General features: G+C 51.7%; 2 protein-coding genes across 2 annotated transcripts; one reads left to right on the top strand and one right to left on the bottom strand.

The window, feature by feature from the left end:
- The first annotated feature begins 31,391 nt into the window (after positions 1–31,391).
- On the top strand, positions 31,392–91,052 carry HK1 (hexokinase 1). The gene is made up of 18 exons (XM_081105000.1): positions 31,392–31,578; positions 47,599–47,761; positions 56,820–56,968; positions 61,940–62,059; positions 65,414–65,509; positions 66,334–66,433; positions 66,546–66,729; positions 68,260–68,415; positions 71,348–71,581; positions 73,845–74,149; positions 76,851–76,999; positions 77,713–77,832; positions 79,144–79,239; positions 80,545–80,644; positions 83,879–84,062; positions 86,087–86,242; positions 88,416–88,649; positions 90,177–91,052. Exons 1-18 carry the CDS (start codon positions 31,516–31,518, stop codon positions 90,319–90,321), a joined length of 2,754 nt encoding a protein of 917 aa, XP_080961126.1. The 5' UTR covers positions 31,392–31,515; the 3' UTR covers positions 90,322–91,052.
- Positions 91,053–93,110: 2,058 nt separating this feature from the next.
- On the bottom strand, positions 93,111–105,733 carry TACR2 (tachykinin receptor 2; the record flags this gene model as incomplete). The annotated part of the gene is made up of 5 exons (XM_081105197.1): positions 93,111–93,327; positions 96,480–96,676; positions 97,905–98,058; positions 100,370–100,564; positions 105,342–105,733. The coding sequence occupies 5 exons, from the start codon at positions 105,731–105,733 to the stop codon at positions 93,111–93,113; spliced, it is 1,155 nt and encodes a 384-aa protein (XP_080961323.1).
- Positions 105,734–128,333: the final 22,600 nt, after the last annotated feature.

Genomic DNA, 128,333 nt, shown 5'->3' with positions numbered 1-128,333 from the left:
CGCATTCTGACTAATTGATGGCATCACAGAATCCTTGAACCGTAACGGAACCGGAACCACAGCGAGGGCAGACATCGGCTTGCTGCCTTTGGACAGGCAGCCCCTGAAACACCTGGGGCCATGGAGGACTAACTTCTCAAAGTTTGCTAAGCAAGACCACAACCACACAAGGTAAATGATCCCCAGGGGAACCCCAGACTTTTCCTCTTGGGACGAGCATGTTTCTAGTCCGGTGGTTACTTTCTCCCTGGAATCTTTGGCTAGAAAGAGCAGATGAACATAGATTTAAGAACGACACTTTCCCAATGACTCTGCAAAAAGAGTGACCTCATTCCCATTTGTCTGTCTTCAGAAATCTTGTGTTCTCTTCTTCCCATTAGCTGAATGGGTGCTCCATGAGAATGAAGACTTGGGTCTCATTTTTTTCTGTTGTCCCCAGAGCCAACCACAGTGGCTGGTATTGAGTAGCTATTGGACAGTTCTCTAAATGAATACATGATTGATTGAATGAATGAATTATTGCTCACCTTTGAATTCTCCATTCTTTTGCCTCACCCAATGGGACTTGAGCCTTACACACAGTAGATACTCTATAAATGGTGGTTCAGTGAGTGCCAATTCCTGTTGTAGGTACTAAGGACTCAAAGAAATATAAGACATCATTCCTGCTTTGTAAGAACTCAAAGCTAACAAGGGAGGAAAGACATAAATATCTACAATACAATATGGTAAAAGGAACAAGATGAATTCCTAACCATGTCCTGAGTCCTTTAGATCAGGAGCTCTCAACCTGTGCACACACACACACACACACACACACACATGCACCATAAACCCCTTTGACAATCGTGCAACCTATGGATCTTTTCACAGAATGTTTTTAAATGTGTAAAATACATAGGATTACAAAGGAAGCCAATGGTAATGAATTACAGTCATTAGAATATTAAAGTAGTGATATAGCAATATATGTGCTGATTTATTAATGCATTCTATAACAAGATTTAGCAGGAAACTAATCCTATATAATAAAACCCTAATATGCAAATCAACCAAACGGTGGAATGACTGGTCACTATGAACTGACCATCAGGGGGCAGACCCTCAACATAGGAGCTGCCCCCTGGTGATCAGTGCACTCCCACAGGGGGAGCACCACTCAGCCAGAAACCGGACTCACGGCTGGCAAGTGCAGGGGTGGTGGCGGGAGCCTTTGCGGCAGCACTAAGGAGCAGCGAGCTGAGCGGTAGGGAGCAGCCGGCAGGCAGGCGGTAAGGAGCGAGGGGTCTTGGACTGCGAGAGGGCACAGGCCAGGCTGAGCCCCCCCACCCCCCACCCCCAGTGCACGAATTTCGTGCACCGAGCCTCTAGTAGTAACCATAATTTTGACGTCCTGATGAGGTTAAACCATTTCTGGAGACATTTTCACGGACATGAAATGTCTCTGATTTCTTCTGGGGCAAAGTCACAGCTGCTGCTGACACTATTGTTGACTACATTTATAATGAAAGGAAATACTAAATTTTAGTTAGAGGTGATTGAAAATGAAGTAACTTTTTCCCCCAAAAAGTTTAAAGACTCCCCCTTGGGGAGGTTCCCTCCACCCCCCCACACTTGGGGCCCAGGTTAATGATCCCTGATTGACATGTCCTAGTAGACCTGCATTTATTTAGGGATAGCATCTTCAGAGACTGTGCGGTTTGTACTCAGGAGAACTAAATGTGCTTCCTGAGCTTCAGTGTCCTCACGTGAGAGAGGGGGTAAACATAGCAGCCTGGCACGGATATGTGCGCTACATAAGCTGCATAGCTAGACCTGGCATGAGCTATACTCCACTGCACATGTGTGAGGCTGTTGTGTTAGGGTTGTTGTTGTTGTTGTTAGGGGTCCATCTTATCACTGGTATGAGCCACTTGAACATCAGCAGTAAGGACCTCTATTGCCCAGGTATGTGGAGGGTTAATAGTGGCAATTGGGGGAAATGAATTTCTCACCCCCACTTCCCTCCACCCCCACTGTCCTGATAATTCCTCTCTTGCCGTTTCACAGTTGAAATTCCTGGTAAATCATAATTTGTTAGAGGAAGGAGGGGCCTTGGAAGAAGCTGGATAATCATAGAGGGATCTGGTAGCTCATATTAGAGGTGAACTAGGAGGGGCCATTAGGGGAGAAGAGATGAATTCATTTCTCGTTCAGCCATGGAAAGAATGAAGCTTGGGATAAAGTGAAGATACTTTTAAATCTTCATTTAAAACACACACACACATGCTTTTATTGATTTTTAGAGGGAGAGGAAGGGAAAGGGAGAGACAGAGAGAAACATCGATTGGATGCCTCCTGCATGCCCTCTATTGGGGATCGAGACCACAATCCAGGCATGTGCCTTGACTGGGAATCGAACTGGTGACCTTTGGGTGCATGGGACTATTCTCAACCAGCTGAGCCACACCAGCCAGGGCAATTTTTATTTTTATTTTTTTAATATGAGAAGGAAAGAGAGATGAGAAAGGTAAGTCATTGATAACGGTTTGGGGGACTGGCCTAAAGAGCAGGGGTGCACTAACAGTACAAGGGACACTTCCGGGGGGTGTCATTCACATCATAGTCTCTATGTGGCCTGGCTCCCATTGAGTCAGCTCTCTGGTAGCTAGCATGGTCTAGGGTGGCCCTTCCCAAAGTATGTGCTAAGATTAACTGGATGTTCCCAAGTCGGCCAGTCTCTGGAGTAACCCTTCCCTTTAATTCTCAAATAAAATGGCTCCTTTCTCCATCCCACATTCTGCAGAAAGGCCCAATAGTCCAACAAATGCAGCACTCTTTCATGTACTTTGGTCTCTCCTAGGCCTTGGGCTGGGTGAGTCAGACTTTACCTGCGTTCCCAGCGCTTTACCCAAGCAGGGCTTCTGCCCTGATGCTAATCCATGGGCCCTGGCCCTGAGGCCTGAGATATTCCTGCCCCTAGTGAAGGAGCAGGAAGGAAGGTCTCCGGTTGTGTGCGGGGAGAGGCAGGAGCAGGTATTCAATCGCTCTTCTCTAAGCAACAACATTTTTCACCTGCAAAAGCAGTCATCTCATATGTTACAATTGACACACACGGATATAGCTGTTTTTACTTGGGGGAATGGTAGTAAAAATGGAATCCTCTACACATGTCTCTGTATCTAGCTTTTTTGGTTTGACAATACATCGTGGATAAACATCATGATTTATGTCATCTTTTGTTTCTTTTTGTAGCTCCTTATAAGCTAAATAAAATCCTATTCACAAGGTATCCCAATGCTGATAAAAGGTTTGTTTTATAGTGAATTGTGAGGGACCAGGGACAGGACCGGGCACAAAAATAAATATGACGGTGGGATTAGGGCTGAGGGGGTGGAGGAAAGGAGATTGACATTTATTTCCCAGGGGAACTGACAGGTTAGCCAGCGTCCCAGGCCACAGCCATCGTCTTAGAACCACTGCACATTGGCTCTGACGCCTAAAGCACCTACTACAGAGCACTCATTGCTCACACTCTGGCTGCCTGGATCATTTATCTTGGGTACATGTGTCTAATCTGTGTGTTTGTCTATCAGCTCTGCCCCCCACCCTCCTCCCACCACTCACCCACAGCCTTTCCCTCCTGTGCCTGGAACGCAGCAGGCAGCACTGGCTGGAGCACATGGGAAATCCCTCTCTCCTCTCAAACAGAGCTAGAGCTAATGCAGCTGGTCTCAGGGGCGCAGATGCTAGTGTGTCCAGATTTCTGAGTCTGCTTGTGAGGTCACGGGTACTTCTGGGGCAAAAACGGGGCTTGAAGCTTGGATCTGAACTGAGGGACAGTGTCTGGAGTTCTGCACCGAGGGGAATTGACTTGTAGATCAGCTGGGAGGTTATTGCGATAGCCCTGGTGCCCTGCGCCTCCAGGGGGCCGGAGTCCTGTGGGAGTGCATAGCTGGCATTTTTGGCTTGAGATGAGGAAGTCTCTTGCTTCCTCTGTGAAAAGGCTTGAATTCAACGGCCTGTTGTGGTAGGATGGAGTCAGTCTTTCTCTCTCTTTTGGTAAAAGTGAAACAGAAATTTGGCTCCAGTTGTTACAAGGTGGTGGGCAGATGAGCTCTCTGTTGGAGGAAAGCCTGTTTAGGAGCCCATGGTCACATTTTTGTCCGACATCATCAAGAGCACAGAGAAGCTGTGTTTCCGCCTCAGAGGAGTGAGCTTTCCTCTCGAAGTGACGCTCCAAAGACCATCTTTACAGCAAGAGGTGGCACAGCCCCATTTCATAGTAAGTTTCTCTTGACCTTATGCTATGGTGGATAAATTCCCTGTTCTTATTCAAGGGACGATGCCATCTCCAGACAGTGGTGCCTCCCCCTTCCCGGGCCTGGGGGCCACTGATTGGTGGTGAGATGACCAGGCAGAGGGGCAGGTGCCTGTGTTGTATTTCTTCCTGGGCTTTAGTCTGGCTGTCTCTGAAATGGGCTCATCATCCCTCTGCCCTCTTCCCCCGGTGCAAAGGATGCTGGGAGAGCATGAGAACGTAAGTTCGAAAGGGAATTTACGCTGCTCTTTCATTCTCTGCCACATTTTGTTTTCTCTGAGTTGGGTCTTTTGTTCTTTGGAGTAGAAGTGTCTAGGGTTGACTTTGGTTTCTTGGCTGAAGAAGAAACTGGGTAGTGTGCGAGTGCAGGTGGGCTGGGATCAGCTGTGCAGAGTGGTGAAATGAGTGCGTGCACGACCACACAGTTGGTTGGATGTGACAAGGAACTCAGAATGGCACGGATGTGTTCTGAGGGCCATTTCCTCCAGAAACTAAGTCGCTCCTGGGCTGTGAAGGAGTTGAGGTCCATGAAAATCATTGATAGTTTAAATATATAATCCAAAAATCTTCTTCCTCACCAGCCAAATCCTGAAGGCAGGATTCAATACCAACCTCAGGGGAGAGGCGTCAGTGAGCAAGGGAGGCCTGGGTCAGAGTTGGGCTCAGGCCCTGTGACCTTGCTTTAACTTCCTCCTGAACATGGACCAATCTGCACAGCCACCCTCATGTCAGCCGGCCCAGCTGAAGGGCACCCGTACTTGAAGTTTCTGTCATGTTCACCTTGCTTTAATAAAAGCATTTGTAAGTCCACGGTCCTCTTATACTTGGGTTGGTCAGTGATTGCCTCTTTACTAAGAACCATAGATGAGCGTGGCTGTCATCCTGGGAGCTGGGGGGAAGGAGAGGGGTTTCTCTGTAAGAATTCAGAGAAGGAAGGCCAATGGAAGGGAGCCAGAGGGAGGCAGCTTTTGTCTCAGACATAAGCAGCCAAGAATGGAAAAGGCTGCCCTAGCTGGTTTTGCTCAGTGGATAGAGTATTGGCCCATGGACTGAAGGGTCCCAGGTTCGATTCCGGACCAATCAATGTGTGTCTCTCACACTGATGTTTTTCTCTCTGTCTCTTCCCTTCCCCGCCCCCCCCCCCCCGCCACTTTTGGCTGTTTTGAAGGGTGAGGTATCACCTACTGGGTCTTGTCTTAGATGGGAGTGGGGTTGGGATCTGCTAAGCCCTTTCCAGTTCTCAGAGGATATGCCTTTAGGTCCTGGGGTCTCATCCCCTCATCCCCTGGACAATTAATCTCTGAATTGCTAAAAGCCTTGTATTTTATCCCCCCACTCCACCAAATAGCTTGTCCCATTTCTCTCTGCAGCTGCAGACTCTTATCAAGAATTTTCCTCCATGTGGAGAACAGGAGAGAGTGGGAGAGAACCAGGGCTTTTTTATTAAAATAATTTTTTAATCCTCACTCAAGGATATGTTTTTTTTAAATATATTTTATTGATTTTTTACAGAGAGGAAGGGAGAGGGATAGAGAGTTAGAAACATCGATGAGAGAGAAACATCGATCAGCTGCCTCCTGCACATCTGCTACTGGGGATGTGCCCGCAACCCAGGTACATGCCCCTGATCAGAATCGAACCTGGGACCCTGCAGTTCGCAGGCCGACGCTCTATCCACTGAGCCAAACCGGTTTCGGCTCAAGGATATGTTTTTATTGACGAGAGAGAGAGAGACATATCAATCAGCCCCAACTGGGAATCAACCCTGCAACCTTGGCATGTGCCCTGACTAGGAATTGAACCTGTGATCCACCTGTTTATGGGACGATGATCCAACTAAATGAGCCACACTGGACAGGGCAGAACCAGGACTATTACACTTTTTTAAAATTTATTTCAGAGAGGAAGGGAAAGGGAGAGATAGAAACATCAATGATGAGAGAGAATCATTGATTGGCTGCCTCCTGTATACCCCCTACTGGGAATCGAGCCCACAACCCAGGCATGTGCTCTTGACTGGAATCGAACCTGGGACCCTTCAGTCTGCAGGCTGACGCTCTGTTCACTGAGCCAAACCAGCTAGGGAGGGACTATTATACTTTTAATGAATGAATCTACTGACCGTAGGCATCTAGAACATTTAGCAGGTCACAAAATGCCGGAAGGGCTGTTAAACACAAAATGTTGGCTCTGTCCCAGAATTTTCAGTTTGGTAGGTCTGAGGTGGGGCCTGAGAATGGGCATTTGTAACACATTTCCAAGGAGGGCTGCTGCCACTGGTCCAGGGACCACACTTGGAGAACCGCTGCCCTAGAGGAGGGCGACCCAGCCAGCCCACTCAGTGAGGCCAAATCTGGAAGGGGCAGATTAATAAGCATTAGGGAACATCGCCCTCCTTCTCCACTGCTTCCTCTTTCTCTTAAATTAAGGTCCATTGTCTCTGCTGAGGGGCCTCCAAAGAAAACTCTGAGCCAGACCACTGTGCCTCAGGTCCAAGTCACCTCCTCCAGGAAGCCTCATGAGCCCCCAGGATTAGATGTCATTCATGATCATTACCACACACAGTTCACAGTTCGTTATCGTTAATTCATATGCTTTCTTAATTCACATCTTTCTCCCCCCGAGATGGTAAACTCCACAAGGGCAGGATTTAAGAAAGGTAGGAGAGAGGTGAGGAGGTTGGGTGGGGAATGGTGATGGGGCACCCCAGGATTGTGGGGGAACAGGGGTTTCTGCCAAAGAGAAGCACCTCGTGCCAGGAAAGGAAGGAAAGAAGGAAGGAGGGAGGTGGCCTGGGACTTTTGGCTCAAGTCTACCCCAGCTCTGTGTAGTACCAACCAGAAGTTTGCCTCTTCTATTTTATTTTTGTTATTACTTTTTTTACTAACTTGGGCATTTCATTCCTCCACAGGTTTTAAAACCTGAGTTGGTATTACTATCTCTGAGCTACTTGCTAGCTCCAAGTCTTAGCTACCACATCCATAAAATAAAGAGCTAAAGCCACAGGATGGGACAGAACCGAATTCAAAACCCAGCTCTGTTCCGGCTGCATTTCTGTGAGCACGTGGCTTAGCCTCTCTCAGCTTTGGTCCCTGGGCATAAGGGAGTGGGTTCCACTTCCTGAAGTTGGGGAGCTCTGGAGTGCATCCCGGGAAGTCTCTAGCTGGGTGCCTGGCAGACATGAGGGCTCAGTGAACCTGAGCTACCATTGTCACCATTGTCTTTATTATACTCTCCACCATTGTCACCAGTCCTGTGCACCCTCCCACTCAAGGTTCTGTGAGGTCCAGCGGGACACAGAACTACATAACCATAAAGCACCATCTCAATGTCAAGGGCATCCAAGGCTCCACCCCCCACCAACAAGGCTGCGTAAATACTCTGCACTGGAAACCTGAGGCCTCTGCCCGCCTTTTACAGGGTGCCGGTGCGGCTCCCCCCGTTTCAGTCCTTTGGTGGCTCTGGATATTATGACAAATGTGTCTTTTGGTTTTTTTTTTTTTTCTGTTCTCAGGGCTCCAACTAACCAATAATAAAGAACTATTACTAAGAGCATTGTTCCCAAGGAAGAAAAGACCCCAAACGCCCACCCACACCTGCCTTGTGCCAAGAATCTGCAGTTGGGCTGCGAGGACAGCATATGTTGGCTTTTTGGAAAAATGAGTTTGACACCAAGTGACGAGACAGCAGAGTCGTCTCACATCATCCCAAGGCAAGTGAGTGGGTGCGAACCACAGGGGCCTCACTCCTCCCCCGGCCAGACCCTCCCTGGCCTTTGGCATCAGGCAGCGTCCTGTCCCTCTCTGTGAAGTAAGATGAACGAAGACATACCCAAGTCTCATGATCTCGAAAGGTAGATCCTGGCGTTCAAACCCACTGACGTCTCTGATGCGGCCCAGAGAGGGACAAACACTTTCTCAGGGTCACACAGTGGTTTGTAACGGGCCCCAAACTCACTCCAGGTAGGCTTTTTGTTTGAAGTAACTGGGACAATGTATAGTGGCTTTTTGTGTGTGTGTGTGTGTGTGTGTGTGTGTGTTTAAATATATTTTTATTGAGTTTTTACAGAGAGGAAGGGAGAGGTGTAGAGAATTAGAAACACCAATGAGAGAGAAACATTGATCAGCTGCCTCCTGCACACCTACTACTGGGGATGTGCCTGCAACCAAGGTACATGCCCTTGACCAGAATCGAACCGGGGACCCTTCAGTCTGCAGCTGACGCTCTATCCACGAGCCAAACCAGTCAGGGCTGTGTTTGTTTTTAAGGCAAATGCTGTGCTGGTATCTATCACAGCCAGGTAAGTGGTAAAAGTCTCTTTCCCCTGAGTACTCAATTGCCCATCTCTGTTAACCTGGGTGTCTGAGTCGATGCTGTGCGGGGAGGGAGAGAGTGGTACTGTGGTGGAGATTGCAGGAGCTAGAGCCAACCTGATTTCACACTTCAGCTCTGCTACTGACCGGCTCTATGGCTATATGACCTTGGAAAGTTACTTACCCTCTTTGAGCATCAGTTTCCTTATCTGTAAAATGGGATGCATTATGTATGAGGGGTTCTTGTGAATTAATGCCTTGAGTTATTTGTAGCAGTAATAATAAGCACAAATAATAAGCACTCAATAGATCAGTGATGGCGAACCTATGACACGCGAACTCATTTTTTTTGGTTAATTTTTCTTTGTTAAATGGCATTTAAATATATAAAATAAATATCAAAAATATAAGTCTTTGTTTTACTATGGTTGCAAATATCAAAAAATTTCTATATGTGACATGGCACCAGAGTTAAGTTAGGGTTTTTCAAAATGCTGGCACGCCGAGCTCTAAAGGTTCGCCATCACTGCAATAGATGCTAGTTATAATTACCTCCAGGCGAGTTGCTTAAGAGAAAGATGGGCAGTCAATTGCTTAGGGAGTGCATGCTCTCTGAAAAAGATGCTACACCGATACAAAGAAAGCATAGCTGGAAATGAACAAAGATTCCAGCCATTAGAGATGCAGATGAGCTGTGGGCACTTCTATTGAAACGTTGGGCTAGCAGGATCCCTACATTTAGGTAAATTACACAAGAAATGAAGCATCTATTTTGAAATTGTGTTATGGTGGTGCCTGTGCCAGCTTTTCGGGGAAGGAGAACTTGGTTTACATAGATGCTTTAGACTCTGAGGAGGGAGCTCTAGAGAGATCTGTGTGAGTCCCAGAGAGAGGGCCCAGGGTAACAGAGAGGTGGGGGGATTGCCAGCTCCCAGCATGAAGTAGGGTGGGCATGCAGAGGGGAACCGAGGTGGGCCAGTGGAAATGCCACCAATTTCTATATGAACTCTAGACCAAGCAGTCTTTTTATAAAAACATTTTTAATTGATTTTTAGAGAGAGAGGAAGGGAGAGGGAGAGAGAGAAACATTAATCAGCTGCCTCATGCAGTCTCCTATTGGGGATCAAGCCTGCAACCCAGTCATGTGCTTTGACTGGAATCAAACCGGCAACCTTTCGGTGCATGGGACAATGCCCAACCAATGGAGCTACACTGGCCAGGGCAGCTATGCAGTTTTTTGACAGAAAGCAAAGTTGCTTTGAATGACCTTTGAACAGTGTTCCGAGCCAGACCCGCGGGCTCCTTATCCCCTTCACTGCTGTATCTTGGGTAACAGTAGATGGTGAGCTATGGAAGAAGGGGATGACAGCATAACCGTCTCTGTTATACACCAGATCAGCGGGACTTTAAGGAATAAATGCCAGCGGGAGAGATGTAACATTTTTTCTGTGTAAGGTGGCTTTGGTGACCCAGAGTGGTTTGAACTAGACTTGGGAAGCCGCTCGGTATCAGGAAGGAAGGCAAGAACACACGTGGACTTCCTTGATGAACGGCTTCCATGCTAGTGGCAGCTGGGCTTCTGCAGGCTCTCCTTGCCAAGGGCCTGGAGTTGGGGGGCACACGGTTCACCCCACTCCAGCATTTGGGAGGCTGAGGCTGGAAGAGTGCATGACATGACACAGACTCTGGAGGAGAGGCAGCCTGTGCAGGAGAAGGAGAGCAGACTCTGGAGCCCATAACATCTGAGCCCAGGGTGTCTCCTGTGTCCTGCTGCGCGGCCTTCGGCAAGTTCCAGTGCCCCTCTCTCTGCACGTCAGCAGCCTCATCTGTAAAACAGGATCATGTTATCCCCTTTCTCATGGTTGACCAGGATCAAATGAGAAAATGTGTAAGAAACATGATACACAGTTAGTGCTCCGGAAGCATAACTCTCTCGCCTTGTGGCATTATAATGACTAGAGGCCTGGTGCACGAAATTCGTGCAAGAGTAGGCCTTCCTTCCCCCGGCTGCTGGCACCGGCTTCCCCCTGGCACCCAGGACCCGGGCTTCCCTCGCAGCCCTGGCTTCATCTGGAAGGTCGTCTGGAAGGACGTCCGGTCAAATTAGCGTATTATACTTTTATTATCATAGATTATTGGGCAACAAGGTTTCTTTACTGCCCCTTCCATTCAAACCATGCTCACAGCTCCCTTGGAGGGATCCTATTAACTGTGTGTGTGTGATTCTTACAATGACCCTGTGAGGTAGACAGTGAAGCGATTGTTATCAGGCTTGGAGGGGTTTGCATCTTCCCCATGACCGAGTAGGTGACAGGTGGTGGACCCAGGAACTAGAGCCAGCTCTCTGACCCCTAGTTCAGGGCTCTTCTCTTTCCACAGCCTGCTCTTGGAGAGCAGGGACCGACCCCCTGGGGCCCAGTTACCTATACCAAGTACGTACTATATTGGGCTCAGCCGGGTGATTGTAAACAAGAAATACTCCACCAGGTGTCTCCTTCTCACGACTCTGAACCCTTCTGCTCACCAAATGTGTGGGGTTTCTTTTCCACACCAAGCAGTTCTGGGTGTCCTATAACTTAAGTCAATTCGGACACTGTCTCTCTGAAGATAACATCAGACCCCACAGGTTAAGGGCTCAGTCTTGCAAGACTGCCCCCCTCCCACCTCAGATGCCAATCACAAGTCCAGGTTGTCACCTGTGTTTCTGACCCACTGGCTATAGACTGGAGGTTCCTACAACTCCCTCCTTACATTTGATTAATTTGCTAGAGTGGTTCACAGACCACAGGAAAATAGTGTACTTAGTAAATTACCAGTTAATTATAAAAGCATTTAACTCAGGAACAGTCATATGGAAGAGACATGTAGGGTAAGGTATATAAGAAAGGGTGTGGAGCTCCCATACTCTCTTCAGGTGCCCTCACCACCACCTTCACAGAGTCTGTCTGAACCTCATCCCTTTGAGTTTTTGCGAAAGCTTCATTCCATAGGCGTGGTGATTAAACCATTTGCCATAGGCAATTAATTCAACATATATTTAGCCATTAATACTACTCAGCCTTAAAAAAGCAGGAAATCTTGCCTTTTGTGACAACATGGATGAACCTTGAGTGTATTATGCTAAGTGAAGTAAGTCAGACAGGGAAAGAGAAATACCATATGATTTCACTCATATGTGGAATCTAGAAAACAAGGAAAATAAAACAGAAACAAACTCATAGATACAGAGAACATATTGGTGGTTACCAGAGGGAGAGGGGAATGGGGGACCAAATGGGTGAAGGGGGTCAATTGTATGATAATGGATGGTAATTAGACTTTTGGTGGTGATCACTTTGTAGTGCATACAATGTTGAACTATAATGTTGTACACCTGAAACTGATATAATGTTTTATATCAAATGTACCTAAAAGGAAGAAAGAAGGAATAGCAATACACTCCTTTCACCTTTATCACTCCAGAACTATTTTAGGAACTGGAGTTATTTGAGGACCAAATAATAATAATAATAATATAATGCACATAAATATATAACAATGATAATATAATAATATTTATCATGACAAAAGATTCTCCCATTGCTCTGATCACTTAGGAAATCACAAGGATCTGAGGAGCTGTGGTCCAGGAGATACAGTTCAAAATACAGTTCTCCACTCTTCTCCATCCACAATGCACTATACTTGCTCTTTAATTATTACACGCTCTGCAAGGGCAGAAATCATGTCCACCTTCTCCACCATGGTGGTCCTAACATCCAGTACTGAGATTGGCATGTGGTTGGGGGCAAAAAAATACTTGTTGAATGGACATTTATATAATTTCTCCTTTGAGAATTACAGAGGTGTTTTTTCATGTTTTATAAAGGGGCCTGATATCATCTCACTTGGGCTTCTTGGGGTTAAATTGATAAGTATAGATAAAACAAAACAAAGCAACTGTCTAAATAATCATAATAGTCATTTATTTAGTACTTACTGTTGTCACTTTTTAAGAACTTGCTGTGTACCAGGCTCTTAATCTGTGGCACCCATCAGAAGTGTTCTCAGACTCTACTTAACCTTCAGGTTCAAAGACGGCCACAGGCCACACTTGGCTCCAGTCTGCAAGGCTCTAAGACAGGAACCACAGTTTGGTACTGGGTCATGTCAAGTGCTCCTTATCTGTGCAACAGTCCACACACAGAGCAGCTCCGATGGACGGAGACAAGATCTCACGGGGCAGGTGCAGGATTCCTCTTGGCTTAAAAGCCTTCTGCCCCACAAGGGCCAAATGCTCTCGTAACAATTCCATAGGGACATCTTTAAGGGTCTCTGCAGGAGATAAGAAGAGAGCCACCTCACTCAGGGAAACCCAAAGCTATGGCCTCCCACCTAGTGTTTATAGTTCTTTCTACACACAAACAACCTACCAACCATAGATTATTTTTATCATAAGAAATACTGCTCAGTAATATATTTGACATGCCACCATTATCAGCTAACTACGGGGAAAGAACTAGAGAGTTAACCTAAGGCCAAATTTAATGCAAAAGGGGAAATGATAATTACTTCTTACCTATCATGACCCCCATTTTGCATATAATAAAACATAGGCTCAGAGAAATTCATCAAGTGTCAGAATGAGGATTAGAACTCAGGGCCCAGGCTGCACGGCTATTTTAATTGTTAGCCTATCCAGCATAACTAGGAGAACATCTGTTCATAAAAACAAAGTTCATTCATAAATTACAAAGCACAATTGTAGTATTATGTTTAGATCACATTCTGCTTTGGACTCTGCCAGCTGTTGGCATTTCATTAGCACAGGTTGATGGAGCCTGTCACCTTCACCAGTGCCTGTAGAGCAAGCTAATAGAGGAGATGGAACAAAACTGGGAAGGCTTTACATGCTCAGTCAGGTCCCCCGACCCCCAAACCTTTTGGTCATGCATACTATCAGTATAATATTTTTGCAAACACACTCCTCATTACTATTTTGAGATTATATATATACATTTATGATGTGTGTTTATTGCCACTTTGTTATTCATATTTTTTATTCTTTTAAAGAAGACCCTTTAACATTTCTTGTAACACTGGTTTGGTAGTGATGAACTCCTTTAGCTTTTTCTTGTCTAGGAAGCTCTATCTGTCCTTTGATTCTAAATGATAGTTTTGCTGGTTGGAGTAATCTTAGTTGCAGGTTCTTTCTTTTCATCACTTTGAATATTTCATGCCAATTTCTTCTGGCCTGCAAAGTTGCTATTGAGAAATCAGCTGACAGTCTTATGAAAGCTCCCTTGTGGTAACTAGCCACTTTTCTATTATGGCTTTTAAAATTCTCTCTTTGTCTTTAACTTTTGGCATTTATATTATGTAGTTTGGTGTGGGTCTCTTTGGATTAATTTTGTTTGAGATTCTCTGTGCTTCCTGGACTTGTATGTCCATTTCCTTCACCAGGTCAATTCCTTGCTCTCTCTCTCTTCTCCTTTCGGCACCCCCATGATTCGAATGTTGCTTGAAGTTGTCCCAGAGGCTCCTTATACTATCCTCATGTTTTTGTGTTTTTTTTTAAAAAAATATATATCTTTTGTATTTATTTCAGAGAATAAGGGAGAGGAAGATAGAGAGAGAGCTAGAAACATCAATGATGGACTGGCTGGCATAGCTCAGTAGTTGAGTGTTGACCTATGACCAGGAGGTCATGGTTTGACTCCTGATTGGGGCACATGCCTGGGTTGTGGGCTCAATCCCCAGTGTAGGACATACAGGAGGCAGCCGATCAATAATTCTCTCTCATCATTGATGTTTCTATCTCTCCCCCTCTTCCTTCCTTTCTGAAATCAACAAAAATATATTTTTTTTAAAAAAGAAAGAAACATCAATGACCAGAGAGAATCATTGATCAGCGTTTGCAACCTGGGCATGTGCCCTGACCAGGAATCGACTATGACCTCCTGGTTCACAACCACTGATCCACACTGGCAAGGCTATCCTCATTTTTTTGGATTCTTTTTTCTTCTTACTGTTCTGATTGGGTGTTTTCTTCTTCCAAATTGCTGATTCCCTGAAATGTATTCTTCATTTTAGTTATTATATTCCTCACTTCTGACTGGTTCTTTTTATTTATGTTTTCTATATCTATTTTTATGTTTCCTATCTCTTTAATTGACGTTCTCACTAAGTTAATCTAATCTTCCCCAAAGTTCATTGTGTATCCTTATAATTGGTATTTTGAACTCTGCATCTGATTGATTGCTTGTCTCCATTATGTTTAGTTCTTTTTCTGGAGTTTTGTTCTGTTCTTTCATTTGGGACGTGTTTCTTTGTCTCATCACTTTGGCTGCTTCCCTATGTTTGTTTCTATGTATTAGAGAGAGCTGCTACGTCTCCTGGGCTTGGTAGAGTGGCCTTATGTAGTAGGTATCCTGTAAGTCCAGTAGTTCAGCCACCCTGTCACCTGATCGGGGCACTCCTGGTGCACCTCGTATTATGGGCTGTGTGCACCCTCATGTGGCAGTTGAGCCTGGATTGCTGTTGGCACTTCAGTAGGAGGGATTTACCCCCAGGCCAATCAGTGAGGACTGGCCCTGACCACCATGGAAGATCTACTGTGCAGGGCCGACCCCAGGGAGCATGACTCACTTTAGTGAGGCTCTGGTGCCTGCTGAGTTCACCCTTTGAGTATGTCACTTGTGGAATTGGTTGGGTGGTGCTCTGGGGTGGTCTGAAGCTGTCCACTGGGTGCACTGGCTCTGGGGCCTCCTGAGTGGAGCAGGCTAAGGTCATCTGCCATGCCGGGGGCCATCCAGCATGAGCTACCAAGCAATCTGCAGATGGTTGCTATTTGTACTTGTACTTGGCCCAGGAGAGGCCAAGCTGTGCACCAAGGCTGGCTACCACTAGTGCTGGGACTAGGCCACTTAGCAAGAGGTACAGGGCACGCTGAGGCTAGATATTGCTTGTTTGAGAGATTTTAGGAAAATCTGCCACATGAGCCAAGATAGTCCATTTTTATGGAAAAGCCACTAGAAATAGCTTGAGTGGACCCATAAGTTGAGTGGGGCAGGGTCTCAGGGAATCACAAGGGCAGTGTGAACAGTGTGAGTCAGGTTGATGGAGATTCAGATATGGTGCCTACCTGCCAGTTCAGGCACAGGTGTGTTTGTGTGTGTGGTGGGGGGTTGGGGGCAGAAAAGGAACAATGGACTCGTCAGCATTCTGTTTGGAAGAAAGCTGCCTCTCCAGTCTTCACCCTGATGCCAGACAATTCATTTCCTCCCCAAATGTCCCTGGTGCCTTTAGAGCTGTTGCCCCAGCTCTAGAGCTCAGAGTCCTAGTAAGTTCATGTGTGGGCCCTTTAAGAGAAACTTCCTGGGACTCCAGCAGCCTCCATCTCACTCAACCACAATCCCTGCTGGTTTTTACGGCCAGAGGTATGGGGACTTGTCTTCCTGGCACTGGAACCCTGGGCTGGGGAACCTGGTGGGGGCTGGGACCCCTGACTCCTCAGGGGAACCTCTGCAGCCAAGATATGCCTACCAATTTTTATCCACCACACATGGGTGTGGGACCAGCCTGTTCTGCGCTCTGTCCTGCCTACCTTTCTCATTGTGGCTTCTTCTGTATATCCTTAGTGATAGGACTTCTGATCAGCTAGATTGCAGGTGGTTGTGAATGATGGTGGTTCTGTTGTTTGTTTAGTTGTAATTTTGATGTGGTTGTGGGAGGAGGCCAGTCCCCCGGTTACCTACCTGGCCACCTTGACCGGAACTCTCCTGTGAACCCACTGTTTTAAACCACCTCTGAATAGGCTGTGCCTCCTGTCAACTCAAGAAATGTCCAAACCTGTAAGAATTTTTATGAGTTTATTTGAGCCAAACTGATGACAACTGCCAGGAAGCAAAATCTCAACGAATTGAGAAAATGCTCCAGAAAATGGCAGTATTACCACTTACTTTATACATCAGAATCAAAGGGGAAGGCGAAAGGGGGTTACATAAAGTCCATTGGTGATAGATTAGGGAGACAGGAGAAACCACAGCAGGGGATCTCTGGGGTTGGATAAAAAGTAAAAGGAATAGACACTACGTCTTCAGACTGGTGGGTACAGGATTGTTAACAGTTAACAATTAACATGATAACAATAACCATAAGTAACATTTAACATGATAACAATAACCATAAGGGGATTTGTGGTCTCAACTGAGGTTGTGGCCTGACGGGTCTGGGGGAAAAAGGAAATTACCCTGACATTCCAAAGGAATGTCCTTCTAGACGTAAAAAGACAATAGACAGGCTCAGTCAAGGTAGAGATTGACCTTTGTCGGGGAAGATGCTGGTCTAGGACCTGGCTATCTGCCATGACCTGCGTTTAGTTAGAAAGTTTAATTTCAGACCATCCTCTGTGGTTACGTTTGGTCTCTGAGTTTGTGAGGCCACCATGCAGGCCTCCCCTCGTCAAGTTTAGTATGTGGCTCCCTTTTCGTCCACTCTCCAGTTATAGCCTCTGTCATACTTAGTAAGAGCCCCTTTTGCTTTCATAACTGTTTTGAGTTTCAGTAGAATTCCTAATCAATCCACAATAATAATTGTTAAATAACTTATATTAGGTGAAAAGCACTCTTCTGAGTCCTCTGTTTATGTGCACACACCTCACGTTCCCAGGTGGCTCTGTTATTGCTGTCATTATTCCCACTTGGCAATGAAGAAAACTGAAGTTCAGGTGTGTTATGTATGTAACTTTTCCAGAGTCAAAGGTATGAAGTGGCTCAGTAGGGTTTTAAACCAAACCACCGGAGGATTCATTCAACGCCTTCTATGTCCCTGCACCCTGGGAGCTCTTTCTGTAATAGAGGAGGGTGTGTGACTATCAATTCAATAAAAGACTAGTATGGATATTTGTAAGTTCTCTGAAGAATATGTAACATCCAATTTCTGTCTTCTCTCTCCCAGAAGCCCTTTGGGATGAAGGGATTAAGTTAGAGCTTTAAATCAATTTTTCTACTAGTATTTTGTAAACAAGTAACAACCCTCCACACAAGTTTTGTTGTATGCCTGTGAGCCGGGCCAGGGAGGGTTGGGTATGTTAGGGGTGACAGGGATCCTGCTAAGACCAGCTTTGGCAGAATTCACCAGCCCTGAGCTGTGGGTTTCGGTGACTGGGTGCCCAGGGTTACAACAGTGCTAGACGGCCAGAGTCCTGGCTTACTTTCTTAGAGCTGGAAAGGCCTGAAATAGAAGGGAGTCGTGTGGATTTGCTGCAACATGGTCATTGTTAGGCAAATCACATGACATCTGTAAGCTGCTCAGGATATGGTAGAGGCTTAATACAAGTACAGGGAATAAAAAAATGGACAAGGAATTTTGACTTATGATGTCTGACAGTTATTGAATAGGGACTCTCGAGTTAGCCTTTCTATATAGGAATTATAAAATCCCTACCTAGTGTAACCGATAAAATTGAAGGGATCTACATTTTTTGACATGGAAAGATTTTCTTAATATATTATTCCATGAAAAAAGAGTAGATTTAAAAACAGATTTTTTTTTTTTAAAAAAAAGTAGATTTAAATAAGACATGTTTCTGTTTTTGTGTTGTTATTGCTATGTAGTTATTCAGAGAAAAATATCAGAAAAGCTATATACCAAAATGCGAATATAACTTACTTCTATAGGAGTAAAGGTGGTTTTAATTTTTTATTACTTTCCTGTCTTTTCTGACTATCTTGTGGTGAGTTTGCATTGCTTTTATAATTAGAAAAGTAATTTTTACCCAGAGATCCTACCCTATTTCAATTAGGGGAAGAGAATGACACGGTGATGAAGAGCATACTTCTGAAATTTGGGCTTTTGGAAGCTGTTTTGGCTAAGTTCTTTTAAAAAAATTTTTTATAAGAGTTTATTGGAGCCTGGCCCATGTGGCTCAATGATTGAGCACCAACCCATGAACCAGGAGGTCACAGTTCAATTCCCCGTCAGGCATGTGCCCAAGGTTTCAGGCTCGATTCCCAGTAGGGGACATTCAGGAGGCAGCTGGTCCATGATTCTCTCTCCTCATTGATGTTTCTATCTCTCCCTCTCCCTTCCTCTCTGTGAAATCAATGAAAACAAAACCAAACATAAAAAGAGTTTATTGGAGCCAAACTGACGGCATATGCCGGGGAGCCAGATCTCAAATGCTCTGGCGAATAATAGTTTCTTATGCATTTGAAATGAAGGAGGGAACATATGGAAGTTTGAGAAGGTGAGGTGGGGATTGGATTACAGGATAGTTAACAAGATGATGTGCTCTCTTGAGGGTGACTATCCCCTCGGAGGGGTATTACTTCTGTATTTTGGTGGGGGACTTCCTGCCCACTGGCCATAGAAGGCCCGAGAAATCATCTGGCTGGCCCTGACAAGGCCTTAGGGGTGAGTAGTATGGCCCACAAATGATGTTATAAATATCCAAATGGCCCTTGGCAGAAAAAAGGTTCCCCACCCCCGAAGGCCCAAGAACAATGGGCAGGGATGGCTGAACCCTTCCTCTGAAGAAGTTATCGGCCTGGGCAGGACTGCCCACCGTGACCTGCCCAGTTAGGACCTTAGGAGCAGACCACCAATTTTCCATTTCTATTTGATTTCCTCCCCAAAGCACCCTTTTTAGACTTCATCTTAAGCAGAGGAGACTGCGGTTGGTGGCGAGGCACCCCCTGCAGACAGGCTCCAAGGAGTTTTTGCTAGAATAATATCCTCCTAGAAACCTTATGACGTTTCACTTGGGGTTGCGGATTTTTCTGGAAACAGGGGCCGAGAGCTCCCCACTGGTGAGGCTATGAATGAGACCGATGAGGCCCTGACTGCCTCCTCTGGGCTTTGCTTCCCTCCAGGTGTCCCGGCCCCTGCTGCTGAGGGCAGAAGAGAAGAAAGGCCCCGGGCACTGCCAGTGTCCTCCACCATGGGGCAGAACTGCCAGCGGGCCTGGGTAAGGTCTCCCCTCGCTCTCCTCCGGCTTCATAGGGTCACAGGCACCATGGCCCCTCCGCCCACTCCCGCACGGTGTGACGTTGGGGGCTGCTGTATAGAAGGGACACCCTGGACCCGGAGCACAGCAGGGACATGTGATGAAACAAGGCAGCACCCCCTCCGGGCAGGCCTCTAACCCTCTGCGCGGGTTAATTCTCACCTGGGCCAGGTAGGTCCTGACCTCGGGACCGCTCACCTAACCCCTTTGGTCAATCACTTCCTGGCCGGTTATGCTGTGAAGTCACGAATGTGTGCTGAGCCCAGGGATGTGGCTTTCTCTGAGCGAATCCTTCGTTGGCGGGATTTTCTGCTGCCATGTGAAAGCCGAGCTCATTCTTGCCTTTTAGAGCGAGCTTCGCTTCTCCCTGGACGGTGAACACACCCTGGAGAATGCTTATAGGACACGTTATGTTCTCACTTTATTTATTTATTAATTTTTATTTTTTAAAATATATTTTATTGATTTTTTTACAGAGAGGAAGGGAGAAGGATAGAGAGTTAGCACCATCGATGAGAGAGAAACATTGATCAGCTGCCTCCTGCAAACTACCCCCTGGGGATGTGCCCGCAACCAAGGTACATGCCCCTGACCGGAATCGAACCTGGGACCCCTGAGTCTGCAGGCCGATGCTCTATCCACGGAGCCAAACCGGCCAGGGTGCGGGCTCACTTTAAATGGACCTGTGCTGCACAGGGCCCATCTGGAGCAAGAACAACAGTTGCTCCCTTTTTACAGTTTGGGAAATTGAGGCACAGTGCGGTTTAAGCCCAATGACACACAGGGCTGGGATTTACAGAGCGCTCTGCGGACTGAACTCAGAGCAGTGTCTCAGTCCCTGCTGTGGCCTGGCCTGTTTTGCCTCGGGGTGACTCTTAGTTCCCAATTAGCATCTGAAAGTGGGGAGGGGGTGCAAGCTCAAGGAGCTGCTGTCACCCTGTGAGGAGCCTGGGCTAGCCCAGAGCAGCAGGCAGCTTCCCACAGTCCTCCAGGGCGGATTAAAAGTGCTCCTTCATCATCTCTCACAGGGCTTTGCAAATCCAGCTTAGACGCATCCTTCCTAGCGCACAGATGCCTTCCATCCCACTTCTAACACCCAGCCGGGAGCTCCGTCCCAGTCTCATTTGCAGAATCCAAGGCTGCTGTTTGGTTGCAGTGGAGAGTGGAGGCCAGTAGAGGCATAAACCTGCAGACTCTCCTTGGCCCCAGGACCTCCTGGGGCGCGTCCCTGTCTTCTCCTTTGCTCCCCAGGTGAAAATCTTCGCCTGAGCTGGGAAACGAAAAGCACCTCCCCAGCAGGAGGTTTGTTTGAGATGGCATTGCCAGCTCTCAGGGTCTCCAGTGCCCGTTCCTCTGCCCCTGGCTGCCCTTGCCTAGCTTTGCCAGCCCAGGCAGAGTGCCACCAAGAGTTTAAAGCAGGCCAGGCCAGCCTTGGAAGGTGGCACAAAGCAGCCAGTGTCACAGGCGCCACGCGGCAGTCAGCAGGCTTGGACACTGGCGCCCGGAGTTGAGTGTCGACCTGTGGGTCTAGAGCTGGTACCTGGGGGTCGAGAGAGAGGAACACAGGCTCTCGCGTCTCAGACACAAGAGGAAACCCCGCAGGTGGAAATTGGTTTGGCCCCTTCAGTGGCCCTGGGAAGCTGCAGGTATTGCCTGGTGCCTCTATAGATCCACGATCTTTACTGTAGCTCCTGCCATGAAATGAGCAAGTCCTCCGTGCCGGCCACTCCACTTTACACAGCCTCCTTTAATTTTCACAAAGGCCCAATGTCATTCCCATTTTATAGCTGGGGAAACTGAGGCTTGGGAAAGTTAAATTACTTGTCCCGGTTTGCACAGCTGATCAAGGCATAAACTCAGGTCTCTTTGACTCTAGATCTGAGCTCTTTTTACTCCCACAACAAACCCAAGGCTAAAGGTGAGGTGTGCTACTCCAATCTTAACTTTCTAAAGACAGTTTTATTTGGAGTTGTTCCAAGCTTAGAAATGTGCTCTGGATATTGAATATATCCTCCCTCTTAATCTAAGGAAGGGCCCCAAACTGCATGGTCCGTTTAGTTTCTTTCTCCTTGGCTCCCTGGCTATTCCAAGCCCCAGACAATGGTGTTTCTCACCGTTGCCTGACTTCTATTTCTCACGCAGGCCTGTAAGTATCTGCAAGGCTTCATTAGAACCCCTGAAGCAGGAAGTTTGCTCTCACGGGGATAGCCGTGTACGACCGAGACTGTATGAGCCTAGGTCACGTGGAAAACTTGCCTGGTTTGTCCTGGTCACTCGGGCTGTCTGGGATGCGTTCCCTTGCTTCCCTGGGGCCAGGGTTTCTGCGAAGCTTCTTTGATTTGGGGCCTACTCAGAAGAGGGCATGGCCTTTCAGTGCATGACCAGCAAACGCTCACTGAGCACCTTCCCTATGCAAGGCAGGACCAGAAATGCTGAAAAGGTGGTCCCCGCCCTTCAGGGAGGACACGTGGTCACCTCTGATTTTACAGGAACTGTTGGCACATCTGAGGGTTGCTCTGCAACCTTTTAGTAACTTCCTTATGAGGTAGGATCGCCTCTTGTGCTCTGTCACTCGGGTTTCATCCTTTCTCACCCACCAGGGGTGGTGGCTGCAAGAATCCCAAGAGCAGCCAGAGAGGACCAACACAGGGTTTCTCAAGCCTGTGCCAAAGCGACTCACATGACCAATCCCCGAATCCCTGTGGCTGAAGACTACACCAGGACCTGGGTGCAGGGAGGAGAACGTGCGGCTGCTTTTTGCATACAATTTACTACTGCCTAGCCCTTCCTAGCCCTTCAGCTGCCACCACAAAGAAATCCACATGGGCCTCTCTCTTGATTGGCAGCAACTTCCAAATCTGTGAGGAAGGGATGGGAGGGCCGGACGCTGACTCACCCTTCCCAGACCAAGAGCTGGTCGCTACTCGACAGCCATGTTCCCGCCACGCTCGTCTGGGAAGCATTGCACCCTGTCATTTTGGGGACATGTGGGGCCAGTGGTTCAGCAGGGACAGGGCCTGTGTTCCCAAAGCTCCCCACACTCCCCTGCAGCGCCCCAGCCAGTGAGTGCTGTGCCTTCACACTGACGCATCCGTGTTCTCTGCTGGATTGTGGGCCCCCCAGGAGTAGAGTCTCGGTTCTTTTCCATCTTTGAACCTCCTCCTCCTAGAACCTCCTCCTCCTGCCTGGCACAACCACGTTTATGTGGACACATTCAGGAACTGGACATTCGTCAGCTCTGCTGCGTCTCACCCCGAGAACCGTTAGTTATGTTAGAACTGGCTCAGTGGCTTCAAGTGACTGGTAGTTACTTTGCTTTCTGAGCACGATTCCTTAGTTATAAGCATCCCCAGGGTGTGAATGCAAGTTTCTGAGATGCCTCTGTAACACCTGATCTTGTCCTGTCTTTCTTTAAGGATTCAGGATGTCAGAAATCAGTCCGGCCGCACCTTACTGAAAGTAAGGTAAGAAACCGAAATGTTCTTTCTGTCTCCTCCTGTAACATTTTCTGCAAAAGAGAGATGCGATGTGGCGATGCTCTGCGGGAATTCTGACCAGGGTTTCTGCGCACCAGGCAGCCCTGCAGGCTGTTCCCATGGGTGAGGAAGAGCGCTTGCCTGTAACCGGCTCCTATGGGCCCAGCCTACCCCCCAGGGCCAGTGCTTTCTGAGGGGCCTTGGCCTTGGTTAGGAGGCTCCCTTCTTGGCCCTTTCCTGGAAACAAAATGCTGGGTATCAGTGCTAACCATAGCCCCCCTGCCTTGACGCTGCCTGGCAGACTGGCGTCGGGAGAGGCTCTGGGAGAGACAACGGGATGGTCCCTCCCCTCTCCTTTCCAACGTGCAGAAGGGAGAGTGGAAGGCACCCTCAGCCAGCTCAGGGGAAGAAACCAAATGCCCCCACCCGCCCCCCTGGGAGGGGCAGCTGCTGCCATGCCTCCCTCTGGCATGTGATCTGTCTCACGCTCTGCTTGGTTTGAGAACGCCCTTTGAAGAGGTCTCTGCCAAGCCCGGCGGCCTGGCTCCGTGGTTGATCATCCACTACGAACCAGGAGGACTCGGTTTGATTCCCTGTCAGGGCTCATGCCCAGGTTGCGGGCTCGATCCCCAATAGGGGGCGTGCAGGAGGCAGCCCATCAGTGATTCTCTCTCATCATTGATGTTTCTCTCTCTCCCTCTCCCTTTCTCTCTGAAATCAATAACATGTATATTTTAAAAAATGTTAAAAAATAAAAGAGGGCTCTGCTGAGCCAGGGTCCATGCGCCATGCTTCACCAATCTAACCAAGTACTATTCGGTCCTAGGGGACGGTCCTGGAACCCATCTGTGACTGCAGCAGCATTGGGCCTGGGTGGCATAAGAGAATTAAGGACAACATGGAAAAATTCACCTTGTTAGAGTGGCAGGGTAACCTTGTAACCTTGGAAAAGTCACTTAACTTCCTTGTGACTCAGTAGTCTCATCTATAAAATGGAGCTATAAGTAGTATCTTCCTCACTGGATTGTTCGGAGGGTCAAATAAGTTATTAAGCCCTGGCCGGTGTGGCTCAGTAGGTTGAGCTTTGTTCCATGCATTGAGAGGTCACTGGTTTGATTCCCAGTCAGGGCACATGCCTGCGTTGTGGGTAGGGGGTGTGCAGAAGGCAGCCGATCGATGTTTCTCTCTCATCAATGTGTCTCTCCCCTTCTCCCTTCCTCTCTCTCTAAAAATCAATAAAAACATATTAAAAAATAAGTTATTAATATAAGTAAAGAATTTAGAACAACACCTGGCATGTAGTATGTTCTACCTAAGCACGAGCTGTTATTAAAAAGCCAAACGTATTTAGTTTAAAAAGCAGCCCTTATTTTTACTTCTCTGGGTTAAAACTTCTTTTCCTTTAGGAACGTAGGATGGTAGAAGATGGAAATTATAGCTTTAAAAAATATCCCTTCATAGCAAAATAGAAGGTCAGTACGTAATTCTTCTTGTTTGTACGTTTAACTTGCTGGGCTGTGAAGCCCCACAGCCGGGAACCTGCCTGGGTGCTGGCATGAGCCTCTCCCTCTACCTGTTGGTATTAATTCTCAGGGGCAGGACCGAGGTCCTTCTGTTGGCCCCACGATGGCGGCTGTGTGTGGGCACTGGGGAGAACTATCCCAGGAAACTCAGGGCACCCAGCAGGGCCATTTGAGATTTCTCTGTTCCAACAAGATATGGGCTTCCTCTGGGGAAGGAGGGGCCTGAGATAAGAAGCAGGGCTGGAGCCGTGGGCAGGTCTGGGCAGTCTGGTTAACCCTTCTCCCTCTAGGGCGTTATTCTTTCTGTGGGGGAGGCTTGTCAGGTTCACAGGCGATGGAATGAGGACGAGATGTCCAGGAAGGGACACCAGACTGGCTTTCCTTGGCTCCCCTGAGGCTGTGGTCCCCAGAGGGGATTAGAAGCCTTCTTGGGACAGAAGCGAGAAAGGTGTCTCTGGGGCCAGCCCCTTTCTTAGCCAGGTAAACAGGTCGGGGTGAGCAAGAAGCAGGCAGGCAGGGGCCTGAGGAGGTTGAGACTCGGGTGAAGCAAGAGAGGTGCCTAGGACATAGGGTGCAAGATTTGGGTGCAAGATTTAAATTTTGCAAACCTAGGCACCTCTCGATTTATCTTTTTAAAAAATATATGTTTTTACTGATTTTTAGAGAGAGAGTGGGAGAGGGAGAGAGATAGAATTGTCGATGCGAGAGAAACATCATCGATTGACTGCCTCCTGCATGCTCCCCACTGGGGATCGAGCCCACAACCCAGACATGTGCCCTGACTGGAATCAAACTGGTTCCTGTGCTGATGCTCAACCACTGAGCCACACTGGCCGACTCAGCCCTGCTTTCTCTTAATCCCAGCCCTAATACCTGAGGCCTTCTTCCTATAAATTCCAGTTATCTGTTGAAAATTTAAATGCCGGGCAGGTGGGGGGGGGAGAGGGTCGCGCCTGCAGTCAGCAGTGTGTATCCGTGAAGTGGGTGGGCTGGGCGGGGCCTGGGGCAAGCTGCAGCTCCCCTGCCGTGTCTGAAGGGGGCAGCAGGCCCTCATTTCTAGCTGATTGTGGCCTCAATAACCTAGGCCCTGTGTGGGGAGACCTCAAATGCCAGAAACCTGTATTTTAAAGTGACACTTCCTAATTTTCAAGTGTTGGCTCATATTTCTAAAACGTTGATGGGCCAAATAAAATACGTTACAGACCATGTTTCAACCTGGTGGGTGCCTGTTTACAACCTCTGTTATGATGTTGTCAGAGGGCAGAACTTTGGGCAAATGGAAGAGAAAGGAGGTGGGCTGAGAATGTCATCATACAAACCCAGCAACGCCAGGGGCTGGGCACCTGTGGTCCCCTCTTCCCCCAACAAATGCATCAGGATTCCAAGATGCCGCCGTGGTTGGACACGGGCCTTAATTTTTTTTTCACTTTCTCTTTCTTTTTGAGACTTTAAACAGCTCTATAACGCCCATAATCCTAATGACTGATTAAGTGGAGATAATGGTATTTGCTCTTGTAACCTCAGCAGCCTGTTATCAGGAGAAATGAGGGAATAAGTGAGAAACTGGTCTGCTAATGCCAACGTTATGCAGACGTGGATGTTACGATGTGCTCCCAGGTGCTGGGGGACAGCCCTGATCCACAGGAGCAGCGGTTCTCAACCTTGGCTGCACATTAGAATCACCTGGGAATCTTTTTAAAATCCTGATTTCTGGGCCTCATCCTCTGGAAATTCTGTTTCTTTGTTATGGGGTGAGGCCACAACATTAATAACAAAGAAACAGAATTTCCGGAGGATGAGGCCCAGAAGTCAGGATTTTAAAAAGATTCCCAGGTGATTCTCATGGGCAGCCGAGGTTGAGAACCACTGCACTGGAGGGAGTGTCCAGCTCCGATGTGAACGGTTACACGGGCCTGGCTGCAGCTCGTCGTCTCTTACCAGCAGGTGGGATTTGTGGGGCGGCAGCCTGGCACGGTCGGGCGCCTTTCCCCTCCTCTAACTTGTACAAGAGGAAGCCCAGTAAATGAACAAAGAAACCCAGGGGACTCCAGGGAGAGGGGAAGGAGCCGTCTGGAAGGAGACGTCCTGTGGTTGAGGTCTTTGCTGCTCTTCCTAAGGGCCCAGCGAGTAATCAGCCAGAGGGCGTAGTGGCAGGCTAAGAGCGACGTGACAGCAAACAGAGACAGAGTGATCAAGGCATGCGTGAGGTGATAACGGCATGACAGAGGGGACACAGTGAGCACGGGCTCTGCCTCAGGAAGATGTCTGATTGGGGCAGATAAGGCTGGCCCCCAGAAGACAGTCAACGACTTCAGCAGTTGGTCATGACTCAGTGTCACTTATCTGAGGCCCAGGCTGCAGTGAGGTGGTGGGAAGGATGGACAGAGCACCGGCTGGGCGTCAGAACTGGGTTTGAGTCCCAGCTCCAAATTCTACCACAACCTGACCCTGGGCAAGATGGCCCACCGGCTGTGCCTCAGGTTCTGCGTCTGTAAGGAAGAGTCTTGTTCTAGATCTGGATGGACTCCGAGTTTGCCTGGTGGCGGTGGCCCTAAGTCTGGGGTGAGTAATCCCGGTCCGGGAAGGCTTTATGGGGAGGGTAGGTGGGCAGGCGCTTGATCAGATGGAGGTGAGTGGAGAAGGCAGGGCAAGCAAGGAAATGTGAGCAGGGGCTCCAATGGAATGGACATGGTGGAGGCTGAGGACAGCGGGAAGTGGCTTTGCTATGACCGCGGGTGAAGGAAGAGATAAGTGGGGGAGAGTGGAGTCAGATTACAGACAGCCTCGGACACAAGGCAGAGATGTTTAAAGTGGCTCCATCTGGAAGGAGGGGTCATCCTGGGGCAGGATTACGATGTGATTAGGCTGCTTTTTAGCAGGAAAAACGGGGCCTGGACCTCAGAATGACTTGGATGGAGGGAAGCCAGGAATCAGGGAGGCAGCTAGAAGACTCCTGTGATATTTCTGGCATAGGACAGTGAAGTGGTGGGGCTGGGGGGGGGGGGGGGCGCGGCGTTGGAAGGAGGCAGTGGGTCAGGCCTAGAAATATTGGGAAATACTGATAGGCCCTGGTAGGCCTTGAGGCCTGGCTGCATTTGCGTGGTGGGGAGGAGTGAGTCACCTTGAGTAGTTCTCACTCAAAGACCAGGGAAGAGCCTGACTGGCGTGACTCAATGGTTGAGCATTGACCTGTGAACCAGGAGGTTATGGTTCGATTCCTGGTCAGGGCACATGCCCAGGTTTCAGGCTCGATCCCCAGTGGGGGTTTGCAAGAGACAGCCAATCAACGATTCTCTCTCATCATTGATGTTTCTATCTCTCTCTCCCTCCCCCTTCCTCTCTGAAATCAATAAATAATAATAATAATAATAACAACAACAACAACAACAACAACCAGGGAAGAGAAAGCGCTGGCAGCCTCCCTGCCTGCAAACATCATGTGTCAGGGCCACTGAGAGGGTCGGCTTCAGCCTGGCTCCGCTCAGAGACCTCAGCTGTACTGGGGGTGCCATGGTGGTGCGCGCAGGGGCTGGGTTAAAGGGTGCGCATGCTCTGGATCACTGGGCTCATTCCATTTTGCGTGCCAGGCTCTATGCGAGGTTTGGGAGCAGCGTGTTTACATAGGAACGTCCAAACTGATAGAAAGTTTTTATAAGAGTTTATTTGAGCAAACTGAGGACATATGCCAGGGGCAAGATCTAAAATGCTCCTGGAGAAAGCGGTTTTGAGCTTTCTTTATGCATTTAAAATGAGGGGGTTGGAAAAAGCAAGGAAGGGGTTGGACTGGAGGATAATCTATGTGCTCTCGCCCTAGCCAGTTTGGCTCAGTGTAGAGCACTGGCCTGTGGACTCAAAGGTCCTGGGTTTGATTCTGGTCAAGGGCACATGCCTGGGTTGCCAGCTCAATCCCTAGTAGGAGGTGTGCAGGAGGCAGCCAATCCATGATTCTCTCTCATCATTGATGTTTCTATCTCTCCCTTCCTCTCTGATATCAATAAAAATATGTATTTTAAAAAAATCTTAAAAAAAGATTATGTGCTCTCTTGAGGGTTAATATTTCTTTGGAGGGATATTACTTCCGGTATTTTAAAGGTGTGCTAACTTACATGCACAAGAACAGTGGACAGGGCTGGCTTAAAACATCTTACTAAAGAAGTTAGAGGCCTGGGTGACTACCCACCGTGAGCAGCCCTGTTAGAAATGTATGATCCGACTACCGTGTGAGGTTACTGCCCACAGAACCCCGTCTGTGTCCACAGAGCAATTAACAGCACAGTTCTCAGTCCTCACGGAGCAGCCACCTGTGCGGCTGGCAGAATCATATTTGCTGGACTCAATGTTCTCAGTCACCCAATTTTGCTTTCTGGCCATGTAGATAGTGGTTTTTTGTTATTTTTAAAGATGGTCTTTTATTTTATTTTATTAATCTTCATGGGAGGGTATTTTTTTCCATTGATTTTTAGAGCAGAAGATTCTCCATTGAGCCTATACTCTGCTTTCCATAGCAAGTAAATATGCAATACCTACTTTGCACATAAAATGTCTGACTTCTTGGCTATTGGAGGAGATTTGTACTTCAGAATATAAATGTACATCAGTTTTTATATTTGTGAATTCATCTGTGGGAGGAGTAAAGAAAATCCAAGCGTATTTAATAATTAGTGTGGTTTTCTTTTCATTCTATAAAGATTTGAAAATATATTTTTATATAGAGAGAGCGGAAGGGAGGGAGAGAGATACATGGATGTGAAAGAGACACATGAATTGGTTGCCTCCTCCCCCCCCCCGCCCCCCCCCCCCAACTGAACCTGCAATCCAGGTACATGCCCTTGATCAGAATCAAACCCAAGACCCTTCAATGCACAGGCCGATGCTCTAACCACTTAGACACAGTGGCCAGGGTGGTAGTGTGTTTGGTGGATGCCAGAAAACCTGTGTTCCTGGTTTATAATGATACTATCAAGGGGGTAAGTCCAGGTTTTGTAGAACTAAGAGCTTAAATAATTTCAGGGAGCCTCTTTGGAAAATAATTCAAAATTATAAACATTAAATTGCTAGGTGCTCGCAGGCAGTAGACTGGGGGAATTCAAGTGAGAAGTCCGAGGTTTAAACCTCATCAGCTCCCCAATCTTATGATAATACCTACTATTTATTAAGCATATATTATAAGGGGGTGTTTAATTTGTGGTATTCCACGACCAAGGGGGGGGGGTGGGCATTAGTGTCTCCATTTTATGGATGAGGATGTAGGCTCAGAGAGGTGACGGAGGACGTCACAGACACAAGGCCAGAAGGTGGGGGCTGTGCTCTGGACTGAGGGATCTGGCCTCAAGGGCCTCCTCTGAGGTCCTCTTCAGCTGGCGATGGCAGGGGTCAGGCCCCTAAGGTTTCCGAGGAGGGCTGTCCTGGATCTAAGCCATCTCCCGATTCCCACGTCACCTTTCCTAGGCTTGGCCAGGGGCCCTCAGGACCCAAGGCTGGGGTAGAGGTAGGGGTGCCGTCTAGCCACCTCTAGCCATCTCGGGGCACCACATGGTGCAGCCTTGGTCCCAGGACTGTGGCCTATTTAGACGGAGAGCTACTACAACCGGGAAGGCTGCAAATCCCAAGGGTGAGCACCGGCCTGAAAACAGACCCGAGGTCTAAGCCTGGATCTGCAACTTCCTGCTTGTATCAAGTCCCACAAGAGACATGGCCTCCCTGAGCCTCACATTTCTAATCTGCGGAATCAGGGTAATATTTGAGCTCATTACATGTCTCCTCCTAACGCAGCGAAGATCCTGGCGGTGTCTGCCACACGGGAAGAATTAACCTAAGCGTGGGAAGATGGCTATCCGTCCTAGCAGCGGCATAAACGCCTGATTCCGCATCTCCCCGCCCCCGTTTGAAGCTGGCTAACTTCCTCTGGGGAAGTAAAAAAGGTGGCAGCTAGGTGGGGAGCCTAGAATCCCCGCCCCGCGAAAGAGCCAGGGAGCCTAAGAGGAGTGGAGGCCTGGCGGCTGGGGTCAGGCCGGGACCTGCGGCCCAAGTCCCGCCCAGCAGGCGTGCACCCTCGGGGACAGAACCGGTGATTCAGGGGAGAGCGAGTGGCCAGCCGTCCTGGGGTTAACACACAAACCCAGCAGCCGGAGACCAGGCCGGGCTAGCCGGAGGCGCCGAGGCCGGGCGGGCGGGTGGTACCGCGTGATGCACTGGGCGTGGGGATGGGGGGCGGGGGGAGCTCCGCGCTTGGCCCCGGGGCCACGAGGTCGGCGGGCGCGGGGACCGCGTGCGAGGACGGCGAAGCCGGGGGCTCAGCTCCCGCCGGCAAAGGCCCTGCGCGCTCTGCGCCTGCTTCTGCCAGCCCCCCGCCTCCCCAGACGCGGAACTCCCGGGGGACCCCTCATTCCGAGGCCCGGGACCGCCCGGTCTCGCAGCCAGCCCTCTCCCGCTACTCGTGCGGGCAGAGCCGGGTGATGCCTTCCCCACGCCCCGCCCCGCACGGCCACGGTGCCACCACGCGTGACGGGCAGCGCCGGGAAGGGCCTAACGCTCCGACGTGGGGGACGTGCCGAGCGATGCCAGCCCGGGGGGGATCTCGCGGCGCCGCCCGCCTCCTTTCCGGCGCAGGAGGGAGTGGCCGCCTGGCCCTCCCCCGCGCCCCCGCCCAGGTCCCGACGCCGCCGCGCGGCGCTGCAGAGGCGCACGGCAGCCAATGGGCTCCGAGGAGGTGGGACTGCGGGCGGCGGTCACCCTCCCGGGGACGGGAGCGCGGAGGCCGGGAGCGCGCGAGCCGCGGCCGCGCCCGGGCCGAGGGGGAGGAGCCGCGGGAGCGGGAGGAGGAGCCGCCGAGCAGCAGCCCGAGGACCACTGCTCCCCAGGCTGCGGAGGATCGACCTGGCCCCACGCCTGGCTCCCCGCGCCCCCGACCGCCAGCATGATCGCCGCGCAGCTCCTGGCCTATTACTTCACCGAGCTGAAGGATGACCAAGTCAAGAAGGTGAGCCCCGCCCGCGCCGCCGCCCCGCGCTCTGCCGCGCGGTGCGTTCCGGCATCCGCTTTCCGCCGCAGCCTCCATCCTCCTGCGCCCGGCCTGCCCCAGGCCAGCGCTGGCCGGGCTGTAGGCGGCGGGGAAAGGCTTCGCCCTTTGGTTCTCCCAGGGATTGTGTGTGTGTGTGTGTGTGTGTGTGTGTGTGTGCGCGCGCGCGCGCGGTGGTGGTGGGGTTTGGAGGGAAGACCCCTGTGACTGGGCTGCTTGCTGCAGTGTCCTTGAAACGGACTGTGGATGTCAGATGGGGCCCCGGGCTGTGCAGGGAGGTGGCCTGTTGGCAAGGGACCGAGCGCCGTGGGCGGAGGCGTGATCACAGAGATGCTGGGGAGGTGAGCGCACAGCAGGCCGGGGTGCTGACTGGAGGCCAGACATCCCGTATTTCGGGTTCCCGGGGGAGGGGGGCGGAGGGCATCGGGCGCTCCTAGAAGCTGTCACCCCGGCTCTCTCAGCTGTTGCCGCTGCTGCTTAATCTGAGGACGGAGTGACCCGCCTGGCTTCCTGGAACGCGGAGGAAGCCACCGGAAACTTTGCTCATAGGCCTCAGGACTGGATTGGCATGTCTGAATGGAATTTTTTATTCCTCTACGTGACAGCTCTCTTAAAGCTGTAATTTCCAGCCAGTCCCGGGAGCACAAATAAGAGTCTGGGCTTTTGAGTTGGATGGAGGCTTTGACAAGTATGTTTGACACGTGTGCGCTTGCACGTGGTTGCGTCTCCCAGGTGTTGCTGCCTTTACCATATAAAATACTGTCCGCTGGCAGGTCTTCACGATGCTGCTTCCTAGGGCGGGAGCTTCTTACGCTGCTCCCTTCTGCCAGCTTTGCCACCACGTTCTTAAGGAACAGTCCAGGCTGTAGGGAAAGGCCCATTTTATTAGTGCCAGGCCTAGCACAGCCTCCTGACCCACCCACACCCTGAGTGGGTGACATTCTTGCCAGGAAAAGCTGGGATGGACTAGCAAAGTCAGCCTCCCTTTAAAGTTCAAACAAGGGGCGTGCTAGCCACAGGTGAGAGGCATGAGCCACAGGCCTGGATTTTCTGCTCTACAAGCCACAGGATGTTCAGATTCTTTCTATCCACCACCTAAGACAACCCCTTCCTCTGGCACAATAGGAAACAGGCCCCATGAGGGTGACCTCATCAAGGTCACAGTGAGTGACAGGCAGAGCCTGGGTGGGACCCAGGTCTCCGCCTTCCTTCACAGGGAACTTGACCAGCCTCCTCTGAGAAATTAGCTGAAGGGGAGGAGCTGAGACCAAGGTCTTGGGGATGCTGCGTGGACCCTGGATCAGTGCTGAGTGGGGATCAGAGTGGGGTAGGTAGGACACAATCCTGGGACTCTGCCACGGTCCCTCATGGCTGTGAGTGACAGTGACTCTGAAGCGATATTCGATTTCACGGTGGGAATGTAAGGCCCGGATGAATTCACTGCTCTCTCCCTGCACGTGGTACCCTCTGTGGCTCAAGACAGCAGGCAGACCAGCTGGGGTGGGGACTCATGTCCTTGTAAGCCAACAGCGTCCACACCCACGACCACCACCACCAATTGTGGTCTCCAGGGCTGAGTTGGGTTGAGCTAGGACTGCACTCAGTGGGACCTGTTTTATCAGGCACACAGCATCTAGTGTGGCCCTGCTATCCCCCAGGCTCCTGTAGACATCTGAGTATGAGACTTGTGAATCGATTGATCCTCACATCCCTCCTCCTCTGAGATTGGGAGTCTGACATCCCCTCCCTGCCCTCCTCTGGCCTCAGAACGTTGCTGGAGGACAGTCTTGAGGCCAAAGCTTCTACCAGATAATATTATTGGTCAAGGAGAGTCTTCAAAACAAATGGCCTTCTTGCGCCGATGGCTTCTTAGGCTGCTTCCTATGGTGGGAGTGTGGTTTCCTGCCAGGGGATCGATCACCTTGGCCTGCATCATGGGCTGAGTGGGAGGGCCATTGTGGGTGTGGTCCCCGGAAGCTGCCTGCTTGGGCCTCCTGAGCACACTTGTTCTGATGGCCTAGTCAGCTTATTAGAGGCCAGCCCTTCCTACCCACACCATTGCAGGGAGAGCCGGGTGAGGGTGAAGGACTCCAAGCCTCACCCTGGGCTTTGTCTCCGACCTGACGGGGACGTAGAACAGTGGTGGGCAGCCATGATGATTCAGCCCTTCAGCTCTGGGTGGCCTTCGGGGCTCCGAAGATAGCATGGCACCAGCTATGAACCCCTTTCCATTTTCTTGCCCTCTGGCCTAGGTGTAGGTGGAGGGAAGGTGGGGGTGACACCAGCGAAGGTTTACTGGGATTGCTCCGGACACAGAAGTGATCATGACAAGGGTATTATTTCTCTCCCTCTGAGACATGTCAGTAATTCAACTTAATAAATCTGTCCTGGTTTGAAATAGGCCGAATGCCTGGCTTCCTGCCATGGAGCCCCATTTTCCAGACTGTCTGCATATTATTGATTAATAGAGCCCAGTGCAAAAAGTGTCCCGGCATGAGGCAGAACTAAGCAAAAAACATAATTTCCTTTCACTCTTCTAGTGCTTTTAGGAGGCACAGGTGTGCTTGTGAAAGATTCCATTCATCAGAACCCCAGACATCTGCTAATCTGCAGCCAGAGACTGGGTCCTTTGACCTCCAAGTACCTGTTAACATGCCTCTCATCTCACCAGCGTCTCCCACTCGGTTTAGCCATTAGGAACCTGCAGGAGGGTGAAGTATCACATAGTCCTCTGCTTGTTTAGGAAAGGAAGAGTTGTCCAGCAAGGTCAGGAACTTGGCCTTTAAAGAAATACGACTTTCTTTTCTCCAGGGTTGTCAGAATGGTGAGCAAACGCCAGTGGATTTTCTCTGGGTGGGATCCCCCTGACCTAAGTAATCCCCATTTGCCAGTGTGATTCGTCCCAAAGGCCAGGACCCAGGAGTCTTCAGAGTGCTTGGCCAAGGAAGGTGGGGGAGAGTGTGCTTAGCAGTTAAAGGGCTATTTACGCAGAAACCCATGTGTCCCAGCTACAAAAGCAAGCATTAAAAATATGCCCCTTCTTGTTCTGGGGTGAGAGGGATGAGTGTTAGAAAATGATGAAAAATGACTCCTGCACCTTTGGGTTCGGCGTCATACACATATCCAGGAAGGGCCTCTCACTCCTTGGCGAACATTCATTGCGCAGTCCCTGTCCTCTGTACCTTGGATGTGCCTAGGAGTTCTCCTCCGAGAGAAGCCCCAACACTTGATTTGGTTTGGTAATTTGGGGCTGTCGTGAGGGAATAAACTTGGAAAGTGGGTAGATAGGAGGGACTTTCACATCTGGCCATGCTGTGCTGTCCTCCCACACGCCTGCTGTTCGCTGGAGAAGGCTTGGGCAGCTTTCTCCTAAAAGGACTGGTTTAGCACGACTAGTCCCGACTCCCTGTGTGTGTCTGCCGTCAGGGATTCCTGCCTGACAGAATTAGCCGTTGGAGTGGGCTCTGAGCGTGCCTGAGGAGGCCCCGGGGAGAGGCCGGCTGAGGAGGCGGCCGTACGTACACCTCTGCGTCCAGGAAGCAGTCGTGGTGGCTGCTGGCTCCCGCTTATTGATTTGGGGACCTTTACAATCACATCTGATCGTGGGAACTCAGTGGTTTCTGCAGAAAATGGTGAAGTCCTTTATCATGTGCAGAGAACTGTGGTAGGCTGGGGGACATCTATGAACCTGGTCAAAGTGGTCGCTATTCTCATGGAGTATCAATAATTCTTTGCTGTCTTATGGTGAGTGTAAAGCATAGAAACCCAGGAGAGCAGAGAGGAGCCCGTGGCCCGATCTTGGGTGGGAAATCACCAGCTTAGGAATTGCTTAAAGCCAGGCTGTCGATGTACAAAAGAAAATATTATACGTAGAAACTTTGTAAAGGTGAGTCAAATGGTTAGTTACCAAATTGTAGTATTTCTTTCTCTCCCAAAACACTCCATGGGTGTCTTATCAGATACCACGTACGTGTGTGCGTGTGTGTGCGTGTGTGCGTGTGTGTGTGTCTATATGTCAGGAAATAAGGCACTGACCCCGTGTGTCCCAGGGCAGCCCCTCCCCCTCACAGCTCCGCAGGGCATCCTGCTAGCTCCCTGGTGTGCAGCACCCAGAAGGCAGAGATTGTACCCCCATTTAGAAACGGGGACTGGAGCTCCAGAGGCGGTGAGTGACTTCCTCAAGGCCTTAAGGAAATCTGGAATGGGATTCAGAGGGTATTCTCGCTCCCTCTGCTTCTTTCCTCCAGAAAAAACCCACCTTTGTTGATTTTAATGATTTACTTTGGAATGTCTATTAATGTGTGTACGTAGGAGTTAATTTTATATTATGAAACAGTTGAGATGCATAAAAAAATACTGAAGTTGACATAACATGCACCCGTGTATCTGCTCCTCATTTGAGAAATAAAACACAATTATTACGTCACAGGCACAACTGAAACCCCTTGTATCCCATCGTCAGTTCCATCCATTTCTCCGTCCAGAGGTGACCTCTCTGCTGAATTTGGTGTTCATCATTTCCATGCATGATTTCATACTTTTATTACATATCATGTATCTATACGCAGCATATAGTGTTACTTTATGGGATTTTAACCTTTTGTAAATGGTGCTGTATGTACGTATCCTTCTGCAGCTTGCTTTTGTTAGCTCAACAATCTATATCTGGGATTTTTTTTCCACGTAGCTCTATTTCATCGATTTAAGCTGCTGTGTGCTCTTCCATTGTGTGACTACAGTGCAATTAGCGTATCTATTCTTCTGATGGGCTTTGGGGTTTTTAAATTTTCGAGTTACAGTGTCATGCGCATCTCCAGTTCACGTGCAAGTTTCTCTAGGCCCTAGGCTGAGTCTGGGTTTGGAATTGGTAGGTGGAGGAGTGTGTGCATTTTCTCATTTTCAAGGTTTTGCCAAGTTGCCATCCTCCATGGTCACACCACAGTCAGAACTTGGTATGGGTTCCTTTTGCTCCACGCCGCCCTTGGTGCAGTCACACCTTTAAAGATGTTTGACATTTTTAAAGACACTGCTTTTTTTTTTAAGACGCTGCTTCTTGTCAGTTATTACCATTCACAATATAGCACTCAAGCTTGGTTTAAAATTAGCCCTTTCTTAGTGCATCCTATCGAGAAGCAGAGCCCTCCTTGCTGAATGAAGTTGACAGCGCTCATTGTGAGCAGTGCCAGCCCCATTGACTGAATGGTTTGCTGCTGAAATGTTTGCACTGAACCGAGGAGCGGGGTAGATGCGAGAAAGGCTTATGAGGACTCTCTGTGGCCCCTTGTGATCTGGCATGAATCGGTTAAACTTTTCTGGGAATTAAAACACACACGTGGGCATTTGGCCACACACCCTCTCTCTTCCTGGGTGGATCCGAGCCGGGCAGGGCTGGTAGCTTATCAGTCCCTTACGCGTGCCCAGCTCTGTTAGAGAAAACTCAAGCCAGCAGCCTCTCCCAGACTGTCTTCCGTAAAAGGAGAGGGTGGCTGTGCCCCCGCAGCCACCGGGGAAGCTGAAATGTGGAGCCCGAGGGAGAGGCCCGGTACTGCACGAGGCAGAAAATGTCGGATCGCGTTCATCTGATTGCGAGCCTGATTACAGGCTCACTGACGCCGGGACCTGGAGGGTACCTCAGAGGGAAGGGCGCACTGAATGCCTACTGGGGTCTGTGTTTTCCCTGTCATGGGCCTTATTTCATCATTAATATAATAACACCAATCGAAACCAACCGAATGCCCGTCACATCTACTGACAGGTTGATGCTAAAGGCATTCCATTCCCACAGCGCCCTGTGAGGTGGGCACTGTCATCATCTCCACTTTCGGGTGAGGCCTCGGATCATACACAGAAAGCCAGCCAGCATGCGGACCCAAGTCAGATGGCAGTGCAGCCCCTGCTTTTATTTTTCAATCGAGATAGACTTCACACACCAAAAAATTGACCATTTTCAAGTGTACCATTCAGTGGTTTCTAGTACAAGATTGTGCAGCCATCACCACCATCTAATTCCAGAACCTTTTCATCAGCCCCCAAAGAAACCCCATATCCATTAAGCAGTCACTCCCCCTTCCTCTGTCCATCCAGCCCCTGGCATCTACGGATGTACTTTCTTTAAATGGATTTGTTTCTTCTGGACATTTCACATAAATGGAATCATACAATCTGTGGCCTTTGTATCTGGCTCCTTTCACTAAGCATGTTTTCAAGGTTCATCCTCGCTGTAGCAAGTATCATCACACACCATTCTTTTTTATTGCTGACTAATGCTTAGCTGTATCAATATACCACATTTTGCTTATGCGTTTGTCAGTTGATGGACATTTGCGTTGCTTCTGCTTTGGGGCTGTGAACAAATATCTGTGTACACAGTTTTTCTGCCTGGATATATGCTTTCATTTTTCTTGGGTGTATGCATAGCAATGGAAGGAAGGGCATCCTCTCCATTTAGAAATGGGGACCTGGAGGCCCCCACGTGGTGGAGTGACTTGTCAACTTGACCACACAGCTCATGAGTGGTCGTGACAGGGACACTACCAGGTCCCCTGGCTCAGAACCCCGCCCTGTCATTTTGCTGGCTAGGGAAACAGATCTAGGAAGAGAAAGCTCTGGGGAGGGGCAGACCCTCCAGGGGCCCTGACTCCCATCTCTCCTTCCTCCCCACCCTCCCCTCCACCAGCACACCCGGCTGGTGGCTGCCAGCCCCACCTCCCCATCTCCCCAGCTCCCTCTGCTTGGGAAGGAAATTGGCCCAATAAAGTCACTTACAGCCAAATGTTAGGGATTTTTCCTGGTTTTCAAATTTTTCCCTTTCCCTTTCCATTTACCCCCACCCCCCATCCTCGTTTGCATTTAAAAGAGGACCTCCAGGGAGGGCACGGCTCACCCTGCAAGAAGAGCCCGGATGCTCTCTGTATGCCACTCCTAGCCTTCTCTCCCAGCTCTGCCTGGACGTGCAGATTGACACTGGGGTTGGCTTGCAGCCTTTATTCAATGTGACTTATTTCTCTGATGTCCCCGGGTGCCTTCCGGGACCCTCTCGGGTGGATGGGGTGAGTGGGGTAGGATAACCAGGCCACCGTTGTAACGAAGGCACCATCTCACCTTTGCAGAGTTCTGCTCCATTTACAAAATATTTTCACATGCTTTATTTAGTTGAGTCCTTACAGCAAGCTTGGATATATGTATTTCTTCCTGCATCTTATTTTTTTAAGATTTAAAAAAATTGATTTTTAGAGACCGAGGGAGCGGTAGAGAGAGGAACATTGATGTGAGAGCAGAGCATCGATCGGCTGCCTCCTGCACCCCCTACCAGGGATCGAGCCCATAACCCAGGCATGTGCCCTGACCAGGAATTATACCAGCAACCTTTCGGTGCACAGGGCAATGCCCAACCGACTGAGCCACCCCGGCCTGGGCTCTTCCTGCAGTGGACATGTGGGGCAGGCAAACTTTAGGAAGTGGAATTGACATGCTCTTGATGGCCAGAATGCAGCGGGGCTGGGGTGGGACGCAGGCCACTCTGACACTAGTGGGCAGCTCTTGCCATGCGTGCAGAACTAGGACTGTTGTCCAGGGCTTGAGACGCCCAATAGGTGCATTGTGGTGGTCTCCCAGAGAGCCATCCCCCAAGGCTGCCAGGATGATGATGTCACTGGAATGAGAGAGCAGTGCTGTCCAGAACCGTAGTCACCAGCCATGTGTGGCTGCCGAGCACTTGGCGAGTCTGGCTTGAGGTGTGCCGTTAAACATAAAATACACACAGGATTCTGAAGACCTTGTATGACAAAAAGATAAAGTAGCTCATTCATAATTTTTAAAATATCGATTACACGTGGGAATAATATTTTGAATATTGGGTTAAATAAAATATTATTAAAATTAATTTCACATGCTTTTTAAAAATGTGGGTACTAGAACATTTAAAATGACACACGTGGCTTGCATTGTGTCCCTGTTGGACAGTGCTTTGCTAGACATGCTCTGCAGTGGCTCAGAAGTTTGGACAGAAGCACTCTGCACTTGAAGCAGGGGGTTCCTGGGGTCCTTGGGCCCCTGTTTCCTCTTCTGTAAGACCTGGAGGCTGGAATCCATTGCCTCTGAAGGATCCCTCCAGCTGGAGCAGTGTTGTTCCGTGGGCATCAAGCTCTCTGTGCCTCAGTTTACTTACCTGTCGGATGGGGTAAATGAGTCCTGCCTTACTACCTGCTCATTTATCAGATGAGAGAAGGGATGTAGAAACGCTTGGACAGTGTACAGAACTTTGCAAATGCTGGATGTTACTGTGGTGCTTCACCCAGAGCACACCTGTGGGCCCCCTGAGAGGCATGGGGGGGGGGGGGAGCGGTTGGCGGGGAGTGAAGCTTTCGCGTCACAGAGGGAAGGCAACAGGGTCCCGAGTGGGGCAGTGGCCCTGGGTACAGCTCTACCTGGGCCACCGTGGGTTTCTGGAAAGCCTGCGTTCTGAGGAATCCAGGGTCATGGAGCTCCTGTGCGTAGGTGAGGGCAAGAGGGCAGTTTTCATCGTTGCTGTTTACTGGTGGGAAAGCAGAGCTGGACGGACTTGCTCAAGGTTGGAGAGGGAGACAGTGTAGCTGGCGGAAGCCAGGTCTGCTCCCACCCTGTGGTATTGGCGACTTACGGTGTGAGCCGTGAGCGTCTGGTTGTGTCCTAGCGAAAGGAAAACTGTCTGCACTTCAGAGCCTCCCTTCCCTTTTGTCTGGCGGTACCTGGGTCACTGGGACTGTGAGTCTGGAGGCTGGCCCCGGGCCAAGCCATGCAGGCTGAGAATGAAGCCTGTTGTTCTTGCAGAGCCACATTCCAGGGCTGTTCTGTCCCCCTGGAGGGCGGTGCCTCCTGTATTTTTAGCCAGGTCAGTATGACAGCTCTGTCTCTCTCCCCAGCAGGAAACACTTATTAGTGGGTGCCAAGGTCAGGGTCGCTGAGGACCTTGGGCATGACCACGAGGCCTCCCGCGGCCCTCCTGGCAAGAGGAATCTGGGATCAGGGAAGGAGCACTGAGTTTGGAGTCTTAAGCTGGAGCCGCCCTGGTTGCTGGGTGCTTGGTGCCTTGTGACTACGCGGCCTCAGGCTCCCGCTGTGGAATGGGGTCAGTCACTCCCACCCTGCAAGTGTGCAGACTGGATCGGGGCAGGTCGAGGTGCCCAGCACGGGCCCTTTAAGCTTGCCGTTTCATCGTGGTTCCTGGAAGCTCGGTTTCTGGAGGCTATTCCTCCTGGCTTTTTTTTTTTTTTTTTTTAAATATATTTTATTGATTTTTTACAGAGAGGAAGGGAGAGAGATAGAGAGTTAGAAACATCGATGGGAGAGAAACATCGATCAGCCGCCTCCTGCACATCCCCCACTGGGGAAGTGCCCGCAGCCCAGGTACATGCCCTTGACCGGAATCGAACCTGGGACTCCTCAGTCCGCAGGCCGCCGCTCTATCCACTGAGCCAAACCGGTTTCGGCCCTCCTGGCTTTTTGAGAGTAAAAAGAAGTGTGGTACGAGCAATCCCTGGTGCTTCATAGTGAAACAGAACCAACAGTTCAGAAGCAGACATACAGTGAAGGAGAAGGCCCCAGAGCTGTGTCCGACCTTGAACAGGAGCCTGGGAGGGAGCCGCCCGCACACGGCTCATTCAGCCGTGGGAGGGACCTCCCGTTGGGTGATGCTCCCACCCATTTTCACTGGGGCCTCTGAAGTGGGATATTTTCCCAAACAATTTCCTCTGGTGACTTTCAGGTATTCGCAGGCTCTGGGAGGCTTGACTAGCCGCCTGGGAATCCTCATGGGGCTCTGTGCCCTCAGGGCCCCTGTCTCAAAATGCAGATGTTGTGAGAGGAAGAGGGTGGGTTAGAGGCCGCCTGGAACACTGTCCCTCAGGGAGAGGCCGTTGTCCCCTCACAGGTCACCACGAGGCCAAAGTGAGAGCCGGTGCTGGAGAAGGGCTGGCCCTTCAGGGAAGAGGAGCCTCGGCCTTATCTGAGCCAGCAAACCGGAGACTCCCCGGCGAGGTGTCCCCAGGGCCCTCCTGCCCAGCAGAGCGGCCACCCAGCCCAGCCGAGGAGCCACGCCGAGGGCTTTGGGGGCACACAAAGGGCCTGGAAGGCACGGCCCCTGCACCCCTGGCACTCAGGGTCTAGCTCAGCCGTGGGCAAACTACGGCCCGCGCGCCGGATCCGGCCCGTTTGAAATGAATAAAACTAAAAAAAAAAAGACCGTCCCCTTTTATGTAATGATGTTTACTTTGAATTTATATTAGTTCACACAAACACTGCATCCATGCTTTTGTTCCGGCCCTCCGGTCCAGTTTAAGAACCCATTGTGGCCCTCGAGTCAAAAAGTTTGCCCACCCCTGGCTGGAGACAGACCATGCGTGTGTGGCCGCCGTGTCCGAGAAAGACTCACACTCTGTGATGTGTCCACAGGGAGTTGAATTCCTACATAGTGACCGACAGCGAGGGCATGCGGAGGAGGGGAGCAGCCGGTGTTGGGCGGGGCGGGTCATGGCACGCCCTCCGAGAGGGGGTGAGTTTGGAGATGGGCTTTGGGAGACAGAGGTGCGGGGCGAGGAGCGGCCTTGTACAGGTCCAGCAGTCAGTGGACAGTGGACCCGTGAGCACCTTTGTGGGTAAAGAGCCACTGTCAGGGCCCGGGGCTACGCAAGGGAGGGCAGTGGTGAGCTGGGAGGAGCTGGTTCCTGTAGGGAACCCACTAGAGCAAAGCATCTCCCCTTATGACCAACTTCCTCCCTGTGACCAGCTGCTAAGAGCAGGGCAGAAACTTGGGTTCCTCTGGCCACCACCCACAGCTGTGAGGTGGGGCTGGGCAGCCAGGTAGCCATGGGTGGGCAGGAAAAGGGGTGGGACCCTGCCGGGCGGCACCCCCCCCCCAGCAGAGGGTCTCACTGGGCCAGGACCGACCAGAACAGGTAATTTGTAGCTGACGTGGGGTGAAGGAGGCTTCCTTCACCTAAAACACACATTGCAGTGGCGTGCTGTCTGCAAGGAGTGGACGGAGCTGTGGCTTTCATGCCGCCCGCATTCCCATGTCTCCTTGCTCCTGAAAGCCCTCGGCCTGGGTTCTTCCTGCGCTGAGCAAGCCAGGTACAGAGGAGCACAGGGCCAGGGATCGGGAACCGTGTCCTCTCTGGATCTCTCATGACCAGAGAGTCACCTTGGCCAACTGGAGAACCTCTCTGGCCCCCCTTTTTTCCCTGGGGCGTCGCAAGCGAGGACATCGGCCCTACTTCTCTGGACAGGATAGTTCAAGGCCCACCACGTGGACGTGCGTGCAGCGTAGAGAGGCCTTTGTCGATCAAAGTCACAGACACGCCTGCATGGCGGATGGCAAGCCTGGGATGCCCACAGGATGGCAAAGCCAGTCAGACGCAGGTGTCTCCATTGCCTCGTCCGTGCCCCATCCTTGAAGCAGGGGGTCCCGAGAGGCAGTTCCCAGAGGAAATAGGGAGGTGGAGGTAAGGTTTCAAAAGAAAAAAAATGTTTATGATTCCATTGTTGTAAAATGAAATAAGCCAGGCTCTGTATGCGTGAGGGTTTGTTCAGGTAGGAAAACCAGCCTACAGCACAAAGCTGTTGTCCCTGGGACGGCTGGGGGAAGAACTCCCACTTTTCACTTGTCTGCGTTTATGTGTTGCTTGATCTCTTTTAATAATAAATGGGTATTGCTGTTCTTACTGTAATTTACTGTGAGTTGTTTTAAGAAATCAATAAAACACTGCAAATGTTTCAGAGCGATTTTGCCAGAATCTTCCATTTGCTGTGGCTTCTGGTGCCGTGACTCCCACCTTTACTTTTCTCTTCTACAGCGTGGGCCATGACATCCGGCGACCAGTGCATTTTTCTGGGTGTTCGGTAGAAGGAGGTGGGACGCGGGCTCGTGTCTGTTAGAGAGCAGAGGCAGGGAGATGTCTCCCTTCTCGTCATTTAGATGGGAGGGTGGGAAATGATGTTGGATGCTTATTTTACAGATTCTCCCAGAAGCTGTCTGGGGTGAAAGTATTATTATCCTCATGTTAAAAGTGAAGAAAGCCAAACTCAGGGAGGTTATGTAACTTGTCCAGCGTCGCAGGAGCGAATAAATGGCAGATCTTGGAGGTGAACCCAGCCCCCTTTGTCCATAGCTTCCTATTCTCCCCGCCACATGGGAAAGAATGGGAGTGTTCGGGAGAAGCCCAGAACGAGGGGCTAGGAGAGGAATGTAGACCCAGCTGCCAGTTACAAACTGTGTGACTCCTTGTGAATCATGGGTCTCAATTTCCTCTGGTGTAAAATGTAGAGATCTTTCCTTCCTGTTGTGCTAGGAGAAAGGGGACTAACATATCAAGCACCTGCTTCATCCCCAGCACCTGGCATCTCTGAGCTTATCTCATCTCTTACTATGACATGCACATGGGCTAATGTATGAGCAGTCCTGTGTAAGGGGAAAGCCCTCTGCACATGTGAGCTATTATTAACATAACACGAACCCCCGGGGACCTGTTTTCTCCTGAGTCAGTCTAGGAAAGAGAAGTGAATCCGATGTTGAAATCACTGCCCTTTTCTTAAGCAAGAGTCCTCAGCCCTTCACTGCGAGCTCCCCAATTTCCTTTTTTGAAAGTTCATTCTGAAAGCATGCACGGAGCACCTTCAGGCCCACCTGTTGCTCTGCCTCATTCTTTTTGTTACTCCTCACCTGAGGCTGTTTTTCCATTGATGTTTAGAGAGAGTGGAAGGGAGGGAGAGAGACAGAGAGAGAAACATTGATGTGAGAGACACATCGACTGGTTGCCTCCCGCACATGCCCCGATGGGAGCTGGGATTGAACCTGTAATTGAGGCACATGCCCTTGCCTGGAATCGAACCCATGATCCTTCAGTCCGCAGGCTGACGCTCTATCCACTGAACTAAACCGGCCAGGGCAATCTCTGCCTCATTCCTGATCCTCACAGGAGAGGACGAGAGAGGGGGTGAACATTTTCCATGGTTGCACGCCCCCCCCTCCCCCCCCCCCCGCCCACAGAAGGTCAAAATGCCCGGGTCACCAGTGGTCACACTTCCTGCAGACCAGGGGGTGCGGCAGTTGAAGCATGCCCAAAATGCTAGAGTAGCCATGTGACTATTGCACAGATTTGCTCCTGCTCGCCCGTTCTCTACCCCATACACAGCTTGATCTATTCTGAACACAGATCTCATTGGCGGATACTCATTCGAGTCACTCCACGGCTGCCGTGCTTTGGGGTTAATCTAAATGTGTTTATGTGGCTTATAAAGCCCTGCACGGTTTCGCTCTTTCCAGTTGCCCCACTTACACTGTGTGCGGGATGCACATGGAGTTTATTTCTGTTCATTGCACAAACCACCCTCCCTTGCCTTCAGCCTTCCCGCACGCTCTTGCTGTTCCTGGATGCACCCGGCCATCACCCTCCCCAGAAGCCTTCTCTGGCGTGCGCTCAGGAGACCCCGTGTGCTCCTGTGGGTGCCATGTGGCAAGGACTGCTGATCCGGTGCTGCTGACCTTGGGGCAGAACGGAGCATGTCTCTTCGTAGGGCTGTGGCTCTGGTCATTTCTAGCTCAGCGCTCGGTGGTTTCTGATTGCCCTTTGCACTGCTTTGCCACGAAGGGGAAAGGAAAGGTGGGGTGTGGTAGAAGAGATTGGCGGCGGGGCCAGGATTATCTCTGGCCACGGGGGACCCTGGGGGACTTTGGCCAATGCCTTGATTGTCAGGGAGGCAGGAGCAGGCAGGGCCTGGGAGAGCACAGGCATAGAGACCAAAGCAAAAAGGCTGCCAGGAGCAAAATAGGCAGAGGTGACCTGGAGCTGGAGACTCTGTGTCCTTGAATCAGGACATTCCCAGTCACCCTGAAAAGTGAGCGTGAGATGCCATTCGCAGAAGCAAATCAGAGTCAAGGCCTTTTCAGCCTCACTGGGTCATAAATCTGTCTCTTTGTGCACCAGGAGCCTTCTGTGTGCAAGGCTGCCTGCCAGGCACTGGGATACATGCAGAAAGCTGTGACCCAGGCTGGAGCTTGGGCAGGCATCAGTGCTGAGGGAGGGGTTGTCTCTAGCCTGAGGGACTCGGGCATCCGCAGGAGGAGGTGACATTTGATCTGAAGGTGGAAGGGTACGTGAGATTTGGGAGGAGAAGGAAGGGCATTTTAGGAGGGAAGCCCAGCACCTGCCAGGAATGGCAGAGGTAGTTGGGCTGGAGTTCACGGAGCACGGAGCCGCACCTACAGAGCACAGGTGCCTCGGACATGGGGAGGCATTGCAAGGCTTCGAGCAGGGGAATGAGTTGACCAGTATTGCAGTGTAAGAAGGTGAGTGTGGCAGGGTTTAAGAGGATTAATTGGAAGGTTGAGGGATTGAAAATGGAAAACTATTACAGTGAATGAATGAGTAATCAGAAATCAGTAATCCACGCATGCAGGTACCAAGGATTGGCAAAAACATGAATGATGGCTCAAAATAACTTCTGGTGAACTCCATGCAGACAGGCACCATGAGGATAGGTATCAAGCCCAGGGCTAGGCACATAGTATGTGCCCAATAAACGCTTTTTGAGAGAATAAATGGGAAGAGACTATGAAGAAAGAACAACCAATGACAATCAGGGAGCCTGAGGTGAGGAGCCTGGGAACCTTGAGGAACAGGGGGAACCAGGAGGAGGAGCAGGTTGGGTCAGTATATGGAATGACTTGGAAGCTTGATCACATCAGCCCTGGTACACGGGCATGGAAGCCTGGGGGGCTGTTTCTATATCTTCTGGAGATGGTGGGGTTAAGGTCTCTGCTCTGGGCCTGCTGCCCCAGGTTCTGAAGGATCCAGCCCTTTGGCCTGTTTCTACCTACTTAGAAATCACACCCAAGGAAACCCGTCAGTACCACTGCCTTATCCTATATAATAAAAGCCTAATATGCTAAGTGTCCGGTCGTCTGGTCATCCATTCAACCAATCAAAGTGTAATATGCTAATGATATGCTAAGGCTGCTCTACTGCTTGCGATGATGTGCACTGACTACCAGAGGGCAGACAGTCAACTGGTCAACCAGTTGCTATGACATGCACTGACCACCAGGGGGTAGATGCTCCAACTGGTACGTTAGCTTGCTGCTGGGGTCCAGCCAGAGCAAGATGGGCCGGACATGCCCTGGAGCCCTCCCGCAGTCCCTCCCCGGCTGGCCAACCTCCCGTGTCTTTCCCCAGCCCCAATTGTGCGCCGGTGGGGTCCCTCGGCCTGGCCTGCGCCCTCTTGCAATCCAGGACCCCTCAGGGGATGTTGGAGAGACGGTTTCAGTCTGATCCTGCAGGCCAGGCCGAGGGACCCTACTGGTGCATGAATTTGTGCACCGGGCCTCTAGTGTCAGTAATAATAGGTGATATTTATCAAACACTTTCTGTGTCTTTGGTGCTTTTCCATTTCATTTGATCATACAACATTCTGTGAGTTAGGTCCTATTTATTGTCTTACTTTTTCAGCTGAGGTACCTGAAATTCACACACCTGCTAAGTGATCGGGCTGGGATTTGAACTCCAGGTTTCTGGCCCTGGAGCTCTCATTCCTAACCTCTGTAGCACATCCATTCACATGAGGATGAGCCAGCCACTTGTCAAAGAGGGAAGGGGTTGTGTGGAGGCTTAAGGCACCTCTGACATGTCTTGTGGGAGGGGGGCTGTCAAAGGGCAGCTTCCATGTCATATTTGAGGCTTGCCAGGGACCTTGGAGATATTTGGCTCATTTTACAGGGGAGGCATTAGGGCTCTGAGCATTTGCAAGCATGCCCTGAGTGACCTGGTTGATGGCATTTGATAACTTCCCATCTTGTGATGTGCCAGCATGGTTGGTCAAGTGCCCATGGGAGCTGGATTATCTTGGACAGGTGGGAACCTCACCTGCCCTGTCCTCCCTCAGTCAAACCTGAACTGGAATGCCCTTCCTCAGCCTTGGCCTCACTCTCCTTCCTTCTCATCCTTCCCCCAGATTGACAAGTATCTCTATGCCATGCGGCTCTCCGACGAAACTCTGATAGATATCATGACACGTTTCAAGAAGGAGATGAGGCATGGTCTTTCCCGGGATTTTAATCCGACAGCCACAGTCAAGATGTTGCCAACGTTTGTAAGGTCCACTCCTGATGGTTCAGGTGAGTCTCTCATCCAGAGATTGGCTCCAAGGGCTGAATGCTCTGTGAGACATCCTTCCAACTTCCATTTATTTGTTCGCTCATTTACTCATTCATTCACTTACCATTTCATCCATCTGTCTGTCCATCCATCCATCTTCCCTCCATACATTACCAATCCATCCATCCAACAGAGGCCTACGGAGCATCTACCATGTGTCAGGCACTAGGGAGACCATGGTTGGACAAGGCTGACCTGCCCTCATTGGTCTGACTGTCTAGTACAGTGGTTCTCAACCTTCCTAATGCCGTGACCCTTTAATACAGTTCCTCATGCTGTGGTGACCCCCAACCATAAAATTATTTTCGTTGCTACTTCATAATTGTAGTTTTGCTACTGTTATGAATTGTCATGTAAATATCTGGTGTGCAGGATGTATTTTCATTGTTACAAATTGAACGTAATTAAAGCATAGCGATTAATCACAAAAACAATATGTAATTATGGTTTTTCCGATGGTCTTAGGTGACCCATGTGAAAGGGTCGTTTGACCCCCAAAGGGGTCGCGACCCACAGGTTGAGAACCGCTGGTCTAGTAGCTTGTGATAAGAAAGGGTTGTATTTGTGGATCTTACAGATGCTGTGTGAGATCTTAGCGATGCTTGTCTCCAGAACAGGAAAGGCTCCAGAAGAAAGGAAGAGTTCATTTTCGGAGCATCTCTCCATCAGGGCATCAGGCCTCCCTTCTAATAAGTAGCAATCCTAGTGACTGGTGGGCCTCAGACTCAGGGGAGATTCGAGTCCCCATCTGAACAAATCGTATAGATGCTAAATCAAGGTAGCCCCCAAGCAGAGAAAGGCCAGGGGAGAGAGAATGGAAGAAAAAATTATCCTATTGGTGTGTCTGTATGGCTCATGCCCCACAGTGGGGGGTGGGGGTGGGGGGAAGGGGGGGCTCAGCCCCTGCACTTGGCAGGGTGGAGGCTGAGAGGGCACAGCCTGGCCTGCTCATGGAGCTGTTCTGTCCATCCAGCCCACCATTACTAGTTTGCAGGGGCAGGTGCTGTGCCTGCCCAGTTTGGGCATGCACCCCCTCTGAGCTGTGTTCTGTGCTCTAGGCTGGGACTCACCTGTATGTGAGAGGAGGAAGAAGGAAGTCAAGTCTCTCCTGGGGTTTGAGTGCACGCCCTGAGAGTACGGCCCTCATTCCCTGCTCTGGAGGTTCGTGTAAAGCTGTGATTTGGGGCAGCTGGCATGCCGCCTGCAGAATGGATGTCAGGAGAACTGCAGCTGTTGCAGCTGATGTGCACAAAGGATGGGCAAGGGCAGGGCTGTGGGGAAGTCCTGCTCTGCCTGCAGCGGCCGTTAGAAGTCTGGATGGCTCCCGTGCTGAGGGAGAGCGTGCGCCCTGTGCCCCCGGCGGGCTGTGCTCCATGCACACACGTTGGCATTTGTATCCCTGATGGCTCTTGACTATTTAAAATCTCCTCCAGCTCCATCCTTTGGTTTTCCCTGAGGTCTCGGTTACTAGAGTGTTGGGTTTTATTAACCACCAAAGAGATTCTGGCCTCAGAGTGGCTGGACGGTGGTGTGCCCTGGCTTTTGTTCTGATGTCTCTGGGTTTGTAGTTCACTTCTGCTTTTTCCCAGCCCTGGATGGTACTCACATCTGGGAGCACTGAGCCTTTCCCGGATTAGCTAGTGGAGCTCCGGAGTTCTGTAGGAGCAGTGCGGCTGTGTCTGCTGCCAGCTGAGAGAGGAGAGGCCGGGAATGGGTGGCCATGGCCCCTCTTTACTTGGAAGAGCTCAGAAGGCTACCTGATGTCTTCAGGGACCTGATTCTGTGTTATTGGCCCCAGACTAACACTGCCAAGGAGCAGATGCCTGCCCTTCCTCCTGACCCCGCCCCCCTCAGCCAGCTCCCCATCCTCAGACCGGATGTCAGCAGGGGTTCTCTCCCTCACCCTTTCCCAAACCATTCCCAGTCGAGGGGCTCAGAGTGTGATCTAAGTACACTAGTAACCTAGCCATTTGCCCCATCAACTGCCCTTCAAAACAAGGCTCAGAATTCACACTCATTTGGGAAAATCCGCATTCTGCAGCCCCGTCGTAGAGATGAATTCATAACAGACACCAGATAATACAGACCGTGGCAGTCCTGTGGGAAAGAAACCAGCTTGCCTGGCTTACTTGCCTTTTCCCCACCCCTCTTTGATCTTTCCCCCCATATTTCATCTATTTTTAGATAATTTTTTATTTGAATATCTCTGAAATCATTAATGTACTGTACAATAATCGCATCTTATAGTTATTATTGGCAGCATTTTTTCTTCATCTTATGTGAAACAGGGATGTGTCTCACAATCAGTGGTGCCTTCAGTGTGATGACAGACGTGGTACTAAGCCCTGCTGGGAGGGGAGTCACTGTCCTAGGGTTTGTGGGACGGGAGCCAGGAGCCTGGGTCCCAAGACTCCTTTGGAGCCTCTTTCTTCTCCAGTGTGGATGGGGCCAGATGTTTAGGGCAGTTTCTTAGGAGCGCAGACCGGTGCTAGGAACAGGAGAGCCCGGCTGGCTTGGCTCGGTGGTTAGAATGTCCGCCTGCCCACTGAAAGGTCAAGGATTCCATTCCTGGTCAGGGCTCCCCAGCCCTGGTAGGGGCTCATGCGGGAGGCAACCAGTCAATGTGTCTCTCTCACATTGATGTTTCTATGTTTCTCTCTCTCCCCCCCCCCCCCCCTCTCCCTCCCACTCTTTCTAAGAAAAACAATGGGAAAAACATCCTTTAATCCTTGAGGATTAAAAAACAAACAAAACAAACAAACAAAAAACAGGAGGAGAAGGAGGAGGTGAAACCAAAACCCTGAAGTGCAGGGACCCACCGTCCTGTGCCGAGGGCCTGGGACTGCTCCCCCGCCCTCAGTGCCCTTCTCCTCCCACCCCACCCCTCACCCCGCTGCCTGTCTTTTGCCCCTGCTTTAGTGTCCAAGGCTGCCATAGGAAGTGCTGGTGGCTTTTCATAATGAGAACACACTGTTTCACAGTTCTGGAAGCTAGAAGTCCAAAATCAAGGTGTCAGCAGGGCCAGGCTCCCGCTGAGACTCCGGTTCGGCTCGTCCTGGTCTCTTCTAGCTTGTGGTGCTGTTCTGGGTGTTTCTTGATTTGCACGGTGTCCACCAGTCTGCCTCGGCCATCACACGGTGCTCTCCCTGCGTGCCTGTCTTCACATGGCATTTTCCTCTTCTGAGGGTACCAGTGAGATGAGACCCACACTGATGACCTCATCCTAACCCGATTACTTCTGCAAAGAACCTGCTTCCACACAGGGTCATATTTCCAGGTATAAGAGTTAGGACTTGCACAGTGCAACCACAGCACACCCTGTAGCCTTTCTCCGATGGCTGTTCCTGATATTCATGGGTGGGTTCAGTTCAGGCGCCCTGGGGCCCACACTCTTCTTGGAATGGCCCTCACAGCCCCACCCTGACATTGACATTGATGCCAAGGCCCCAGAGACCTGTCCCGAGTCCAGGCCCTGCCCTCAGTGACAGATGTGCTTCCCCTTCCCCTCCCCTGCTCACTTAGCAACCAAGAACCAGCAGGTCCCTTGGAGCCGTCAGAATGCTGGTCGTCTTCGTAGTAAACCATGGTGCCGTTCCCCTTCTGGGGTATTAATTACTGCTTCAACGGTGTAATTAGTCAGCAACAGAATTAGTGGGAGTCCCAAACCACGGAAGGACAAATTGGACTCACCCCGTGGAGGTTTGCCCCTGCCCCTCCGGGGGTGATGCGACTTCCACGGAAAGGGAGACACAACCTTCCTTTCCTGAGACCTTTCCCCCGGTGGACTGGGCTCAGAGTTTGGAAAATCTACTTTTTTTTTTATAACTGTATCAGCCCATTACTATTATTATTTTTTTACCTTTGGACATTTTTTATGGGTAGTGGTTTTTCTTTAATTGCTCTTCAATAATCTATACATTAAAAATATTGTAAACCCTAAGGTGGCATTTAGCGGCTGCATATCCCTCTTGGAATAGGAAGGGTGCGGATCATAAATGAAAGAAGGAAGATGTTAAAGCCTTTTTACTCTGGTGACGTGCTGAGCAGAAGTCTCTTTTCAAAGCTGCCCAGTCTCCCTTCAAAGACCCTGGTCACTCAGTTTTATTTGTAAAACCTTTTCTTTTTCTCTCTCTCCTCGTCTATCCTTAAGAATATTATAAATACCAATTGTAATTGAGGGTAAATTGCGTTGAATATTTCTTTGTTTTTGCTTCACGGTTCCTAGCATGCTCTATCCAAAAGGGTAATTTAAAAAATATTTGATTTGTGGTGCGGTCACTGTTAATGCTTGCTCTTTCACTGTTAATTTTTTGAGCTCTCTATAGACATAGTACTACTTTGTAGCCAAAGGGAGGAAAATATTTCCTTTCTTTTCATTTGGGCTGGACACTGATCTGTCTCTGACTCAGTTTCCTTATTTGAGTTTCCGTATCTTCCCATCTGTGAAATCTCTGGAATGTCCAGAGTCCTAGTTGGTTTTTTACTCATCAAGTATCTGGATTGCACACAGGAGGGAAAGAAAGCCTTCGTATCTCAGGTGCAGAATTAATTCAGTGAGCAAGGCAGAGGTAAGGCATTTCATGGAAGCGCGGTTTTTGTTTGCCCTGATCCCAGCGCAGGCCTGGGCTCAAGAGCGACATCTGTCCCGTGTTTGTTTTCTATTATTCGCTGGTAATAATGGCTGTCATTAGAGAGTGGAGAGTTGCCAGGGCCCTTCAGATGCGTTGTTTAACGAGCCCCCTCCAGAAGAGCCGTTCTCCGAGCTTCGGTGGAGATGGGAAATGTGGGAAGCAGTCGGAGGTAGGAGGCACCAGCAGCAGGAAGGAAGGCTGAGGCCCAAGATGTGAAGAGGAAGTTGGAGGAAAGCCCACCACTACAAAAAGAGGCTGAAAGGGAAAGAAAAATAAATAAAACAAAAGCCGGGAACACTGGATTAATCTCTGGCTCTGCTGCTCCTCATCTGTGTGACCTCGGAGAAGTCAGCTAACTTTCTAAGCCTCCATTTCCTCATCTGTAAAATGGGCACGAGAATCCTTGCCCTACCTGCCCCAGGCTGTCAGGAGGATCAAGTAAAAGTGCTTTGGAAACTGCAAACCGCCATAAGAGTTACAGTGGGCCGTGTCCTCCTCTTCATTATTCTAATGTAATAACTGACCGTGTACGAGTTTTTGGGAGGCCCTCCCAATCGATGGGACTAGTCAGAGGACCCCCTGGCCCCCACCAAGTGTGTATGTCTAACCTTGGAGGAAAGATTCAGAGGTTTGCAGAATTCACTGGCATCCTTGCGATGTTGTGGGCAGGAGAGGTGGATAAAGGGGGGCTGTCTCACCCGATCCCGATTCCCCGCAAAATGTGGCTGAGCCCACAGATGGATCTCTGGTGCCTCTGCAGTGGGCTGACTGGACACCACAGGTCCGAATCAGGGTGCCAACCTGAGGGAAAAGGGGGTGATAGGCCCCTTTGTTATGAGGCAAGCATTTGGTGGACTCGTTCCCTAATAAAGAATATTGGACTTGGGCCTGGGCTGGGTGGCTCACTTGGTTGGAGCATCGTCCAGACACCAAAAAGGTTGCAGGTCTGATCTCTGGTCGGGACACATACCTAGGTTGTGGGTTCAATCCCCAGTCAGGGTGTGTAGGGGAGGCAACCGGTGAATGTTTCTCTCTCACATTGATGTTCCTTTCTCTCTCTCTCTCTCTCAAAAATCAATAAACATATCCTTGGGCGAGGATTTAAACAAAATGGAAACAACTCTAACTCCAGTTTGTATAAGCAAAAGAGGCCCTTCCCTGGTTCATATGCCCGGGAAATCTCGTCGTAAGTTGGCTTCTGCCTAATATTCTTTCAGTCTCTGTTGGCTTCTTGCGCAGGCCGCCTCCCCCTCAGGTGGAGACAGCCCTGCAGCCCCAGCCGACTCCTCACCTCAGAGCGGGCCATCCCAGGGATGGTCTTGCAGAGGGTGACGACTGGCTGGCATGGGTCATGTGCCCACCCCGAACCAATCCTTGTGGCAAGATGGGTGACTCTCGTTGCTCCTGGGTCACACATTGGTCCCCTGGAGCTGAAGCGGGGGGCGGTCAGCGCTACCCCAACTTCAGCTATAAGACAGGAAGGGAGTTGTCTAAAGAGATGCTAGACAGGCAGCAAAGTTGACCCGATAGCATGTTGCCCTTACCGGAAGTCATTCCTTGTCCTTCGCGTGGCCGAGAATGGGGCCGAGCAGACCGTGTGTCTGACCCAGGCTGTTCTTACTGAACCAGCAGCAAACCTTGCTGATGGCCTGCTGTGTGCAGGACTCAGAACTGGGGGGGAGGGAAGCATGTTAAATTGGCCTTTCTTTCAGGTTGCTTATCATCCAACTAAGGAAAATAGGACATTCACCCATAAAAAACAATGAGCATCACAGCATTTACAAGAATACGAGTGACTAAGAAAGGGAGGGGCCCTGGCCTTGCCACAGGTGTGACCACGAGCAGGTCATTCGGCTGGTTTGGTTGGAGCTTCCTAACCCATAAACTGAGAAAGGGAGTCAATGTTTGCCCCCTGTTTCCTGAGCTGCAAATGTGATTTATAGAAGAGGTGCCAGCTGCCGTTTCTCTGAGCACAAGCACGCCCTGGAACGAGTGTCGCTGCTCAGGGAAGGACCAGGAGCTGCGCTGGGCTGACAGTGACCCTTTGGGAACTGCCTCCAGGGAAAGCCCCCCGCACGTCATCCGTCCCCACCTCCAGGGGTGTGGAGTGTCCAGTATTTGGCCTTGTCCTGACATCTCAAGGCCACCCTTTCTGACCCAACTCCCCAGGACCCCGCTGACCTGTGCTGGTGAGAACGCAGAGCAGCAGAGAGCTGGGGTGGACAGGCCATCGGCTGGGGCGCAGGGGAGGGGTCGGCCGAGCTGCAGAAGTGCGGGCCAGCCCCACGCACCCTAAGGCCAGTTCCTCCTGGGTCATAGGTGGCTACGGCCATGTTCACTCACCTGCATGAAAACCCTTAGGCCTGGGTCCTGGAAAGGTACAGCGTGAAACCCGACCCCTTCCTGCGTGAAGGGCGGAAAGCTCTTACCTGCTGTCAACACTGGCACCATTAAGCAGGTTCCACCTGCATCACCTGGGACTTGAGCACAAGAACTTGTGTTTCCTTAGGCCTTTTAGTCGACTGAAAATGAGACTTTTTACCAGGCTGGCAAACAAAAAATTCCTGACGCTATTTTTTTTAAAGTTATGATGACGAGCCAGTGTAAAACATGAACAAATATTTATATAAACATTAAAGCAGTGAATTGATTTTTAAAATATTGAAACAAAATAAAAACATTCATAATTTTATCCTAGCATGGTGTTCACTTTTGTGCCTATGACTTCCCTATGCACACGTGGTTTATAGTTGTTTACCAGACGGAATTTTCATGATCTGCACTAAAGAACAAAGAAAATGATGCTGGGATATCTATCCACACACAAGAGAATGAAGTGGGACCTTTACCTCATATCATAGAAAAAATTAACTTAAAAGTTATGATGAGCTAAAACTGTAAAACTCTTAGAAGGAAATAGAGGTGTGAATCTTTGTGACCTTGGCTTTGGCAATGGCTTCATAGAGAATGACACCCACATCACAAACAGCAAAAGAAAAAATAAGTTGTATTTCATCAAAATTAAAACCTTTTATGCTTTAAAAGTTTGTGCCCTGACCAGGAATTGAACTGTGACTTGCTTCATAGGTCGATGCTCAACCACTGAACCACGCTGGCTAGGAAAATGAACAGATTTTAACTGATTTTGGGGAGCATGTGTGGGGGTAATGAATGAGAAATGAGGTCATGTTTGGTGGTGGCTTACTGTTTGGAATCCTGCCCACGGCCACCACCCTGGGTGCTGTATGGTGGTCTCGGCGTACAGTCCCATCATCGTTCTCTGTTCTGCTGAGGCCACCCCAGTCCTTGCACACATTGGTCCTGAGGAATGCAACGATGTCAGGCCAGTTTACTCTTAGGTGATCAACTGGGACTTCTGTTAAAAACATCCGTTGGTGGAAACAACCCAAGTGGCCACCGACAGAGGAATGGATGAACAAAATGTGATATGTACACACAATATCATCCAGCCTCATAAGGACTGAAGTACTGACACATGCTACAACATGGATGAGCCTTTGAGTTCTTATACAAAATGAAATAAGCTAGACTCCAAAGGACAAATATTATGATTTCACTTATATGAAATATCTAGAATAGGCAAGTTTATAGAGACAGAGAGTAGAATAGAGGCTACCAGGGACTAGAGGGAGGGGAAATGGAGAGTTATTGCTTAATGGTTATAGAGTTTCTGTTTGGGGTGATAAAAAGTTTTGGAAATAGATAGTGGTGATGACTGCAGAACATTGGGAGTATACTGAATTGTACACTTAAAAATGGTTGCAAAATGGTAAGTTTTATGTATATATCTATACATATGTTTTTAAATATATTTTTATTGATTTCAGAGAGGAAGTCGGGGGGAGAGAGAGAGAGAAACATCAATGATGAGAGAGAATCATGGATCTGCTGCCTCCTGCACACCCCACTCTGGGGATCAAGCCCACAACTTGGCATTGTATCCTGACCGGGAATTGAACTGTGACCTCCTGATTCATAGGTCCATGCTCAACCACTGAGCCACTCTGGCCAGGCCAAATTTTATGTATATTTTACCACAATAATAATTTTAAAAAAATCCCCTGGGGAATAAATGGAGCTCTGGCCTAGCTGTAATCCTGTCTGAGCTGACATGGGAGGAACCCAAGTTATGGGATGACCTCAGAGGTGGGGTTTCGCTGAGTTGAAATGCTAGTTTTATTTTTCATGTAGGCCAGGAGTTAGAGAAAGATGGGGTGGGACTTTGTACTTAGTGGGCATTTTCAGGGTGCCTGGCCGGAAGTGCTGTGCCTCCAGGAGGGGATGGTCGGACCCCAGGAGAAGTGGCAAAGTGTGGGGCCTTCGTAAAACCTGAATCTGACTCAATACCTGCTTTCTCCCCGAACAGAAAAGGGAGATTTCATTGCCCTGGACCTTGGTGGGTCTTACTTTCGAATTCTGCGGGTGCAAGTGAGCCTAGAGAAGAACCAGAATGTTCACATGGAGTCCGAGGTGTATGACACGCCGGAGAACATCATGCACGGCAGCGGAAGCCAGGTGGGTCCCCCGGGGACCAGACCCCACAGCACCGGTGTCCTGAGCTCCAGGAAGGAGCGTGTCATCGATGCATGTGGAGGGGGCCTCCTGGGGGAAGCTGTGACCTCCCGAAGAGACCCGCTGCCTGGGGACACTGGTGGATGGGGCTCCAGGGACTGTCACAGGCGGGGGGTGTGAAGAGGGAGACCCAGCACCTCTGTTGGATAAAGGCATTCATTCCCCAAGGATCCTGGGGCTCGTTCCTCAGCACAGGTTTAGTAGAGCCCTTGGGTCAAAACACCCCTTCCAAGCCATTGGCCTCCTCGCCCACCTCACCGCTGAGGGTGTGGCTGGCACCTATGAGGCAGCAGGAATTTTAGTTTGCAGCCCCGGGTCTAATCAAGGGATCCTGGCCACCTGATTTCATAGCCTCCTGGGAGTCCTGGGCACAAAGAGCAAATCGGGCAGGGCCTTAAGTGGAAACTCACCGTCCCCTCCTCTCTCACTTGGTACCAGAGCCCCACCCGCTTCAGGGCTCCCCCCTCCCCGCCCCCTGCCCCCCCACCCCCGCCCCTTGCAAGGGCTACCTGCCTTTGTTGACCGGGGGGCCATGGCCATCCATGCTTGTGCTCATGCTCCGAAGGACCCATCCACCCCTCTCCTGCCCGTCTGGTTGCAGTGAGTGGCGGGTCCCTGGCTGAGGACCCTGTGGTCAGGGTTCAGGCAGTCCCTGGTCAGGTTTTCAGCCATGTCTGCATCCTGTAAGTCCCTACCCCTGTGGATGTTCTGGCTCCTCCAGTTTGTAGCTTGCCTCCTGGGTCATGGCTGCCATCCAAAGTACGGGCTCAGAGATCGCCAAATATTTGCTTGAGGGAGGGTGTGTTCACACTAAGGTCCATGACTAATTTCTCCAGAAAACCCATTTGCTCTGGGCTAGACTCTGACATGAGGCCCAGCAGCCACCTCCCCTTGGCTCCACTCTGCTCCTAAATTAACATGAGTGGGACTGGAGCAAGCACTCTGCCTTTTTTGAGAAAAGGGGTAAGCCTGGCCTTTAACCTGCTTCTGAGGGTTTTGGTTAAGAGCTTTTCAGGCCGTGACACTGTCATTGGAGCAGATGAACCGCCAGTGGTTCAGGCAGCCACCGAAATGGGTTGTCTCGCTCATCCATGGCCCTGCCTCGAGGTGTCCCCGCTTAGAAACCGGCCCATTCATCTGGCGTGTGTGCACGAACTCTGCCAGCTGGTAGGGCTCTTAGCCCTGCCCCGTGGTTGCTGCATTGCTCCTCCTCCCAGTGGCTAGCAGGCTTGGGTTGGCATCCTTGCTCTTTTCATTTAGCAACAAGTACTGAACTGGCACACTCTATTCTCATGGTCCTTGGGTTGAGCCACCTCTGCCTGCTGCCTTCACCCGTGGGACTGTCCCCCTGTGCTACGACATTCCTGTGTGCTTTGGCAGGGTTTGCAAATTAAGGGGTGTCTGTCCCACAGGTACATACTGGCCATGTTCACTTCCTTCTTTTTTTAAAAAAAATATTTTTTCTTTATTTTAGAGAGAGAGGAAGGGAGGGGGATAGAGAGAAATATCAATGATGAGAGAGAAACATTGGTCAGCTGCCTTCTGTCTGCCCCCTACTGGGGACTGAGCCCACAACCTGGGCATGTGCCCTGACTAGGAATTGAACCGTTGACCTTTTGGTTCATGGGTTGATGCTCAACCACTGAGCCACACCAGCTGGGCCGTAGTGACTTCCTTCTAACTGTTGCCCCTGGGACCTCGTTTTTGCCAGCCTCTTTCCCCATCTTCTCAGCCCCAGGTTCACTTTCTTTCCTGCTGTCTGTTTTGTCCTCTGCCCTTTTGAACCGGTCTGCAAAGAAGGAAGATGATGATGATGATAACGATGATGATGTAGTATTATAGTAAATACATAGCGTTTGTTTTATATACGTCACTAATGTAAGCACTTAATATGGATTAACTAAGTTAATCATCACAACAACCCTCTTGGGTAGGCATTACTATTCCCATTTCACAGATGAGAAAATTGAGGCTTGATGTTAAGTAACCAGCCCTTTGGGTCTCACAGCTGATAAGTGATAGAGCTGGGATTTGAACCCAGGCGGTCTGGCTCCAGATGTGGCACTTTTACCAACATGGAACACTCTTAGTCCGGGCTTTGCCTTTGTCTTGTTTTTATTTATTTAAAAGTTTTTTGGTGGTGAGGAAATGGGAGGGCTGTGGGCAAGGCGGTCAAGTCTAGGGGATGAGGGAGAAGGTTGCCAGCTGATGAATAGGGAGGACACAGGAACCTCTGTTGCAGAAGTGTGGTGTGAAGTTAGGCATAACTACTGGGTGGCCCATTTTTCTGAGATCTCGTATTGACCCGTAGAGTATTCTGGAAAACGAAGGGCTTTGTTTTGCCCACGAAGCCACTCAGACTCACGGACTCTGAACAGTGCTGAATTCTGGGCGTTGTGATAACATCTTTTGAAATGTGTTGGGAATTCTTAATATATTTGTAAACCATTTGCTTGAAATAATATTGAACGTACAGAAAAGTTTTCAGATAAGCACAAAGAATTCCCATATAGCCCTTGGTCCAGACTTCCCAATTGCTAACCATTTGCTCTAACCTCCCCTTTCTCTTTCTACACACACACACGGTATCTCTAATTTTGATGCAATTGTACGCTTTAATTTTGGAAGCATAAATGCAGTCATAAAGCATCACTTCATTTAGGGAATTTTGAATAAGAAGTGTTTAGGTGTTTTCAGTGATAGTTTGCCATCTTTGTCAGAGGAACTGAGTCTGTGTGTGGGGACTTTTAAAATAACTACCATGTTGTCAGAAAAGAGAAAAATGTTTTTCGGACTCTGAGTGCAGAGAAGCCTTCCCTGGTTGGTCCCAGACATAGTTCGCCTGAGATGGGGTGGCTTCCTGTCTCCTGGAGCCCCTGGATTGTGGACAGTTCACAAATACGGCATTTCCTTCGTAACAGGGCACTTTGGGTGGTTATGTTTGGCTCGGTTGTGGGGGGGCTGGTTAGTGCACCCCACTCATGTGAATCCGCTCTGCAGCCTGCCGGCCTTCTCTGTGCGTGTGGATGACGGGGGTGGAGGGTGGGGGGTGGACTTAGCAGTATGTAGGTCACAGGGAGCTTAGCCGAGCCTCGGGGGAAGGTGGCCATGTGTCTCCTCGTCCGTGCTGCTGGCGGCAGGCGTAGCCCGAGTCCCAGTGACTCGGGGACAGGGGCTCCTGCTTCCAAGCTGACAGGCTTTTCTTTTCCCTGGCAGATAAGTCAGACTTTAGGCTGGGTCTGGGACATCTGGAGGAAGATAGAGGTGGGAATGGTGACTTCTGGTCCCCTCTCAAGGGTACCCCGCAGGGAAAGCCTTCGGGCAGACGGCCTTGTCTGGGAGCAGGCCCCGTCTGCTGCCTGTGCCCGTGTGGCGTGGCCTTGCCGCCTTCTGGGCTTCAAGAAGCTCCGCAGTTGTGTCAGTTCCATACAGAAGGGAGGCCTGGTGCTATGACAGCATGTGAAGAAGAGGGGGGCGGGGTAATACCTGGACTGTGGAGTATAGAGTTAAGGAAAAGGGGAGTTCTTAGTTCAACTAAGGACTCGGCCAGAACACATATGAAACTATATTCGGTTCTGGGTACATTTTAGAGAGGAAGGGAGGTATTAGATCCAAAAAGATTGCCTTAATGGTGGTGAGCCCCCATCACTGACAGTCTCTGTTCAGAGGCTAGGGCAGTGATGGCGAACCTATGACACGCGTGTCAGAGGTGACACGCGAACTCATTTTTTTGGTTGATTTTTCTTTGTTAAATGGCATTTAAATGTATAAAATAAATATCAAAAATACACATCTTTGTTTTACTATGGTTGCAAATATCAAAAAATTTCTATATGTGACACGGCACCAGAGTTAAGTTAGGGTTTTTCAAAATGCTGACACGCCGAGCTCAAAAGGTTCGCCATCACTGGGCTAGGGAAGCAGTGCTCAGGCCTCTTTGTAGTCGATCCTACGATGTGTGTGCATATCCCAGGCAGCGTGTGGTGGAGCAGGTGAGCTTACACCGCAATCCACTAAATATGGTCTGTTCACCCCTTAGAATTCTATGCAGCCAGGAGAATGAACAGTCTACAAAGGCACACAGCAGGTGGAGGACTCACACACGTAACAGAGCGAAAGAGACATCCCTGGGGAGGGCAGTGTCATTCCGTTCACGCGTGGCAGACAGGCAGGGCCAGTGGGAGTCAGGGTGGCTGGCAGTTACCCTCGTGGGGCTGGTGGTGGCAGCTGTGCCTGGAGGGGACCCCAGGGGGTGTCTGTGTGCTGATAGCTTGTGTTTCTTGATCTTTTTGGATCTAATACCTGGTGACACAGGTGGATACAGCTTGTGAGAACCGGTGAACTCTGCACTTAGGGCGTGGGCACTCTTTTTGGCATGTCCATCACACTTCAGGAGAAAGTGAAAATACGGCAGTCTGAAGATTGCTAAACCACTCAAGTGCGCTAGCAACCATGGGACTGATCGCGGAGCTTCTGGAATTTGCAGATTGAGGTAGACAGATAGAGGCCTCTGGGGCAATGGCGATGGAGTAATGACTTCTGAGAGGGGCCAGGTGGCCACTCCACCGGGGTGGCTGATGGAGACCGTGTGACATGGAGGGATGAGCTGATTTTCTATTATTTTTAATTAAAAAAAATTAAATTGTGAGTTTTAATATTTAAAATATTTTTCCTATTTTAAATGTCCTCGATACCCTGATAATACCTTTTCGGGATTGCTAAGAGGGCAGTTCTGTTTGAAGGGTTTGAAATGCTCCCTCAGCCGTGCTGGCCCCAGGGCAGGCTGTGTTAAGGGACTTGTCTCTGCCGTTCACACTCACTGTGGCTTTTCAAGCAGGGCCTCAGGGTGCCCTGTCGTTCACGTTTTTCCTGAACTGCTTTTCTCCCTCCTGACTGCTCTCATGCTTTCCCCAGCTTTTTGACCATGTCGCTGAGTGCCTGGGAGACTTCATGGAGAAAAAAAAAATCAAGGACAAGAAATTACCTGTGGGACTCACATTTTCTTTCCCTTGTCGGCAGTCCAGAATAGATGAGGTAAGTTCATTCTGGGATCCCAGGCTCGAGGGAAGCCCCAGAGGGCAAAAGCTCATGAACCCCTTTTCTTGACTACCTTTCCCTTTTGTTTATGGGATGGTCTGCGTGCCACATATACATATATGTGTGTGTGTGTGTGTATAGACAGATCTCAGGTTACATTGGACTCGACGTACGTCGTTTCGTGGTTACGTCGCCATCTCCCATTTATTTATATAAAAAAAAAAGTTCCATCATTTCGACATGTATGTTTTTTACTATTTATTTACCACAAGTAAAGGTCAGGAATTGTTATCTTTTAAATTGTTTTTACTGTTTCACTTCATGACTGCTGTGTCTGTGCTCCATGTGAGTGACGTAGGTGCTTATGTAGGTGGGTTCCGACTTACGGTGAGAATCGCGTTACGTCGCGCCGCAGGAACGGATCTCCGACGTAACCCGAGATCCTACTGCATATATATATGTATGTATATATATGTTTTAATTGATTTTGGAGAGAGAGTAAGGGAGAGAGGGAGAGAGAGAGAAACATTGATGAGAGGCAACCATCAATCAACTGCCTCCTGCACGCCCCCTACTGCAGATTGAGCTGGTAACTCGGGCAGGTGCCCTGACTGGGAATCGAGCCATCGACCCCTTGGTGCATGGGACAGCGCTCAACCAACTGAGCCACACTGGCCAGGCTGCATGTCTCATATTTTTTTAGAACCTCTGTAGACATGATCATGAGGTGATGATATTTGTGGCCATCAGGTAGAGAGAACCATGTATTAACGTCAGGCAAGTGAAGGTAAAAAAAGTAGGCTCAGTGATGGAGAGAGGTTGGGAAGCACTTGGTCAGAGTTGCAGGATGCGGTGTTTGTTTACCGGGAAGCCATTCTCATTAGAGCGCCTCTGGTCAGGATGCCACCCCCACAGCATCTGCTGGTCGCCGGCGCGGCCCCGAGAGGCCCTTGCTTCTCCTTTGGACCTCCCGGTGCTAGGCACCCACCTTCCTGTGTGTCACTTGTTCATTCACCGGTTCAGCAGGGATGCACTCAGACATTCCATGTGACAGCACTGTCCCGTGGAGTGTGGCAGGAATACACATGAAATAGTTGTCACCTTGCTCGCCCCCCATCCCCCCCCCGCCCCCCCCCCCCGACACACACACACAGAGGACCACCTGTGAATAGACTGGTAACAGGAACTCTGAGAGTTAACATTACTGGGGGTCCATCAGGTGCTGGGCTCTGTTCTAATGTGCCCTTCGTTGTCAACATACACCCCCAGGAGGGAAGTGCTTCTGATCCCCACTTTGCAGATGAGGAAATTGAGGCTCAGAGGGGTTAGGAACCTGCCCTCGGCCGTCCAGCCAGGAAGCAGCCGAGCCTGTGCTGGTGACCAGCCCGCTGTTCTGCAGAGCAGGCACCTCCACACGTCTGGGCAGCATCCCTTTTCCCTTTTCCGTCGGGTAGGCGCCCTCTCCCGGGCTCTGCTTCATGCCGCTGGGCCCTTCCACCTGCAGAGTGTGTGTAATCACGTGATGTCAGCAGCAAGCGGCCTGAGAGTTCAGTAGGCCAACCCCCTCAACAAGGTCACAGGGCTTATTAACAGCAGATCTAGGACCAGAATCCCACATGCACACACACACACACACACATTCACACATGCACACACACACTCACACACACACACACATGCAAAGGCCTCTGGGATGTTGCCGTCTCCTCCCCTCTCTCTGGTGTCTGATATTGCTACTCCTCCAAGGTGTTCAGATCACTTTGACCTCCGGGGTGTCTTCCCAAACCTTTCACAAAGCCTGTTGTCGGTACCACATGTCACTGAGATGTGACAGTCACCTCCCTGGGCAGAGACAGTGTGGGACACCCCTTCCCCACCGGGAGAGGAGGCACTGAAGCCACTGTGCTCGATGTCGCTCATGCATTAGCAGCTACTGACCGAGCGCCATCCCTGTGCCGGCTGGGCTAGGCCCTCGGGGAGACCGCGAGCAGAGGGTCTGGCCTGCCCCCAGAAGGGACAGTCTTCCAGGAAAGAAGGCGTCACGGGCCACGAGATCCTCGCAGGGTGGAGCAGATAAGCCTGGCAGAAGGGCACTGTGGGCAGAGAAGGAGCCAAAGGTGGAGGCCCCATCGGCAGGCCTGGACCCCGCCTGGGAGGGCTTCCTCAGCTGGGCTGCCACCTGCCAGGACCCGAGTGGATTGCAGGCTCTGATTACAAGGCGGCCTGGGACTGCGAGATGGTCCGAATCTAGACTGGCCGCCTTACTCCACAGACAGCACAGTGACCCAGAGTCACTGCCCACCAGGAAATGGGCAGACTTGAGGGAATAGGACCTGGTCTCCTGGTTTCCAGCCTCATGTTCTTTCCACAATACCATGTCCTCGGAGTCTGTTTTTTGGGGGGAAGGCGGGGGGGCGGGCAGTGAGGGGAAGAACACGTTGTCCAAGGGCTTTTGCGGTGCCTGGTTTAGGTGCGGGCTGCTGCTGAGCAAAGAACCACAAATTATCCCCAGTCCTCGCCCTTCCGCACATCCTACGGGCCGTGTGGCTCTCACAGTGAGTGGGGCAGCCCATGCCACACACAACCCCCTCCCCGCCCCCTACGCTGGAGGCCTGAACAGCAGCTCTTCCCAGCCCTGCCACGTGACTTACAGTGATTTTCTCCATTCAGAGAAAAACAGTCAAGTGGAACAGTCATTTTTTTCTTTTCTAGTATTTGATTTTTTAAAAAATACAAAAGCAATTTGTAAAACGATTGAAGTAATATGAAGAGGTGAAGCAAAAAGTAAAACTCCTACCGTTCCACGTTCCCAAGGAAATCACCACTGGATGTTTATCCTCCTTGAGGTTTCTCCATGAATATACACACAGAAATGGGTCATATTGTAGAAATAGTGGGGTCGTTGCTTTCAAATGGGAGTTAAGTTCCAAAGTTGGGGAAGAGACATAAGTTATATGCATGGAGTCCACATTTTCCTTAAATCTCCAGCACCTGCCTCTTTGAGCTCATTCGCCAAGAGTTACCATAGCATTTTTTCTTCTCAGTTTGGCTCTGGCTTTCTTTCCTTGGGGCTGTGGAAGGTGATCCAGTAATAACTGGATTTCCCTTATTCACTTTTTAAAGGACGCCTGGCTGGGCAGTTGGCGTCCAGTTGTAACAGAGGAATCCACCGGGTGGAAGGGTGAACAGGAAAGGGGACAGTCTGGTCCTGTTACCCAGTGTGTCTGGAGCCAGCCACCTGGTCCCTCTGGGCCTCTCCTTTGTCACTGTCCTGAGCAGTGTCCCCAAGGGCCGGGGGTGCTGGGGGCCTCCCGGCCTTCTGCGTCCAACCCCATCTGCTCTCCTTCGCAGGGCATTCTGATCACCTGGACAAAGCGATTTAAAGCGAGCGGAGTGGAGGGAGCGGATGTGGTGAAGCTGCTTAACAAAGCCATCAAAAAACGCGGGGTAACTTCTCTCTAGGCCACCCGCCTTGGCCACACGGAGGTGGGGGGTGTGGGGAGAAATCTGTGTCCTAAAACCACGCTTTGGGGAGTGGGGGGAGGCATAGTGCGTGTCCTGAGGCATCACGTGAGAGGTCGTGAAGGCCCAGGAAGAAGCAGGGTGTGCGGGGCTCCGTCAGAAGGCGGGGTGGTTTGACATGGAGCTCTTTGAGGCAGGGGAGGCCGCCCCCTGACAGAGGAGGGCTGGCCCGTGCAGGGAGCCGTGTGAGCAGGTGCAGCCTGTGTGGTGGGAAGCAGGGCAGCCGGCACTGGATGTCGTGGGGTGACTTGCAGAGGGCGGTGGCTCTGCGTATAAAATCCACATGGAAAAGAATCTTCAGCCAGATAACCAAGGGGATGGGCCGTTTCTATAATTTAATCACCGCACAGGGTCCAGGTAATGGGAGTGCCAGCAGGGATGAAAGTGGCCCCTCTTCCAGGAGCAACAGCGGTTATGAAAACCACTCTCTTTTTTTGTTTGTTTGTTTAATCCTCATCCAAGGATATTGTCTTCCTTTTTTTTTTTTAAGAGAATGGAAGGGAGGGGGAGAGACACAGAGAGAGAAACATGGTTGTGAGAGAGACACATCCATTGGTTGCCTCCTGCATGCACTCCGACCAGCGCCGGGGATTGAGCCTGCACCTGGCTGGAATCGAACCCGGGACCCTTCAGTTCGCAGGCCAGTGCTCTAACCACAGGGGAAAACTGGCTAGGCCTCTTTCTCTTTAAGGTTGTGACCTCTGCCCCCATGTGTGGGTGGACGGTGACGTCCCGTTATCTGTCCCCAGGATTATGATGCCAACATCGTGGCTGTGGTGAATGACACCGTGGGGACCATGATGACGTGTGGCTACGACGACCAGCATTGTGAAGTCGGCCTCATCATCGGTAACGTCTCCCGTTTCCTCGTCCCTTCCTTCGGCTGGTGTGTCCAGAAGGCGCCGCCGCCTCTCTGTGACTTGGTGTGTGGTCACGGCTTCTGCTCTTGTCTCTCTCCAAGGCACCGGCACCAACGCGTGCTACATGGAGGAGCTGAGGCACATCGACCTGGTGGAAGGCGACGAGGGGAGGATGTGCATCAACACCGAGTGGGGGGCCTTTGGGGACGACGGGGCCCTGGAAGACATCCGCACGGAGTTCGACCGCGAGATAGACCGGGGGTCTCTCAACCCGGGGAAGCAGCTGTGAGTGCCCCCCACCTTTCCGTACTCGTCATCTGTGTGCCTCAGGGGACGCTGAGCACGAGATTTGGGTGGGAGCTGAAAGGGGCAGAAAGCCCCGTGCCCACAAAGGGAAAAGCCCACCAGATTTGCACTGTCCGCCGCTCCTTTGGGGAGATACCCAGCTGCGGAGCCTGCACTGGCTCCTGCAAGCTCAGGGCCGCACAGAGGCCGTTCCAATAGGTCCTTGGGGTGGCAGGCGGGCATGTAGGACTCAGAAAGGCCCTCTCCTGCCAGGGATCCTCCGCACAGCGTGGCCGGGGCGGTCCTGTCTGGTCCTGTCAGGAGCAGGAACAATGAGAACGGTGTTCTCGGTGCCCGTGTTGACGATGAGGGCGGGCCGGGGCTCAGGTCCAGCGCCATCCTTGGCTTCCGGGCCCGCCTCTGAATGGAACAGGTTGTTTTGCTGTGTCACAGCCAGTGCTGGGCATGCCAGCTGGGCTCTCAGAGGACAGGCCAGCTGCCCGGGCATGGACCTGCCTCTCTGATCTGTTCAGCTCAGGGCTTTCTCCTGGCCCCTCGTCAGGGCACTGAACCCCCATTTTCAGCAGTTTCTCCCATGCAGCGCTGGGCTGCTGCAGTTACAGAGTCCACGCCTCCCAGGGGAGGCGAGAGGGGGGTTCACTCTCTATCGGCCTGTGGCTGAATGTGGCCAGAGCAGTGAGATGGCCTGCCCTGGAGTTGGGTGAGGTCAGTAGGGGAGAAGTGGGTTCCTCAAAGCAGAGTCTTCTTGGTCCTTTTGGCTGGAGAGGGAGACCTTGAATGCCAGGGAGTGACCAGAGACAGGGGTCCCGTGGAAATGGCTGCAGCTCAGCCCCATCATCTACCCAGCATCCCCTCCGAGAAGACATTTACCCTCTGAGTGGGAAACGGAGAGAATGCTCCCTGGCCACCTCCTTCCCACAGGCCTGGGCCATCTCTCCGAGAGAGTGATGAGGATGAAAAGCCATTTAAAAGTACAGCATCAGCCTGGCTGGTGTGTCTCAGTGGTTGAGCATTGACCTATGAAACAGGAGGTCATGGTTCAATTCTCGGTCAGGGCACATGCCCAGGGTTGTGGGTTCGGTCCCCAGTGTGGGGTGTGCAGGAGGCAGCCAGTCAGCGATGCTCTCTCATCATTGATGTTTCTATCTCTCCCTCTCCCTTCCTCTCTGAAATAAATTAAAAAAAAAAATTTTAAGTATAGCATCAAGTTCTGTAAGAGATGAGCATATTCTGCTCATTTCTAAGTCCTAACGTTTCTGCTAAGTCCTTCCCTGCCTGCCCCTGGGTGCTCGCCTCCGGTTGACCATCCTGGGCATGGGTGTGGGGTCTAGATGACCCCGGGCATCCCCTTGTTGCTTATTCACACGTGTGTGGTCTTGCCTGCCAGCGAGGCTGCGAGCTGGTGAGGGATGGGTCCGCATCTCCTGTGTCTGTCCCACTCCCCCGAGTTGCCCAGTGGTGGGTACGTCGGAAGGGCCTAATGAGTATCTGGGTGCTCTTCTCCTGCAGGTTTGAGAAGATGATCAGTGGCATGTACCTGGGGGAGCTGGTTCGACTGATCCTGGTCAAGATGGCCAAGGAGGGCCTTTTATTTGAAGGGCGGATCACCCCAGAGCTGCTCACCAGAGGGAAGTTTACCACCAGTGACGTGTCAGCCATTGAAAGGTAGGTGCTGTCTCTGAGGCTCCCCGGGGGCCGTGGGGGCCGAAGAGCCACAGTCCCTTGTTACCTTGTTACCTGGTTTGGTGGGCGTCTCCCTCAAGAGCGCAGGGCTTCCTGGTCCATCTCTCCTCTCTTAGCTGTCCCGCCTGGGCTGGCCTCCCTGCAGGTACCTGGAGTCAGCTCATTAAAGAATGGTAGTCCGGCCAGCATGGCTCCGTGGTTGAGCATCGACCCGTGAACCAGGACGTCACAGTTCGATTCCCGGTCAGGGCACATGCCCGGGTTGTGGGCTTGATCCCCAGTAGAGGGTGTGCAGGAGGCAGCTGTTCCATGATTCTCTCTCATCATTGATGTTTCTGTCCCTCTCTCGCTCTCCCTTCCTCTCTCTGAAATCAATAAAAACTTTTTCTTTTTTAAGAAAAAGAATGTCCTACTCAGCAGCATATGCTTCATGGATGACATAGTTACAGAAGCAGCCCCCTTTTCTCTCCCCTCCCCCCACAAAAGGGTGAGATGAGAGGTGATCCTAGTGGTGAACAAGGAGCTGACCGAGCCCAGGGCCTGGATTTGGAATTGCTCCTTGGGATATCAGGACCTTCTCCAGACTATGTTCCACGGAACCCTAGTGACTCAAAATAGTTAGGTGTTCCTTGGAGAAAGGGTTCTGTGGCCAGTAGGGTTGGGAAATACTGCATATTTATCTTTTAGGGATTTACAGTGTCTTAGCATATTAAAGAAAACCCAGCTCACTTTGGTTAGCAGCCAGAACACATGTTCCCTGGCTCAAGTTTGAGAAACATTGGTTAACACTTGAGACAGGACAGATAGACACAGAAGAACAGAGTCCAGCCAGCACCCTGGCTGCTACCTCTTGGCCTCAACATGAGGAACCCCTGCTGTGGTCCTGGAAACGCAGAGAGAGCCAGTGCTTCGTAGCTCCGGCTCCACGGAGGAGATGCGCGTGAGCTGTCTTTGTGGGCGGAGGAGGCTGATGGAAGTGGAAAGGAGCCTGTCTGGGCCTGCTGTTCTGCCACAGGAAGTACTGGCGTTTGGCCGAGGAGGGATTGGTGCTGCGCTACCACAAGCAGAGAGCTTGGGACTGTTTCCAGCCAACTGTCCTGCAGGTCGCCTGGTCAGCTGCTGGGAGGGGAGGGACAGGATGCTCATGGCTTGTCTTCAGACTCACTGACAAAGTCAGGAAATGCCTGCCTTCCTCTTGGCCTGTGTCTCGTGTTGGCTTTTTGGTGACCAAGAAACAAAAACCCACTTGAACTCTAGCTCCAGAAAACCTGTATATTGTAATAAAGACTTTCTTAAAAATGCCTATTAAAGGCATTCTGCAAGGGCAGATGTTAGAAGCATTCTTTTAAAGTCAGGAGCAAGACAGTGTCAACCCGTTTTTGTTCAGCGTTGCCCTGGAGTCTTGGCTAGTGTTTAAAGAATAAGAGCGCCCGGCCGCCGTGCTCCGTGGATGGAGTGTCGGCCCTCAGACTGAAGGGCCGCAGGTTCAGTTACAGTCAAGGGAAACATAGCTGGGTTGCAGGCTCGATCCCGGCCCATGTCTCTCTCGCATCGATGTTTCTCTCTCTGTCTCTTCCCCTCCCTTCCACTCTCTCTAAAAATCAATGGAAAAATATCCTCAGGTGAGGATTAACAACAATAGATAAAAGAATAAGAAAGAGAAAAAGAAATTCCAAGCATAAGAATAAAAAAAAAGAGGAGGTAGACCTGTCATAATTTGTAGATGGTAATTGTCTGTATGAAACACAGACATAGCTAGGCAAGTGACTAGGACAGTGGTTCTCAACCTTCCTAATGCCGCGACCCTTTAATACAGTTCCTCATGTTGTGGTGACCCCAACCATAAAATTATTTTCGTTGCTACTTCATAACTGTAATGTTGTTACTGTTGTGAATTGTAATGTAAATATCTGATATGCAGGATGTATTTAGGCGACCCCTGTGAAAGGGTCGTTCGACCCCCAAAGGGGTCGTGACCCACAGGTTGAGAACCGCTGGACTAGGATAACCGGAGAGGTTAGGAAGGTGTCTGGAGAGAAGATACAAAAGTCAATTGTATTTCTATATATTGGCAATAATGAAAATAGGTATACTGGTATATGTTTAAAATAAATCTTTAATTTTAGAATAATTTTAGATTTACAGAAAAATTCTAAGGCTAGTACAGAATGCTTCCACAATCCCTCACGCAGTTTTCCCATTGTTAATATCTGACTTTGCTATGGTACATTAAAGGGGGGAAAAAGACACACACACACACACACACACACACACACACACACACACACACACGAGGCCTGATGCACGAAATTCGTGCAAGAGTAGGCCTTCCTTCCTCCAGCTGCCGGCATTGGCTTCCCTCTGGCACCCGGGCCCCGGGCTTCCCTTGCAGCCCCGGCTTCGTCCTGAAGCACGTCCGGTCTAATTAGCATATCACACTTTTATTATTATAGATATAAAAAGACACCATCTATAATGGTAACAAACTGTAAAGTACCTTGGAACCACTTCAACAATAGCTATACAAAGCGGGTGTGCAGAAAATGACAGTTTGATTGGAAAGCACCGAGGAAGAATGTGGGAGCAGCAGCTCACAGACCGGGAGACCGGGCGACTCCCCCGGGCCCCTGACTCCGAGCCCCGGGGTGGGAGCAGCTGTCTGTCCACCTGTTCAGCGGCCCTGCGGTCTCGCCTCTCCACTTCTCCCATGTGCATGTCATCACCCAGCAGAGCACCCTTTTTCATAGCCTGACTGGTGTTTCTTGTGGAGGAACCCCTCTTCACGCTCCTTTCCGTCTTCGCACCATGCCGCACACCCCGGGGAATGGCGGGCACCTCCCCAGACCCTGGGCCCTCCGTGCTCTGCGCTGCCCGGCGAGGACCCTCACTCACAAGAGGCCCTCTCACTTCACAGGAATAAGGAAGGCCTCAGCAATGCCAAAGACATCCTGACCCGCCTGGGAGTGGAGCCGTCCGATGTCGACTGCGTTGCCGTCCAGCACGTGTGCACCATCGTCTCGTTCCGCTCTGCCAACCTGGTGGCTGCAGCGCTGGGCGCCATCTTGAATCGCCTCCGAGATAACAAGGGCATCCCCAGGCTGCGGACCACGGTTGGTGTCGACGGGTCTCTTTACAAGATGCACCCACAGTGAGTCTGCCCTTTGCTGTCATTGGCATCAGTACCCGTCTGGGCTAAGGACCTGCTCCAGAGGTCAGGCTTTTGCACCCAGTGGGAGTTTTTTTTGGCGGATAAGACAATGCTTGGTTCTGGCCAGAAAGGTCAGGGTCGCCCACTTGGGAAGTATCCGGCCCTCAGCCATTTCTCGTTGGTGTTGCTTCTGCCCGGCACTGTCGCCTCTCTCATTTCGTGAGCTTTGTTAGTGATTCCTGCAGCTGCCAGAACGCCGGGTGGGATGTGTCTGCATCTTCAGTTCTCCTGCTTGTCCTCATGTCATCAGGCACCTTGATCCTCACGGACGCTTGGGTCTTAGGTGCAGCGTCTACATTCCTGATGTAGAAGCTCCTGTGAAAGCCCCGCAGACATTACCTTTTTAAACGGGCAGCGTGCTGACACTTTGCCTCAGAGCCAGAGGGAGATGGAAGCTGGAAGCGGTCCCCACGGAGGATGAGGGCCTCGGCCCCGGGCTGCCTCCTTGTCTGTAGGACGCCTCAGCTTCCACAGCCCTCGGGGGCCACTAAGAACATGGCTTTCCCCTTTTAAAAGGCCAGAGGTGAATTCTAAGTCTTTATGCTGAGTTTGAACGATGACTCCCTAGCACAGTGATGGCGAACCTATGACACGTGTGTCAGAGGTGACGCGAACTCATTTTTTTGGTTGATTTTTCTTTGTTAAATGACATTTAAATATATAACATAAATATCAAAAATATAAATCTTTGTTTTACTATGGTTGCAAACATCAAAAAATTTCTATATGTGACACGGCACCAGAGTTAAGTTAGGGTTTTTCAAAATGCTGACACGCCGAGCTCAAAAGGTTCGCCATCACTGCCCTAGCCCATGACTTCTGTGCGGAATCGCAGGTGCTTTTCCCACAGGACGTGAAGTGCAGGTGAAGGGGCCCGCAGGTAGATGCTCACCTTCACACCCAGTTCTAGTGCCAGTGAAGCAGAGGCTGGCTTACACGGAAGGAGGTGCGTGGTGCTGGGGATAGGCTTTGAGCAAGTTAGATATTATTACCTGTAGGGTCATCGTTTTACTTCTTTGTATTTTTTGTGCATTTTTGGCATTGAAACGAGCCATCTTATCTTGGTGGGGAGTTGGAGAGGATTTCTTAGCAAATGTTTAGACAAGAAAGCTTAGAGATTTGCAACGTGAGATTTAAAAAGCTTTTTAAATTGTAGTAAAAACACATAATATATAACTCACTCTCTTAACCAGTGTTGAGTGTACAGTTCAGCAGCATGAAGTACAGTCACGCTGTGGAGCTGCTGCCACCAGCCAGCCATCTCCAGAACTCTTCACTTGCAGCATCACGTTTAACCAGTGAACTGCCAGGCGTCTGCAACGGGGACCATCCCCGCACTCCCCGCTATTTCAAATTCAATTGTGTCTATAGACGCTTATGGCGTACAGAGGGTTAAAAAATAACTGTGGTTAAGTGTTTCTTATCTCAGAAGGAACATATATTCGGTCTAGACACTGGAGATAATTACAAAAGTTACACAGAGCACAGAAGTCATTTCTAACCCCGCCCCTGGAGTTGACCCCTGTTAGTGTTTCGGGGTTCCCGCTTCCCCGTTTCCTTTGGCAGGCAGCCCTCCCCACTTACAACAGACACAGACTCCGAGGAAGTTCTGTGTCCCAGCGAGTCCTGTCCTCAAGTCCTCTTCTAGCCGCTGAAAATGCCCAGACCCTGGGGTGGGGGAAGGACCACGTGGACATAAAAAGCAAGAGTGATCATCCAGCCCTCGTCCTCATGCCAGTCACTGATCTAAGCATTTCATGAATGCCTTTAGTTCCCGCACGTCGCTGGCAGCCAGGCACTGTCATCCTCTGAACTCCAGGCCCGCGATGGGGAAGTGCCGGGGCTCACGCAGGCTCTCTCCCCATGTGACACGCCAACTCTGGGCTCTGAGCTCTATGCTGCCTCTCCTCTTGTCGTGGTGGAGGACAGAATCCCCTGTGGACCCAGAATTTCCATATCCGATGCTCGTGTAATAATGAGAATCCTCTCCTTGTTTTGTGTGACTATGAGTGATTTTGTCTTTCTTTTCCGCTTGTCCACATTTAACTTTTCTACAGTGGGTGTGTATGACTTGTATAATGAGAAGAGCAAGCGTAGAAAATGGAATTAAAGTGTGAGAAAAGAAAGAGAGGGGGTACAGGAGGTTCCTGAGAGATGGCTCAGTTCAGCTCTTGTGCCCCCTCTGCGCCTCCCTCCCCTCCAGATATTCTCGACGTTTCCACAAGACCCTGAGGCGCCTGGTGCCCGACTGCGACGTGCGTTTCCTCCTCTCGGAGAGTGGCAGCGGCAAGGGGGCAGCCATGGTGACCGCGGTGGCCTACCGCCTGGCTGAGCAGCACCGGCAGATAGAGGAGACCCTGGCGCACTTCCGCCTCACCAGGGAGATGCTGCTGGAGGTGAAGAAGAGGATGCGGACCGAGATGGAGATGGGGCTGAAGAAGAAGACCAACGATAAGGCCGTGGTGAAGATGCTGCCCTCCTTCGTCCGCAGCACTCCGGATGGGACCGGTGAGGCCTCTGCTGGGGCCCCCGTGCCCTCCTGCTTCTCACACCAATGACCAAGGCACAGTGGGCAGCAGGGCGGTTGGCTTCTCCGGTGGATGCATTGGCACTGGGGTTGCGTGGTTTTGGCAAGAGCCAGAAACTCACTCACTCACTTTTTCATTTTTATCGCTGACTTGCCCGTGTGTGACTCAGGGCCGTGGACTTCCCTGGTCGGGCCTCCTGGGCAGGCGCCTTCTCTAATACCACAGCCTGCTGGGAATGACACAGTGTTCTTCCAAGAACGGAGCTGGGCAAACCCTGCTCCCCGAGATGCTATAGGTTGTCTCACAAACACGGTAAACCGGTAGGATAAACACCCACGCACCCCTCCTAAGCCCTGATGGTGTGCATGAGGCAGACGGGCCCAGGGATTGTCACACCCAGGCAGATTGAGAGCAGCGGTCAGCCCTTAGCGCTGACCTTGCTGGGTGTCGTCGGAGCTGACCACTGTGGGGACTCCAAAGGGCTTCTCGGGTGGGTCCGTGGAGTAATGAATGTGTGTGACATGAAGATGTCCCACGTGTAAGTTATTTTATATCGTTGCATTGGAAACCACTCTGAACCTAGTGTCTTAATGCAGCAACCATTCATTATTGCCTGTGAGTCTGTGGGTCAGCAGTTTATGGTGGCCCATCTGGGCCAGGCTCGGCTGATCTTTGCTGGACTCACTCATGTGTCCGCAGTCACTGGTGGGTCAGCTGAGGGGCCTCCCTCACATGTCGAGCAGTTGGTTAGCAGCAGCTGGGGTGCAGGAGAGCCTGGCCACGTGTCTCACCCTCCAGTGGGCCACAGGGCTTGTTCACGTGGTAGCGGCAGGGTCCACAAGGGAGAGGGAAGACTTTGAAGCCTCTTGGAGGTCTGAGCTGGGAGTGGCTCAGCTTGGCTTCTGCCACACTGTTGGCCAAAGCAAGTCACTGGCCAGGCCAGATACCAGGGGACGAGAAATAGACTCTCCCTTTTAATGGGAAGAACTGCAGTCACTTTGCAAAGAAGCATGTGGACAGGGAGGGGAATGATGGTGGCCATGTGTGCAAGCTGACAAATGTTACTAATCTTTGTATGAGGTTTCTAATAATTAGGTTGTTGCCAGGCTTTTCAATAACCCTGGCGAAGTTTGTTGTGAAGATTGGTTCCTCTCTGGGGCCTTTTGTCCTTCTAGTGTGGCTCACAGGTTGTGGTGGTCAGTGAGTGAGTGGCCACCCCTCTCTGAGCCTGAGCTGTGTCCTGGAGGAGAGACTTGTAGCTTCTCCCCTTTATTTAATACTAGAGGCCCGGTGCACAAAAATTTGTGCACTCAGGAGGGTTCCTCAGCCCTCTCACAGTCTGGGACCCCTTGGGGAATGACCACCTGCTGGCTTAGGCCAGCTCCCCGGGGGATTGGGCCTAAGCTGGCAGTCAGACATCCCTCTGGCAGCCTGGGAGCCCTCAGGGGATGTCCACTTGCCAACCGGGAGCAGGCCTAGCTGCAGTCGGACATCCTTAGCTCTGCTGAGGAGGTGAGAGAGGCTCCCACCACCACCGCTGTACTGGCAGCCGTCAGCCTGGCTTGTGGCTGAGCAGAGCTCCCCCTGTGGGAGTGCACTGACCACCAGGGGGCAGCTCCTGCATTGAGTGCCTGCCCCCTGGTGGTCAGTGTGTGTCATAGTGACCAGTCATTCCCAGTCTTTCTGTTGTTAGGGTCAGCTTGCATATTACCATTTTATTATATAGGATAGAGACCTGGTGCATAGGTGGGGGCCGGCTGGTTTGCCCTGAAGGGTGTCCCGGATCAGGGAGGGGGTCCCGCTGGGGTGCCTAGGCAGCCTGGGTGAGGGGGCTGATGGGTGTTTTCAGGCTGGTCATACCCCCTTCAGGGTGGGGGTCCCCACTGGGGTGCTTGGCTAGCCTGGGTGAGGGGCTGATGGCTGTTTGCAGCTGGTCACACCCCCTTCAGGGTGGGGGTCCCCACTGGGGTGCCTGGCCAGCCTGAGTGAGGGGCTGATGGCTGTTTTCAGGCTGGCCACACCCCCTTTAGGGTGGGGGGCCCCACTGGGATGCCTGGCCAGTCTGGGTGAGGGACTGAGGGCTGTTTTCAGGCTGGCCAAGCCCCCCCGGCGACGGAAGCTCCCAGCCTCTCCTTTTTTTCTTCTTCTTTTTTTTTTTAACTCTGGGATTTATTTACCCTCTATAATTGAAACTTTGTAGCCTTGAGAGGAGCTCAGAACTGGCCAGGGTGGGCGGGAGTGAAGCTTGGCTTCCTCCATCGCCAGGGGCAACCCAAGCCTCCTGCTTGCTCCAGCTCCGTGGCCACAGCTGGCTGAAAGCGGGTATCTGGGGTTTATTTACCTTCTATCATTGAAACTTTGTTGCTTTAAGTGGAGCTCAGAGCTGGGCCGCAGCAGGTGGGAAGCTTGGCTTCCTCCATCATTGGGGCAACCAAGCCTCCTGCTTGCTCCAGCTCCATGGCTGCCGGCTGCCATCTTGGTTGGGTTAATTTGCATATAGTTGCTCTGATTGGCTGGTGGGGGTGGCTTAAGGTGTAGCAAAGGTATGGGCAATTTGCATGTTTGTCTTTTATTAGTGTAGATGGGGGTTTTCCCCTTGAAAGCCTGGAGTCTTAGGGTCACTGGCTGCCAGGAGGCACTTGGCTGTTTCCTGAGATTCTTTCTGTTCTTGACTACGACAGAGAATGGTGACTTCTTGGCCCTGGATCTTGGAGGAACGAATTTCCGCGTCCTGCTGGTGAAAATCCGTAGTGGGAAAAAGAGGACGGTGGAGATGCACAACAAGATCTATGCCATTCCCATCGAAATCATGCAGGGCACTGGGGAGGAGGTGAGGCGGTGTTGCTTTCTACACCACCATGGTGTGTATGTGTCACACAGCCGGTGGCAGTGGTGGTCCCCAACACCTGCCATGTGATGCCTGCAGCCGGGCAGGTGTCCTTGTGGCCCGAAAGCAGCAGGCACTTTCAGCCACACTGGGCTTACGATGCTCAGGGGATCCCGGAGAGGGGGGCATGCTCTGATGTGTCAGGGTGTCGAGTGTTTCCTTCCACGACTCGCGTGGAGTAGGGTTCGGTATCTGAAAGAGGAGCCGCACAGCAAATGAGAGAAAAAGACACGAGATAATTTTGCAATATTGGGGGACCAGGCGGCAAGTCCCGAAGGACTTCTCCTCTCTGTGCTCAGGCCTCACCAAGCTTTTATTCATCTGGGATGCACCCATAGCATAGCCCTTAGGCAGGTGACCCCCTGCAACAGGCAGACTAGCCCATCAGCAAGGATTTACATAATAATAAATGGGGGAGTAGTTTCAGCTACCACTGTCTGGACAAACAGGTGGCGCCTAGCTCCGACCTTTGGGAGGGCTTCAAAGGCACCCAGCCTTCGGGGGGTTCTCTGTCTATGCTTATCAGATAGTGAAGGCAATAAACAGTTTCCCACATCAGGGTGAATGTCTGTGTGTGCGTCCGTGTACATTTGTATGAGTGCATTGAAAGTATGAAACCAGAGAACGCACATGTGATCCGCTCTTTCCTCCTCAAGCTGTTTGACCACATCGTCTCCTGCATCTCCGACTTCCTGGACTACATGGGGATCAAAGGCCCCCGAATGCCTCTGGGCTTCACCTTCTCGTTTCCTTGCAAGCAGATGAGCTTGGATGCGGTGAGTCAGGCACGGGGCAGCGCTGACCGTCCGGTGGCCAGTGCGAGCTGGCTCTGGGGGCCTTCTCCGGCCTCACTGTCATTCCTCAATGTCCTCACGGCCCCGATGGCACAGTCAGTGGGTGACCCAGGCTTTATGCCACACCCTCCAGGACATCTTCAGACTCTTATCATTTAAAGCATTTACCTGCGCGGGGAAGTATTTTGTCCTTCAGACAAGAAGAACCGCACCCTCCTCCATGTTCCCTGTTCCTCCTAGTGTTGTCCGGCTGTAGCACTTCCTACACTTACTAGTGTTTGTGTCTTTCTGCTGTGTTTATGCTTCTTGGGTGAGGACCTCTATTTCCCACATGCCTAGCACAGAGCTCTCAGAAGAAATACTTAATGAATGTTCAATAAGTGGGATGGAAAGGGGTTTAAGGCCACCGACTGCGTGGGTCAGTGCTGAGCACCTGCTGAGTACTAATGACTGGGTGGAGCTGAAGAGCACAGTGTCTGTCCTCAGGGAGCCTGCAGTCCCGAGGAGCCGGCCTCCCAGAGCCCAGCACTGTGCTAGGGGCGGTCAGTAAGTTGGCCATGTTCTGTGCAGAGGGAACCTATTTTGCAGCGTCACGGAGGCAAGACCAAGCCTGCCTTGCGGAAGGAGCCACAGTGCCTCTGCGTGTCACCGGTGATGCGTGGCCAGGGTGGAGGCCCTGGAGGGGACCTTACATCACGCTTGGCCTTGGGTCAGGCTTTGAAGCGTATGGTTGGCAGAACCAGGGAAGCTGGGTCGGGCACCTGCCTCTGGGAGCCAGTTAATGCAGTGACAGTGCTGACTTGGGGTTTTTCTCCTCTTAAGGCCTGTTAGGTGCCAGCAGTTGGATCCGTATAAGCTTGTTTTTTGCAGTTCACTTACACACCCACCAGCTGCATCGCTGCAGTCCATCCGTTTTACTTTAGGTAGTAATAGTGCTACTAAAAATGTGCATTTCTCCACTTAGGTTGTTGGCAGACTGTTCTTCAGGGGAACTAGTTGGTTAATATTCTATGCCTCAGTTTCTCCATCTGTGAAATGGGGATTGTAAACTGGCCGCTGTGAGGATGGTGAGGAGGAGTCGGGCCTGTGGAGGACTATTAGTATTTTATTGGTTTGTGCCTCCATTTTTCCAGCATAGTCTCGCTGTACATTCTCAGCAGATGTTTACTCAGGAAGGAATGGGGTTTTGTGCTGTAACTTCTCAGCACATAGTGACTCAGGAAGGAAAGGAATTGTGTGTTCTGCCCATAGAGGCTGATTTCACGGACTCTCCCTGTGCCTTTCCTGTTTCAGGGAATCTTGATGACCTGGACGAAGGGGTTTAAGGCAACCGACTGCGTGGGGCACGACGTAGCCACCTTACTACGGGAAGCAGTAAAAAGGAGAGAGGTAACTATTACAGAGATGTTTTCAAACATTTTTACTGTGCTTTTGGGTTATAAGAATCCTACTTGCTGATCATAAAGAATTCAAACAACCCAGAGGCACATGACCTGGGTAGAAGGTTCCCCCAACAGTCGGCAGTAAAACAGAGGTGAACAGTTTTGAGTTGTTAAAGGATAGTTTGCTTAAAAAGGTAAAATCACAACTCTCCTACAAAGAGCCTGGCACTATTGTCAGACCTGGTGTCCTCCTGTTGGACACAACAGTCCCACAGAACACAAGCATCATCGCAGCCTCTGGTGACCGCCATGGGACCGGGCAGCATGGGCGTGTACCTCCATCACAGCAAGCTCAGCACACACGCAGAGAGCTGCCCTGCTTCCCCCACAGCATCCAACCCAGACCAAAGCCCCCTTCTCTGACCCCTCCCTGAAGCCATCCACCGAGGCTCAAATCCTGGAAGAAGGGCTAACACGCTGAGACGCCCCACGGACGGTGTTCTCCCGGGTCGCCACCAGCCAGGAGTCTAGCTCTGTTCCACTACAGCTGTGTTTCTGTTGGCCTCTGGCCGGAGAACATTGACACAATAGAAAATGGAAAATTCCAGAGATTTTTTTTTTAACTCGTTAATTAATCAGGGAATCAGTAAGATGTTAAAACACACACCGGTTTAAACATTTCCAGCTTAAAAGAGCAGACAAATAAATACCTAGATGATCAGGAAGACTGAAGTGAATAGGTTTGAAGGAGGGATCGGTTGCACCTGCATACTAGCCAGCAGCTGGTATGTCATTGAAAAGAAACCCAATGATCTATTTTTGCCCATTTCACAACTCAATGTTAGTGTTCCCCCAACTTACTTTCCATGCATATCCCAACACACATTTTTTTTAAACTTGTAATCACACCATATAGGCTACATAACAAGTTGCTTTTCTAAATTTAACAGGAAGCAGGCATCTTTTCATGTCACTAGTTTTGCCCTCTGAAAGGCTATAAGGCTTTGAACTCCAAGAGCAAGAGCTTTTGGGCGAAGTCTCTGGCAGCCTTTTATCCGTTCAACAATTCCCCCTCGGCCGCCTCTCTAATAATACTTCCTTTCTGTAGATCTTAAACTGTAGCGACATCATTAATAGGAGGCGTTCAGTCAGTGAAGGAGCATTTGAGTGCCTTTTATGGGCTGGCGAGAAAACTGTTCCAGACGATGCCCCAGGAGCGTTCGGACTGTGGTGCAGACCCGTGAGCCTGGGAATTCCGGCCAGGCAGGGCGTCCCTCCCTAAAGCTCGCGCCCTGTCCGTTTCTCTCCCCAGGAATTTGATCTGGACGTGGTGGCTGTGGTCAACGACACGGTGGGCACCATGATGACTTGTGCGTATGAGGAGCCCACCTGTGAGATTGGACTCATCGTAGGTGGGTGTCCTGGAAGGTCTCTCTCCTCGGGGCAAGGAAGGCTGGGTTTTCCTGTTTCATGAGGCCTTGAACCGCAGCTCAGCCATCTGTGGGAGACAGTACCTGTCGGTCCTGTCCCCTTACCACCTCCAGAGTTGTATCCTTGACCGAGGCTACAGAGCCCTGCAGGGGCTCTCCCTCCCCAGCACCTACCACGTTGATAGTGACCAGATGGTCAAGAGCAGGGCTTTCCAGGGATGAGGCCTCACATGGCTCACGTGGCTCACGTGGCCGGGAGCACGGGGTGGGGGCCCGGGAGCACGGGGTGGGGGCCCGGGAGCACGGGGTGGGGGCCCGGGAGCACGGGGTGGGGGCCCGGGAGCTGGTATGGAGAAGCTCCAGCAGGTGTTGCCAGCCTGTGTCTGGGAAGGAAGAGGCGGGCTCCTCAGGCCTGACCGTGGGAAAGAGCTGGAGAGTAGTCTTGGGTGCCAGCAGCTCCTGCTTGTGAGCAGTCCCAGCCCCTGAAGCGGGTTGAGAAGGGTCATCTGCTGGCTTTGCAGGTTGTCCCCTTATAGCCCAAGCACATTAGGGGCTTGGGCCTCAAGAGCACTGGTTCCGGGAACATACTGACTTGGGCTGTGGGAAAACCACTTGTCTAATTGAACCTGCTCCTGGTGTCAGGGGGTGCTGGGAAAAGAACCCTGTTTCTTAGGTGCACCTGGCTGCGTGGGCCTTTCACTGAGTGCTGGGATAAAGCCGGGATAAAGCCCAGCCGGAGGCCCTGTGGTGCCAGGAAGGCCTTTTTATTGGCTAAACCACTCTGGGCTCCTATGGAAAATCAAAGAAGGAGGGAGCAGCTCCAGGTGAAAGCTTCTGGGGCCTGGCTTTGGGGCTCATTTGTTGTTTCTTCCTTTTTTGCAAAGCTCTCTCCACCCAACCCCTCCCTCCCTTCTCTTTATGAATGGACTTGGGCGTGAAATGCAAAGCCAGAGTGACACAGCATATTCTCCACTTCCTGGTCAGGCCTCACCTTCCTGCCTCACCTCCTGCCTGGGTGTCAGGGCAGCCCATTTAGCTGTTCCTGGCACGAGAGGTGGGTGGGGTGGGGGTGGGGGTTCTCCACAGCTCCAGCTGCCTGCAAAGCCACATTTTACTTCCCTGCTCATCCATCTCTCTGCTCAGAACTCCCAGGGGCAGAAAGTATGATTTTCATGCTCTGGTTTTCTTTGCACCCACTTCCATTTCTCAGTTTTACATTTTAGGTGAAAGGAAGCTGAGAAAACAAAAATAATCCCATTATACAGCCAGAGGCTTGTGAATTCTGCTTCAGCTTCTTTAATGGGTTTGGCAACGACCAAAGCCCTTTGGGTCTAGCCCAGTGGTCAGCAAACTGCGGCTCGCGAGCCACGTGCGGCTCTTTGGCCCCTTGAGTGTGGCTCTTCCTAAGCCTTAGGAGTACCCTAATTAAGTTAATAACAGTGTACCTACCTGTATAGTTTAAGTTTAAAAAATTTGGCTCTCAAAAGAAATTTCAGTCGTTGTACTTTTGATAGGTGGCTCTGTTGACCAATGAGTTTGCCGACCACTGGTCTAGCCAGTGGGGATGCCCTTGCGTTCCCTCATGTTGAAAGTCCGTCTGTGTCTGCATTCTGCCTGGCTGATGGTGCGCCAGGGCCTTGCTACTGAAAGTGTGGTCCCTGGGCCAGCAGCCTCGGCACCACCTGCGGTGTGTCAGAAATGCAGAGTCTCAGGCCCCACCCCAGACCCGAATCGAAATCTGCATCCTCACTAGCAGGCTTTCCAGGCGATTCAGGAGCATATCTAACATGTCTTCACTAAGGCCTCCTTGGTTAGTTGGTTGGTTTTTGTTTGTTTCATCCTCACCCGAGGACATGCGTGGAGAGAGGAAGGGAGAGCGAGAGAAAAATAAACGTCGGTCCATTGTCTTCCGTATGCACCCCAGTCAGGGATTGAACCAAAACCCAGGTTTGTGTCCTGTCTGGGAATCAAACCGGCAACCTTTTGGTTCAATGGACGATGCTCAACCAACTGAGCCAGCCCAGTTGGTTGGTTTTTAAATTTCCAGTCCATTCACTGAGACAAAGCCAGTGACCACAAGCTTGGATATCATGGCAATTAAAACTCTGTGAAAGCTTTCAATGACTTCCTCTCAATTTCTCTACTTAACTCCTCATGGATGAGAACAGCAAACAGTTTGTGTCCCACTGGGTCCTTGGGGGCCACAGTCTGAGTCGCCTGCTCTGGGGCAGTTCAGGGATGGATATCAGAGGCTCCTGAGCTCCTGGAATCTTTAGGTCCTATCGTGTGTGTCCAGTGTGTGGTGCACCCAGGGACAAGGTCCTCAGGACAGTCGTCCGGTTTTCAAAAAGGTCTGTGATGCCAAAATGGTGAGGGATCATCACGTTAGAAAGACACCTTGAAATGCTGAGGACAGTGCCCTTTGGTGCCTCACTGTGGGCTTCATTCTGGAACACGTAGGAGAGGTTATTGAGCAGCCGAGGTCCATGACCATCCTTGATAAGAAAAGATAAGTGGTCTTGGCCGATTTGGCTCTGGATAGAGCATTGGTCTTCTGGTTGAAGGATCCCGGGTTCGATTCTGGTCAAGGACACGTACCTCGGTTGTAGGCTCAATCCTGGCCGGGTCAGAGCACGTGCCGGAGGTAACCAGTCAGTGTGTCTCTCTCACATTGCTGTTTCTCTCTCTCTGCCTCTCCCCCTTCCTGCCACTCTCTCTAAAAGTCTATGGGAAAATATCCTCGGATGAGGATTAACAACAACAAAACAGCAAAAGAAGAAAAGATAAGTGGACATCTATGGTATAATAGTAGACAGCCCCCTAATATTGTGTGCGTGTGTGTGTGTGTGTGTGTGTGTGTGTGTGTGTGTAAAAAGAGGAAGAGGGAGCAGGAGTGGGAGAGAGAAATATCCTTTCATTCTAATAAAGCCTAAATGTCCGCCATTGAAGATACATCCCTTTATTGTATCCCTTCATCTTCTCGTCAAATGAATACAGTCCTGCCTGGGCAGGAAACAGAGGAGGCTCTTGGCATTGATGTCCTCGTACAAAGCGCGTTGATCAAATGCTCTCTGGGTGGCTTAGATCTGACTCTCCTTCTATATTTTGAGATTTTTCTGGAAAACTTTGGGAAAGTGACGCTATTACTTTGCTCATCTCAAAAGCTCACTCCTATCTGGAACCCCAGGCCAATTCCCTCCCCCTCGTGTGTTGCAGGGACTGGCAGCAATGCCTGCTACATGGAAGAGATGAAGAACGTGGAGATGCTGGAGGGGAACGTGGGGCGGATGTGTATCAACATGGAGTGGGGCGCTTTCGGGGACAACGGGTGTCTGGATGACATCAGAACGGAGTACGACGTCCTGGTGGATGAGAACTCTCTGAACGCTGGGAAACAGAGGTAATTCTGCTTGTTGGAGGAGACGCATAGGGGGTCGGGACAGGGAGGACGTTCTGCCTGTTACAGTCAAAGGTGCTTCTCGGGAGAGTGGGGTCTACGCAAGGCTTGGAGACCGGTCCCTCCCTCGGGTGTCCTCCTGACCGTGGCTTTTGGCCCAAGGGGAGCAGGAATGGGGGATGGGCCCCCAACATGGGACAAGAGGGCCCTGGTTGATGTCCTCTCCAGGTGCCTCTTCCCATTAGTGACCGTGTTCATCCTGGAGCATCCCAGCCTTCCTCTTGGTCAGTAGGTTTTGTCTTGTTTAGTGGAAGTAGAGCACACCTGACCTGCAGCTGGCAAAGGGCAAGGGAAATTCAGACCTGCCAGTGGGGGTGGGGGTGGGGGTGGGGGTGGGGGTGGGGGTGGGGTGGCGTGGGGGCCTTCTGGTCAGGGGTGAGGCCGATGCGCAGTGCAGTTCATCCTTCCCGTAGGGGACCTCCTGCACCTCCTAGTGGCTGTTTGGAGCTTTTCAGCTTGGCCCTCAGGAGCCCTCCCTGAGATGGCAGTGTCCCCGGCATAGGGACCAGTGACTCATGTCTCAGTTCCCAGGATTCAGGCCGTCCTCTGCCATCAGCAGGATGTGTGGGTCTAAGCTGTGTCCGCAGGAGCAGACAGAAGGGCTGGGTAGTACCCCCCAAATGTAAGTTGTTCTCTAGGCCACCCTCAAGATTTCTGCCTCTTCCAGACCACCTATGTATTATTGTTTTTCTGTAATTCAGCCTTTACTTAAACATAATGAGGGAGGGGAAAAAAATCCCAGAAAATTCAATATTACCATAAACAGAGGATAATCATAAAGTGAAAAACATTATTCTAGCTACTGTTGCCTACCAAAGGCTCTAAACGAAGACCCCTTTGCTAAAAAGAGAGGTCAGCAGGGGTTGGAAGGGGTGAAAGCCATATTGGCCCCTAACTGAGAAGGTCTCCTTGATGGAATGAAAGGACTGGGTGGGACCTGATCATAACAGCACCAGTTCATGTTGTTTTACTCCCTGTGGACCACCTGAAATCTGAGTACGCAGATTACTCTTCCAGAGTAGCCAGACTTCCCAGCTTAGAGATGCTGGGGTTGGGTGCGTGTCATGGACGCATTTAAATCCTCTGTCATTTCTTGAGGCCCTTGAGCATGGAGAAGGCAGGAAATAAAACCCCAGGAGCAGCCGTAGGGAGTGCTGTGCCGCCTGAGTCCTCCAGCCAGCATGGTGTCATCGGGTCTGCCGGTGCTTGCCCAAGCACTCTGGGTTTTTGCAGAACCGTCCAACACTCTAGGAGGAAGTTTCCCCTTATTGTCTTCTTGTCCCTTTAAGACTCAGCCATTTGCTTATTGTGCAGATATTCGTTGAGCACTTGACAGAGAGCCTAGCGCTGTGCTGTGCTAGGCGCTTGGAGTCAGAGCTGAACAAGGCACACATTGTCCACCTCCTCGAGGCTCTGGCTGCAGGGATGATGAGCGGCAGCGGACCTGTGTGCCTTGTGAAGGACAAGGGAGGGGCACGGGGGTCCGAGATCTGCAGATACAACCTGGTCTGGGGAGGCAGTCAGGCCTCTGCAGATACAACCTGGTCTGGGGAGGCAGTCAGGCCTCTGCAGATACAGCCTGGTCTGGGGAGGCAGTCAGGCCTCTGCAGATACAACCTGGTCTGGGGAGGCAGTCAGGCCTCTGCAGATACAGCCTGGTCTGGGGAGGCAGTCAGGCCTCTGGAGAAGTGACGTTGGAGCTGAGAGCTGGAATGGGATTTTCTAGGCAGAGGCAGGAAGTCAGGTGAGGAGGGAAATGGTCCAGCACTTAGACACGAGTGCTGGTGGTTTCATTTCTGATGCCGGGGACGGTTAAGGATGCCTCAGTCCTTCCTGGCCTCACGCTCTGCCTCTGCTGGGGGCACAGGGCTCAGGGTGCGGATTGGTGATGCCCTTGACGGGCAGTCAGACACCCAGGGTGACTGTGAGACCGAAGGCTTCGCAGAGACACCCTCCTCCTGTTGCAGGTATGAGAAGATGATCAGCGGCATGTACCTGGGTGAAATTGTTCGCAACATCTTGCTCGACTTCACCAAGAAGGGATTCCTCTTCCGAGGGAAGATCTCTGAGCCACTGAAGACTCAGGGCATCTTTCAGACCAAGTATCTCTCTCAGATTGAGAGGTGAGTGGGGACGGGCTTTCCTGAAGGGCCTGTTCGAGGTCGACCTGGCCATGGGGTCACCAGGCACCATTTGTGAGATTTCTTTTCTCCTGCCATTTTATTATAAATGACTTTCCTTTTATTTGTCCTTTATGTTGGGGCATGATATTTGTTTGAAATTATGTGTGTAAATAGGTTATATGGACTCAATTTCAGGATAGTGAAGATGCATTACAGATATCTGTGTTGCAGGGACGTTGAGTCCTATAGAGCCCAGCACCACCGGTCCAGCCCCACCCTCATGCCATCTGAGTGGCAGCTGGGATCGAATAGCTTGCCCACCCCGTGTGCATGCCCCACAGCAAGCTGCCTCTGCCTTCCTCCCATTTTTCTCATATAAGCATTTCATCTCTGCTTTGCCATCTTTCATGGTGAGAGAAGGTGAAAGTGGTCTGCAAAAGCAAAAAAACAAAACAGGTGTGCAAAAACTACCTGTTTTTGCAGTGGTCGCAATAGCAACTCTAGTATTGGCTCCGCCGGGGCCTGCTCACTGCTTTCCCCCTGCCTGCGTAGCGGGGAGGAAACTTTCCCCTACTCTCCTCGGTTCTCTTAGCTTGTCTAATAATTAAATGTACACGACACAGATAAACAAGACAACATAAACTTCACTACGTATGTATGAATGGGAACTCCACATCCATGAGAAGGTCAGAAACAAAAAGTTACCATGAGGTATATGAGAAATCATAAAGAAAAAATTGCCAAATTTCACTAATAGCTTCTATAAGTTAAAAAAAATCAGTAATCAAACTCATAAGGCAAACAACAAACATTTGAACAAAGGAAACCATTTGCATTGTCTGTGATAAGATGCAGAGTGTGGCTCCGTTAACAAGAGCTCAGTCAGGTCTGGTCTTGAGATCTGCTCTGTCCCCCTGGCCGTGTGCGCTGAGTGAGTTACTCGGTTTCTCCCGGGCTCAGTTTCCTCATCTCTAAAATGGGAATGATGTTACATGTATTGGTTGGTCTGTATGAAGAGGAAACGTGTATGTAATGTGTGTAAAGCACCTGTCACACAGGAAGTCCTCACACAGGGCTGGCTGCTCTTATCACCGTTACTGTCATCATCATCTCTTTCAATTTAATAAGAATGAGACAAATATCCCAGGAGAGTAAGTCTTGGCATAATAGTTAGTTCCTATGGCCAGTAAACAAATGAAAAAATAAAATAAAAAAGGTCATCCTCACTCATAGAGAAGAATGCAAATGAAACCACAGCATGATGCCATTCTTACCAAATCGTCAGATGTTTTAAAAAGTGATCCTTTCCCTGGGGGACAAGGACAGCCAAGCACTGTGCGGCAGAGGGAGTAAAGTGATGCAACTTTCTGAAAGGCACTTGGCCATATATAGCAAAGATTTATAAAGAGGAAACGTCATTAGAATGTTACTTCCATCCTGGCTGGTGGCTCAGTGGTTAGAGCGTCGGCCCATGTTTTGATTCTCAGTCAGGGGCATGTGCTGCCTGGGTTGCAGATTCTACCCCTGGTCCCCGGGGTGCGTGCTGAAGGCATCCAATCGATGTGTCTCTCTCACACAGATATTTCTCTGTCTCCCGCTCTCCCTCCCTTCCCCTCTCTCTAAAAAAATCAATGGAAAAAATATCCTTGGGTGAGGATTAACAAACAGACAAACAAACAAAAAGTATGCTACTTCATAATAGCAGAAAATTAGAAAATTATAAAAAACTTAAACTTCTTTAAACTGGCTAAATAAGTTTGGTGTATCCCAGAATGGAATGCTTAGGTAAGAAGGTGGGAAATTGCTCAGATGTGTGAAGTAGGAAAAAAGCAATAAAGAAAACCACATGTAAAGGACAAGCCCGTGGTGCATATGAACAAAGACATTGTTTAAAGATATTAAGAAAAAAATAGGTTGGGAATGTTAATAGCATTTCCCCCAGTGTTGGGATTGTGGATGGCTTTCATTTTCCAATATTTATTTCTCTAGATTTGCCAGATTTTCTACAATTTAACAGGTAGTACTTTGGGGGAAGCATTTAAAAATTTACAAATAAATGTTACTTGGATGGGGAAAAGCCCCCATGACCTGTTCACGGGTAAGTACAGCGAGTGGGCTCCCGGCTGCTCTCGTGGGTCCTGCTTCTTGCAGCCTCCCGCTCTTGTTCCCACAGTGACCGCTTGGCGCTGCTCCAGGTCCGGGCCATCCTGCAGCAGCTGGGCCTGAACAGCACCTGCGACGACAGTATCCTCGTCAAGACCGTGTGCGGGGTGGTGTCCAGGAGGGCCGCGCAGCTGTGTGGTGCAGGCATGGCGGCCGTGGTGGACAAGATCCGAGAAAACAGGGGGCTGGACCATCTGGACGTGACCGTGGGCGTGGACGGAACGCTCTACAAGCTTCACCCGCAGTGAGTGGGGCTTCCGGTTGGGATGGGCAGAGCTCCCTGGGCTGCGAGGTCCTTTGATGGTTATGGGGCATCGGGATGTGAGTCCCACCAAGAAAATGCCTCACCTGACGGCTGTGTGCTCAGGGACTGGGGCTGAGCTGGGGTGAGGTCGTGGGCTGCTCTGAAGTTTAACTGAGAGAGGCAGATTAGCGCTTTACCTGGCCAGCTTACACCAGGGTTGTGGCGTGTCCCTCTCCCCGCTCCTCCTGGGCCCATTTAGGTCGGGCGGAGTCCAGGTGGGGAGCAGGAAAGGAGGGGGAGAGGGGTGTGGGCCGCCCCATCAGCCTGGGTAGCTGCAGCCTGGCCAGGAGGCTATTTGGTAAGTGGGGAGAGGGAGTGAAGGAAATGGGGAGGAGGGCTCATTGTCTTGTTCATCTGCTGAATCAGCTTGTCAGGAGACACAGGAGTCGTGTTGGCTCTGGGCTTGTAGCAGGGAGGGGGCTGGGGAGGAACTTCTTTCGGTCAAGTGCCCGACACCTCGTCTGCTCTTTGTGCCAAACGCGTCCCAAAACTTGGCTCTTGTGAATAGTGACCATATAATTTGCTGTCTGAACTCTTGGATGCTTTTGTCCACGAAGAGAGTGCTATTAATAATTACACTGGGACCATCCCAGCTACACCAGGCCATAATCTCACTCTACTTAACAGCAACGTTACCCAACTCATCGTGGGCACTTCCTGCTTCCCTCATGGCCTGGCTGGGGATGGACCGGTCTGTCTGGCTCCATCCCCACTTTCGTCTCTCCACCTTAATAGCCACCCTCTTCCTCACCTGAGGTAGCACCCAGGTGTGGTTTAGAGCTAGGCTTTGGAGCCATACACACCTGGATTTGATCCTGGCACCATCATTTGGAAGCCGTGTTCAGTTGCTCAGTCTTGCCAAGTCTCACCTTCCTCATGGGATAATGGCTGCTGGCAGGACTGGAAATTATGTCTATAAAGTGTAGGTAAATGGTAGGTGTTCCGCAAAGGGCAGTCCATGTGACCTCTGAGAGCCCCCATGTCCTGAGCATCCTCAGTCTGGTCTATCTCATTTTCAACAAAAAATGCAAGAACGTCGAGTCACCTCTCATTTAGAGATTCTCCTTCACTTCCTGGTGCTGGGCTGTAGCTGGTGATGGGCTGGGGGTCCGAGGGCTGCAGCTGTGGGCAGGTGATTTCCTGCATGGAGGCCCTCGCACAGCTCTTGGTTTTTGGCCCTCTAGGAACCTCAAGGTGTGTCTTTGAGGACAGGCATGTCTCAGTGTATTATTCATGCCCTGGCCCTTGTGTGCCGTACAGGGTAGTTTGGTTTTGATTCTCAGCTGAGAATTGTAATCATAGGATTGACTGTAAATCCACCTGCCACTCTCAATAAGCCACAGCTGCTGCTAAGCAGCCCCTCCTGTCTTGTTTGCCCTCCTTACTATTAGAGTCCTTTGGCATCTTCAGGTGGGTCCAGCATCTCTTTTCATCTCACCCTACCTACCCTTTTCTTCTCTTTTTTAGCTTCTCCAGAATCATGCACCAAACCGTGAAGGAACTGTCACCAAAGTGTAATGTGTCCTTCCTCCTGTCCGAAGATGGCAGCGGCAAGGGGGCTGCCCTCATCACGGCAGTGGGCGTCCGGCTCCGGAACGAAACGGGCAGCTAAGAGCCCCGGACCCCAGCCTGCTGCCCTTCCAACACTTACTTCTCTCTCCAAGCAGCGACCCCCCCGCCCCCCAATCTCCCAGCAAGTGGAGCTGGGAGACGCCAGCACCAGAGCCCGCCACTGCCACAGCGGGAGGAGAGCAAAGCCGACCACTGGCGCCTAACGTAGGGTACAGAATCGAGTGTGTGCTGTTGATAATACCTCTCACCTCCCGGCCCTCCGCACCTCCCTGCCACTCTGCATGAGTTGATTTCACCCTGGCCGTCTGTTCCCCACGTGTGAAGTGTCATGGCGTCCATTCTAATTTATGCATTCATCCAACATTATTTATTGGCCTGAGATGACAAGTCACACCATCCGACAGGCCTCATGGGCGTCTGCAGCCCGTCCTTGGGGACGAACCCCTGTGTGAAATGTATTATCACCAGCAGACACTGCCTGCGCTCCGCCCAGGGGCGCTCGCCGCCTCCTCCCATCCCAGCACCCACTGCTGGCCTCCCAAGGTTCCCGTCCGGGCGTGTCCATGCCTCTGGGTTGTGTGTCTGTGGACCTGGTCGTAGCCACGTTGTGACTGTCTTGCATTCTGTCTGGGGGGGAGGTGCGCGGTCCTGTGGCAAAGTGTCTTGTCTCCTCTGTAAAAGGAACCAACCAACAAAACAGTGCCCTCATTGGAATGTCCCTTCGCTTCTGTGAGCCATGTCGTATGACCTAGTAAACTTTGTACCAGTTCAAAGACCTGAGTGATGCTTGATGGCCGGGGACCGGGGAGGACATGGAGCGGCAAAAACCAAACCCTGGGGATTTTTGTGGCTGCCTGGTCAAGGGGGGAATTGAGGTGAAGATCGCGTGCTTTAGCCCCCGCCTTCCTCTGGGCTCCTGAGGACTCTCCCTGCTGCGTCAGGGCTAGCCTCTCCCCGGGTCTTCCAGCACCTGCTCCAGCCCCAGGGTCCTGTCCTGGGGAGAGGCTCCTGCAGCCCCCGTCCCAGGTAAAGGGGTGCCCTCTGTCCTCCTGCAGCCCCCGTCCCAGGTAAAGGGGTGCCCTCTGTCCTCCTGCAGCCCCCGTCCCAGGTAAAGGGGTGCCCTCTCCTCCTGCAGCCTGGCCTCCTCACTTGCTGTGGGAACAAGGAAAAATGTCCACTTGGCTTCCCGGGGCTGTCTGGGTTTAATGAGAGACCCGGCCACATCCGCCTCCCCTGCCACCCCAAGCAGATCTGCCTTCGGCACCTTCTCTGCCAACTCTGACATCCAGAGGATGGTGGACCGAGGCCCAACGCAGATGAAGTCCTGCAGCAGCCTGGGCACAGGGTGGCTGTACTCTCCCCTCCCCCACCTGACATTAACCCCTTCTGCAGGAGCCTGGCCCTTAGCTGACCCTTGCATCCCTACCCCTCCTCAGCCTTGAGGCCGCTGTTCCATTTTGGATCCTCCCACAGCCTGTCCCTTCGGAGGATCCCACATCAGTCCGCGTTCTGGTGCCTGTGACGGGTGCCACGCGACCTCCTAAGCCATCGCTACAGCTCTGGGTGTCCCCCTCCTCCCCCCCAGGACAGGTGGCCGCCCCAGGACTGACCGCATGCTCCCTTGGTGTGAGACCAGCCCCTTTATTGGGCAGTGCCGATGCCTGTGCACAGTGATCTTTGTGGAGAACACAGCATTAATCTTGGTTCTTCTGCAGGGACCCTGCGGCATAGAGGGTGAGTTGGCAAGCAGGGGGAGGGCGGGGGTGTGTGCCCTTGGGCCAGGCCTGGAGCTGTCCGGGCGTCGGGACAGTTGGTGGTTTCTGGCTGCCACCTTCTTGCTGTGGAAGTGGGGGTGAGAGTTGTGTTGCTGATTGCAGGCGCCATTTATGTAAAACGGCCGGCATGCTAGTAACAAAGACCATGGCTGCTGTCTATTAAGCGCTTAACCTGTGCTTGGCCTGGTAGTTTATAGGCACCACTTCCGCCATCCTCACCGCACACCGCCACGGGGGGAGGAGGAGCCGACGGTCAGAGTGACTTGTCTGAGGCAACACGGCTGGGGCTCCCTTTGCCTCCTATTTACTCCCCAGTTTTCAATTCCTTTGACTCTTTACCACCATCTCCACTGGGCTGGATCTGAGTTCTTAGATGCTGAGGCAGAGAGGCCTCGGATTGACTCACACCAGGTAGGTGCTGCTTTGCAAAACAAGCACCTTCGGACCTTCTTTTCGCCGGAGAAGAATCAGTGTCTTGTTGGGTGAGTTTTGTTTTGTTTACCCAACATTTATAAACATGTGAGCCGAATGCAGCCAGTCCGGAAGCCTCACACATTTGGATTTCTGGCTTCTCTGGATTTAGAAGATCTGGCAGCAATGAGCTCCCATCACCACATGGCAGCATTTGTCCAGAGCCGATCAGCTACTGTCCTCGTTGGAGACCTATGTCCTCTCATTTGCCACAGTCCCCACTATTCCCTGTTACCCCAGCACTGGAACCCAATGGCCTTTTATCGTCATATTCGCAGTTCTCCTTTTATACTGGGTCCAATTTACACATGATGATGTGTGCCCAGGAAGGCGTCTGAGCTTGCCCCTGGAGTAGATGTGTTAGCTCAGACTGTCTTCTTTGGCTCCTATTGGGTCCCCCGAAGCACTGAGAGGGAAGGCTGGGTCCCCTTAAAGTTAGCATCTGCTGTAGAGTTCCCAGACCCGTCTTGTTTTTCCATCCACGTGTTGAAGGGTGAGGCATGGGCCAGATTTTCACATCTCGTCTCTTGACCTGCTGCTTCTCAGAGGGTGTCAGCCTCACCCTGCAGCCAGGCACAAGGTTTCAGGATTCAGTAGGCACCCCATCTGGGGGCCCCCCAGCCTGCCCACTGGTAGCCTCAGATGGGGCCACATCCCCACTAATGAATAAAGTCTCTTTCGTGTGACACCTGTTGACCCTCCTGGAGAGAGAGGGCGTGTGAGTCAGCTCCATCTTATCCTCCTCGGTTGGCGTGACCCATGGGCAGCAACGGAAAGCAATCCGGAATCCAGAGCGAAACCTGGGGGGGTGGAGGGCAGCTGGAGCAGGGGGTCGGGGGACAGTGACAGGAGCTGTCGTGTGGCTTCCCCCACCTGCAGGAGCCCAGCTCCCCTTGAGGAAAGTCACTGCCTCACTCCCAGGAGCCCTATCTTTAGGAGACACGTCCTTAGATTTGATTTTTTGACATAGCCAGGAGTAATCGGAAGCTAAGTCTGGTGATGGAAGCGGGCGGCCGAGCCGAAGGACACCACTTGTTATGACCAACAGACAAAAAGAAACCAAGTATAAACTATATAGAAACAACAGGTTTTCTTGTCTGGCTTGTTCACTGACTTGTAAAGGAATGTTCATAGGAGTCTTAAAAAATCGGGGCTTTGGCAATGTTGGGTGGACTAAGGGTGCTCTCCCAAGAAAACATACACTTGGAACTATGGAGTTTGGGTACGTTTGCATAAAAAAAACCTCTCTCCTCGGCATCACTGAGATGTAACTAGAGATTCACATACAAGTTGGGGATAAGAGGAAGCCGGCTGGGAGTGGAGGAAATGGGCTGGCGTATAGCGAGCACTGGCCTGCCGGGAGGAAGAGAAATAGATGAGAGCCTGCGTGACTGCCGAGAAGGGGAGAGAACTACTGTCTGTCCCCAGGAACCACACGCTTCCGTGGTCCAGAAGGGCAGGTCTGACTTTCGCTCCTTGCCTTCTGGCTCTACAAGACCCCACGGTGCGGCCCAACACATGCCTTTACCGAGGGAGCTCAGTGGCCTCTGCGCCTCGCACCCACGCTCAGCACGTCCCCGCCTGAGCTAACCATCACCCTCCCACACCCCTTCCGCATTGTCCTCCGCATCTCAGTTCCTGACAACTGACGACTCCATCCCTGTCCTTCCGGTTATTCCGGCCAAGAACCTGGGAGTCATCCTTGATCTCCTCTCGCATGCCACCTCCCCTCCATCCACTCCGTTGGCGTTGCCTTAGCAATATCCAGACTCACCACGTCTCACCCCGGTCTAAGCCCACCGTCCTCGCCTGGATTACTGCGCTAGCCTAACCATCGTCTCCCTCTTTCCCCTGGCCGCGCTGTGGTCTGCTTCCGGCACAGCTGCCAGACTGATTCTTTTCAAAGGGCCGTCAGAGCGTGTCTCCTGGGCTCAGCCCCCCAGGGCTCCCCAGGTCAGAGTACCAGCCAAGTCCTCCCTTTGCCTTGGCTGTTCCCTCTGCCTAGAACTCTTCCCAGATGGTCCGCTCAACCCTCAAATCTTTGCTCAAAAGACTCCTCCAGAAGGCCTACCCTGACCACCCTGTGAAATTGTACCCCATGCCCACTACCTCCCCCAGCCCTTCCTATCCTCCTTACCCGGCTCTCATTTTTTCTCTTTTCTGTAGGACTTACCACCTCATGCCTCATGTACTCACTATGTCTGCTTGTTGTCTGTCCCCCTCACTAGAATGTCAGCTCCCAGAGGAAAGGAGCGTTGTTTCTGTTCACCGGTGTCTCCGAAGTGCCTGGAGCAGTGCCAGGCACACACAGCCCCTTGGTGTCATATTCTCCACAAAGGTCCCTGCCAGGAGCACCGGTGTCATCAAACACTGAATGACTCTGAACTTGTCTCAGGGGAGGTGGCATGCGAGAGGAGATCAAGGATGACTCCCAGGTTCTTGGCCTGAATAACCGGAAGGACAAGGATGGAGTCCCTTGGGGAAGCAGAGCCCTGGCGACAGTCTCCTTGGGTAGCAGACACTGTGTGCTGGTGGCCCCTCATGTGACAGTCCGTCCCCAAGTTCTGCAAGCTGCATGCAAGAGAGATGTGTTGTGTGGGGATAAGATTATAGGTCTTGGAGAGACATGGATGCTGGCTCCATTGCTTGCTGTGTGAGTTTAGGAAAAAAGTCATCTTTTCTGAGACTCAGTTTCCTCATCTGTAAAATGGGAATGAACACCTCCCTCCCTCTATTATCTGCTTACCTTGCAGGAGACAATTGAGGGTTCTGGCACCCACTGAACACTCAAAACACTGTATAGTTTTCTCACGTCCTTCTGGCCTTCCCCAGGTGGGCAGGATGTCTGAACAGCAAAGACCCTAATGGCTTGAGTGGCTTGGACATGTGGGCAGGGAGGTGACAGAAAGGCATGAGCAAAGAGGCCCAGGGCTAACCTTGCCCCTATCACTCTCGGCTAAGGTCAGACTCAGTGTCCACCTCTCAGCTCCTCTGGCCTGACCCCACCTTCGGGGTTCCTGAGGCTGCATGGCCTGCTCTGCAAGCAGGGCTCCTGGGTGCTGGGGTTTCTGCCTGGCCCAGCTCCTCACACCTCTCCAAGTGCCCAGAGCAAATGCCAGCCCGTCTCTGCGGCTCTGCCTCCTCCGCAGCACACAGTGGGGAGGACCAGGGGGAGTCAGGGAGGACTGAGGCAGTGGCTCCATCCTCCCTGGCTGTCTCTGCCAAAGTCACATCCCAGCTGCCCCGAACACCCCTCGAGGGCAGGAAATGCACCGTGATCTTCCCAGGGAGCAGGCTGCCCCTCCGCCAGGCGTGGCTCTGGGTCTCCGATTGTGTGCTCCCCACTGCTTGGTGCTCTCCTCGCCCAGGGACAGTCCTTGGTTCTTCTCATTGCAGGAGCTCTTAAAAGTGCCAGAGCAGCCCTGCCGGCATGGCTCAGTGGTTGAGCGTCGACCTAGTCACGGTTTGATTCCTGGTCAGGGCACAGGCCCAGGTTGTGGGCTCAATCCCCTGTGTGGGGTGTGCAGGAAGCAGCCAATCAATGATTCTCTCTCATCATTGATGTTTCTATCTCTCTTTCTCCATCTTTGAAAACAATAAAAATATATTTTTTAAAAATGTCAGAACAGATGAAGTCTTTTACTTGGCTCCTTCCTTCCTCCCTCTCTGTCTGTCCTTCTGCCTCTCTGCTTCTCCCCTTCCTTCCATCTCTCGGTCCCTCCCTCTCCTTGTTCCAGATGTAACCTCAGAAGAGAGAGCAGGAGCAGGCACATGGTGAGAACAAGGGGGCAAGGCTTTGGGGAGGAGGCGGGCTCACTGTGAGGATGGCAATCCCATGGGGATTAGGGGGCACAAGGACACAGGGCACAGGCTCAAGCTGCTCAGGGAAGGCCAGACAGGGCCCGGCCTTGGGGCCCTGAGGGCGGAGGAGAGGGGCCGGATGAGGACTCACCTGCGGTTGAGGCAGCAGTAGATGATGGGATTGTACATGGTGGAGCTCATGGCCAGCCAGAAGAGCGCCAGGTAGACCTGCTGAATGAACTTGTGGCAGTAGATGTCCTCCTGGAAGTTGCCCAGGATGAAGTAGAGGTGGTAGGGCAGCCAGCAGATGGCAAACGTCACCACCACCACCACCATGGTCTTCACAAACTGTGCGGGGAAAGGCTTAGGTCACTCCTCACCTGGAAGCCTCAAGCCGCCATTCTCCCCGGGGCGGGGTGGGGTGCCCCTCTTGCCAGCCTGGGAAGCCCTCAGCAAGCAGGTCCTGTCTGCCTCGATGGCCTCAGTCCCCTGGGGCACCCGCTGCTCAGACACTCCGGGGCCCTCCGTGTAGGGCTTCTGCTCAGCCTGGTCCCTCCGCCCACCCTGCTGTCTTTCCTTTGAAGTCCTCACTCCCCGAATCTCAACTCAGTGGCCACTTCCTTTAACAGGTGCCCTGGATCCCTTGTGGGGATCTCCTAACCCCATCCTTTGGGAGTCCCTATGCCAGCTATGGGTCTCCAGTCCCGCTGCCCTCCCTGGGGACTGTGTCTGCCACAGCCCTTCTATCCATAGGTATGAGGCTCCAACCTGGGACCCCAGCCTGTGCCCAGGGCCCAGCTGACACACAACCCCTCCCATGGCTGGTTTCAGCAGGTGCCCTTGAGCACGGCCCAGTACCCCATGAGGGATGGAAGACAGGCCGGGCTGGCAAATGGGGACCAGCTCTCCATGCGGAGGAACACCCACATGGTGCCCTATATCCAACCATCTCCCCGAATTGCCCTGAAAATGTCCAAATAGTAGATGAGAAGTCGAGACTTGGACCTGATGCACGATGTGACTAACCTGTCGCCTGCCTGCTTGCCTCACAGGAAGCGGGCAAGGCAAGGATGGCTCTGAGCCCACACCAGGACCTCTGGGGGCCTGCGTGGGAGGGAGGAGGGGGAACACTGGCCCCTCCTTTGGAAACTAAAGGCGGATGATGTGATCGGGAGGCAGCCCAACCTCCCTGATCTCTGCGGGCTGCAGTTCCAGCACCAGAGAATTCTGTGATCCTAGCAAGGAGCCTCCTGTAGTTCTGCGGGGACTTCTTAAATTCAACATTCTGCTGACTCAGCGGTGCAAGATTTTACTGTCATTCTAAGGTGCTTGGAGGTCTCTGGAATTCTGTGGGGCTTCAGGATTTTCCGATTTTCCTAACATTCTGGGAAGTTCCTTTAACGTTGTGTTTAGCTAAAGACCAAGGGCAAGTCGGCCTGCCCTGGAAGAACGAATTCAGGCTCCGGCCAGGACTTGTGGCTCCTGTGCTCTGCGGCGCCCCCCTGAGGGTGGGCCTGGAGCCCAGAAGAGCGGCTTTGGGCCCGCCCCTCCCCATCCAGCCCCCCAACCAGCCCACCTTCTTCTTGGCCTGCAGGTACTGGGAGTTGGCGCCGTGAGCATGGTACCCGGGCACCCCGCGTCTCCACAGCGTGAAGCCGATGACGCTGTAGGCGAAGAACATCACCGAGAGGGGCAGGAAGTAGATGAGGGCGATCACGGCGAGGTGGTACCTGGAGGGAGAGCCAAGGGCCTGGGCACCGGTGGTACGGGGGCGACTTCGGCCTCCGCCAGCCCTCAGTCCCCAGGACCCCGCAGGCGCCCCTGAGCTGCCCTCGGGTCGCCCCTGGCGCGCCCCCCCTCCCCCGCAGGCCTTAGTTTGAGTTAAGGAGGATAAATAAATAAATAAATAAATAAATAAATAAATAAGGCAACGTCAGCCAGCACCTGCCCACAGGGGGCTCTCCGGCTGCAGGAGGGAACCAGTGCTAGCCCTGCGTCCGCCCGTGATAGACAAGCACCAAAAAGGGAGTCAGTGGGAAGGAAGAAGTTAACCAAGTCATACATTTGTTTAAAACTTAAAATGTCATTAAGCGCAAAGGAGGAAGTAAACTTACTTATCCGCCCCCATCGCTGCTCACAATTCGGAATCTCTCCTTCCAGAACCACATGTGTGTACAAGGGGTGCCTGAATCGTGGGTGTGCTCCAGCCCCAGGGAGCAGGTGCTCGTACCCTGCCTTCCACTGCCCCTTCTCAGGGAGGGGAGGCCGGTGATAACGTGGGGAACACCGCCGCCCAGTGGCCAGTCCCGGGATAGTCTGCTCTCCATCCCTCCCGGAGCCAGAAAATGGGAACCCGCCACTACGGACCGGCTTTGCAGCAGGGAGTCCTTCTGAGAAGGTGGGGTGCAGGGTCGGGATGAGACCCCGGGCAGGGCCTGCCCTCGAAACTCAACAGTCCCCAGGGACAGGCTTCTCAGAGGAAGGGCGCCTTCACCAATACTGAGGGCACAGCGCCGCCCTCTTCTGGCGGGTGCCGGGGCAGATGGGGACCAGGAAGGGGCGGTGTTGGAGGGCAGGTGTTAGAGGAGGCAGGAACGGGGCTGTGTTGCATGGTGACCTGGCAGCCCTCAGCTCAGATCCTCATGCTTCGGGCAGCTGGGTCCCTGTCGGACTAAACCTGCCACGTCCAGGTTTGTGGTCGTTTGTCCCCTATTTATGCCGCCACATACTGAGGCGCCACTTCCGTGACAGGCATGGTGCTGGGGCTTCTGGGCATTTTCTCCTATGTGCTCACAGCAGCCCTTGGACAAGGTCCTTCCACTAATAATCCCCATTTGAGAGAGAAGGAGCCAAAGACTCAGAGAGGATAAGTGACTACGAAGGGTCTTGCAGCAGCAGGGACAGAGTAGGACTCCAAGCCCTCAACCAGCTCTTCATCCTCTACAACCGACCATGCCACGCTGGGCGTCAGGAAGCCACGCCATGAGGACTAGGCATATGGAGGCCCAGAGGGGAAGGCTTACCCGGGACACACAGCAGCTGGACCGCCCTGAGGTTGGTTTACGCCCCCCCCCTCCCAGAGCCCTTGGTACCCACCTCAGCACAGGCAGGCACCAGGCATCCCCCAAAAACATCCAGGCTGCATCCCCTGCCCTTCCTTCTGACCCGTGTGGCCCGAGCTTTGACAGTGCCCTCCCCCAAACACAGACCTACACACACATTCCTGACCGTACCTGTGTGCACACACGCCCACAAGCACACCCACATACCTATACACACACAAATGCTCACAGACATGAGTGGGGCAGCGCACCTGCACACGCAGTGTCACATGCACATGTGCACGCATCCATATTCTCGTTTAAGGGCACACACCCTGAAGGGGCAGAGTGGGGCCGGGGGGAGACTGGGCTCTGAGGCAGGACCACCTGGGTTTAGCTCCTTCCTTCACCACTTACTAGCTGAATGGTCTGGGCACATTACTTAGTTTATTTATTTATTTTTATTTTTTAAAAAATATATTTTATTGATTGTTTCCAGAGAGGAAGGGAGAGAAATAGAGAGTTAGAAACATCGATGAGAGAGAAACATCGATCAGCTGCCTCCTGCACACTCCCTACTGGGGATGTGCCCGCAACCAAGGTGCATGCCCTTGACTGGAATCGAACCCGGGACCCTTCAGTCCGCAGTCCGACGCTCTATCCACTGAGCCAAACTGGTTAGGGCTCATTACTTAGTTTATTAGTACCTCAGTTTCCTCATCTGAAAAATGGGAATAATAATACATATCCCATAATATTAAGGGAAGTAGATGAGTTCATATATGTAATATACTTAGAACAAGCCTGACACTTAGTACTTGATGTTACTTGTAGTATACATGTGTACTCACATAATCCCAAGTACACTTGCAGACACATGTGTACCCACATGCACACCCTACACATGTGTACATGCATGGATGTACAAACACAAGCACACACATTGGCAGGTGTATGCACTTGTACACACACCCACGCTTCCCCCACCCCCAGGCCTTACCAGAGGAGCACCTTGCCACCGTTGTCTTCGGGCCAGGCCACTACGCACTTGGTGGCTCCCTGGTCCATGATGATGGTGGAGTAGAAACACTGGGGAAAGGCAAGGGCCAGGGCCACCAGCCAGATGCCAGCAATAACCGCTCTGGTGCCAGGGGCTGAGAGCCGTGGCTGGAAGGGGTGGACGATGGCTATATACCTGTGAACAAGGGACAGTATAAGCAGTGGGCGCCTTCCTGTCACACCAGCCCCTCCTGCTCCCCACTGCAGGCCCACACCCTCGAGCCCCGTTCCCCACATGCTGCTGGTGACCTGCAGAGAGCCCGTGGGGCTGCTGGCTTTCCCACAGCCACCTGGCACACCGTGGCCTAAACCCCAGCCCAGACCCCCAGTACACGCCTCCCTCTGAGAATGGACTTGCTCTCCGTGGCCACAAGAGAGCAGTGTGGCCATTTTGGAAGTCCATCTCCAGACATTTGTCTGAAGCTCAGCCCTAGGCCAGTCCCTCTTCTGCTCAGAAACCTGAGCAGAGCCAACAGTCCCCTGGACAGAGCCCACAGTAGCGCTGCCGCCAGCGTTCTGCAATGGTGGAAACGCTCTCTGTATGCACTGTCTTGTTTGGGCAGTTTTAATGAATTAGAACTTAAATAGGCACATACGGCCACAGCTCCGTTATCAGACAGCACAGGCCCAAACCTTTAAACGCGGCATTCAATGCCCTCTGCACGTGGCCAGTGCACTGTCCAGCCTCCTGTATCACTGTTTCCCACACCTTCCCTGGTTCACTCTGGTTGTGGAACAGCCTGCCTGTGTGACCCTCTGCGGGTATAGCACACAGGATTACGAAGACAATCAGTTACACTGAAATACCATCATTAAAATATACAATAAAGTTGGGGCATAGTAATGTGTCCGCTTCTTTATCCATCCACTAAACAACAAGATCTACCAGCAGGTCTGGAAACTATGGCGATTTTGAAGTAGTGATTGATGAGTGTAGGCGATACTTTGAGATTTCTGCACAACAGAAGTACCCGCGATACCGGTATCTGCGGGTGACAGTCCCAGGCCCTGCTGGAGTCCCAGCGAACCGTGGTGTGCTGCCTATATTGGTAACTGCGACCGCCCTCCAAATTCATGACCCCTCATTTCGCTCACAGTCCACGGTCACAGCTGGTGCACCTCTGGACTAGATGACTATTGACCCAGCCCTGCCCACCCTGTGACACTGACTTCTCCCTTGACTGTGGCCTGGCCCCGGGCCAGACCTACCCCTCCACAGCCCGGACCCAGGCCGAGTACCTTAGCAGGAGGGCTAGGCCATGTTCCTCAAGGTTCATCTTTTTTTTTTTTTTTTTAAACCCTTCCGTATTTTAAAAAATAAATATATTACTTTCTGATTTCAGAGAGGAAGGGAGAGGGAGAGAGAGATAGAAACGTCAATGATGGCAGTGCCCTCCGCGGTCCCGGATCTGCCTCTTGCTTCAACAGTGTTTGGACGGAACAGACCCAGGGACGCCCCTTCTTCCAGCCTCTGGTCACCCTCCTGCTTCTTACCAGTCACCACCGTCAGAAGCACCTCCGGGACCAGCCAGCACACCGTTTTGTTTGTTTGTTTTTCCTACTGTAACTCCTTATTGCCGAGCAACCATGAGCTCCCAAACTCGTCAGGATTATTCCACCGAGGAGGAGGCTGTGGTCCACCGCCTGGCCAGCCTGCCTCTGCGGCCCCCACACCGCCCTCTCCCTGGGCTTCTATTTTGGCTACAACGGTGTAACTCTGGGGGCGGGGTGGGGGGGGGACGGCGGGGGCCACTCCTTCCCCCGAGGTGGCGGAGGAGAAGCACGAGGGCCCTGAGCTCTCTTAAAGCTGCAAAGCAGCGTGGAGGCCGCATTCTCCTCCAGGACGCCCTGAAGCCGCCCAAAGTGAGCGGGCAAAACTCAGGACGCCATGGAGCCGCCCTGGCCTTGGCGAGGAACCGGAACCAGGCCCTTTGGATCTTCAGGCCCTGGTTCTACCCGCACAGACCCCTGTGACTTCCTGCAGAAACACTTCTGGGGTGAGGAGGTGAGGCTCATCAAGAAATGGGCGACACCTGATTCACCTCTGCAGGCTTGCCGCCCCCAGGCTGGGCTGGGCGAGGGTCTCTTCGAACGGCTCACCCTCAAGCACAACTAGGAGCCTTTGGAGCCCAGAGACCTTTGAGGGGCCCTCTGCATCCCCTGGTGTCTGGCTTTAACCTGAGCCTCTCCCCAAAACTATTAGCCATTCTTTTAACACCCTGAAGCCCTCTCCCGTGCATTGGACCAAATAAAACAATAAAGTTTTTTTGCAGCCAAAAAATAAAAAAAGAAAAGAAAAGAAAGAAAGAACAAGAAAAAGAAATCAATGATGAGAATCATTGATCGGCTGCCTCCTGCACGCCCCCTACTGGGTGTCGAGCCCACAATCCAGGCATGGGCCTCAAACAAGAATTGAACTGTGACCTCCTGGTTCATGAGTTGATGCTCAACCACGGAGCCACACTGGCTGGGTCCTCAAGGTTCTTGAGGATTCTGCACCCCCATCGACGATGCAGGTGACCAGAGTCAGCGGGTGGGCTTCGGTGTCCTTCCTGCTCTAGGAGGTGGGGTGGGAGAGGAGGGCTTTTCTTCGTGGTCTATTACAGAGGAGCGGCCTGGGGCAGTAGGACCGGCCTCATGTGTTATTTATTACTTATTTATTTGTTATTTATTATTTACTTGGCCCTTGCCCTGAGCTGTATGCCTTGAGGTCTGGGGCATGAAGTGAGCAGCCGACTGTGCCCAAGACCATTTCCGCCCCGTCTTGGTGAGGACTCCTCCTTGCTGCCCCTCACGCCCCCCCCCCCCCCCCCGGCATGCTCCTGCCACGGGCTGTGGCTGCTGCTGGGCCTGCTGCCTGGAACATTCCTTCCCAGAGCCCGGGAGGCTCTTCTCTCGCCTCCCTTCTGTCTGCTCAAATCCTACCCTCACCACGAGTCCAGTTCTGACGCCCCGTCTAACAGTACAACCTGCCCCCACCCCAACACACACACCCTAGCACCTCGGGTTCCCTTTCCCCTTCCTAACATTCCCCATAGCCCTGCTGGAGTCCCGGCGAACTGGGACTCCACATGCCGTAGATAATTTATTTATGCATGCATTTATTATTTAACTTCTCACCAGGGCAGGCATTTTTCTCTGTTCTCCCCGCCTCCCTTCAATGCCCAGAACAGTATCTCTACATAGTAGGCATCGAACGTAGGAATGACTGAAGAAATGAATGGACAAGTCTCCACTCTTACCACCCTGACCGGAGCCACCCTCCTCTCTCACCTGCATTACTATTCAACAGCCTCCTGCCTGGTCTCCGGGAAGTTTTAAAAAGGAAGTTTTTATGAGGTCATGATTTGGGGACTATTGTCTCCTATTGCTGTGCAGTGGGGCCCTGACTTACGAGTGTCCCGACTAACGAGTTTTTTGAGATACCAGCTGTCTCTCTGCCGATTTTTTGCATTGAGTTGATAGAGTAATTTGAGTTAATGAGCTCCTTAACGAGCTCGGTCTCAGAACGAATTAAACTCATAAGTCAAGGCCCCACTGTATATTCCCAATGCCTGAAATAGAGGACACACTCAAAATACTTGTTGAGTAAAAGGAAGAAAATCTTAGTGGGACTTTCAGTTATATCTGGGAGGTGTTTAGGGTCTTTTTTGTGGTGGTAGTGGTGTGTGTGTCTGGGTTCCGGTCACCCGGTCCTGCCCTTGACTTGCTGGATGACCGCAGGGGATCCTGTACATCTCTCTAGCCTCAGTTTCCTTGGATGAAAAATTAGAACGTGTGTCTAGACCAGCGGTTCTCAACCTGTGGGTCGCGACCCCTTTGGGGGTCGAACGACCCTTTCACAGGGGTCGCCGAAGACCATAGGAAAACACACATATAATTACATATTGTTTTTGTGATTAATCACTATGCTTTAATTATGTTCAATTTGTAACAATGAAAATACATCCTGCATATCAGATATTTACATTACGATTCATAACAGTAGTAACATTACAGTGATGAAGTAGCAACGAAAATAATTTTATGGTTGGGGGTCACCACAACATGAGGAGCTGTATTAAAGGGTCGCGGCATTAGGAAGGTTGAGAACCACTGATCTAGATGAATGGTCTTAAAACTTCCTTTTTGTTGTTAATTAGTAGAAACAAATTTGTCAAATGAAGTCTTCAGAGAAACTAGAATAAAACAGCCAAGAGCAGAGAAGTGAGCTGCTGTAGGTGAGAGGTTGCCGGGGTAGTTGGGTTGGGCTGGGGGACCATGAGCCGCATCAAACCGTCCTGACGAGGCATCTGTGCCTCCGAGGGTCCAGGCTCCCACCCTGCCTCCCACACTTTCCTCTGTTTCTTTTTGTTTGTCTCAACCACAGTCCCCCTCTGCATTCACACCGGGCCCTGCTTGCCCCAGCGCCCGCTTTACAAGGATCTCGTATCTGCCCACTGATCACTCCTCCATCCCTCCCCGAGCCCTTCAGCAGAAGTCAGCCTGCAGCCCCTGACAGCAGCCACGGGACAATAATGGTCTCCGTGTAATGATATGCTAACTGCATGCAATATTAACCCCCTCCTCTTCCAATCTCTCTAGGAATAGTTAAACCGTATGAGCAATTTCCTTGTAACAGCAAAAGACAGACCCCACAGCGAAGAGCAACTGCAGAATAGAACACTCCAGAAAGTTCCTTAAACACTGCCACTCTTGCCCTGCCTTGAACAACCATCTGGTGTGAAGTTCTCCCTGAGTGTAGCCTTCACCGCACCTGCTTCAGCCCCACAGTCCCCTGCCTTCCCGAAGCGTAGGTTTGGATCATGACCAGGTTGGAAGGCAAGTCCCTGGGTTCAGTCACCAGCCCCGTCTGAGCCCCAGCAGCGTGAGCCGGCTCCCCCCAGCTTCTCCCAACCCCCTCCGCCTCTTGCCTGTCTGCGGCGATGGCGGTCATGGAGTAGATGCTGACGAACATGACCGTGACGGGGAAGAGGTTCTGGAAATAGCAGAAGGCGCGGCCGAAGTACCAGATGTTGTGGCTGGCGTAGACGAAGTTGAAGACAGCGTTGAAGGCGGCCATGCAGAGGTCGGCCAGGGCCAGGTTGACAATGAAGTAGTTGGTGACCGTGCGCATCCTCTGATGGGCCAGGATGATCCAGATGACCGTGGCGTTGCCCGTCACGGCCACCAGCACGAGGACCAGGTAGGCCGCAGCCCACAGTGCCAGCTGCCAGCCGGGCATGGAGAAGGTGGTGATGCCCGTGGTGTTGCTTTCAAGGCCAGAGGAGATGTTGGCATCAGTCTCCACAGTACAGGTCCCCATGGCTGCCTCTGGGTCTGGCTCCTCAGCTCCTTCCGCAGCCTGGTGCCCTACCCGGATATGCCATCGGAGAGAAATCCTCTGGGCGTGAGTATATGGGGGAGAGAGAAGTAGGTGCAAACCCAGGCACGTCAGGGAAAGCAGGGCTCACTCCCAAGTCTCAAGCAGAGATGAGTCCGGCTGAGGGAGAGCTGGTTCCAGGGCCATTGGCATTTCAGCTCCCCGTGTCCTGGCCAGACTTCTGCAATGGCACCTGGAACTCGAGCGTCCGAGACACGGCTTCAGAGCAGGCTATGTCCTTGCAAATGATCATCAGTCACCGCCTCACTGCAGAGATGGAAAAACAGATTCCAAGAGGGGAGGTGGCCATGTGACCAGCCCAAGTCACTCAGTATGTTGGTGACAAGCCAGGACGAAAACCCAAGTTCCCCCCTAATATTATTCAGGAACCGGCCTGAGTCAGATGAGCACACAGCAGCAGTCTTCGATTCCACAGGTCAGCCGCTGTCCCCCCAGGCTTTGGGGTGCAGGCCGGGCTGCCAGCCCGCGGACCGCCGCCTTCCCCGCTGCTCCCCCGTGTGGGGCGGCCGAGGGCCTTGGCAGAGGTGCTGCCTGCTCATGAGATGGGGCTCTGGCTCCCGCCCCTCGTCCCAACCCTGCGTGGATGGCCCAGCCCTGTCTCTTGAGGAAACATTCAGGACTGGTTGCCAGGCAGGGAGAAGTGGGGGTGGCGGGGCGGGGGCTGGCATGAAGGGCACAGGCCTCGGTGGGGTGTTTATATTCAGCCCAGGCGAGGAGCTACATGTCGAACGTGATTAGGAGCACGTACTTGGGAGCCAGACTGGGTGAGAGTCAGCCCCAGTGATGCCAGGCAAGTCTCTTAACTTCTGGGAACGTTGGCTTTCCCGGCTGAAAAGGATCGGGGGAAAGCGTCCACCTCGCGGCACACAGCCGGTCCTTGAATAATGTTATTTTGTTCCGTGTTGTTTCATCATAACATTAATGAGACGCCGTAGGAGTTTAACTCTGTTTATATCAGTTAGCTTACGGTAAAGCTGGTTTTATCATGCATCGTTTTGCTTAACGTCGCAGAAACTATCGATGATGTTAAATGAAGACTATTGTCTTTGTGAGTTTTAAATGAGATACTGTGTGTAAAGTCTGTTTAGCATAGGGGCCACCCCCCTACTCCCCCCTCAAAAGCTCGGGGCTCTGCAGGAAGGAGAAGACAGAACCCAAAGCATTTCTAACCAGCTCCTAGGTGATGCTAATGCTGCTGCCCCGCGACCTCAGTGAACCCCTCTCAGAGGACGGAGGACAAGGCCAGGGCTCGCTGCCTCTCCCGTGAGTCCCGGAAGGACAGGCTGGGGCTGCTCTGGGTTTGCCCACGGGAATCTGCTCTGGGCTGTTGACTGTGTGCACGTGTGGGCGCTGAGCAGGGCAGCTAACTCCCAGGCAGCCGGAATTTGTCTGCTCACATACACCTGGGAGGCGGGGAGCGTTCCCTCATTACGCAGAGGCGAGCTCTCTCACTAGCTCCGGCGGCCTTGCTGTGCTGAGCGTGCGCTTGTGTCCTGGAATCCAGCCCTGCGCCTTGGGGAGGGTCTGCTCCCCGGTAGTCACGGGGCTCTTGGGACTCCTGCCCTCCCCGCGTCAGCTCCAGGCACAGCTGGCCCAGTCCTGGCCAGGCCAACGGGGCAGAGGCCTGTCCCTCTCTGGAGAAAGCCACCAGCCTCTGTTTGGACGTCTGTCCTGGTCGAGGGGCCTCTGCCTTTGATCCTCTCGTCTGGCGGCAGCAGCGGCATCCACAGCCCTGGGGCTTATCTGTGTCTCCTGCTCTGCGGCCAGGGCTCTGAGGCAGACCGTGTGGGAGCAGGATGTAGCAAAGGCAACCTCTCTCTTCGCTGGTCCGCCTCCTGCTCCCAGGTAGCTGAATTTGTTGAGCTTCAGGTGCCAGCACACTGCAGGGCTGGCACCCTCATGAGCGTGTCGCCAGTCACAGAAGCCCATAATAGTACAAATTCCCCATCATCCTGCCACTGCCATTGCATATGTCACCGGGGTTCTATTTGGAGCCATTAAACCTAAGAGCTATTATTCCCCCTTAAGCCATGTGTGCTTGTAGCTTTCCAGCTGTGTGCTGGTTGCTTTACCGAAGGTGAGGGTGGGGGGCCTCCCTGGACAAAGGGGTTACTTACTGATCAGCCTTGCTGCTTGGGGTGGACCTGCTGAGCCCATCGCTATACGACGCTCTTGAAGGCTAGTCTTTGTTAAAAGAGAGAAAAAAGTCTGAATTCCTTTAGCTCCTGTGGGCACATGAAGACGCTGGTTTGCTCATGGAGGTTTGTGTGTGGGATGGCCCTTCCACCAGGAAGTGGAGGGGGAAGGGCTGGCCCTTGGTTCTGCCGGGATTGGATGAGCTGATGGCACACAGGGAGCTTCTAGGGCAGTGGTTCTCTACCTTGGCTGCACATTAGAATCACCTGGGAGTCTTTTTAAAATCCTGATTTCTGGGCCTCATCTTCCGGAAATTCTGTTTCTTTGTTACTAATGTTGTGGCCCCACCCCCTAACAAAGAAACAGAATTTCCGGAGGATGAGGCCCAGAAATGAGGATTTTAAAAAGATTCCCAGGTGGTTCTATGTGCAGCCAAGGTTGAGAACCACTGCTCGGAAGTGCCCCTGACTCAGAGCTTAGCGTGCAAGCTGTTTGTCAGGGATCCTCACCTGGGGAAGGGAGGAGGAAGCAGGAGTGGGCGGAGGAGGAAGTTGAGTTATGATGCAGTAAAGGGAGCCTTGGACAGCCCGTGGGACGCTCTGGACAAGAATTTTCCTTTAGAGTCACCCGGTGTTGGGCAAAGGTGGCCAGGCCTTACACTTCCACATGGATCACTGGGTGTGGGCTGCCCCGAGAAGGGGTGTGGCCTGGCACAGCGCAGCTCTCTGAGCTGAGACAATGGCTGAAGGAGGGGAGAGCGGAGCACTGTCTGCCTCGGGCTCTCCAGCATCCTGTGGGGAGCCCGGGAGCCCAGGTCAGTGTGCACCGGGCCGAGCAGCAGCCTCCGGGACATGGGTGTGAGCTGCCCGTGCTCCTCGCGATCTATGTTCTTGTGTCTCTTGGGCTGGAGGCCTGAGACTGGAGTTGAGAGCGGAGCTGTCTTTTTCAGGGGTTTGGAGGAGGAGAAGGTGGAGCAGCTGCAGGGGTGAGGGAAGGAGACGGAGGGAAGAGGGGCTCCAGGAAGGCGTGTAGACTGGGTGCTTCTGCAGAGGTGTCTGAGGGAGGGCACTGCGGGGCCTGGGCCACTCGGTCGTGACTTCAGAGAGTCACACAGCATCTCGGGCACTAGGCTGGGGAGGGCTGTGGGTCTCGTAGCCACCACATGGCTCCCTTGGACTGGGCAGCATGAGGACCACGACAACACAGGGAGCTTGTTATTCAGCTAAGGGAATCGGGTGGAAGGATCAGTCTTCATTCCTGCTTTTTAAAGGGTTAAAATGTCCCTTCCTTCATGAAATAATGGTGATGGCAGATGGGAGTTGGTCTGGTTTTCCTTTTCCTCTAAAATTGCTTACTGACTGGAATAAAAAGTTGGTGACGCACAGGGTACCCTCCGTTAGGTTTTTGATATGCGATTGGTCCATGAAATTCAAGGACCCAGGAGCCCCAATCTAGTGCCTCATTTGGAGAAGAGGAGGGGGAGCCCCTCAGGGTGAAATGCCCGCCTGCCCAGGAGGTGAGGCCATGCCCCTGATCGCTTCCCTCTGTCCTCCGCGGCCTTTACTGGTCTGTCTGCCTCCTCTCTCTTGGGACCCATCAAAGCCACCTCCCTGGATAGGGAGCTCCTCAGGGCCTGGACTGTGACTTGTTTATGTCTGGTGCCCAGGAGAGCTGCCAGCACACCACGAGTGCCCTATAAATGTGGGTTGATTGAAAATGAATAACATTTAAAATATGACTCAGGGGTGAGGGACAGGGACTCTTATACATAGAACAGATATTATAGATCCATATAGCTACTTACGTCTGTATCTGACACAGACGGATGTGGAAGCCTTAAACTAATGAGACCAGCACTAATGATGGGATTTCAGGCAACTCTGAGTAGGCAGGGCAGTATAATGCCTGGCACATTGGCACATAGTAGATGCTCAATAAATGCCAGGTGAATAAGTGAATAAAAAATGGTAAATGAAGTTTAAAATATCACCCTGCCAGGGGTGAAGGGAGTAGATCCTTGTTTTCACAGGATCTGAAGCTTAAACTGAAATCACATGTCTTCCTAGGAAGGGTGGGGCTTTTGGCGGACACTGGGGTCTCTGGAGCATTCCAGAACTTATTCCTCTTGGATAGCCCCCTTTGCCTCCAAGCTAGAGGGTTCCAGGTGGCCCCGTTAGGAGATGAGCCCTGTGCCCCCTGTCCCCTGGCCTGAGCGTCCATGGCCCAGGATCTGGGACTTCAGAGGGAGGAGAGAACTGGCCTCGGCCCAGAGCAAGGGCTGCAGCTGACGCCGTTGTTAAACCCTGAGTGTGCTGGGCCGCGCCGCCCCCGAAAGCCTGAAGTTCATCTGGCTGGAGAGTGTTTACATCTGCTCTGGTCCTGGTGTACACAGAGCTCAGAAGCGCTGAACACAAAACGAGTTCATTTCTCAGCATCAGGCTCCAGCAAAACCTGCCCATTTATGGCAGGCGGAGGAGGAAGTAGGCGAGGCTGTTCTAGGAGGGGGCACCCCAACACCCGCCGGCTGGTTGGATAACTGGGGGTCATCCCAGAGACAGCCTGGGTGCAGACGGCGGGGACTTCGTGTCTGCCCGGGGCATTGGCAAATGTGGCAGCAAGCTCTGTGGGCGGGTGAGGTGAGGCCAGGGGGTTGGTGAAGGGCCTGCCAAGCCCTGGGCCCTGCGGCATCTCTGTGGACTGGGCAGGTGCTCCGATGACCAGCTCAGAGTTAGGAGAAAAGATCACGTCTCTACCTTCAGGAAGCTCCCTTCCTTCCACTGGGGTTGGCACATAGCATATGCCCACTTATATTTGCTAATTAAATACATAGCAACGGACACACTGAAACAACTTGGATGTAATATTAGGGATGCTTTTTTACTGTGGGTCATAATGACTTAAACACATAGGTTCTTTTAAAAAATACATTTTTATTGATTTCAGAGAGAAAGGGAGAGGGAAATAGAAACATCAATGATGAGAGAGAATCTTTGATTGGCTGCCTCCTGCACACCCTCTACTGGGGATGGAGCCTGCAACCTGGGCATGTGCCCTTCACCGGAATCGAACCCAGGACCCTTGAGTCCACAGGCCAATGCTCTATCCATTGAGCCAAACTGGCTAGGGCAAAATAAATAGGTTCTTATTTTTCTCATATAACAAGAAGTCTGGAGGTAGGTGATTCCATGCTAAACAGCTCAACAATATCAAAATTTCTATGAGAATTTTTTTTCATGGCCTTCCAAATATCACGTTCCTACATGAGAGCATTCCCACTCCAGGAAGGGATTGGGAGGAAAAGAACTCTCCTTCTGGGCCTCTCTCTTCTGTCAGGGACCCTCCCAGCAGATGTCCCTTACATCTGCTTGGCCAGATGAGGTCACATGACCACCCTTAGCTGCAAGGGAAGCTGGGAGAGGCAATGTCTTCCTTCTTCAAGACCCACTTGGTTTTTGGCACAGTGGCACTCACTGGGGCTGGTGGGAAGAAGCCAATTCTAAGAGCCCCTACTCCTCCTTGCCCACATGGTCCCTTTTTGGGACGTCCCAGGAACCGTCAGAGCATCATGATGTGACAATGAACAGACGATCATGCACTGGGCTCGGTGCTTGTGGAGAATGTCACTTTCTGTCTCTTGAAACTCTCTCCCTAACTCTCACCCACCCAGGAGGCTGAGCTCCGCCAGTGAGCTCACCTGTTTCAGTCCCATCAAGCGACTGTCATTACTGTGGTCACAGCAGTGGTTACTGAGTGCCAACCCTGTGCCTGGTGATTGAATAAGTTCCATGACCTCTTTGTGCCTCCTTTTCCTCATCTGTAATATGAGGCTAGTTGTACCACCTTATAGACTTGTTGTGAAGATTAAATCAGTTATACATGCAAATTGCTCCGAATAGTACCTGGCTCATAGGGTTGAATAAGTGTTTGCTTTGTTACCTTATTATATCCCCATTTCTCAGATGGGAATGTAAGCTCATAAAGGTTAAGTAGCATGTCCAAGGTCACACAGTTGGAGGAGCCAACAGGGAAAGCTGGTCTGACTCCACAGCCCTCACCCTTTTTATTTTAACCCAGGGCGTAGCTTCTCCGTGATGACAAGCGTTTCCAGAATGTCCGAAGGGCGAAGTGTTTGGCAATAGACACTATTTACTAATCCCTTTAGGGCCCAGGTGGGATGCCACCTCTTCCTGGGAGCCCCCCAGGGCATCGCTCTCTGTTCTCTACTGGCACCTGGCAGGCCCTTCTGGAGAACACAAGCCTGCCCCTTGTCTCTTCTCTGGAGGGCAGAGAATGTCAGCTTACCCACTGTTGTGGTCATTATACGGACACAATCTTAGCCCCCCCAGAGGCACCTGGTCCTGATAAGGACAGTGATGCCCAGACACAGCACTCACTGGAGGTCAGCCAGCCAGTACTAGCAGAGCTGTGCCTGGAGCTCGGGCCTCCAGACTCCTGTCCAGCGACCTCTTCTCTGCTCAGGCGTCCTCCATGATGTGAGCAGAGAGGGAGTGGCTCATCCAAAGGAGACCCGTACAGTTGGGTTGAGCAGGGGGCTGCTTCACCTGGGAGATCCTGGCCTGAGCATGAAGAGGAGAGCATGTTGCCCGGCCAGTGTGGCTCAGTGGTTGAGCATCAACCCATGCACAGGAGTCACTGGTTAAATTCCCGGTCAGGGCACATGCCTGGGTTGTGGGCTCATTCCCTAGTACCAGGCGTGCAGGAGGCAGCCAATCAATCGATGTTCTCTCTCATCGATGTTTCTGTCTATCTTTCCCTCTCCCTTCCTCTCTCTCTAAAATCAATAAAACATTTTTTTAAAAGAGGAGAGGGTGTTTTACTCATCTCTAATCTCCCACTTTCCCCCCCTGCTGCTACCTGGGCCCAACTCAACTGCTGCATGCCTGCAGACTGCTGCATGCATGCGGGTTGCGGCCCGAGTGTCTGTAATATACAGATGACAGCACTAGAGGGCGACCTCACTGCTTTAATCCTTGTGACCACAGGGCTTTAAGCACCTGTCAATCAGATGATGATGATGATAATAATTATGATAATGATGACCACAGCAAGAGCTATTTATTGAATGAAGCCTCCTGCAATAAGCACACATCATCTCTAATCAGCAGGTCTTCATACACACACCCCTTTCTCCTGCACTTCAAAAAATGGACCACTTCCACCCAATTAGAAACCTGGGCATTAAATCGCCATCATGCATTTAGATTTAACTGTATATATTGCTCACCATGGTGTTCTGTCTTCCCTCCATCTCAACATCTCTGTTCTGATTTAAATTGCCATTTGGTTAGAGTTCTTCCTGGAAGTTTCTATTTGTGTATGATAGGAACATGGATAGGTACATGTATTTTTTTAAAAATTATCTTTATTATTGAAATTATTACAGATGTCCCCTTTTTCCCCATTGACTCTCTCCACCCCGCTCATGCACCCGGCCTTCACTGCACTATTGTCTGTGTGCATGGGTTATGCATGTATGTATACAAATTCTTTGGTTAATCTCTTCCCATCCCTTACAAGTATTTTCTCTGCGAATTTGCATGTTCAAAATATTTTTCTTTTGTCTTTCCAGTGAATGATAATTTTGACAGGATATCGATTCTTAGATTGTGGTTATTTCCTCTCAATAATCTATGATGTTGTTTCCCTATATTCCAGATTCAGGAGTTAAAAATGAAAAATCTAATGTTTGTCTGATACTCTTTTAAGGAACCCACTCTTTTTACTGAAATATTGTAGCTTTATCTCTTTTCTGGTTGAAATTCAGGAATTTACCAATTTATACCATATGTATAAAGGAGTATGAATTTTCTTTATTTTTAAAAATGTTTTTGTTGATTTGAGAGAGAGAGAGAGAGAGAGAGAGAGAGAGAGAGAGAGGAAGGGAGAGGGATAGAGAAATAGAAACATCGATGAGAGAGAAACATTGGTCAGCTGCCTCCTGCACGCCCCCTACCATGGATTGAGCCCCCAACCTGGGCATGTGCCCTGACTGGGAATCGAACTGGGGACCTCTTGGTTCATGGGTTGATGCTCAACCACTGAGCCACACTAGCCAGGCAAGGAGTATGAGTTTTAAATATGGTACTTGGTGACTCCTTTCAATTTGAAAACAAATTTTTCTTCATGGGGAACTTTCCTTTCATAATTTCTTCTCATGTCACTTAGGAATGTTTTCAGTGCAAGTAGTAGAAACTTTGATAAAGAATGACTTGCCCTGACTGGTTTGGCTCAGTGGATAGAGCGTCGGCCTGCGGACTGAATGGTCCCAGGTTAGATTCCGGTCAAGGGCATGTACCTGGGTTGCGGGCACATCCCCAGTGGGGGGTGTGCAGGAGACAGCTGATCGATGTTTCTCTCTCATCGATGTTTCTAACTCTCTATCCCTTCCCCATCCTCTCTGTAAAAAATCAATAAAATATATTAAAAAAATAAAAGGAATGACTTGAGTAAGTGGCTGCTGATTTTTCGCATTTAACAAGAAGGCTCTGGGTAGGCAGAGTGCTGGCGTTGGTCCAGTTGTTCACCGCTAGAGGCTGCATTGACATCTTCTTCAGTTTTCTTGGCCTCTGCCTTGTGGTCATAGGATGGCTATTGTAGCTCCTGGTGCTATGCGCACACTCAGGGTACAGAGGATGAAGAAAAAAAGCATTGTACTAATTGCATATGCATCTATATTAAAAAAATAGTCTTTCTGCGCACTGATGTCATGGGCCGGAACCATGTCACATAGCACAGGAGACTGGTAATACTGTATTTCACGTGGCCAGCCTCCATCGTGGAGTCTGGGAAGGGAGGGGGAGGTTGGGAATGGGGTTGAGTTAGTCAGCCCACGGCATTTGCCACATTTCTTCATCTCGGATCTGGCCTCCACATGTCTTATCTTTCTCTTCTGGTTTCTACCTTTGTGTGTTTCTGCTCTGTATTGTGAGATATTTCTCTCACTTTATCTTCCAGACTCAATCCTCAGCACTGACCTCTATTGAACTGTTATATTTGAAACTCATACTTTCTAGTTTGCAAGAGTCTTTTGCATTTCTCCAAGTACATCTTCTTCAGAGTTCCCATAACCTTTAACATGAAATCTGTGCACTGGTAGGGTCCCTAGTGGCTGCCGGCCACCAGCTGGGGCCTCCCTCCCTTCCCCCCGCAGGCCCCTCCCCTGGTTGAACTCCTGGAAGACCTCCTGGTGGAGGGGACAATTTCCATACTACGCTTTTATTATATAGGATCCCCTTCTGTCCTTCCTGCTAGTTCTACTTTGTGTGTTCAACAAGCAATTACGTACCTTCTACCTGATCCCCAAAGAAGGACGTGCCTTCTCTCCCACCGCTGTCCTCCTGCTCTAGCTCAGGAGAATGGACCCTGCACCTGCCCTGGCCCTGGGAGATGTAGGGCTCTCTGTGGCCTCTGATGCCCCCCGCCCCCGGCCCCCCAAGATTTCCTGGTTATGTGACACAGACAGTGAGTGAACTGGCAGGGGGAGGGGTAAGGGATGTGCAATGCTCAGTCAAAAAAACTTTAGGATTTACCTGAGTCAATTTTATGAAAGTTCTGCTATAGTTTACTATCTGGGCATTGTGCAAACAAATGTTGGGAATCCAGGTGTGACTTACCTGTTTGATAAAACAGGTCTAGTAGGGCCCCGCTGGAGGCATTTATCAGTAATTTGAATTCTACTAGTGATTTCAAACAGTGGGTTATGACTAGTGTGAAGACAAAGGGGGTAGTATAGAAAATGTAAGAGTGTATCACATAGTAAAGCGAGTTTATTTCATGCACTTTTGCTCAGTGTGTGTTTTGTGTGTTTATCAGGCTAGACTGTGAACTACATTTCTGGGTAATTTTAAAGAGATGTCTGAGCAATGCTGCATAAGAAGATGTCCGGGGGCAGCCGATTGGCTTCATAAGAGAGTAAAATTAGAGGAGGATTGGATTTTACTAAAAAAATCCCTACCATGGCTCCCTCCATCCGCAGCTGACTTTAATTACCAGGTACCCCTAGAATGAATCACCAGAAGGTAGCCTCCCCTCACAGGGGTCTTCCCCTAGCCCCCCTGCCCGACCCTCAGAAGCCCAGGCCGGCCTGATTTCTCGGCAGCCATGTGGAACCCTTGGGACTGTTTCCCGGACGGGTGAGAAGCACTGCTCTGTGCGTGGAGAGTGCGTGGAGAGGGACGGAGGGAGCCTGAGGAGGCAGAGTAGGAAGTGGGAAGGAGACCCTGGCTCTGGTCCCTGCTCAGACCCTAAAGGGCTGCCTGATGGGGCACAGGCTCGGAGACCAAGTCCCTCCCTGGCTTGATTCCCGCGAAGCTGTGCTGATGGCCCGGGGGAGAGAGAGAACAGTGCAGCCGGCACATGTTGGGAACAGAAAGTGATATTTCGCTAAGGGAAGGCCTTTTGTCTTTTCTGAGCAGGGCGGGGAGGGACTGGGTATGTAAGACAGAAAGTAGGTGCTGAAGCCGAGCCGGGCTGCTCCGCAAACAGGAAAGAGGAAGTTGAAATGCCTGAGGGAAAATACAGGAAGTGGGAGAAAGGAGTCAGAAAGTCTCAGAGAAGAGAACTGACCGTCCCGGTGACCCTACAGTTTCCTTCCAGTGCCTGGGTCGCTGGACTTCTGGAGGAGAAGGGCAGAACTCCGCAGTCTGAGACGGGCTACAAGCAGTCAGCCCTCGTGGCCAAAGGCAGCTGGCTTGTGTTTAGTGAGCAGCTACATGTGCCCAGCACCCGCCCAGATACCATGCTGGTAAGACGGTCTTTGCCTCACGGCGCTGACAATCTAGTGGAGAAGGGCCCACATTTAAGTAAATGTAGGCGTGGGAAGGGCTTTAACATGTGGGTGGAAGTGCTTTGTGAACTGTAAACGGTGACGTCCACCCGTAAGGGCTGCTGAGGGTCCCACAGCAACCAGCACATTCCTGGCGTAGACCAGCGGGTGGATGGGGCTTTCTGACTGCTCCAAGCGCCCCCTCCCTTCCTCATAGCTATAGGACCAAGTCCAGACCCACCTCTGTGCTCCCCACCCCCATTCCGGGCACCCTCAGGGACCCTGAGGCGCCCCTCCTGCCCCAGCAGCACAGCCCCTGGAAGCAGCTGCACTCCCTCCTGAGGGAAGCCGGGTGCCCCGCCCCTGCCCAGCACCCTGTCAGCCCGTGTTCCCAGCCGCTTTCCCAGAGTTCCCGGCTGGGCCCCAACAAGGCCGGCCCCGCTGGCACCCGCTCCATCCATGACCCTTCCTCGGTCACGGCTCTATGAGGCCAGCCTGGGGCCCCCTGGGGAGAGGAGGTGGGGATGGCACTTTCTCAGCCTGTTGGCCTCAGCATTGCCCACTTAATCCGCGAGCGGCTGCAGGGTGTGCAAGGATGAACACAGGAATTTGTAGAACTATAAATGGCTAGTCGATATGTAAAAGTACACTCCACCTCACTAATCTTCAGGGAAATGCAAAGTAAAATAAGATTGAGACGATTTTCTTTTATCAAACCTTTTATTACGCAATACGGTACACAAAAGGGCACGGAACCTATAATAATAAAAGCATAATATGCTAATTAGACTGGACGTCCTTCCGGACAACCTTCCGGACGAAGCCGGGCCTGTGAGGACCCAGGCAGCTGCCGAGGCTTGTCTCAGGCCAAGGCAAGCCGCTGCGGCTGCGAGGGCCGAGCCCCGTGCATGAATTTCGTGCATCGGGCCTCTAGTATAAGCATAAACCATGAGCAATGTGTCCATTCACCAGGCCTGGTCACATGCTACCTAAAGGTCCTCCCGGCGCCGGATCTGTGAACCTCCACTGTCAGCGCTGGTTTCCTGCTGCTGCCTCAGTGGCCCGGGGAAAACACCCTAACCCAGCGGTCGCCAACCTTTCGGACCTCACCGACCCCCAGTGGTCCGCGGACCCCAGTTGGCGACCACTGCCCTAACCTCTCTCTTTTCTCATTCATGATGGGGACACGAACACCTCCCCAACCGCATGGGCAGGGGCTGCAAAACGTTTTGATGGAGAAAGTCAGCAGAGGACAAATGTCTTAGGAGGTGGGGGGAGGCACAGGGCCAGCGCCTGGGCCGAGAGGAGAGGGAAGCGGTTCTGTGGTCTCCGCAGTATTGCCCACCCCCTGTCCAGTGGTTCTGGTCCGTCCCCCGTTGGACTGGACAGAGGTGTGTCAGCTGTTGGCCGATGGGACCCACAGTTATTTAGTTCCTGCTTTGTTCTAGAGACAGTGCTTGATCATTTCATTTGGTGACCTCGAAGGTCCCATGTCACAGATGCACAGCTGTCCTGAGAGGGTCACTAGCGTTCCCAGGGTCCTCATGCAGGGCTGGCCTCCTGTGGTAGGGCTGGCATGTGGCCTGTGCCCCCCGCCCCCCTATCCTGACTGAATCGAATGTTTCACAACCCAGTGCTGCTTCAGGGAACCCGGCTCTCCTGCACCCTGTCCCACCGGTCCCACTTCTGTCCCACGCACCCCCTTCTCCCCCAAGCCCGCCTTCAGACAGCTGAGGACACTGGTCCCATCCCGAGTCCTCCCCCCACTGCTCTCGCCTCCCTCAGAGGGCACCGCCTGAGGCTCTCTCACCGCTGGCTGCTGCCCTGCACATCTGGGCGGTGGCGGGAAGGCTGGAAAGAAGTAGGGTGACCTGCTTGTCCTGCTTTTGGACAGGGCTTTGCCAGTTTCAGCAGCAAATGTCCCGCATCCCAGCAAACCCCCAGCTCCAGGCAAACTGTTACGGTTTCTAGGAACTGTTCCAGTTTTAAAACTGGACGTACCATGTGCCACAAACCACAAACCACCATCGGCTGTGGCAAGCAGGACGGCTGACCATCCCAGGCGAAGGGGCAGAGAACGGAAGCATCTTGCCAGGGCATCTGCTTCTCTCCTGGGGACGCAGAAGGCGAGAGAGGGAGGAAGAGGCCCACGCACCGCGGGGCCCCAGGGGAGGACCGTGGTGAGGGGTCTCTCCCAGTCGCCCCGGGAGCCACGTGTGCGGCCAGGGCGTGGCTGGTGCCCGCAGGTCTGGAGCCGAGACTCCCATCTGCAGTCACTCGGGGTTCCTGGGAGAGCGGAAGGTCATGTGCTGAGCGGGCCAGGCCTCCTGCCATCCTCAGGGACATGTAGCCTCAGGACCTGCCACTTGATGAGGAAGGAAAAGCTCCCAAAGGCGGTGGAGACATCAAGGCTGGGAAGCCAGGCTGCACAGAAGACGGCTAGCCCCCTGCTGGTGTCTCACTAAGAAGAAGCACTCCCCCCTTCTTCTCTGAACAGAGCCCGGCTTTCATGCATATCCGACCTCACCCCCCACGTACACTTGGGGGGAAATCTATGATTGTATTGAACTTGCCACTGGGTACCCTTCCCCATTCCTCCTCCCCTCCCCAATCATATCAGGAAGTAGGCCTTCTGGTTCCCACAGTCCCTCCTCACCTGGATCCCAGCGCCCCAATACTGAATGACCCCTGGGCGGCCCCTAACGCATGCATCCGTCTGTCCCCCGAAGGCAACGTGCTTTCAGAGCCTGTCCCCTTCCCAAAAGGCTCACGGGCTCAGCGACAGAAGCCTCTTGGGCTCTGACCTCACTCCCAGCCCTGGGACCAGCCTGGACGGACTATTCCCTGTAGGACCCCCCCACTCACCAGATTCGGGACCTCCCAGCTTGGTGCTCTGGGCTCTGTTGGGGGGGCAGGGGGGGCCGAGGGGCACTTTCCCAGGACTCTGCAGGTGTCTCCTTCTGAAGGTCAACAGCAGCTTCTCCTGTGACACTGCTCCTGCTCCTGCTCCCCAGCCCATCCCTGGGGATGGAGGCCGGGAAAGCCTTGCTGGTCTCAGAACTAGAAGAACCTGATTTGGGCCCCACCCGGTCCCCAAACAGTCAGTCTCAGTGTATAAAGATCAGTTCCCTCAATACTCAATGCCTTCCCACATAACTTTTTTTTTTTAAGTTATCTTTATTGTTGAAAGTAGTATAGGTGTCTCCCCTTCCCCCCATTAACCCCTCTACCTCCCCACCCCAGTGACCCCGCACCTCACTTCCAGTGGCTGCACAGGGCTCCATGGCACAGCTGTGCTATTAGTCAGTGATAGTTCCTGTGACCACTCAGTTAGGTTATTCACATTTGTCTTCCCAACCCCCTACCACACACCCACAGCTGCCCCTAAGGACGCCTGTTCTAGACAGCTGGTCAGGGGCAGCCTGGCACACGGGCAGCAGGAAGGCGGGCCTGGCTGACCTCTGTGGGAGGCAACATTTACACAGCTGGTCCAGGGTCAGGTCTCAAGAAGAACAGGGTGGGGAGGGGCAGAGCACAGTGGGCGTCTAGGTGACTTGGTCCTGTTTGTCTGGAAGGAGGCAGGAAGTCCCCGGGGAGGGGGGCTGAAGGCCCCAGAAACAATCCTGGGATTGGGGCTGCAAGGAGGGTTGTCTGGCAGCCAAGGGTAAGAGAAAGATTACGGGGTACAAAGAGAGGGGTCTAGGGCAGTCAGCCCTAGACTTTGTGGGGCAGTGATGGGGCGCAGGGAGAGGGGCCGGAAGGAGCAGGCCTTTCAGAGGCAGCTCTTCAGCATGAAAAACCTCCGGAGTGACCCAGGCTGCTCTGAGCCATGAGCATTTGGCTTTCCTTGGGGGCTTTTTCCCAGAATCCCTTGGACCCCGGCGTCACCCACTGCAGGGCCCTAGGCGGTATGATCACAGACAGATCTGGTTATCTGACAATCCCAGCAGAGAAAGTTCGGTAATTTTGCAAAGTCAGACACAAAACAGAAAAAAATCTCTGTTGCTTTTCATTCTCCTCTTAAGTACACGGCATGTAACTTTAGGTCACTTTCCAGTCCAAAAAATTAGAAGCCAGTCCCATGGGCAGCATTTCCAAAGGGACATCGGAGGGATGCTACGCTGTGAGATGGCAGCCTCGGTGCCTGGGAAACAGAGCGGACGGTTAAATATAGTTGCGAAGGGCTGAGTGTCCTTTCCTTCTGGAGACACCCCCCTCCCCGCTCCATTCTCATGTGAAGGGCTCCGCGGAAGTCCCACAGCATTCCCAGACTCCACAGATCCCTTTTCTACAAAACACTTAACATCTCAGGGAGCTACTATCGCACAGCACCCCACAGCAACCCCAGGTACAGCTTCTACTCTCAGCAGCATTAACTCACGACTTGAGCCGCACGTGCTGTTCCTGGTTGCTTTCTAAAGCCCGTTGTTAAGCCATTTCATTCCAGTGTCGCTGAAGCCACAGCTGCAGGAGAGTAGAAGGCACATGGTTTGCTGGGTCACCAAGCACTTGAAGTTCCTGGCGGAGAAAAGTCAGTCACTTCTCTAAACTGCAGGTTCCTCATCTGTAAAGTGGGATTCGCCACATCAAATTCCACGGGTTGTGAGGAATGAAGAGGTGATTATGTGAAAGCCCACAGCTTGGTGCCTGATGCTAACTGAATAACTGGTAGAGAATAAACCAGGGGTCCTCAAACTTTTTAAACAGGGGGCCAGTTCACTGTCCTTCAGACCGTTGGAGAGCCGGACTATAGTTTTAAAAAAACTATGAACAAATTCCTATGCACACTGCACATATCTTATTTTGAAGTAAAAAAACAAAACGGGAACAAATACAATATTTGTATTTGCATGTGGCCCGCGGGCCGTAGTTTGAGGACCCCTGGAATAAACGGACATCGCTGAGCGTTAGAATGGGATGGGAAGGAGATGTTGCCTGAAATCAGCCAGGGGGTGGCACTGAAGGAGTCCAGGAAAACCTGAAGGACAGCTGGCCTCTTCTTAAGATAAATTATAGACTCAAAAGTGCAGTACTGCCCTGGCTGAGTAGCTCAGCTGGTTAGAGCATTTGTCCCAATACACCAAGGTTGTGGGTTCAATCCCTGGTCAGGGTACATACAATTATCAATCAATGAAGGCATAAATAAGTGGAACAACAAATCATTCATTCATTCATTCATTCTCTCTCTCTCAAAATCAATTAGAAAAATAAAAGTACAGTACTTTGGGCGAAGAATCGGAGGAAGATGAAAAAAGAAGGGAGTAAGTATTTGAGTTGGTGGGTTTTATTTGTTTTCTGACTCTAAGACTGACCGGTTAGCTTTCGCTGTATAACAAACCACTCTAGAATTTCGTGCCTTAAAACAACAATGACATATTAGTTCATGATTCTAGGTGGGTGCTTGTGGGCTGGGCTCAGCCAGTCATGCCTGGACTCATTTGAGTAGACAGAGTCAGCTGTGGGGGTGAGGGCTGGATGGTCTAAGGTGGTTTCACTCACAGGTCTGCTAGTTGGTGGGTGTCGGCCAGGAACCTCGGTCCCACCACTGCAGGGCTCTCCAGCAGACTGGCTCACCTTTGTTCTCAGGCAGCAGCATTTCAAGAGGGCGCACAGCGGGAGCCGGAGGGCCTCTTGATTCCTAGGCCTGGGACTCAGACTCGCTGCGCTCACATTGCAGTGGTGAAAGCAAGCCCAAGAGCCAGCCTGGGTTCAAGAGGTGGGGAGGCAGAGTCCGCCTCTTGTTATTAAGAAAAGAAACAATGGGCCAAAGCTGAACCACATCACCAAGCTAAAACGTGGGAACTCACCCAGAGGTTCTCAACCTTCTGGCCCTTTAAATATAGGTCGTCATGTTGTGACCCAACCATAAAATTATTTTCGTTGCTACTTCATAACTGTCATGTTGAGACTGTTATGAATCGTAATGTAAAATCTGATATGCAGGATGGTCTTAGGCGACCCCTGCGAAAGGGTCGTTCGACTGCCAAAGGGGTCACGACCCACAGGTTGAGAACCGCTGATAACCTAACTGGAGAGTCGACCGCTCCCAGGAGTGAAATTTTAAACCAATTAGCCTGGAATTCCCTGATGCTCACCAGTGAGGTAATCTGATGGGAAGCTGTCCTTGCCCGAAGTAATCTACTCTTTTAACGTAGTCCCAGCCTCTTTTTGCACAACTTGCATTTTGTCCAATTCCTCGAGCGCTCTTCTGGTTCATGAATGGCTTAATAAAGCCAATTCATGAATCACTTAATAAAGCCAATTAGATCTTCAAATTTACTCCATCGAATTTTGTTCTTTAACAATGGAGATGCGGCAATGAATTCCTGGCCATTTAAAATCTCCAACATAGAGGCTACCTCTTGCATATTTGGCCCTAGAGGTTGTTTGGTGGGTGGGGACGAATTCCACCTATGCCCTCCCTCCCATGCGAATGGCTGCCTCCGCCTGCCTGCGAGTGCACACGCCTGTGTTATCTGCACTTTCCTCCTGTTTCTTCCCCTTCCTTTCTCTCCTCCATCCACTTCAATCAGATTTTGTTTCCACTGCATCATTGAAAGTCTCCAATGACCGGCATCTTGCAAAGCTGAAGGTCAGTTCTCTGTTCTGCTCCCACTTGACCTCCCAGGACATACCTACAGCCTCGGTGTATTGAGGCGGGTGCCCAGGACACTAAGTCCTAGGACGCATCTCTTTTAACTTCCTGAAGCCTTTCCTTCTCCAGACAGTCCTGTCACCTTTCCGGCCTCACCCTCCTTCCACCTTAGCAGCTGGGCCTTGTTGGTTTCCTTTGCCAGCCCCCCGTTCTCTCGTGTGGGAGCACCCCAGGGTCTGTTCGTACTGTCTTCTCGTGCTACATTTTCTCCCTCGGTGATCGCACGTCGTAGGCCCGTGGTTTAAACTGATCTGATGACTCTCGAATTTATGTCGTCTAACCTAACCTTCATCTCTGAGTTCCCTGGTCAACTCGAGTTGGGCTTTGAAAAGTTATCTCAAAAAATGAAATGGCCAAAGGAATCGCTGACCCAGTCTCCTTCCATGCCCTCTCTTTCCGTTCTTTCTTGCCGTTGGAAAGGACAGCAACATCTAGCGAGTTGCTCAAGGCAAGAACACTCGGATCTTCCTGGATTTCTCTTCCCCTCACATTCCATACCCACTCTGCAGTAAGCCCTGCTGGCTCTGTCTCCAAGCTACAGCCCCAGTGCACCTCTTGTCACCATCTCCAGTGCTGTGTCCCTAGTCCAAGACACAGCCTTCAGCTCTGGGATGCTGCAATGGCTTCCCCACCAGCTTTCCTCCCCTCAGCCCAGCCCCAGCCCCAGCCCCCTCTTGTCCATCCTCCACGCAGCAGCCTCCTGAAGCATAAATCAGATTCTGTATCAGGTCCTGGCTTAAAACCTACCAGTGACTCTCACTGAAATTGGAAATACATACATCTATACCGTTTACCAAAGCTACGAGGCTCCTGCCCCTGTCTCTGACCTCGCCCCCTTCTACTCTCCCTTGATCCCCTGCATGAGCCCCAGGGGCCTTGCCAAGTTTTTTCCTCTCTCATGGCCTTTCCACTGCTGTTTCCTTCACCTGGAAGCTCTTCTCCCAGATCTTTAGCACATGTCACTACATGCAATTACCCTTTTCATGTATGTTTTTTAAAAATTGATTTTGAAGAGGGAGGGAGGGAGGGAGGGAGGGAGAGAGATAGAGAGACATGGATACATCGATCAGTTGCCTCCCATATGTGCCCCCACTGGGAATTGAACCCGCAACCCAGATATGTGCCCTGACTGGAAATCGAACCCAGGACCTTCCGGTGCACGGGATGATGGTCCAACCACCTGAGCCACACTGGCCAGGGCATGTGTTTGTTTGACACATGTTGCATGTCCCCACAACCCCGCACTGCCGGACAGAAGAGAACAGAAGCTCTTGTCTATCTTGTTTGCAGCTGTGCCCAGAGCCTGGAGCAGGGCCTGACATAGGCAAAGCTCAGTATCATCTGTTGGCTGACTTGACTGTGAGGACCGTGGCCAAGACTGTTAGAGCTAGAAGAGAAACAGTCCACCTCATGGCTTCACACATGGGGAAACAGGCACAGATAGAGTCGCTTGTCCAGCGGCACGAATGCAAACGTGCAAGCCAAGAAGCCAAGTTGGTCATACCCAGCCCTGAGGTTCTTTTCCATGCACAGTCGTAGCTACCAAAAGGGAGGGTTATTTCACCCTGCAAGCTGCCTGCCAAGTTATCATGGAAGCAGATCTCAGAACAAATTCTGTTGCCCATACAAATATTGATGAAACAAACATTTATTAGCAAGTAGCCACAAAACCGGTTCTTATAATCTGTTCCGTAAGGTCAGTGAAGGCCCAGCTCTGGGTCCTTTTAGGTGCTCGACTACCTTGCAATCAAGGGCCACTGAAGGAAAATGCAGCAGTGTAGAGGCAGGATTCAGTTAGACAGTGGTCGGCAAACTGCGGGAGCCACATGCGGCTCTTTGGCCCCTTGAGTGTGGCTCTTCCACAAAATACCACGTGCGGGCACGCCTGTACAGTGCGATTGAAACTTCGTGGCCCATGCACAGAAGTCGCTATTTTGTGGAAGAGCCACACTCAAGGGGCCAAAGAGCCGCATGTGGCTCGCGAGCTGCAGTTTGCCGACCACTGAGTTAGACTGTTGGTTACATCAGGCAACCAGAATACCGTGGGACATGGGATCCCCAAGGGTTCAACTCGGTGCATCATCCCTAAGTGATTTTTTTCTTTTCAAAATGTTTTTATTGATTTGTTAGAGAGAGAGAGAGAGAAACATTAATCGGCTACCTCCTGCAGGCCCCCTATTGGAGAGGAGCCCACAACCAGAGCATGTGCCCTGACCCGGAATCAAATGGGTGACCTATTGGTGTAGGGGATGCAGCTCAACCAACGGAGCCACACCCGTTAGGGCTGAGATTCGTTTACTCCGAACAAGGGCTTAGTGGTGACCCCAAACCATTTTAGCCAATCTACACAGCTCGAATACTACTAATTTCCCCAAAAGGGAGCTCATGTCTAATACCTGCTATGCCAGTTCATAATCCATGAATATCACTGATACACTCATTGTGGCATTCTCTATGCTAATCAGGAAAGGCTGGGAGTGGGGTGAGGGTGGATGTAGACACGGAGAACTGCAGAGGCGGCTGAACTGATTGTGTGTGACTGTGTAGGTTTCTTTAACTCCCAGGTGAATTTACTTTGAGTTGGAAATGTGAAATCAGATGTGGTGGAAGTATTTACACTATGGAAATTGGCAACAGGGTCCTCCCCCATGGAGTGACAGTTATGACGCATTTATCAGCATTTGCTGGATAGGCTGTGACCTCTGGTGTGCGACCTTCTGATACAGTGCTGGCTGACCACCTCCCCCTCATGACTACCTCTACACCAGGGATGCTCAGTCCTGGCTGCACTTTAGAAAGTGCCGGGACCTTTAAAAGAACAGCGATTCCCAGGCACCTGTAGGCGGAGATTCTGATTTGACTGGGATGGGGTTCGGAGATCAAGGCGCATTTAGAGCTCACCAGGTGATTCTAATCTGCAGCCAGGGTCCCACTCACACCTGCATGTCACACTCTCTATGCCATGTATTCGAAGTGTCACAGGAAGTTAATGGCAAAACCAGGATCGGCAGCAGACCTGCTGACCCCCAGCCCAGAGCTCCTAGCAAAAGGAGGAAAAAGTTGAAAATAGGTTGTCACTTCCGAGGTTTCAGTGTCTGCAAAATGGCTGAGGGGCAGCTCTCAGCACTTGGGGTTCAGGTTGGGGGTGGGGAGGGACGATGAAGGAGCTCAGGAGCCCAGGGAAGGCTGTGCCAGCCCCAAAGAGCTCCAGGCTCCCTCTGCAGGGGTTTCTCAGCTTCGTTTTCCAGGGCATCTTACAGGGCTCAGATGTGTGTGTGTGTGTGTGTGTGTGTGTGTGCGCGCGCGCACACACGCGCACAGGCTAGGAGGCTAATCCCCAGGGAGAGGGAGACAGATTAATCCCTCAGGGGACAAGGAGCTGAACTAGCACTCCAGGGGGTAGAAACCAAAGCCTCAAAGAGTGGGTGAAGGAAGCTACTAGCATCGAGAATACCATAATAAGTGTATCAGTAATATTCATGGCTTATTAATTAGCAAAGAAGGACAAGGAGTTAATTTTTTCCTCCTCAAAGAACAGAAAGTGTGGTGGGCAGTTAGACAGACATGAGCAGAGCAAGGACTATGGGCCAGGTACAGAAGGTCGCCAGGGTGGAAAGCCCTGGGTGCCTAGCAAAGGACAAAGATAGGGTGACATTTCCTCTCTAGCATACCACTGGCCATGCCATTTGGACCTCCTGACTTTTCCTTCCTAGAGATGACATCTAGGCATCAGTTGTACTTCAGGTCCAAACCCAGAAAAGCTGCAAAACCAGACAAGCGAGGCCAAAGCTGACCTCAGGACCAGCTGCATTGGATAATGACCCCGTGCCCTGGCTCCGACCAATCAGTCAGTGGAGATCTAGATTCTAGACCAGTGATGGCGAATCACCTGGGAATCTTTTTAAAATCCTGATTTCTGGGCCTCATCCTCTGGAAATTCTGTTTCTTTGTTATGGGGATGAGGCCACAACATTAGTAACAAAGAAACAGAATTTCCGGAGGATGAGGCCCGGAAATCAGGATTTTAAAATGATTCCCAGGTGATTCTAATGTGCAGCCAAGGTTGAGAACCACTGCTCTATAACGTTTCCTCAGCTCATTCCTTCTATGAATTACTTCCACCTCTGTGATTTTTCTAAATAAATGTTTTCTTATAGTTTGAGTCTTGGCTCTGAATTCTTTCCTAGCCAGAACTCAAGCACTGAGGTTGCTGAACCCAGGTCTGGTCTGACCCCACGGGTCTCACACCTGGTACCGTTACGACCGCCGCCAGCTAAAGGACCACTCTGAACACCGTAGTCAGATGCATTCTTGGACCTTGGTTGTCCATGTGAAGGTGACCTGCAGCAGTCCCTGCTTCCACATCTCTACCCAAGGGGCCCTTACAGAGCCGGCTCCTTTGCACCAAGAAACTTGAGTTCCCTTTCACCCTTCCGGGCAGGGGAGGGCTCCCTTCCCACCCCCAGCCTTACGTTCGTTCTTCCTTCAGGGCAGAGCCCTGGGCCTTGGGCTGGCCAAGTGTCCGTCTCCCTCTGGGAGTCTGCGTGTGCAGGAGGCTCGGAGTCCACAACAAGGGACCAGGACAAGGGTGCCATTCCTGCAGTCGCCACCAGGCACCCGCCCAGCAGGGCCTTGCACGTGACCTCTGGGCCACACATTTAATGACAAAAGCAACAAACACAGAGGGACTCCCAGGCTGACCCGGCCTGGGAAGCAAGGAAACACAGTGAGCCAAGCTGGGGCCATCTAGCTGTGGGAGAGTCTCACCGTCAGGTCTGGCTCCAGGCAGAGTAAGGCCGGGTGGGAAGAGGCTGGGTCAGACCTGGGCTGAGTGTGCAGGGAAGGGGGCCGCTAAGCTGGCCTGAGGATGGGCGTGGAGGAGGGCTTCCCGGGGAGCAGGGCTGGGATCTCACCTGGCCACTGAGAAGACTGGTTGGGGAAAAGGG

The sequence above is a fragment of the Myotis nattereri genome (assembly GCF_964212035.1).
Source record: "Myotis nattereri genome assembly, chromosome: 13".
Lineage (NCBI taxonomy): Eukaryota > Metazoa > Chordata > Mammalia > Chiroptera > Vespertilionidae > Myotis > Myotis nattereri.
This window is presented reverse-complemented; position numbering and strand designations above follow the sequence as displayed.

Coding starts and splice junctions, on each gene's coding strand:
- HK1 (XM_081105000.1), top strand. CDS start 31,516: ATGATCGCCGCGCAGCTCCTGGCCTATTACTTCACCGAGCTGAAGGAT. Junction 77,000..77,712: donor TGCAGGGCACTGGGGAGGAG/GTGAGGCGGTGT, acceptor TTCCTCCTCAAG/CTGTTTGACCACATCGTCTC. Junction 77,833..79,143: donor AGCAGATGAGCTTGGATGCG/GTGAGTCAGGCA, acceptor TTCCTGTTTCAG/GGAATCTTGATGACCTGGAC.